This window comes from Malania oleifera, chromosome 2, assembly GCF_029873635.1.
Source record: "Malania oleifera isolate guangnan ecotype guangnan chromosome 2, ASM2987363v1, whole genome shotgun sequence".
NCBI classification, from domain to species: Eukaryota; Viridiplantae; Streptophyta; class Magnoliopsida; order Santalales; family Ximeniaceae; genus Malania; species Malania oleifera.
Genome location: NC_080418.1, coordinates 125,852,492 through 125,996,670, shown reverse-complemented (window position 1 = coordinate 125,996,670; position 144,179 = coordinate 125,852,492). Strand labels below are relative to the sequence as shown.

Sequence of the window (144,179 nt, the reverse complement as noted above, 5' to 3'; positions counted from 1 at the left end):
ATCTACTGGCTCTCTAATTTCAGCCAAACTGCTGCTGGCGATTCCTCATCCATGACGTGATACATCACATCATCGATTAGACAAAACCTGATAGTAGAACAGTTTTCGCTTCCAACTCCTTCAAACTTGTGTCGTTCGTGTCTTTCAACTTCTTTTCGTATAGTGTCTTCATCATACCTAACTTGAGAAGCACACACCAAAAATGCGTTAGCCTCAACTAAAAAGGCATTAAAGGCATGCCTTTTGTAAAAATGCGTAAGTCTTAATATGTAATGTGTTAACATTTTTGGAATTTGGGATTTTTGATTTGAGTCCCAAAGTATTTTAGGCATGACTTGCCTTGAGGCTTAAGGTTCACCTTAATTGAGACTTTTAAAACACTAATAAAAAGTAGTTTTAGGAAAAAGGTTAAGATGGGAAATTCACCATTCTCGATCTCAATACCTCATAATATCATAATCTTTTTCTGTATTATTGGCAATATTTTTAGTTCCTTGGTCCTAACTTGAACATCGGAGAGGTCCTCAAAAGACTACCAGGGGTCTCTAAATTTTTTTTTTCTTGGTTCCAAGTGATTGACACGTACTGTGGGCTCGAAGATCAAACTCAATTTATAACGTCAACACTTATAAAACTATTTATGAAGAAATTGTTTTAAAATGAACACAAAAAGTGAAGGTCCAAAACAAAAACAAAAAAGTTCAAGATCTATGTGCGCAAGGCATGATGCATCATGGGCAAGTAATTTAGGGTTTGCTTGAGGAACACTCCTGAAACAATTATTAGAAATTATATAAAGTTAGGAATCCTATATAAACGGGGGACAACCCCCTACTCTACCAATCTAGGCAAATATTATTAAATTTGAAATATCTTTACATAACAAAAAATTAACACATGTCTTAGCAATGAATTCACTTATTTCTTTTATTTTAATTTTTTTGCATAGGAATGAAATGAAAAAAAAAAAAAGTTAAATTTTATAAGTTTAATATTTAAGTCAATTTATTAATCTAATTAAAAAATTAATATATATTTATTTGGAGAGAGAGAGAGAGAGATCCATCATGCAGCAAATTATATTATTGTCAAAATCAAATCCAACTTTTCATATTTCAAGCCCCAACGTACTTTAATTTTGAATCATATTAATTAAGAAAAGCATGCTAAAGTCATATTTTGCAACGGTAACATTTTGAATGTTTTTAAAATCCGCCGCTTGGCTTGACTTTGCCCTTTTTGGGGGCAGGGGGACCACTTTCGTTTGTGTTCCTCTTATCCATCTTACAACGTCCATATCTTTTTATCGGATGTCTCTCAATAAGCCACGTGTCATCACCTCATCCCAAAAGCATATCAAACCTCAATTGATTACTCATAAAATATGAGATGCCCCAGATCTATCCCATCATGCATTTAAAATATGATTTGCTTTTGAAATTCAAATTTAAAACATGTAATTTTAAACTTTACTGAAATGTTTAATAAAAATTTTATACATAATAGAAGTGTTATCAATTTAGGAAAGTATATTTTCATGTTTTATGAGTAGATGTAAATATTTCACTCAAAATAAGACCATTTTAACCGCAATTGGGGATGTTTTGTAGCAAAAAATTTCTTAAAGAGAAAATTTTTAAAATTCTTGTCGATTCCATCATACTTCTCTTCAGAGAAGAGATTGCGACCTCCTTAAATATATATATATATATATATATATGTATATATATATATATTTTGCAAGTGAGAGTGCACAATGCGTGTAGAAGTTGAGGTCATGTCTAATTCTTCCCGTGAAGCTCTATTCAAAAAAAAAAGTAATATATAATTTTTAATTATTTACAATTTAAGCTTCTTCTAATTAAAAAAAATAAAAATATTTTATTCTTATAATTCATTTTTCCATTTATTGAGATACCATTTAAAATAATAATAATAATAACTCTAATTGGACATATATATATATACACAGGAGCTTTCAAAGGTATTTTAAAAGTTCAAATAATAAGTAAAATTAACTGTAAAATCAACTTATTTTTTTTATTAGTAAAAAACTACTGTTAAAAATGATAACAAAAATAACTATTCAATCAGGGTAAAAAATAAAAATATTAATACAACGATAATAATAAAATAAAACCTTAATCTCACTGAGTCGATTAAATGAATCATTTTTTATCCATTTATGCGATCATTAATAAAAATATTAATAATAAAAAATTTATTATTATTATTAGTATTTTAAATTACGCAACCCCCCTTTCATATTCCTTTCTATATTTTTAAATATAAAAGTTCCAACGTTAAACACTAGGTGTCCTCGGGACAAAGCTGCCTGCCAGTCTATATATGGTGGGCGGAGTACCTCCGCGATTCCCACGTTCTTGTGCCTACACTGAGCAGCCTCCCACTACAGACAGTAAAGAGGCTGCCCCTGTTCCTGTTGGGTGGGCATTCATTTTTCTACACTCTCTTATCCCTACTCTCTCTCTCTCTCTCTCTCTCTCTCTCTCACTGAGCAAAACAGCTCTCAAAGATCTTTTCTTTGTTCACACGTTTCTCATTGATTTCATCTTCTCACAAATTCTTGCTCTCTCTCTGCTCCATTATTGCTGATTTTTTTTGGACCTCTCCATTTCTTCCCTTCTTCTCTTTGGTTTATATGTAGTGTTTTTTACCGAGCTGTGGAAAGATTTTTCTTGCCCAATCTGGGTTTTTCTTGCTCTGCATCTTTATCGGGCCTTTTTGGTAGATACGATTCAAGTCGCTTTATATATATATATATGATGCTTTAATCAGTTACGCTTGCACTGTCTTTCATACATTCTAACTGTTGTAATTTCAGATATCAGAGTTGAGGAGCGATTAAAGGCAACCAAAATGGGGAAATTTTCCATACCCATGATGGGGTTTGTGGTTTTGTGCTCCTGGGCAGCTGTTACAGAAGCAGAATACGTGAAATATAAGGACCCCAAACAGCCACTGGGTGCCAGAATCAAAGACCTAATGGCTCGCATGACTCTGGAGGAAAAGATTGGGCAGATGTTGCAGATCGAGCGCGAAGTTGCATCTGCCGAAGTGATGAACAAGTACTACGTTGGTAAAATGACATTTCTCAGCCTAGTTAGTATTTTATTAGCTTACAAACGCTGTTGTGCAGTCTCGAAATTTCCATTTTAATCCATGTATCTGTGAAAATAAACTATCGATCAATAATGGGGTAGCCTAAAATTTTTTTTCTAGTTTAATTTATATATCTGTAAAGGTAGAGATAGAATACATCAGTGATGGGTTGCAGCAACTACTGAGTGAGTGGGTGCCCCTGTAATGGATACGATCACATTATTGGTAACTTAGTTTGAACAATCAGTAGCAATACCCAATTTGTTTTGAATTAAAGTTGGTAATGTAGTTAATGAGATTGGCTTATACTGAAGAAGGCATGGTTGGCAGGGAGTGTGTTGAGTGGGGGAGGGAGTGTGCCTGCATCAAAGGCTTCAGCAGAGACTTGGGTCAATATGGTAAATGAGTTCCAAAAGGGTTCTTTGTCAACTCGTCTTGGAATCCCGATGATTTATGGGATTGATGCTGTCCACGGCAACAACAATGTTTACAATGCGACGATTTTCCCTCACAATGTTGGTCTTGGAGCTACCAGGCAAGTTTATAATAATGTCTTTATATGTAGAAACATGCATGGTCCCTTTACTTTTTTTAATAAAGATGTGTTGTTCTCGAGGTTTTGGTTGAACCTATTCATAAGGCTCATCTATCATGCTAATTTACCTAACTTCACTAACTTCTCTTATGAGGCCTTTGGTTTTTGACTAATGAGAAAAATGGCTTAATTAACCAATTCCAATAAGATGCAAGGTGTTAGATTATCTCTTTACCTAAAAGTTTAAGTTGTTAGGTTGTGGGCCAACACAATGTATATCAAAGCTTTAACACTCTCCCGTACGTGCAGCCTGACAGCACGTGGAGAGATAAATACACAATAAATTTTTTTTTTTTTTTAATACCATAGAATAAATGTGGTGACAAGACTAAAACCCAGGACCTCTTGGTAACCAACTCTGATACCATGTTAGATCACCACTTTACCTAAAAGCTTAAGGTGTTAGGTTGTGGGCCAACCGGCCAACAATATATATCAAGCTTTAACACAAGGTGCTGAACTGCTTAATCAAATTGCCTTTACTGAGTATGAGCAACACAGTTATGTAACTCAGAATACGAAAGGCAATCCTGCAATTGAGTAAACACTGTGGTGAATGATAAATTAAGCAACAAATGTTGATCCAAAGAACTGATATTGATATGTTTGGTTTAAACTAAGTTCTACTTCTGAAAATTCTGAATTTTAGAATTTCTTTTAATTATTTTATTGTTTTAAAACATCCCAGCATTTAAGCATAAAATAGAAACATGCTGTAATTTTATCACGCTCTTGACAAGGATAAAGAGTTATGGAGGTCTGAGATATAGAACTTTGGTGATGACTTAAGTTCCAAAATTTCGGCCCTTGTAGTCCTCCTCAACCAAAATTTTGTAAATTGAACAATTTATTGATATATCTATTGCTTTTAGAATATGTTTTTCTCGTAATTAATTAATTTGACTTGTATTGTTTGCTAGGGATCCTCAACTTGTGAAGAAGATTGGAGCTGCAACTGCACTTGAAGTTAGAGCTACTGGAATTTCTTATGCTTTTGCTCCATGTATTGCGGTGAGAAAATATTACTAATTTTTAAAAATAAAGCCTTAACCTTTCTAACTTTTTGGAGCTCTAAATTGTTTTCAATACAGGTTTGCAGGGATCCAAGATGGGGTCGGTGTTATGAAAGCTACAGTGAAGATCATAAGATTGTTGAAGCCATGACTGAGATCATTACTGGCTTACAAGGAAACATCCCAGCTAAATCTAGAAAAGGCGTTCCCTTTGTTGCTGGAAAGTAAGAGCTTTGGCAGCAATCAATAGTTCCTTTATCCCCATCTGCCTTTTATCTATTGTTTATGCATACTTAGACATTGATAATTTATTGGAAATTTTTTAGGGGAAAACCAATTAAATTTTGCTGTTGCCTGGGAAATATATTGTATAAAAGTTTTGGCAAATAGTTTTCTCTCCTATTATTGATTGCTTGCTTTGGTCAGGGAAAAGGTGGCAGCTTGTGCTAAGCACTATGTGGGAGATGGCGGCACAACTAAGGGCATCAATGAGAACAATACTGTGATCGACATGCAAGGATTGCTTAGCATCCACATGCCGGCATATCTAGACTCCATCAGCAAGGGTGTTGCAACAGTCATGGCATCCTACTCAAGCGTAAATGGGGAAAAGATGCATGCTAATTATGATCTCCTCACTGGCTACCTCAAGAACAAGCTCCGATTTAGGGTAAAAGAATATTGTGATGCACTATTGAACATGGCTCTTAAATTGTTTAGTTGTATCAAATGAATTGTGGTTGAGAGTCTGAGCATAATGAGGTTGTATGTGTGAACTTTCAGGGTTTTGTCATATCAGATTGGCAGGGTCTTGACAGGATTACCTCTCCACCCCATACTAACTATTCAAATTCTATTGAAGTTGCAGTTAATGCGGGGATTGACATGGTCAGTAGATATTTATCATAATTTACAACTTGGTCATTCAAAGTATATTAGATCAAACAGAGTAACTAAGATATTATAAAGCAGAGTTTAATGTATCCTTCACATGCAAATGCAGTGACTTATCCCTATGCTTTCTCTGGACATGTTGCAGGTCATAGTTCCTTACAACTTCACAGAGTTCATTGATGGTCTTACCTACCATGTGAAAAACAATATTGTACCCATAAGTAGGATCAATGATGCCGTGAAAAGAATATTGAGAGTAAAATTTGTCATGGGTCTCTTTGAGAATCCAATGGCTGATCTTAGCTTTGCCAATCAACTTGGGAGCCAGGTCTATTATTTCAGTCTTATTATTTCAAAACAAAATACATTCTCTCTCTCTCTCTCTCTATATATATATATATATATATATTTTCTAACGACATGTGCTTTGAACAGGAGCATAGAGAATTAGCAAGGGAAGCAGTGAGAAAATCTCTTGTGCTGCTAAAGAATGGTGAATCTGCTGAAAAGCCATTACTTCCCCTTTCTAAGAAGGCACCAAAAATACTTGTTGCAGGAAGTCATGCTAACAACCTGGGTTATCAGTGTGGAGGCTGGACAATTGAATGGGGGGGTGTTGAAGGCAATGAGCTCACTTCAGGTTTTTCATAAAATTCCCTCTGCATTGGATTTAAATTTGAATTCCCTTCTTAGATAGTTCTTAAGAGGTACTGACTTCAGTACAGGTTGTTAAATGACCCGTCTCTTGTAAGTTTTTAGGTTTGAATGACCCTGAGACAATGTCTTACACTCATACAGGCAAAAAAGCTTGGCAAATTTTCAGGCTTTTCAGAAGAGTTTCGAGTAGAAGACTTTAACACCTGCTTTTACTAATTCAAGTAATCCCTAGGAAGTTGTATATGCAATCCCTGGTTACAAGCACACTAACAGACTAAATAAGATGTGCAGTCTACCCTGTAATTTAATTATTGATTAATAGTGATGATTACAATCTTCGCCTAGTCCCCAATTGCATGAAACTAATAAATGGGAAGCAAATTCAAAATTCTTTGGCTAATTGAATAGCTATGAAATTTATTTGAATCCAATTATATAAATTAAAGTGGGCTTCCCCTATATTTGATTTTGATGGAAACACCATTCATGCTTACAGGTACCACAATCCTCACTGCAGTGAAAAATACTGTTGCTTCTACCACGCAAGTCGTCTACAGTGAGAATCCTGATGCACACTTCGTCAAGTCCAACAACTTTTCATATGCCATAGTTGCCGTGGGCGAACACCCCTATGTAGAGACATCCGGCGACAGCACAAATCTAACGATGGCCGAACCTGGCCCGAGCACCATCAACAATGTATGTGGTTCTGTCAAATGTGTTGTTGTTATTCTTTCAGGTCGCCCTATTGTTATGGAGCCCTATCTCTCCACAATTGGAGCACTTGTGGCTGCTTGGCTTCCAGGCACTGAAGGTCAGGGAATTGCTGATGTTCTGTTTGGTGATTATGGATTCACTGGCAAGCTTGCCCGTACCTGGTTCAAGACAGTCGACCAGCTCCCCATGAATGTGGGTGACACCCATTATGACCCTCTATTCCCATTTGGCTTTGGGCTCACAACTGAACCTATCAAGAGTAACTGAAGCCTCACCCACTTTGAGAGGCCAACTATATGACCCATTTCCTCTCCTCGTATTGGGGCAAAACAAAAACACTTCTAGCATATTCTAGCTCCCCCATCAGGAGCTTCAGAGTCTCATTTTCAAGTAGAGCTACTTACCCAGAAGGGTATGACAAAGAGTGGCAATTCCAGAGTCATCCAGGTTACAGATGATGAAATTTCAAATGACTGCTGTTTGAGATTGTATGAAGTGGAAGACTGATGATAATATTTCAAAATTGAGTGCAGTGAACTTATGAATTGCTGGAATTGGTGTTGAAGCATCCAATTAAGAGAATGATTATTGAGTTAGTAATGGTAGTGCTTATGGAAAGGGAAGGTGCTTTGTGAATTGGAAATTTTGCGTGTGCGCTAGATGAGAGGAACCCTAGCTGTAACTTGGGGTCCTCTAACATATTATTATTACCTCTGTTCAAACAACCAAATGGCCTGGTTTTGACTGATTTCGAAGACATAAAATATAAAATGAGAACATGGACAAGGCTATCACACGTCTTCCAATTGCTACATATATTAAGTATAGTGCTTTTGCCTTCTAAATTCTAAGGGAATAAATTCCTAAATCATTTTTAATTTTTTTTGAAAAGTGACATCTAAGGACATTTTGAAATTGATAACATTTAAAAGATTGAGGAGTCAAAGGCATTGCACCATTAGAAGATGGAAGACGCAAAATGTGGCATGTCCAAAATAGAGTGTGGCTTCATTAATAATTGGGCCTCACTTGTACACGGGCAGCTGTCCCACCGCAATCATGAAAGGATTTGTCTCGAAATGGGTCGTGAAAGAGATGTCTTCCCACGTTCCACAGTTAGGGATGAGCATAATTTGATTTTAATTGAATTATTCAAATTAATCGGTCAAATTCGGTCGATTCTGTTAGACTCAGCTCGATTTTAAAATGGGATAAATTTGGGTAAATTGGAAACCTTGCCTTTGGTAAAAGCAAAGTGTTGTAAAGTTTGCATGCTTAGTAGAACCTTAAGGCGAATTGGGTCTTGAGAGAGTAGATGTAGGCATGAGGATGTCGAACCACTATAAAAGAGTTTGCTTTCTCTCTTCACTATCTCTTTAACTATTTCTTTTATAAATAACCCAATTCACCCCCCCCCCCCTCTTCTTGGGTTGCCTTTGGGCCTTCACTTTCATCACAAGAATGTGAACATAACATGTAAGAATATAAGTCCTAAAAAATCCTCGCATTTCCCCTATAGACATGTAATAAAAAGACTCTTGCAAAAGTAGAGGGAAAATGACTTTGAAATTAGAATTAAAAAATTTTAAAATTCAGACCAAATTAACCATCAATAACTACCAATGGTCTTGATCGTTGCTTAACTCGTGACAATAACTAGGACACTTGGGCCTACTTAGATTTGTTTCTTATTTAGTTTTATTTGGATTTGTAGTCCTGTGTTGGGTGGTTGTTGGTATTGTTTTTGGGAGGCCTTTAATGTTTTTTATTTGTAATCTCTCAATGCTTGTCTTATAACCATGGTATTCTGTCGTCAAAAGCGAGAGTATATCAATAAATAAATGGAGGTGGCACGTCTTCCTTCCAAAAAAAAAAATCAAAACAACTCAAAATTCGAAATTTAAATGAACCAGTTGACTGCCCCAATAAGGTCGGTCAACCGTTATTGTGTGGTGCCAAAACCTCTTTGTGCATGTTCGAGGAAACGGGAGAGAAAAAAGGGGCTAGTGGATTGCCATTTAGTGTTTAGTCGCCCGCCCTGTGCAACACTCTTTCACTCTTCGATTTTAGTTTAATTTTTCCATATACTTAATTAGTTAAGTTATGCAATTATTTGGGTAATAAATGACTATCGACCCATGTGTTATGAAAATATATGACCATAGGGTCAAAATAAGATGCTTACATTAGGGAAAAACCAAAAAAAAAAAAAATCAAGTTTTGTAAACTATAGCTCTAGAGTTAAGTGCATATGATTTGTGTAGTTACTTGGCCAATAAAAGAAAAGAAGAAAAAAAAAAATAGAGAGAAACTATGCTTGATGTCGTTTAGATTTCTTTTGAACTTGCTAATGTGGTTCTTTTTGTCTTAGTTGTGTATTAATAATTGTTACATCAGATGATAGTCAGACTTTACTTTCCTATATGACTTTGACAATCATCATTAGTCATCTCATTTTGTTTCCTATGAATATTAATAAAAGTTTAAGACCCAACTAAGAATATTAAAATATTTTTTGAAAGTTAAGGAGTTGTCCCAAAAAGGGGGGGGGGGTGAATTGGGTTATTAAAATTTTCTTTTAATTCTTTTTATGAATTCTTAATTTCTTGTTGATTTATCAAACACCAAAGCTTAGTTATTTATTCAATCCACAAACCAACACTTCAACACAACACAAGTAATGCTTAAACAATCAAACAACCAATTAAGCAAAGAGAGATATAAGCAAGGATGTGTGCAAGAGAGCCTTTGAAGATTGAAAGCAAAGAGAGCTTGATTGCTGATTTTTAATTCTTGGTATGTTTGATTTGCTAAAACCATGTATTTATAGACTCCAAAAGTAATTTCGTGTTGCCCAAGATTACTTGGAGTATTTTCTAAATTTTCAAAAAACTTGGAGCACAAGAAACCTTTATTTGGATTTTAAAAAAGTTGCCTTTAACAGTGTTTAGTGTACTGAAGTGTTGGATTCAGTATTCTAAAGTACCTTAAAACATTGAAAAATTTAGTTTAGATACAGGGTCAGATGACTGAACTGAGGGTTCAGTCTTGTAAGGGTGTATTGCCTCTTCTGTATTCCTTCAGGAAAAATTTCAGCAAACTGCACTTATTCTTCAGTAGATTGAAGTTAAACTTTAGTCGTCCAAAGCAATACTTTAGTCTTCTAGAATATCAGTTCAATCTTCTGGGCAGTCACTTTTCTAGTTTTTCATTTTAGTTTTCAAAAATTATTTACTCTCTTGCTTTGATTATTTATAAATCATTTTCCAGGGTTTGAAATAAGGTCTCTAAGTCCATAATTAAACCCTAAGGAGCTTTCAACATATTTCCATATTTAAACATGAAGTACTTACATCATATTTCTTAAAGCCTAAAACTATAATCTTCATGTCTTCCATGGTATTTTGGTTTATGTCCCTTTTGACTTCAGCTTGAGTCAGCTTTAGATTTCTACACATTTTACTCATGTTGATGTTGCTTGAGCTATCTTTGGATCTCTTTGAATTCATGCCTTAATATTCTTTAAGCTCCATTTGATCATCTTTCTTTAGAGCATAAGCTTTCAATGATCCTTGTGAGCACTTGACCTTATATTCTCATACTTGAGTCCTGAAATGTCATCATTTAATCAAATATGTTAAGCTCCTATGATTTGTAATCATTAAAATAAGATTTTAAGCCTTATAAGGACAACATATTTATTGAATTAGATACATGACTTTGTTTATTTGATATACTGCAAGCTTCTTTTGATCGATATTCTACAATCTCCAAATTTGAGTGATAGTAGTTGGGATATTGTTTGTACTATGATAATTAAAAAATAGTTTTTTTTTTTCAAGTTCTAGATTAAACGTAATGAAGGAGTAGCATGGTTTAAAGTTTAAAGTATCGTGCACATGTTTATACATGTGTGTGGGTTGACGAGCCAAGTGGTCACGAAGTTTTTCCATCTCTAGACTTGGGTGTTCATGGGGATATAAGTATTTTCAAATAAAGTTACAAAAAAATAATTTTTATTTTAATACATTGGTTTGTTGATATATGTTTTTTTTTTTTTTTTTCAGGAACAAATAAATCCTTCTTTGATAAGAATTTTAGGCAGTTAAGATAGTAGTGACATTGACAAATATATGTTTGTTAGAATTCAAGATCCAATACAAAGAGAGAGAGTTGTGGCACAAGAGGCACACAGATGCCTTTGCCTTTATGCTATATATATATATATATATATATTGAATACAATTGAACTAATGAATAAACCTAACCCTACTAATGATACAAAGACTAAAGTGTCCCTTAAGTAAAATTTACAATATATATAATATTATCTAACAATGTTCAATATATTAGTTGTATTTTGTTACTAAAATAATACATTTTTGCCCCTTGATACAGTGCAGAAGGCTTGATGACATTCGTCCCTAAAATATAACAACCCTTCTGATTGATGTGCAGTAAACAATTAGGAGATAAGAACAACTTTAATGGAGACAGTGAAAAATTCTGTATCAACCTCTCTCTACAAATCCTAGCATCCAGATTTGGTTTATTTTTAGGAGTTGATAATGCGACATTGAACAGGATTTGAACGTTCGATGCGCGGATATGTGTAGATATTGACCTCTAAGAGGATCCGGTACAGGGATTCCCCATTGTTGTTCAAATAATAAAGTGATTTGGCAAGAGGTTCGGTCTGAGAAGCATGGTTTCTATTGTTCCAAATACTGCCGTCGAGGGCATACAAAGGTAGTTTGTAGAGCTAGAGAAAATAAGGGTAGGAGGGATGAAGAAATTACTCGTGTGCCAAATAAAATGTGGAGAGAAAAGGAGAAACAGGAAGCAGGACACACAGGCCTCCCGACACCCATTAATGCAGAGCCAAAGGCTGTGGAGTCTCATGTGATGGAACCATAACAGGCAGGGGGTATGGAAAAGTTGTCGATGATAATTGAAGTGTGGGAGGAAGGTGAGGTGAAGAAGGGCAGTACTGTTAACGTAGAGAATGCTACACAGAAGGAGGATGGCATGTAACATCCATCAATAAAATGCAACATAATAAATACAATGGTCGACCCGAACCTATGGGTAACGGGGACTCCTATCATACACAGTGAAAAACCTACACAGCAGTAAACATAAAATCCATACATCCATTCATAAAACATAATACCAGAGCTTTCTATTAACGTCAATATACTGTTCATATGTACAATCTCCAAAAAGTCAAAATAACACTAGGACTATGCAACAAAAAAATCTCCTAATCCTAGCTCAGGGCTTACCCTTCTAGTAGGGAAGCACCAATCACTCAGCGGCGGCCCTGACCCGCCGGTCTCTCTGGGTTTCCTGAAAAATTTAATAATGTTGGGGGTGAGACACTTCTCAGTAAGGGAAAATAAACTAAATACAGCTGTATGACAACATGAATATTTAGAGTGCTTATACATGTAAAATATATCTCATAACTCTAAAAATAATCATAATATCATACTGGATAATCATGTACTTTTATATTCGTTAATAAATCATAACATACATACATAAACATCTGTAATAACTCGTAATACTGAAAATCAACCCAAGATGAATAGCTAGCTAATGTCATGTATTACCCCCCATGACGGGTTGTGCAGCCCGAAGGCAGGACCCGACAATGGCTGGCTGACCACTGCCGAATCAACTATGTCTATAAGTACGATGGGCCACCGCACCCTGGTCCGGACTGCCAGTTGGACGTCTACACTCTACTGAAAGCCTCATCAACTATCCATCTCCCATCCCCTCGTGGGACGGTAGCACTAATAAGGCCTCGTGCCAAAATCAACCCATAGCTACGGTACCGAGCTCCTGGTCTAAACTAAACTAACATTTTGGTCGTGATAACATATAATACATGGTCATACATAACATCATTACGGCCTCATTCCGGAAACATAGATATGGCCTCGCACTGAAATCATACAAATGGCCTCGTGCCAAAATCGTAGTAAATATGGTCTCGCGCCAATAACATAAATACGGTCTTGTGCCGATAACATAAAATACGGCCTCGTGCCGATAACATAAAATACGGCCTTACACCGATAACATAAAATACGGCCTCGTGCCGATAACATAAAATACGGCCTCGAGCCAAAATTGTTTCAGGTATATACATTCTGAAAATACATCGTTCATCATACGATCGTCAAACCTTCACAATATAACTCATCGTTTCATAATACCATAAAATGTGTTTTACTCGTAAAAGTATTCCTATCTTATCTTGTCTCATTTCACGTAAAATAATATTCATGCCACACATGCTCTATTAAAAGTCATACTTCATATTTTAAAATCACGCTTTTTTATCATCTCATACATACATATACGTTTCATCATAATAATAGTATTTCCCAAACGTACATTTCATCTATAATATACAGGTATATCATATGCTTTTCTGAAAATAAATTTACTCATAATCAATAATATTTTTCATGGAAAAGAATTGTTTTAGTTTACTTCCTTACCTGGCTACTGAGAAAGCCCCTCAAATTTCCTAACCTGACCCCCGTAGGATTTCCTACTCAATACCCTAAAACTCAAAACTCCCAGTATTAATCATCAGTATTTTCATGCGTACGTTAATTTCTATAACTACGTCAAAGTCTAATTTGGCTTAAAAAGCCTTACCTCAACTTTGGGATGATTTCCAACTTCGTTTTCCCGACGATTCGCTCTGGCAAACTTGTAGGGTACTTCGCCAGGAGCGTCATGGTAGCCTCAGATCTTCGATCCGACGTAAAACTAGCCCAAAATCGAAGAGAAAGAGTGAGAGAGCGGAAAAGAAGAGAGAGGAGAGAGAGAGGAAACTTAAAAATGAATTTAAAATCAAACTTTTTATATTTATAGGCGGCGGAACTCGTCGACGAGCCCGAACTTCATCGACGAGTTCTTCATAAATTTCGTCGACAAGACCCTGTATTCGTCGACAAAATTCAGGCTGCCTCAGAACCCTTCTTGGTATTTTCTCGTCGACGAACCCCTGTGTTCGTCGACGAATCCCTGTGTTCGTCGACGAAGCTTGGCAGCTTCCTTCTTTATTTTATTTGTTTCCATTCCCTTTTCTTTTCCTTCCAAAATGCAATGTCGTCGACGAACTCCTTCCGTTTCTGTTTCTATTACCCTCTCTCTTTATTATTTAAATTCCATTTAAAAATTTGGGTCGTTACATGGCAATACTGAGGAAGCTGGATCAAGACACGAGAATTTTGTTTCTGATGCACTAGATAAAAGGACCAATGAGACACAGGGGGAGGTAGCTACTTTGGTGAATGAGGAGATTTATGTGGATTTAGAGGAGGACCAAGCATTGATTTGTGCACGTGTAGAGGAGGAGATGATGGGAGTGGATGAGAACGTAGTGGGCCAAGGTGGTGCAGTGGGGAACGTGGAGGTTGTATCTAAAGTTTTAAAATTAGAGTGTATTCAACCCCCAAAGTTAGATGGGACATTTTCGCTTACTTATGCATCAGACCATGATACTGATATACAACCATTGAGTAAGAACAAACATTATGATTTTGATATGGGTTTATAGGCTTATTTAGCAACTTTGAAGGACCAGATAGGACAAGGTGTGCGGCATTCTTGATAGGCTCTTACCCGCCCCTCAAAATTAAATCTATGATTGACAAAATGCTAGTGTGGAATGTAAGAGGTTTGGGAAGATCGAGGAGGATGTTGAAAGATTTAGTTAGATGTCACCGAGGTTCTATTGTAGCTATTGCTAAGCCATTCCTAGAGGATACCAAGATGCCCTAGTTAGCTAACTAGCTTCTGCTTCTTAACTGCTACAGTAATGGCAATGTGGGAGGTAAGCTATGGGTATTTTTGAGAGAAGACTTAAATTTTGAGATGATTTGTATGAATAATCAAATGATTTCTGGTTGGTTACTTTTAGATAACAATAAAATTTGTATTTCTTTCATTTATGCGAAGTGTACTCAGAATGAACGCAGGGAGCTATGGAAAGCTTTGGAGGATTAACAACCTAATGAGGATCACCCTTTGATTGTGGTGGGGGACTTTAATGTAATTAGAGAGAATGGGGAGAGGTTTAGAGGTAATCCTTGACTAGTTGGAGCCATGGATGAGTTCAATTCTTGCTTGGATAACTGTGGACTCATGGAAATGTCTTTTGGTGGGAGGAGGTTCTCATGGTGTAATGGACATGAAGGTTGCTCTCATAGCTGGGCAAGGCTTGATAGAGCGGTTATGAATATGATTTTTTCTAATACTTTCCCTAATGCTCATTTGGAGTATCTAATGAGGAAGTTGTCGGATCATAGTCATATGGTTATCAATTTTGACACAGTGGAGATGAGGTATGGTGCATCACCTTTTCGTTTTCAAAATATGTGGTGTTCTCATGACTCTTTTATTGATTGTGTGACGAAGGCGTGGGTTGAGCTGGTATATGCCCAGGGTCTTTTGAAGCTTGCGACCAAACTGAATAAAACAAAGATAGCTCTTAGAGCTTGGAATATGCAGGTTTTTGGGCGTGTAGATAAGAATATTAAGGAGCTTGAGGAACGTTTGGAAGTCCTAGAAAATCAATTGCTATGTGATTCTGACCCAAGAATTGAAACGGAATTTTTTCTCACCAAGCTAGATTTGGAAATAGAGGAACAAAAGGAGGAGACTAGATTGGCGCAACAAGCAAAAAAATCTTGGCTTAAAGAAGGGGACCAAAATTCAAAACTTTTTCATGCGGTGGTAAAGCAAAGAAGGAAGAATTCTGTAATTTCTAATATGAATCTTGCGAATGGGAGTGTGTTAAACTCACCAGAGAGCATTCATCTAGCGGTAACTTCTTACTTTCAGAATTTTTTAATAGAAACAAGAACTCATAAAGTGGCCGACTTATCAACCATTCTAAAGAAGGTTATTACTGAAGAGGAAAATGAGCTTCTTTGTCAAGATCCTTTAGAGGAAGAGGTAAAAACTGCTCTTTTTTCCATTCCTAAAACAGTAGCCCAAGTCCTGATGGTTTCGACTCAGCTTTTTATATTTCTTGTTGGGATGTGGTTAAAGAAGATTTATTAGAGGCTGCCAAGGATTTATTTAATGGCACTAATCTTCCAAGGTTTTATTCTTCTTTGTATATAGTGCTTATTCCGAAGGTGCAGGATCCAAAAAGTTTTGATAAGTTCCGCCCCATTAGCCTTTGTTCTGTTACTTACAGGATTTTTTCTTAGATTATTGTACTACGCATGACTGGTTTAATTACCCGAATAATATCGCCAGTGCAAAGGACGTTCATTCCAAGCCGAAGTATATTTGAAAATATTACTCTTGCTCATGAAATGGTACACTCCTTGAATAAAAATAATGTAAGTAGTACTATTATGGTGAAAATTGATATGGCAAAGGCATATGATCGGGTCAATTGGGATTTTTTGCTTCAGGTGTTTGAGGGTTTTGGTTTTTCTTCAAATTTTTGTAAGTTGGTGGCTGAATGTATTCGGACTCCTTGGTTTTCCATTATGATGAATGGTTCTTACAAAGGATTCTTCAAACCTACTAGAGGTTTAAGGCAGGGAGACCCATTATCGCCTTATCTATTTATTGTCATGGAGGAGGTTTTATCTCATTTGCTGCAGAAAAAACTATAAGGGGTGTATTGGCTGTTTTTCACACCCCATTGGAGCTCCTTTGATTTTGCATTTACCCTATGCAGATGACATTTTGATTTTTCTTAATGGGCATAAACGATCCATGCAGTGTCTTATTAAAGTTTTGGGTATTTATGAGCAGTGGTCTAGCCAAATGATTAGCAAAGAAAAATCAGCTATCTTCTTTTCAAAGAAAATTCCAATGTGGTGGAGGCAGATTTTGATAAGATTAACGAGATTTGTGGAGGGAGTTTTCCCGGTCATTTACTTAGGTGTCCCACTTGTTTCTGGGTGTTTAACAATTAGATCCTTGGAACCTTTGGTTCAAAAAATTAAAAGTAAGGTGGCAGGGTGGAAGTTAAAGCTACTCTCACAAGGTGGTCGTCTAATTCTTTTAAAGCATGTACTCACTTGTATGGTGACTCATTTGTTGGCGGTGTTAGACATTCTGAAGGCACCCCACAAGAAGATGAATTCTATCCTATCAACATTCTTTTGGGGTGAGATAAATGGAAAGTCGAAAGTGAAGTGGTGCTTGTGGTCTAAGCTGTGCAAGCCCACTAGTGAGGGTTGTTTAGGTGTTTGTGATTTTGGTGAAGTTCAAAAATATCTACATATGAAATTTGCATGGAGGCTCATGACTTTAGATAATCTTTGAACAAAATTCTTCCGTGCTAAATATGTGAAACAAGGACATATCTCTATGGTGGTTCCTAAAGACTCGAGTTCTCAATTTTGGAAATCAATTATGCGGGTTTTACCTCAGGTGATGGAGAACATGCAGCTGAAGGTAAAGAATGGCAAAGGTTCGTTTGGTTTGATAATTGGTTGGCTAGTGGCCCGCTTTGTCTGTAATTTAACAATATTTAAAACCCTCTGCTTAATATTAAAGATGTGTGGGTGGATGGTGCCTGGGATAGGCAGCACTTAGTGGAGTTGGTGGGTAATGACAAAACCGAAGAAGTCATACGGAATATTGCTTGTGGGAGACTAGTGGAGGATATTCTAATTTGGAAACTCAATGATAAAGGAAGCTTCAAGTGCATGGAATTTAATTAGAGTAAAAGGGCCACATATAAGGGATATGGATTGGTTGTGGCACAATCTCTTGCCAAAGAAGGTCAGCGTATATGTTTGGAAAGTTCATTTTGATAGCTTGCCGTGGATAAGAAAGTTCAATATTTGGTGTTGTCTTTCTGAGTCTGATCTTTGTTTTGATGCTGACAAAATATTATGTGTACATTTAGTGTGTAAACATGTTATCATTTCAGCACAAACATAATATACTGAAAAATGGAAGCCAGTAGGGACATAAAGCTCACACACTCCTGGTGAATTTCGTAAAAATGAAGAGCAAAAGAAGAAGACATTTTGACTTTAATTTGTATTGTAATTAATTTTTTATTCGGTTTGTAATAATGCATGCATATGCATGATATGATTTGAGTGCTCACATGACTGTAGTTTGACCATAGGGAACCAAAGGTCATAGACAGACCTTAGGGTTTCGATTGACCGACATTAGGTTTTTAGGCTTAATTGAAAACCTTGGGCAATCGAACTATTTATGTGTTATAGCCCTCGATCGACTGAACACTCGGTTGGCCAAAAAGTCAACAAGTTGACTGAGGCTCGGGCGACCGAACTTAAATTAAACTAACTGTCCCCGGTCTACCGAAGGTTTAAAAGCCACTTTTTCATTGTTCCCAAGCGACCGAACGTTTAGTTCAAAATAGGCTTGGGCGACCGAATTATGAAGTTCAGCAAACCGAAGTGTTCACCAGTCGATCAAGCCTTGATCTTTTGGAAAATCGTTTTGGCTTCAGCCAACCAAACTTTCCCTTGGGCACTCGAAGTTAGAAAGTGAACTTTTCTGTCTGTGTCTATTCGAGCGACCGACCCTAAGGATCAGGCAACCGAAACTCTCAGGTTACCAAAAATTAACTATGGTAATTGAGGTTAAAATTTAATTAAACGTTTTCAAAAACCCCAATATGTCCCCAATGGTCATATTTTTTAGAAAAACTATAAATACCCCTTTCATAGCTTAGAATAGTAACTTTGATTAGTAAATATTTTCTTTTAAATATTTTTAACCTCTTGTTAATCAAAGTTCCCCTAACTTATCTTTTATTGCAAAAATCATTTCTTTAAGGCAAAATCTTTTGAACAAAACTCTCCAACTCTCTTTCCATTCATCTATTTCAAAACTATTTTGGTAGAGAGTATTTCATCTCACATGCACATACTCTCACTTGTTATTTATTTTCTGAAAATCATTTTGAGAGTATTATTTGGGTTCCTCCCAGTTATTTTCATGATAAACATTCTAAGGAGAAATTTTTTATTTTACAAATATTTTTCCTAAGCTTAAATTCCTAGATTCTCCTAATATTCTTTATTTGCAAAATTATTTATAGGAGAATATATTTATCATAAATATATGCTTACATATATTTGTGCATTGATTATTTGATAGACACCCTTACTCTACTAAGCATATTTCATATCATATTAGAGTGCATGTAGTTAGAGTTTAAACGTTGTACATCTATACTTGTACTTAGAAGCATTTTATCATGTACAAAAATATTTTTATTGTACCGGTTCGGTTCAACCCGAAAATTGAATTGGGGAGTCTCAGCCCCGTAAGTGAGACAAGTTGGGCTCAACCTTGTAATTGAGCTAAGGTTTTCCTCGCCCCCTAAGGAGAGGATGTAAACGGTTGCTGCTCTACTCATTTAAGTGAGCAAGTTTAGTATAATTCTTGGGGGTATGCCCAAGGTGAGGATGTAGGCTGATTTGGCTGAACCTTTATAACAAATATCGTGTGTGTGTGTCTCTCTCCTTATCTCATTTATTTTATGCACGTTAAATTCAACATGTATATGTTTATTCATTTATGGTTATATCAACACATTTACATCAAATGAGATACACGTGTATGTCTACGCACATTGCTTATTCAGTTTTACATACACAACCATAATTATAATAGGATATGATATGATATGTGGAGAATCGGCGAAATGTTTAAATTAGTCGAAAAGTTTTTAAAACCCAATTCACCCCCCTCTTGGGATCACACCAATTCCAACACTTGGGAATTGCTCTTGTTTCTCGGTGTAACTGTTGCGAGATAGGGCAAATAGAAAACTTGAATCATGTGCTTTGTTCGAGCGAGATTGCTGTGAAGGTTTGGGATTTTGCTGCTACAACCTTGGGGGTTCCTTGTACGACTACAGTTTCTTGGATTTGTTGTGTTCAACAATGGTTTACTTATGCTAAGAAATTGACTCAGAGGGGTGTAATCATTGGTATCTTGCTGAGTTTTATAACTTGGAGACTTTTGGTGTGTCGTTGTAGAGCTTGAATGGAAGGTGCTAAGGAATCGGCTGAAGGAGTTTGGTTGGCAATCAAGGTTTGGCTTAGGAGGATTTCAAAGAATATGAGATCAAGTGGAACCCTTTCTACTCAGGATAGCAAAGTACTAAGTGCTCTTGAGATTCCAATTATCACTCTGAAGGCACGGACTCCTTGTGTGGTTAGGTGGAGGAAACCTCGAGTTGGGTCTGTACAATTGAACGTCGATGGTAGTTGCCGTGGGAATCTAGGGACATGTGGAGGGGGTAGTTTTATTCGAGGTTGCAGTGGGGACTTCTTGGGTGCTTTTTCTTCCTTCTTTGGCTATGGTACTACTAATAAAGCCGAACTTAAGGTCTTGACGGAGGGAGTGCGGATGTGTAAAGATATGGGTTATATGAATGTGGAGATTGATTGTGACTCTAATGTAGTGGTTGATTGGGTTCTCTCTTGGAATTGCATGGTATGGTATTTGTGGGATTTTTGGGAAGAGTTGCTTGAGGCTCTTTCCATGATTAATTTCACTATTGCTCACCAATTTAGAGAAGAAAATAAGGCTGCGAACTTCTTGACACGTCAGGGAGAGGAAGGCACCATTATGAGATATCTAGAGTTTGATTTTTTATCTCGTCTAGTTAGAGGCATGATTGGACTTGACAAAATCGGTATTCCTAATTTAAGAGTCTAATGTGTTGTTTTACCTTCATTTCGTTATCATTTTGTTTCGTTTCTATCTGTTTGTAGTTTATTTTGCTGGAACCAGGATTTTTTTCCACCATAAGTGAGGGGTTTTCTAATAAAGAAATGAGATGCCGCCCTCTTTTAGTATATATATATAAAAGCCCTCTTTCTACAAAAATAAGAATTTAGAATAGCAAAAAAGAGAAGTGGTTAATCCAAACAAACACAAGGAACTTTTTACTAGCCAAAAACTTAGTGCACAAACTAAATCATGCATACAAAATTTTTATTAAATTTGATAGTCCGTATATGTGTGTTGTGTGTATTTTGCATAGAATTAATAAAATTATCATTTACATTTAAATGCCTATATGAACAATTCTGCTACATTTTTGTTTTTGTTTTGTTTTTTTGTTTTTGTTAATTGGAAGCCCAACAATCCCATAACTAAATACTTTTTAGGAAAAAAAAAAAATTCCGCATATTGAACCTTAAATCTAAGCAAATAGGAAATTTTCCTTTTTTTTTTTTTTTTTTGTAATTTATTATGTGTAGGAAAATTTCTTGAAATATTAGCCAATATTAATTATATGTTTAAAGGAGTAAATTTAATTTGTACTTAAATGTTTTCTTAATTATTTACAAAATTAATCAATTCAAAAACCCTACTTCAATAATAGTTAATTTGATGTGAAACAAATATATTAACTTAATTAAAACTTTTGCATTTATAATGTATAACTTAGTAAATTTAATGGGATTTTGTTTTTGCACTAAGAGCTAGTATAGATTGAGTAGTAAGAAGTAGAAAAATTACCGAGCCTTTTTATAACTAGTCAAAGTTAGTAGAGTGATTAGTCATGCGTGGATTTAGCCCGTTCGACTTAGAAACAAGGTTCCTTTTTTGAAGAATTCTTTTCGAAAAAGAGTAGGTTTTCGGCACATATTCAACTTTTTAAAAATCGAAATCGAACAGTTTAGGAAACAAACAATTGATTAAAGCCACGCCAAATTGTTTTAGAAACAAATTAGATATTTGATCATATCCCAAATCAATCTCTAACAAAAGCCATAACAAACTCCTTTCCCTACTCGCCACCAAAATCTGTACGTGCCTGTGCTTAATCTTAATTGGCATATCAGAATCCCATATCAACCGGACCACAATGCGGGTCAACCCATCCAACGGCTCAGAAGTCCTTTAGGACTCAAAATGCGAATGATTGACTCGATTGATGAACGGTCCAGATCAACGACCAGTACGTGAAGACTAAGCACGTACTATTTCTTCCACGTGGACTCGAGGATACCGGATCAAGACCCATCAACGTGCCGCCTGGCTGTGCATAAATTTACGTGAGGCATCATGCTTCCTGAACCACAGCTGCAGACTCTTCTGTCCTTGTTGCGGAGGTTAGGATTTAATGCTTCTGCCCTCTTTAATTCTTCATCTGAGTTTTCTTCAGATTTAATGTATTCCTCATCTGGGTTTTTCTTAGATTTAATGCTTCATGTAGATTTTGCCCAAGTGATTAAAATGTTGAGACAATTTTTTTTTTATTATTTGCATTATTTTCTATTTGTATGATCAACAATACAAGTCAAGAAGAACATCAAAGATTTTCCTTTTTTCGCTAAGTAGTGTGGTATTTCGGGATTAGTTGAACTTTTCCCATTCGTCGGCTTTAAGAAATGATGAGATTCCACATTGCTTGTATGAAAAAAAGAATCATTTGATGGTTTTCTGGTGACGAATAGAGTTCTTCAAAGGTAATCTTTCTCACTTCATTCAATTTGACTCGTTCATAGTTCGAGATGGCGAAGATGAATTGGGGGGTATCGGTGGGGATGCTAGGGGTTCTCCTAACATATTGCATGTGCTTTTGGGCGTCGTCCGCGGCGGAAGGAGAGTACATGAAGTACAAGGATCCAGAGCAGCCCGTAAACACAAGAATAAGGGATCTCATGGAGAGAATGACGCTTGCCGAGAAGATAGGGCAGATGGCGCAACTGGATCGGGTGGCGGCGACGCCGGAGATACTGAGGGACTACTCCATTGGCAGCGTGCTCAGCGGCGGTGGGAGCGTGCCCCTTCCCGAGGCCTCGCCGCAGGATTGGGTTGACATGGTTAATGCCTACCAAAATGGTTCTCTCTCCAGCCGTCTCGGCATTCCTATGATATATGGAATTGATGCTGTTCATGGCCACAACAATATCTACAAGGCTACCATTTTCCCTCATAACGTTGGCCTTGGGGCTACAAGGCAAGTTTAAAAAATATTTCTGTTGATACACACTTTAGGGAGAGGTTATCAACTTGTGACCTACGTAAAATTGTTTCAGGCCATAGAATTTGAAATCAACAGTGGTTATTAATTAAGGGGCGTGTGTATATGCACAATTTTAATGTAATTTTACACTCCATCTCATCAAAAGACCTCTCAAAATATAGGACTAGGAAGGATCAATAAGGATCCAATCCTACTTGTACCCCTCAGTCACAAAATGGAAGTCATGCTAAACAGAGTCAATTAGAATCCATACTATAAAACACTTTTCTTACTTTAAGGGGATTTTTAGGTGCGCATTTTATGATTATTGGACTACAAATCTTATACAGAGAAGGTTCCTTGTAAGTCAAGTGCATTAAAGAAGCTTAATTAGGTCATATATAGGTTGATTAATTTAAGTATAATTATAACATGAACCAGCTACTTGTTTGTGCATATATATATATATATATATATATATATATATATATATATATATATATTGTAGGGATCCTGAGCTTGTGAAGAGGATAGGTGCTGCAACTGCACTCGAAGTTAGAGCTACTGGCATTCCTTACATTTTCGCTCCATGTATTGCGGTACATAACAAAATCCTGAGTACTAATTCTGCTGTGAAATTAATTTTGTGTTGAAATTAATTACCTTGTGGATGCAATTTATATGTATATAAACAGGTGTGTAGAGATCCAAGGTGGGGTCGATGCTACGAGAGCTACAGCGAGGATCACAAAATTGTGCAAGCAATGACAGAAATCATACCTGGGTTGCAAGGTGACATTCCCCCTAACTCGCGCAAGGGCGTGCCTTACCTCGCTGGGAAGTATGTTCATTTTTTCTCTACAATTTGATTGTCGAAAACATTTTTTTTAATGATTTGCAAACTTTTTTTTTTTGGTTCGTGGAAAATGCCTTCATTTATTGCGACATTGGTCTTCTTTAATATATGTATGGTTATTTAATTTGTGACTCATTAAAAGGGATAAGGTAATAGCATGCGCAAAACACTTCGTGGGAGATGGGGGCACGACGAATGGAATAAACGAGAACAACACAGTTATAGACAGACATGGGCTGCTGAGCATTCACATGCCCGCCTACAACGACGCCATCATAAAGGGCGTCTCCACTGTCATGGTTTCCTACTCCAGCTGGAATGGCCTTAAGATGCATGCCAATCGCAACCTTGTCACCAGTTTCCTCAAGGATACCCTTAGGTTTAGGGTAAGACCTGGACTAATTTAATCTTTTAGTTTGATTTTTTGACTGACTGCATACTGTGGTGTTCTGCAAATGTGCAGGGTTTTGTTATTTCAGATTGGCAGGGGATTGACAGGATAACCTATCCACCCCACTTAAACTATTCTTATTCCGTACAAGCTGGGATTCTTGCTGGCATTGACATGGTGATATATCTCTTGAATCCCCATTTTGAATATAGAAGAAACGATTTATATATGTTTTGGAGTTCAACCAACCTTTTTCTTTAATGTGATTGTGTCACAGATCATGGTTCCTTTCAACCACACCGAGTTCATCGATGATTTGACCCACCAAGTGAACAACAATATTATCCCAATGAGTCGCATTAATGATGCCGTTGAGAGGATATTGAGAGTGAAGTTCACCATGGGTCTCTTCGAGAACCCCATCGCCGATTACAGCTTCGTCGACCAGCTCGGGAGTCAGGTCAATTTGTCACTCGATCAAAATGCTTGCTAGCTAGCTAGCTTTTCTTTTATGGCATATATATATATTTGATGACTGGAAACCTTATTACATATACGTTCAATACTTACCTATACGTATGAAACAGGCTCACAGAGATTTGGCAAGGGAGGCCGTGAGAAAGTCACTGGTTCTACTGAAGAATGGTGGAGATACAGATAGTCCTCTGCTGCCTCTGCCCAAGAAAGCTGGCAGGATCCTTGTTGCCGGAACTCATGCAAATAACTTGGGTTATCAGTGTGGTGGATGGAGCATCACATGGCAAGGCCTCAGCGGCAACAACCACACTGCTGGTACGTTGCAAATCTCATACAATTTCTGTAAAATTTTTCGCAAACCCCATCCTCGGTCTTAACAAGGACTTCTCTAATGCTAGCTAACATAATTTGATCCGAAATCTTAGGAACTACGATCTTGAGTGCAATATCTACAGCGGTGGATGAGAGCACGGAGATCATGTACAGCGAGAATCCAGATGCAGACTTCGTGAAGTCCAACAACTTCTCGTATGCCATTGTGGTGGTGGGAGAGCCACCTTATGCCGAGACTGCAGGGGACAATCTCAACTTAACCATCGTTGAACCAGGTCCAAGCGTGATCACAAATGTGTGTGGGGGAGTCAAGTGCGTCGTTGTGTTGATCACTGGGCGGCCGGTGGTGATGCAGCCTTATGTTTCTTCTATTGATGCTCTTGTAGCTGCGTGGCTGCCGGGGACCGAAGGACAGGGAGTGGCCGATGTGCTCTTCGGTGACTATGGGTTCACCGGAAAGCTGCCGAGGACATGGTTCAAGTCGGTGGATCAACTGCCCATGAATGTTGGGGATTCTCACTACGATCCACTCTTCCCCTTCGACTTTGGACTCACTACGGAGGCCATCACGTCCTGATGGGCAGTAGACCTCCCATTTATCCCTTATCGGCAACTTCAATTTAGACTAGTTCTAGCGTCGCCCTTTTTGTTTTTCAATTCCAAGCTAGTTTGTATCACAGTAGGATTCTTATGGTTATGTCGAGTATTTAACTTATTCAACAAAATTTAAATGTAAATAGTGATGAAGATGAGAATAAATGCATTTGGAGATGAAAAGCTAATGCAACAGTTTTTTTAAGAGTTGATATATTTTGCTTTAAGTTAATTTTGCATATTTTCCACATCTAATTTAGACCATCCCCACCCCCATCTTCAGTTAAAATAAATAAAAAATCTATGGTCTCCTAGGCTGTCCGACTGTACTATTTGTCCAGTTTATCCTGAATCCTAGTCCTCCTTAATTGCATGCTAGGTATGGAACCTCGAAATATGTGCATGTGTGTGTGTGTGTGTGTGTGAGAGAGAGAGAGAGAGAGAGAGAGATAGAGAGTCAATGGCCACAAAAATATTTTGATTTGGATTTTGCTTTGAGGATCAGAACCGCGGAGACATTTGTATCTGTTTAATTGGTGTTCAACCTTTGAGGAGATGCAGGGGAGGATACAGGCACAAGGAAAGTGGAAGGTGCTTGGGATTCTCAAAGCCTGATGTTTGTCAATACCTTCGGTAGCAAAACAGAACGAATAATAAGTTGTTGACCTTTCCCCTACAAATATATATATATATATATATATATATATATATTCAGAGTGGAATGCATAAATTCAAACCCTAGAAACCTAGATTCTACAATTTATGAGCTTCCAGAACATTAGATTCAAAACAGGTACCAAACATGAGCAAAAGCATTTTTTTGGTGGAAAGATTAAAATAAAACAATGCTGATGCAATGTCTGGTATGTGAATCTATGATGAAATGAAATGGATCATTTTACTTCATGCTTTCAGCATACGCTTGTTTATTCCATTCCACTTCTAATATACTCCATTTCAACATGCCAAAAATTGCATAAATATAAGTTCGATATGTATAAATGAATTGGAATTGAAGATCCTCTACTCCCAACATATTTCTTTCATTCTTTCTTTATTCCATACCATTACTAAACCAAACAAGTTCCAACATTGCCTACACAAGAAATCAATTGTAAAAATGCCAATCAAGTCCCATAATAGACCATCCAAGATTTGGTAAATTACTCAAGTAGCAGAGATCAGGAAACGCATGTGTACAAAGCAAAGTTAAAATGTAAACATTAATCTGTGTTGAATCACTATGGACCTCACAATCTTAGCATCCCTTGGCTAACCTAGATCTAGATCACATACTATGTTAGGAGTCCATCAAAAGGGAAAGCTTTGATCTATATATCCAGCGTTTGTGCTATACATGATAGTGACAATGAACATGTTACAAGAAGATTTAGGAAACAGTTGTCCAGTGTGTTCTGGGTGTTTTAACTTCCCGCATCTGCTCCTTTTCAGCCACTTTGATTGAAGACTTGAGCACCTCGAAGGCATGCTAAGACTTCACTTCAATTTCTGTAAAAAAAATCACCTTGTTGCATCATACTTGTTCTGAAGTGCACCAACAAAAAAAAAACAATGTGAAATAAAGTGATGTACTAACATTAATCTGTATCATGTGACTGATCATGCTCAATAAAATCTAATGCTTCATCCTTGGAGACAACATTGACGCGGCTGACCCTATTTTTATGGGTCACGCCATATATTTTGTCAGCAACTTTCACAAGCTCTGGCCTAAATGTCGTGGTTATAAACTGAGTATTTGCCATGTCTGCCAACCGACGGATCATGTCTGGAATATATTGTTAGGGAATTTCTTATGCCAAAAAACATTATAAGAACAAAGGATGTTAAAGACGGTGCAAAAAGTTACGTGGGCCAAATTTGCACATTGTCTCTGTTGTCGAAAATTGTTCTGAGCAACAGACTAAGCCGAACAGACACCGCCAGAATTGGTCAGAAGATTTAGTTTTGGCATCATAAAATGGAACATAAGCCAGCTTGTGTTGCACAATATTATACTTGACAGTAATTCCCTCCAACGGAACAGATTCTGCAGCTCAATTGAACTGTTTCTTCCTAATCAACATAAATCACATGTAGGAACAACTGTGCATAATTCAACACACATTCAGCATTTGTTTTGGTTTGGTGGGGTTGGGGAGCTATGGACTAGTCATGAAGGGAGCTGTGGCTTATGTTAAACCTTCCAGTGGAGTTCCAGCCATGGTTTTAAATCGCGGTGGCGGGTAGCGTAACATAACAGTAACAGGTGTAAAGGGCAGCGGGAGTAACGGATGTTACATAACGGGAAGCGGGTGTAACGGCCGTGGATTTTTTTGAAGCATGCACAACCTTGTGCATATTAGCGTACTTGCAAGTTTTAAGCTTTTTGTCATTCTTAGAAAGAGTGTGTATTTTGGATCCTTTAGTTCGAGTAACTAAGTTATTTGGTAAGGGCAACAAGTTTACATTTGTTTTAAACCACCATTGATAGAAAATTATGTGTGTGCGCGTATTTATACTTCTCATTGTTCTTATTTGTGATAAATTCTTATGTGTATTACTAAAACAAAATACATTATACACTCCACTAATCTATTAGACACATAAGACATACGAGTAATATAAATATAAAACAGTTAATAAAGAAAGAAGGTTGAAGTTGAAAAATATAGAATGTAAATATCACATTACTAATATTATCAAAAATAAATATTTTCCTAACAAATTAGTATTTTGAAATTGTTAATTAATGCATCTATTGTGAGTATTTAAAGAAATAGTAAATTTTGTATCATTGTCATCCTCATTATAATCTTCTCCCCCTCTTGCCACTTGGTATATTGAGAATGATATATGAAAGAGAGAAAAAGTAAAAAACAATTTTTTTTTTTTTTTGGGTGTAACAGTCCTGTAGCGTTTACGTAACGGTCACGGTCTGTAACGGCCACTACAGCCGTGATGGCCTTTATTTAAAACCATGGTTCCAGCACTGTCATACAGGCAAAATGATTCAGACAAATTAACATAAAGAAATGAGGCACTGCAAGAAAATGAATTGGGAAAGAGAATGGATGAGGAAGAAAAGGAGAAAAAATTGGAAGCATAATAAATTAGGGAGACACCAATTATGTACATCAGAGTAAGATTGGGAAAAGAGCAAACAAATCCCAGTGGGGTACAGCCTTAGAAGACTTGGAAGAGAATTTGGCTTGTAGGTTATCTCTACTTGTCATTAAGTATATGTTTGATAGTCAGTAATTTTAGGATTATAGGCAGAGTAGAGGAAATTTATAATCATGTGTACATCAAGGATCTGCTTTAAGCCCTCATCTCTTTGCATTAGTGATTGATGGATGTACAGGGAGTAATCTGAGGTTCCATGGATTTTGTTGTTTGCTAATGATATTGTCTTGATTGAATGCAAGTTGGGTAAAATAGAGAATTGCTTCCGTTGTGTTGCATCATCGTAGAATAACCTTAAAAGTAAAGTTTGACATAATGACTATAAGACCAGCTATGTTGTATGGATAAGCATGTTGGGGAACTAGAAACAACGTATCCAAAAAGAAAAAATTTTCGAAATGAGATTGCCAAGGTAGATGAGTCTATAATGTTAAAAGGTAACTTAAGGAATGAAGATATTTGCCATTAGGTATAGAACCTTTAGAAGATAAGGTATGGGAGGCGTGGTCGAGATTGTTTAGGCCCCATCAATGTAGGCCAAATAATGCACCAGTGATAAGGAGTGAACTGGTTATTGTTAGTGGCAATGGAAGGGGTAGACCTAAAATAAAATGGAATGAGAAACAAATGATTTAACAGCCCTCTAATTGTCGGGGTAAATTGCCCAAGATCGGGTAAAGTGGCGACAAGGATTTATGAAGTTGACTGCATCTTGTGGGCCAAAAGGCTTGATTTCTTGTTGCTGTAGTAGGTTGAACCTCTACCTTTAAAGTATTCAGACCTGCCTCTGGGTGCCAATCACAATTGTATGGATTTTGGTGGAGAGTGGTGGTTGGCCACTTGGAAGAGGCAGTATCACCATCCATCAGGTTTACATTGATAAACACTCTCAAATCTGCACTTTATGTCCATTTTTATCACTCCAGCCTCCACAGAAAGAAACTGGAAAAGCCAGAGAGAGTACTTCAGTGGGGTCATTTGATTGATGATTTAAAATTCTATTTGGCGAGTTGAACATTATATGTAAACAGGTGAAGGAGATAGGTCTAGGATTCATACAATTTTGACTTCAACAGCACACTGCTAGCTAAATGGCTACTGAGATTCACCATGGAGAGGGAGTCTTTTTGGAGGAGTGCTGGTTAGGAAGCATGGGGAAGGGAGCCACGGTTGGTCAATAGGACGAGTCAGAATGTCACAGGGAGTGGGTATTTCAAAAGGAATTATGGGCATAAGATTTTTATAAGAACATCAGGTTTAATTTGTGAAGGGAGAGATCTTGGCATGTTTGCAGTTGACTGAGCTGTATAGAATTGCCACAAACAAGGATGCATTGATGAGAGATCATATGAAAAAGAGGGAAGAGAGACGTTTGGAACCCAACAAAGCCCATCAGAGAGATTGAAAAGGCAGATAAATTCTTGGAAGCATTACAAAATTCTGCAGGATAGCAGTAATACAATTGAGTGGGAAAGAATTTGTAGTAAAGGTTCCTCCGGGAAGAACTTGCATTGTATATCTGTGAAGAAAGGAGCCAGTTCTCCATGGAAAGCCTACTCACCCTTGAAAGTGAACTCTTTTGTTTAAACGGCAGCATGAGAAGCCATCCTAATACAGGAATATCTGCATAGAAGACTGATCAATGTTAGTTATGTGAATCGTGCATAAGCAAGTGGATAAGACTCTTGATCAACTTCTACTTCTTCGTATGTTTGTTTGAGGTGTGGAGTTTTAACTTTGCTTTTGTTTGGGCTTTCAGAAGTTATGCCCAAGAACAGGAAGGACACGCTGTCTATTGGAGAAGCGGAATTGAACAGGAGGAGGAAGGCTTGGGAGACCATTCAAGTGAATTGTAGTCTTTTAAGGAAACAAACATCATGCAGTTAACATTTTTCTACTTCTTTGTATGTTTGTTAGAGGTGTGGCGTTTTAACTTTGCTTTTGTTTGGGCTTTCAGGAGTTATGCCCAAGAACAGGAAGGACACGCTGTCTATTGGAGAAGCAGAATTGAACAGGAGGAGGAAGGCTTGGGAGACCTTCAAGTGAATTGTAGTCTTTTAAGGAAACAAACATCATGCAGTTAATATTTTTCTCTCTTTTTTATGCTTTTAAAGGATTATGATCAAGCATGCTGCTTTTGGTTCAAGCACTCTCCTCCTTCACTTGATTTTTTTTTTGTTTAAAAGCTTATTGATTTATGCTTTTGCTCAGTTTTTATTTTCAGTCCTCTAAAAAGCTACTGCAAATGGGCAGAACCCCATTTTCGCATCCTACACTACATGCATACTTTTACTGACTAAAAAAAAGAGAGAGAATTAGATGTATATACCCCTGAAAGACATGAACAAATACTTCTATATATGTATGCAACTAAGGATACCATCTAATAGGCCTCAAAAAGAAAGGAAGAGGAGGTTAAAAATAAGGCAAACCATTGCGCACAAAGACGCCGATAGAGACCAAATCTAAGAGAAAGGATACTTCCCACAGCAGTCCTGTACTGAGGATCTAGAGCAGCATCAATCTCATCAAAGAGATAGAACGGAGCAGGATCACACCGTTGTATGGCAAAAATCAGTGTCAAAGCTACAACAGTTTTCTGACCTCCAGACAGTTGCTTCATCGATTGTGTCTCCCCTTGCCCAGTAAAAGAAACCTGCCACAGAAGAAGAAAGTTTCAAATGAGTAGATATTATTTTGAACAAATTTGAATACCAGAAATAACAATGGCATTTCCTAGGCAGAAATCTTTTTGTTTTTTTAAAAAAAAAAAATCAAGAATATCCAATGGTTCTCTATTGTGATCAATATTTAAAAAACAATTCACCAGGGAACTCATCATTATTGGACCATTTTGGTAGACTGCATTACTTAAAAGGAAACAAATACTTCTGAAAGAGGATACTTGCCTTCACTTTTACACCAACGTATTTCTCAACCCTACCCTCCCCATCTTTTTCACGAGGCCCATCATCGTCATCATTATCATCGTCATCATGATCACTATCCTGTAGAAATTTAAAAGAAATCCACACAAAAACTTGATTCACAAATAGCAAGAAATACACAATTTTAGGAAATGAACTAGAGATTCTTGAGATTCTGTTGAATTACAGAGATAACAAATAAATAAAATGATGCACAACCAAAGAAGCAGAGACTACTGCTCACACACACTAGCAAGGGCAAGACAAATACAGTTTTATTTATTGCAAATAAACAAAGATAATGAGAACATCAGCACTGCAGTTTAGCAAGATAAGAATTTTGAATATTCAACTTAAACTAACTTCAATCCCAGAATTCAAAAAATAAAAAATCAGCATAGAGGTGGAAATCAAGACACAGCAAGAGAGTGCATAACCAAGTACCAAATCATTTACCTAAAAAAAAAAACCACTCCCCATAAAAGGAACTTCTCATCAGCAACATTAGCCCCATTGTCCAAAAAGTATGAAGCTAACCTCAGGCTAGAAATTTTTTCTCCTTCAAATGTTATACATTCCTTTTTTTCTCTGCAGGACCCAAAAGATAGTGAGGGATTAAATTAACAATTTTCCTCTTTTCTGTGCACATGTTAATTCCCAACCAAGCCCACAATACTCAAGAAATTGAATCAGCCATCACCCATAAGATGCCCAAAAATGGAAAGAGCTACATACCACGATACCTTAGATCACCTACAGCCAAGAAGACGATAGATCACAGATCAGCATCAGCTTTGCAGAGATAATATCTGTTGAATGAGATTTTCCCCTTTTTCGAGGATTGTTAACAGTCAAAAGTTTCTCCCTAGCTGCTGTGCAGACAAAGAAAGCAACATTGGTAGGGCCTCCATGTTTCCAAACTACCTTCCAAGGAAAATGCAATTGCCATCATCCAATCAACCTTTACCATCTCTCTATAGTAGGAATACACATTAAAACATCTTTGTTTGGCATTTAGATAAACTCCATCTTACTTTGTTCACTACCTACATCGATCTTATTCTTGGTTACTCACCTCCATCTAAAGAAATTTAAAAAAAATCCAATTCCCTGTCTTGAGCTTGCCTTAACCATTTCATCATCTGAAAAATTATATAAGACATGATCATTTCTTTCCATAGCCAACCAAATATGAAGGGAGCTTCCCCACATCAACTACAAGGCTAAAGATACCAACTACCCATAGTCAACCAAACTCCACGTGCTGCAAAAATTCCTCCCAGCCTTTTCTAACCCATTTCCAAAGCCCCATTCCATATCACATATTCTTAGTGATCCACACATTCCAATCAGGCCATAATTTGCAACAATAGATTTTCTCCAAAGATGCTCCTTCTCAACCATAAATCACCAAAGCCACTTCCCAACAGCAGCTTTTTCACAATCTATGAGGAATCAGATTACAAAACCTCCTAAACTAAGAGGTTGCTTGACTACTATCCACTTAATGTGGTATTTGAACTTCTCTAGTAAATTGCACCGACATTACTTATTTTGCACGTCTTCCAATCGCTCCGCAACTGAAAAAGGAGGCAGGAAGAGGGAAGTAAACTCTCAGATTCAACAATGCACTTTTGATGAGGGTGAGCTTCCCCACCGTTCGAAATGTATCCTTTCCATCCAAAATTTTCAATAATTGTGCCCCAAACTGCTGTTTTCTTTAAATTAATTAGCTCCAAAAGCAGCCCTATGTAAACTGGAAGAAGGGTTTCCAATTTTACAACCCAGAATATTTTCCAAACAGGTTCCTGTTCTCCAACTCCAAAAGGAATCGGCTCAGTTTGCTCTCGTTAGGTTGACATTCAAAATGAGAATGAGACAGCTCCAAAATTGCATCTTAAGAATCAAAATTTTGATCAGCATCAGTTCTGCAAAATAAAATGGTGTCATCAGGCAGAAGCAAGTCTCTCTTCCACTTCTAAGACTTCCATGACTACGACAAACTATAAAGAGGAGTAGGGACCAAGACATATTGAAGGTTTAAAGGAACAGCCCACAAAAAGTCATCTTTCCCATCACATAAAGAAGGGAATTCTAACAGACCATGTCAAAAGCTTTCTTCATGTCCAGTTTGGACATTAACCCCGTCCTTCCATTTGTGAACAAAGCATCCACCCTCTTGTTCGCTATTAAGGTGGCATCAAGTACCAATCATCCTTGCACTAAAGCATTCTGAAAGGACTGACCAATTTCCCTATCACTTTCTCAAGTCTTGAGGCCAAGACTCTGGAATAAGCCTACAAACGCTTCCAACTAAACCAGTAGGATAGTATATTCTGATATCTGCAGACCCATGCTTCTTAGGCATCAAAGCCACACAAGTTACATAAAGGCTATCAACTAATTCACATCTAGAATGGAGTTCACATAAAACGTTAATTAAGTCAATTTTAACCACTTTCCAATTTATTTTTTCAAAAGGCCATAGCTAATCCATCTAGACCAGAAGCTCCAACTCCAAAACATTCCGTAAGGCCTTAAACACTTCCTTCTCACAAAGGAGCTTTTTCGGCGAACCAGCCTGCTCCTTCCCAATGCTCTTGAACTGCCAGATCGTTGCCTGCATTCATTACAACCAGGGATAGGGGTGCAGCCAGCTACAGTGAGATACCAATCTCAGAAGTAGGTGTCAGGATAGGCCCTGCAAGAGGTAAAATCTGTTAGCAAGCTATTAGGAATATCAAGGTTTGGAGGACTAAGCCAATGCTCTTTTTTGAGGAAATAGAAAGGAGAAGAAGAAATGAGAAGAGTTACAACAAAATGGAAGCTAATGGCAGTAATAAAACCAGGGTGAAATAGAATTAAAAGGGCAGAATTTTTCATCATTTATGATAAAATTGGAGAAGTGAAGGGGGAGTGGAGTATATGGGCAGCCTGACGCTAAATAATTGAAATCTCTGAAAATCATATATTAGAATGTTCAGGAACTGAACAATTCCAGAAAAAGGGCATTGTGAATAAGCTTTCCAAAATAATGGAAAGTGGAGCCGACCATCAAAAAATCGAAAGCTCGAAAATAGACAATTAACCAATATATTTTTTTTCCTTTTCAATTTTCTTTGGTGGTGATGGTGGTGTGCATTTGGTGGGTGGCGGTGGTGGGGAGGAGGTGACCATGAACAAATTCAACTGCCTACTACAGGAACTGCAGAAGGAGTGTTGGATCAGTGGTGCTTTGGAGTTTGGAACATGGAGATCTCAAAGATTCTCGACAGCTGGGTGGGGGATTTCACAGTGAACTGTTAAGTCTGGCTGATGATTGTGTCCATCCACTGGTATATATGGGCCTAGGGAGGGCCATGCAGAGGAATGGTAATGCACTGAGCTATTTATCATTAGACAATGATGGGATACTTTGTGGGGGCTGGCTGGAGATGCAAACAAAAAAATGCAGAGAAGGATCAGAACATCGTTGCATGAAGTAATTTCAAGGATTTTTTTTTTAAAAAAATTAATTTTAATTTCTTTTTTTTTAGTTACTATAGGAGGCAGTAGAAGGGATAGGGGTAAACCTAAAATAACTTGGAATGAAATAGTAAGAATTTAATAGCCCTAAATTTGTCAAAAGAAATGGCCCATGATTGCACAAATTGGCAAAAAATGATTCATATAACCGATCCCACCTAATGGGACTTAAGGCTTGAATTTTCTGTTGTTATTGTTGTATTTTTTTGCAATTGAATACTCTGATTGATCATCCTCAAGTTTGGACATGCTTACAACAGTTGCAAATGAGTGCAAGTTTATAAGCCATATGAGTTCGTCAAAACAAGATCCTGCCACCGCAAGGTCCTTTGATGCTCTACTGGTCTCATATTCTCCAGTGAGTTCACTAAATGGACTAAGTTTCTATCTTGCTGATCCTAGTGCTTCTGGTTAAAATCCTCTGAACACTCTTGCAACTTGAATCCACAAAATAATGACAGAAAAAATGAATACTTCCTTTTTGTCCTTCACTAACTAAAAAATCTTTGCAGCACAAGTAGAATGTCCTGGTTAAAAAGAGGATATTGCATGTGTGCTTCTAAGTGTATATCTAAGATGTTGACAGACCATGAATCCTCTTTTTACATTTAGAAAAAAGCTTCAGATATCCTTCCAAACAAAGAAGACTGGACTTCTATTTTTGGATAGAAAAAAGAAAATATGTTATTAGAAGAAATAAGAAATCTATTTTTGCCCGTATGTGTTTTCCAGATGTTGGAACTGACAGGCCAAAGGCTTTACTGTCCTGCTTAAAACACCTCACTGCAAAAGCCCAAAGAGAAGCCATATAACACATATTTTCCCAAAGCAAAGATAGAATCAACCCCTATCAAATACGGGCATCCTGTTCCGACCAAATCCCCACAAAACAGCAAACACAGAAAATCTCCACAAAAGGGCAGCATCCTTACCCTTCCCTAAACCTCTAAAATAAATGGATAAAATACCTTCCACCATCTCTAGACAAACCCAGTTTTCTCCTAAGAGTACAAACAACCTACTCCACATGGCCCAAGTAAATGAGCAATGTGAAAAGAGATGAGAAGCAGTCTGTGAACTCTTAAAGCACAAAAAATAAACATTTGGAGCAATGCCTTCAAAAAACTCCTATTCTGAAACAGGACATATTAGATCTCAACAGATTATCATAAAAAGCTTTACAAGAAACAACTCCTGACGAATCAAAATCCAAACACAAACATCCCTCCAGCTCGACAGGTAGCAGTCCTCCAACAAAGAAAGCAAGAAGAAAGCTCTCCTCCACCTCCCTATCATTTGAATTTCTTGAGCTCATTCATGCATTAATCTCAATTGAAACTTCTACAAGTAAAACAATGAAGCCATGAACTATACCCCTACAAAAACCTAAATATTAGAACTTATCAGTTGGTTTTATTCCAAGTGTGCGGCACACTAACAAAGAGCTACAACTGGAGAATGGAGTTTAAGAAGAATTTGCATGGAGAGGGAAAGAGACAAAGAGATACAAAATAGAATTAAAAATTGCAATGAATGCTACTTTAATTGCCCAATTATTCCCTCAAATCACAGTGAAGTAGAAAGCTCACTTTGTAGCATCTAATTGTTACAATATTCAAAACATTGTTTCCCTTGGATTTGTTTGTTTCAAACATAGTAATTGCCAAATAAAACATTCTCCGTATAAAAAATGCTCTTTCTTTTGTAGTGATTTTAAAGCAAATTAAGATATTGAAAGAAGTTACTAGAAAATATTTTTACTTTTGTCGAGCCATGTTGAACACAGACCATCACAATCACATGTCAGGACATGTCTGTCCCCAACACATTTAAAAAAAAAAAATGAATTCATCCTACCTGGACATATATAAGTGCTTCCTACTTGTACAGGCAAAAGGTCGAAACCAAGACGATAGGATAGGAAGAACCCACTGCAGGAGCTTAGATCACACCAAAGTAACTGAGATCCGCACCAAGCTCAAAGACACCTTTCCGTAAGTAGTCCATTTTGTGCCTACGTCAGACTTTGTTTCCCACATTTATTGATTCAACCAGCCTACCATACTTTCCATGTGATGTCACCATTACACCCTCAAAATAGAACATCAACTCAAGGTTAAGTCTAGGATTGTCTATATCATGGCAAAGACGAAAATCACATTTAACAATACTGATAGGAGAAAATGGAAAAAGGGAGGGGGGGGGGGGGGGGGTTGCTTTTAGCCTTTAGTCATATATAACCTGTCAATTATTAGGGAATAGAAGGGATGGATTGATGGAATCAGTGACAAAACAAAACAAATAATTAAACCTCAGGCCAAAGGCTCCTATTACTCATTAAAAGGTTAACTAAACCATGGTGATTTGATTAATTACACATCATGTACACATCAAAAACATATGCAGCATACCCACAAAATTAATATATGCACGTCCCAGTATCAAACAGGAGATGTTTATTTCATGCATTAACAAACGAAAGAAATGAGATAATTTCTGTTAATACGGCACTGATGCTTAGAATTTGAGAAGCATGCCGGTATCCAGATTACAAATACCCAGATTGGTTGGCAAAATGAGTGAGGAAAATATGAAAAAGGATAAAACAAACCTTTTTCTTCATCATAACCAAATAACCATGGCCACCCTGAACAAGTTCAGAAAATACTTCTCGAAAATGCCTTGCAACGCCTTTAAAAGTACGCTCAATTGACTCATCCTTCCGTTGATCCAAAACTGATATAAGTTCTTTAATTTTCTGTACAAGTAGAAAGTGTAAACTTAAGACGCCAATCCAACAGATATGATCCTTCAAATTCCAAGTATAAGCTTATAAAAAATTCAATATATAGGGATCTCAACCAACTAATACCATATCGCCTGCATCCAGTTCAGCTTGCCTTTTTTGGAGTTCCTCTCGTTGCTCTGTGAAATTGACATATTGATCAAGTGCCTTCTTGTTTACATGGCTGAACTTTTGTAGTTGTTCATTGCACTTGTGAAGCATTTTATGCAGTTCTTTGATGCTCTTCCGCTTATACCTATAATTTGCATTAGAAAAAAGAACAAAAAACTAACTATTACGCAAAAAGAATCTAAGCTGTAAGACGCGAACATGCAAAGAGAACCTAAGTCAGAGCACGAAAGGTAATATTTGTCAATAATAATTTATTCTATATCTCCTACAATGATATTGACTATTAACAGTTCTCTCAATAGAATCATTTTTTTCACAACCCCTTCCCTTACTAACATTGCCATTATACTTCCTCTCATGAAGCTCCACAATTTAATACACAGTAATAGTCAACACAGTATCAAGGCAATCAACTGCATATATTGTAGATTTGCACCAAAAGATTTGCCAAATAACAGAAACGCATAGCGTGAGCATTACATAAATGCACAATACCATCAGGGCCCAGAAATTCAGTAACATTTATAAACCAAGATCAGTAAGAGGCTGAAAAAAAATCAGTAACCAATCCAATGAAATGAAGAAGATACAAAATTGAGTAAAAAATTAATACGTTTCAAAGGCATCGAACGACAAAGGGCCCAGCTCCCTGATTTTCTTTGAGTATTCTTCCTGTTTTGCAAGAAGAATATTTCTTTTACTTAATAGTTGTTCCAGTTCTTTTGCTTCATCCTGAAGCGTCTTCTCATAGTTGTCTTCCAAAGTCTGCAATTACAGGCAAGAATCTTAGCCAGCAGCACCACACAGTAATGATTAAAATGTTTAAACCAAATAACACGTTACCTTCAATTTAAATTTTTCATCTTCAATCTTCTTGAGCTGTTTATTCCGTTCATCGATATCTTCAGAAACTCCTGCGAAGAGCAGTCAAAACAAACAATCAAATATTAGTATTTCTGTGCTTTGAAAATCATGTGGCACAACTTAAGTACCCACTTTTAAGCCGCTGTACTGCATCTTCAACCAATATCTTTGCATCCTTCAGCTCCTGCCTCTTCAATTCAGTTTCACCATGCGATGTTTCAGTCTCCGCTGACATGACTACAGCCTCCAACTCATGTTTCCGCCTTACAAGGTTGTTATTTAGATTCGACTCAAGCTCCTGTTTCCTTGTTTCGGCCTGCACATTAGGGAAAGTGCAAGTGAAAAATTAGTATGCCATAGTTAATACATTCTAAGCACCGCATCGGCTCCAATAGAAGTCATTTAATTAACCTCAATCCGATCTGTCTTGCAGGCCATAAGTTTCTCTTTCAAATCTGTTATCTCAGGGTTCAACCGCGACAGAAGATTTTTTTCCTTTGGCGTTAAGTGATCAATAAGTTCAGTGCCCATTTCAGCCTGTTTCATACCCATACTAATTTTAAGCTGATCAATTTGAGTCCGAACATTCGCAAGCAACCTTTCCTACAAACAAGAATTGTTGTCTAAGAACAACTGCACTATTTACAGGCTACTGGAAAATACAGTGCTCCGTACAAGAACAGAACATAATACACTGCTCTTAGAAAACCTTATTTTCTATAGCTTTTGCAATGGACTGTCTCTGCTTATTAGCATTTGCAATTTCCCGCTTAAGCTGCTCTAGTTCTGATCTGTCATGAGCCTGCTTGGCATCAATTTTCTGCTGCTCTGCAACGAGTTCCGTAATCTTTTGGTCTATATGTGGGAAATATTAAGTAAAAACAGAGAGCAACGATTCAGATACTGTAAAGAACTTTAATAGTAGATTCATCACTGCAAAGAATGGAGACAGAAGATATGGTATATGCAACACAGACAAATTCAAAAAAGAGACACAGCAATAAAGAAATATATATAAAAGGGGTAGCCTGGTGCGCAAAGCTCCCGCATATAAATAGTTTACGGAAATATATATATGATTTAAGAGGGCTGATGCTAGTTCTGATATTACTTTTGATTTGCAGTGGGCTGAAAAGCCAGCTCAGTTGGGACATGGTGCAATCAAGTGTACAGGGATTAAAAGGACAGTTAATATTGAAGCTAATATGGATTATGGGGTGGTTTTGAAGGGCCAAGCCAAGACTTCTTTAGAATTTAATGGGTGACTGAATAAGGCCCCATATTCTAATTTACTTTAGAGGAATGTTGGAACCAATATTTGGCTTAGTAAGCAGAATGGGTGTATTGTGCAGGGATTGGGGATCCAATCTGGAAGAATACATTCTTGCATGCGACAGGGTGTAAGCAAGATTAGAATAGCAATGTTCAGACAAGTGTGGGGGGCTGGATGATGTGTCAGCGTCTTCAGTTGGAAAAGACTGCTGCACGCCGAGATCAGAAAACATCCATTGGAGAATGGTGGGGGTGTTGGATTGACAAGGATTAGAGACGGGGGGTGGAGGATATTCGGCATAAAGGCGATGATACAGGGGATACGGGTACTTTTCTAAGGGAGGGGCTTCCAAAAATGCTGGCGGTAATAAGGTTTATGTCCATTGGCAGGCTGGGCAGGCAGGTGTGCACATGGACAAAGTTTTTGAATCCAAGTGATATGATTCTAATGGGAAAACGAAAAAATTTGCCAGAAATTCTGAAGGAAGTTTGTCTACTGTGGAATCTTTGAGTGGTCAGAATGGGGATACAGATGAGAAGGTTAGCAAAGGGAATGAGAAGAAAAACGGGGTGACATGTCAGAGAGTGATAGTGATGACCCTAGTCAGTTGATCATTATGGTGGTTCGTTTCTGGATGAGTTTTAGGAACAACAGTGCTATGTGTAATGGTCTTGGACCAACTTCACTGAGGTATTGTCCGCTTTGGCCCACTAATCTCATGATTTTGTCCTATAAAAGGCACCTTGAAGCATGTACCATCCTTACAAGCCAAATATCTCCCTAATACATGTCCAATGCGAGATCATGAGAGGCTCTCCGGTCCAATCTCCAATGCCCTTGTCAGAGTGGCTGACACTTTTGTCTAGGACCTATACGTCTATGTAGGATCCACCCAGATGATAGTACCCCTAGGGTGGTTCTGATACCAAATGTAATAGTCTCAGCCCAACTCTGGTGAGGAATTACCGGTTTTAGCCCACTGGCATCATGGTTTTGTCCCATAAAAGCTGCATGACATAGTTGGAGTCCAAACCATCCTTGCAAGCCCAAGATCTTCTATGCTTTTGATTCGTCTAATTTACTTGGGGATTTATTGTATGTACCCCCATCTTTGTTGGAAGGTTTGGAGGGCATTCCTATCATTGAGGACGATGGAATGGCTGAAGAGCAGCAAAGTACAGGATTTTGCCCTATGGAGGAGATAATCAGGAAGGAGTTAAAAGCTCATCAATTGCTGAACAAGATGGGCTTGTAGCTGTTTAATCCTAGACTTAAGAAAGTTCGTTTGGGTGGGAATAAAAGAAAAATGAAGTAAGGTCAGTGGGAATTAGCTAATATGCAGTGTCTGTTGAATTATGATGGAAGGGTTAAAGAGGGACTTTCTAATCTAGTTTTTCAGATTAGTTTCTTTGGTTTTTCTTTTGTTCAGTCTTTTCCTCACAATTTCGCGTCCTCTTTCAGGTTCTACTCTCTCCTCCCTTATTAATACAATTTTTTTATTATCAATATATATAAAATACATACACACATGAAGTAAGAAAAAATTTTAAGTTTTCAACATAAAACATCAGTCATCCAAAACATACGATATAAATGCATATGTTTCTTTCTCTTCCTGTTAATCCAGTAAAAATTCTCAATAAATCGAATTTTCTATCATAAAAGTAGTCATCATTCATCAGAGTAAACTATTATCACAATTCCTTTATTTTTTTGGTTCATTCAGCAAATCAATATTCTATTCATTAACCACATACTAGGAATAAACAAGCAGAAAAAATACAGGAAAAAGGCAGATAGAAATCACTTAAATCCATCTCAGTACTCCCTGAAAATGAAAGTAAATTTATCATGGCCAGTGATATGAAAAGTAGTAAACCAATGATATAATAAAAAATAATAAAACATTTTCATTCTGAACAAAATAAATATGTAGAATATCTAATGGAACTAAGAATCTAATCCACTAATCCACTTCCACTATTCCCTTAATCTATTCAGAGTCACTTGGAGCACAGTAGAATCTTCTACCAAGAAAGAACCAGCGCACTTCCCTCTTAATCTCATACAGCGCAACCACGACAGCGTATGCGATCATTTAGTGATGTAAAAAAAAATTAAACATACAATTGATTGCACATTACCTCAGGAAGAAGCAACTAAGATTTGCTAAGAAAAAGGAAAAAATCGAGCTTCTCAACCAATTCAACATTGCTCAAAGGTTCTTCCTCAACTTCAAGCTTTTAACTACAAAATTTAAAAGTTTTTTGTTCCCTATGTAATAAAAAAAAAAATCTCTATCAATATAAAGGAACATGGAGGAAAAACCCATGAACACCTAATAAGTTAGAAGGAGAAACCCAAGAAAAACAAAAGAAGAAACCAGTCAAGTCTCCAGCTAAATCTCAAGTCTTTCAGAACTGAGATAAAAGAAACTAAAATGGAAAGAGAAAAGTTGGTAAAAATTAAAGCACTCTGTACCAAGAGTGGAAGAGATTGTTATATTTTCTACACTGGCAGTAAATTATAGAAAAGGGGACCAACTAGCATTACTCTTAATTAAGGAAAATTCAGAAATTTTAGCTTATAGTTTTTATTGGTTTCAATTTTTGAGAAAATTTACTCAGAACGCATGATTGTTTTATTTACAGAAAGTAAATTTTTATGGATTTATTATTTACAATAGTGTAACCAATTTTGTGATTCAGTTTTTGGAATTGAAATTGAGAATTGAGAATTAGGGATTTATCCTTTGTGTTTTTGGGTGTTTGATGCTCATCACTTTGTATCAGAGCTACCATTGTGCAACACTGCCACACCATTGCCTCTGCCTTCACCATCAGATGCTGCCAACCCAACCCACCTGATCACAACCAAATGCGAAACCCTCTTGGATTAAAACCCATACTCTTCATTTGAATACCAGCTAAGGCCCAACAACTTCCAGATTTTTTTATTAGCCCCAAACCCACACTATCTACATATTCTTTCACAAATCAAAACCCAAACCCCAAAGTAAATGCCAATAGACAACTGTATTGACATCCCAAACCAGTCAATAAACTTTGTGCTACCAGTGAAACCCTTCATTGAAGGACATCAGAAATCCCTCACTCGTCATTGGAGCAGTCACCATCACCTCTGATCCTCATCCTGACTCCTCAAACCACATGATCTTTTGATGCTCACATGAGGAAAGGCAAGACTACCTATTAATACCCTCACTCGTCATTCGAGCAGTCACCATCACCACTAATCCTCATCCTAACTTCTCAAACCACATGATCTTTTGACACTCACATGAGGAAAGGCAAGAGTACCTATTAATACCTCAACTCGATCAAATTATTTGCTTCACTCGAAAGATGTAGTTTGAGAAGTCAGGACAAGGAATTACCAGTCCCAGACTCTCAAACACTTTGGACTCCTTTAGACCCAATATTAGCACAATTATAATATTTAAGGGCAAAAGACACTGACCTCGCCTGAAGTTTCAAAAATTCCAGGGACCTCCCATAAGGTTTCAAGAATTCTAAGGACCTCCCCCGAGGTTTGCCAAAATGACACAAAACTCACCCTGTATTTTGCAAAAAGACAAGTTTTTTGAGGGGAGGTCTGTTGCTTTTTGGCAAATTTTAGGGGAGGTGAATGTCTTTTGCCTACTACCTGTTTTTTACTTTCATTAACAACCTTAGTTATAGGCCCATCCCCTTAATTTCATGAATACCCAATAGATAATTCTCCTTATTAACTTGAATACACCCATTAACATCTGGCACAATACGGTAAGCCTCTTCTTTCAAATTTTCCACAAAATTATCCCCCCCTCCAGAACCCAAGATCCACTCCCCTTCCCATCTTTTTGCCAAACGTTCAGAGTTCTTCCCAGATCATTTCCAATGAAGCCCCAACTGTTTCAAACCGCTCCTGGCAACCATGGCACCCTTCATTAAAACCGAATAAAGCCATGTAGGATCTATTCAACATTCTCATTGTCGCACAGCCTGTACCAAGATCCTGATGTTCCATTCGTCAGAGATTTGTACCAATAATAATTGAAACTAGACTTATAACATCAAAATGCAAAAAGCAACATAAGAAAAGACATCACATACGACCAATGATGCAAACAAGGAACCAATATAGATAATACACCATGGCCCATCTATATTTACAAGAGCATGAAAACTACAATAAACAACAAACAAATAAATCACTAAAATAGGGAAAAACTGAAAAGAGAACTGCTTGAAGCTGTAATACTGGAGATGTCTCAAAAATATCAAAGAAAAGGATATGTTGAAGATCAGATCTGACTTTGTCCAGATCCCCATACTTCATGTCAATAGACTTCGTATTCTGCCTAATCATGTTCATAAACTTCAGTTTTGAGCGCCTAAAATCATAGAAACCCCCCGTCATACCCCCTTTCTTGCTTACTTGATCACCTGTTGGGAAGAATGGTCAGCTTATCAACTTTTAGAAGAACAAATGAAAGTTGTTAGGAAAATGCTAACCTTCCAATGTGATGCAATCCAGCCCATCAGTGCGAGCAACCCTTGTAGCCACATCCAAATCTCGACAAACTACTGTTCTAGCAAACACCTAACAAAAGGGAGGCATTCAATAATAAAGGCATTGTGGGAAGCGAAAAATGTTAACTGTTTATAACTCACCAACACCAACTAATTATTTTTTTAATACTGTTAGAAGAACAAAAGAATTAACGGGACTGCCACTGGGACCCTTATATTCTTGGTAAAAGATTTTTATGTTTGGTATATGGTCAAGAAAGGATGGATGGACAATATTTTTTATTTTGGCCTTTTTTTCAGGGCTATTAAATCCTTACTCACTATCTCATTCCAAGTTGTTTTAGGTCCACCCCTGCTCCTACTGCCCCCTACAGTAACTAACTCACTCTTCCTCACTAGCGCACTATGTGGCTTACGTTCCAAGTGTCCATACCATCTGAGTCGTCCCTTTCTTATCTTATCTTCTATACGAGTTAACACCTAACTTACCGTGAATATGTTCATTCTTTAATTTATCTTTTAGTGTTATACCACTCATCCATCTAAGCATTCTCATCTCGGAAACTTTTACTTTTTGGATATTCTATTTCTTCATCGCCTAACAGTCCGACCCATATAGCATAGTTGGTTTAATAGTCGTCCGATAAAAAAATAACTTTTAATTTTAAGGGTCTTCTATGATCACAAAGCACACTTGAAGCACTTCTCCATTTTACCCAACCTGCTTTAACTCTATGCATGACATCATCTTGAATTTCTCCTTTAACTTGCATAATAGATCCAAAGTATCGAAATCTACAAGTGTTATTTATTTCTTCATCATCAAGTTTAACTTTGTCTCCAATATTCCTCCTACCATTACTGAAATTACATTTCATATATTTTGTCTTATTTCTACTTGTCCTAAAGCCTCTAAATTTTAAAGCTTCTCTCCATAATTCTAACTCAACCTCTTCGCCGCCCTAATTTCATCAATCAATACAATATCATTTGCAAACAACGAACACCATGGAACCTCATTTTGAATACTTTTAGTCAGTTGGTCCATCACTAAAGCAAAAAGATAAGAGCTCAAAGTAGATCCTTAATGTACAACTATGATAATTGGAAATGCTCTAGTTTCTCCATCTATAGTCCTTACACTAGTCATTATTCTATCATACATATCCTTAATGACATCAGTACACCTACTACATACACCATTTTTTTCTAAAGCCCACCATAGAACTTCCCTAGGTACCCTATCATATGCTTTCTCTATGTCAATAAATACCATATGCAAGTTCATCTTCTTTTCTCTAAACTTTTCCATCAATCTTCTTAAAAGATATATAACTTCTGTGGTAGATCTCCAAAACATAAAACCAAATTGATTTTCTGAGACCTTCGTTTCTAGTCTTAATCTTTGTTCAACTACCCTTTCCCATAGTTTCATCGTATGACTCATAAGTTTAATTTCATGATAGTTATTACAATTTTAAATATCTCCTTTATTTTTGTATATAGGTATTAAAGTGTTTTTCCTCCATCATATGACATTTTCTTAATTTTTATAATTGTATTAAATAAATTAGTTCACCATATAATTCCATTAGCACCTAAGCATTTCCAAACTTCAATTGGGATGTTATCCGGTCCTATAGCTTTCCCATTTTTCATTTTTTTAGTGCAAAATTAACTTTGTTAACTCTAATTTTGCGAATAAATCTCATATTTTTAGCCTTTTCCCCATTTGTTAAATCTAAATTTAAGTCTTTTATTTGGTTTTCATTAAACAACTTACTAAAGTAACTTCGTCATCTTTCTTTTATGTCTTCATCCTTAACCAAGACAATATCATCCTCACTTTTTATACATTTTATATTTCCCAAGTCGTTATTCTTCTTTTATCTAGCTTTAGCAATTTTAAATATATCTTTTTCCCCTTCTTTTCTGTCTAATCTATCATATAAACTATTAAATGATCCGTATTTAGCTTCACTAACGGCCTTTTTTGCATCTTTTCTAGCCTCTTTATACTTTTTATAGTTATCCAAGTTGCAAACTACATTTTGGTCAACAAATTTTACTAACAGATGGATAGAAGCACAAGGTAGGGACAATAATGGCCATGGCCATGGCACCAACAAGCCTCATAAAATCCCCACATTTCTAAAATTAAAATAGAAAAAAAAAAAAATCCAACATAATATATTAACATTTCCAAATATTTCATAGTATTTAAAAACTAAGTCAAAGTTTTATGAATGTCAAAGACTGCTACGTTTGTCGTAGTTGCACACTTGCACCCTACATTTTCTGCAATAAATATTTCTCAAGTTCACAGTAGCAATCCAAATATTGAATAAGACGGAGAAAAATTGGCGTGCAATGGCCAATACGAATCTTCATTTTAATCCCAAGATGCATGCATTACTAAAAGCTCAACTTCAACTTGTAACTCTGATGAAGTTCTAGCTCAACAAGTTGTTAAAGTTCCAATAAAGCAAGCATTTTAAATTTATCATAAATAAATTATCAGTCACCATATAGTGCCAAATGCACTAAATGCCAAAATCATTGCTACTAGTTCCTATTTTTCTTATAAAATTTTTTAGTTTCATGATTTTCATCCAAATTTCCAAACAGCTAAATTTAATAACAGTGATTTTAGTTTCCTCATTTCTTCAACAAATTTTCAACGTCATTTTATCGTCTGTTTGTTTCCTTGCAAACTGAAAAGTTGAAAATAAAATCCACGCAAAATGTAGTACACATTCCAAGAAGTTACTGCTAACAGTAACTTTCCAACCTCCCAATCATGAAAATTTCTTACAAGAAACTGCACTCCATTGCATCTCTTCAACCCAAGGCCCAAGGTGACACAAACGAGCGTGATAACTTTCCAAAGGCCTACAAAATACAAGCTCAAACCTTCTTGGATCCACCACTAACCCATAGCATAAACATATTTCTATCCTATCATCTCCTTCCATAAAACTCTTTTTTTTTTTTTTTCTTTTCTTTTCTTTTTTACAATAAATTTCCAAAGCTATTTAACACCCCCTCCCCGAAAAAATAAAAGACAATAAATAATATATGCTATCATAAGAAATTTCACTGCCAAACCACCAACCCTCTTTGGAAAAGGAAAAAGAAAAAACAGTTGTAATATATATATTATAGAAAAATAAAAAAATTTACTAAAAAGCATGAGAAGATGCAAAGGAGGAGAACAACTCATCCTTAAACAGAAAATGAAAGAACAAAAATCTACATCAACTTCACAAAGCATTCAAGTCTCTGGCAATATGTTGAAAAAAGCAAACCCTTGAAACAGCCTGCACTATAGCCCAAAGAGAAGCATAGCATCGAATCATGTCCCAAATAAACCCAACTGATAACCTCTCCCCTGTAAAACTCCAGCATTTCTTTCCAGCCAAATTCCTCACAACACAGCCCCAAGAGCATGTCTCCACAGCATTTTAGCATCCTTACCTTCCCAAAAACAGCATAGCATTTTGACCCGCAAGATAACACTTTAATTGAGTATTTAATAAGCAAACTCATCTAACAAAAATCAGCATATTCAACTAAAATAAATAAGTTGAAGAAAATATTTTAACATAAAAGGCCTCTTTATCAATATTGAGAAAATAACAATGAAGGAAACTCAAGTTCAATTTTTTTACAAAATGAACCCATTTCACCATACTAAAAAAACTGAAAAAAAGGGCTTGTTCCATTTTATTGCAATGCATTTTTCCCAAAACAAGATTCTATGGTTAAGTTAATAATTATCCAATAACATAATTATGCCAAAAGATCCCTATACAAATAATTCAGTCTTCATTTTCAACTCTATATTTGACAAGAAAATACTGCCTCCTTCAATGTTCATTTCCAAGAGAATCTTCAAATTTCAATCAATTGTCAACATAAATCAAAAGTTCCAAAAACACCTCTTTAGCCTACCAAATCTAAAAACCAATAGAAGCTTGATTATGAAACATAATGAATTAACTCTACCAGACAATATCTCAAAAGTGTTACTAAAACAGATGGAATGTCAAAACTTAATCTCCACAAACTAAGGCAGCACAGAAAGTAATATATCACAGATTATCTGCATAGCTTCACAAAAAAGCATCCCCTCAAAAACTTCAGAGAAACCACAAAAACTCACACTGGGAAAAATATAAATATAAATCCAAAAAGAATTTGTTCAATACTTCAACTGGGAAAAAAAAAACCTCGCACAGAAGATAACCTGTGCAAATGCTGGAGTATAAGTGGGAGAAAACTTCAATTTCTTCAACAGAGGTATCACATCAGAGCTTTGAGGATAATTTACATGTGGAGCCCGAACCCTGTTAAGTGGTATAAATGTAACTCTTCCTCCTTTCGAAGAATTAAGGTATCTAATTATCCTTGCAGATACTTCATCAGTTTCAACCACCACATGAAATAGGCTGTAAACAGAATAAAAATCTTAAAATAAAATTTCAAGCATAAAATGCACATAAAATAAGAGATCACCAGACTTCAGAAACTAAGAAAAGTGAATTGTACTTATATTGCAAATATATGCAATTTTGTGCAAAAAAAGCCCGTGAAAGATTTTTACCTGTTTCCAGCAGTAACTTCAACTGCAGTGAAAAACTTTTCGTCACAATCAAGCAGTTCAAATATTGGACCAAATACACCAGTTTCTTTGTGTTCATTGCAGTATCTCCGAACAGAACTCAATCCCCTCCTAACATCCTGACAAATTTATACAAGGAATAATAGATTGACAACAATGCAAAAAAACGGCAGTCACCAGAGCAAGTATTCAGACAAAATATCATGCACTTCTGCTCATAGAAGATTCATCAGTAATATACCCTCCACCACTGGTTCCAACTCTTGTTTTTCTTTATTTTTATGTATTTGGAATGCTAAAGCTTCCCCAAAGATTAAGGCTTTCATTTGGCCCCTTGAGCTTTATAGAATCAACATTAATCTGTTGCAAATTAATGAAACCTTTGAAGGCCTTATCTCCAGATGTTTGTGTGCTTTGTTATTTGAATTCTGTGTTGGCTTCTCATTTGTTCCTACATTTTGATTTTGCTTAGAGCATGTGGAATAATTTATTTGGTGTGTTGGGAGAAGCTTGGGTTTGTCCAGCGACAGTGGATGGAATGTTGGCTCACTCTTTTGAGGGTCTCAGAAAGAAAAAAGGTAGGACTCTTCTGTGGAAAAGTGAAGTTTTTGCAGTGCTGCGGGGTTTATGGTTGGAGCGAAATGCACAGATATTTTCAGGGATAAAATTGAGCAGACAACTGATTTGGGATAAGATCCATTATTTGGTTTCTTTATGGTGCGTTGGCTCTGGATGCTTTAAGGGAGCGAGCTTTACAGAAATTCAGCAAGATTGGAGGAATTTTTTAATTGATATTTCAAAGTATTTTTGTGTTTTTAGTTTCTTTCTTTTTCTGGATTTTTCCAGAATTCTTTTGGGAGATGTCTTATTCTCCTCTCTGTAAATTCTTCTCCTTGTACTGATATCTCTTATTTTTCTATCAATATGTGCGTGCGTGCATGTGTGTGTGTGTGTGTGTATGAATAGGTATTGAATGGAAGTAATACTGACCTGAATGTCATCTTATTCAATATGTACGCACACTCATTGGTTTTGATTTCTTTTAATTTTATCAATATTTAATCAAATTTTAACTATTCAGTGCTTTTATTTCTAAAAAATCAACTTTGTTAAAAATATATATATATATATATATATATATATATATATATATAGGAGAGAATAAAATCTATGCAGTCAGGACTATTTAGCTGTAGAGAACAGTTTTAATTTTCTATTTTAGTTTTTCAAAGAATTACAAAAAAGTTCGCTAACTTTTATTTTGAAATCTAGAAATGAAAAATTGTTTTGCACAACTAAACAAGTTCCTTAAAAAATCCTCAACCCTCAGCAGCAGCCAATAGTCAACAAAGACAGAAAATATTGTTTATGAAGTACACAAATGACGAGCAAGTGTACTGCGTACATATGAAGCAGAATCTTGCACAAACATGGAAAGAACATGAACAATAGTATTATCATTCAAAAATAAAGTCTAAAATGGCACTCTGCAAAAATCACAACCATCATAAATGCAAATGACACAACATTATCTACTCCAGCCCAAATATACGAGGATTCCTACCACCACCTTGGGACCATGGTACAGGGTGGTCACCTCCCCCCCCCCCCCCCCCCCCCCCCAAAAAAAAAAAAATTCATGGTACTTGTGGCATATTGGACTGCAAAGGAACACAATCAGGAACCCTAAAAAAAGTTAACCCCTCAAGTGTATCCAACAAAGAAAAACAGAAAGAAATAGAAGGAATATTAGATAAAAGAGACTGAAAAAGTAGGCTACCTTAGTGCAATATTTAATGCAATCTTAACTACACCACAACTGTGTAATAAGCAACTAAACTGTTTGCTTCAAAGCACAACATAGCCCCAAATGATGAACCATCTCCCTCTCCTTTCTCTCCCCTCTTTTCATATTGTCATCGTTTTCCCACTAATCCTCTCCCATGGTGACGTTCTACAGTCACTATCACACAGCAGGATAGAAGAGAAATTTTTCATCACTTTGTTGCCTAAGAAGAGATGATCTATTAGGGTTGCCCACTTTCAACTAATTGGTCTAGTTACTAGTGCATATAAGATTATTGATAAAGTTCAAGTAGATAGTCTGAATTTACCCCCCGTTTGGTTTGCAGAATCGCACCAGGAATGGAATCAAACTTTAGGAATGGAATAGCATTCCTGAGTTTGGTTTGCAGAATGAAGGGTGGAATAAGATTCCACCCGGAATGGTGATTCCATCATTTGAGGGAATGGTGATTCCTGCCCAAATGGACTGGAATCATTTCTCATTCCGTGGAATCAAAGACATTGCCATAATATCCCCAATCTTATTCTCCTTCTCTTCCTCCTCCGCTCTAGTGACCTCTACTCCGCCATCGCTGATGCTGCCACCACCATCCACGGCTTCGCCGTCCATGGCCTAGCTGTACTTCGCCGCTGTCCATGGCCTCACCATATGCTCCATCACCATCAAGGTCGGCATTCCTATAATACCCCCAATCTTCTTCTCCTCCTCTGCTCTAGTGACCTCTGCTCCGCCATCGCTGATGCTGCCACCACCATCCATGGCCTCACCATAAGCTCCATCACCACCAAGGTTGAGGATGCCGAAGTCGTGCCCTAGATTGCAGATCAAGCCTCATTGTTTGAGAACTTGGCCCTCGCCGCCACAAAACATCACTACCTTGGCTGCCGAAGCTTGCATCATCACCATGGTTGATCCATCCTCGAGCTAAAGTTCCATCATCTTCTTCAATGAAAGAAGATTTTTGTTTAAAACAGATTTTTAAAAAAAAAAAATGTATTTATTTAAAAATAAATTTATTTATTTAAAACTATATTTAAAGATAGATTTGTTTATTTCAAAAATTTAAATCAAAATGTAGTAATCATAATTAAAATTTTGATAGTAAAGGGTATTTTTGGAAAATATCATATCTTTCATTCCATTACCATAGTCATTCCGTGTGAATATCCAAACGTAGTAATGGTATTCATATGTTGATTCCATTCCAATATCAATTCCATTCAGATGTTAGTCTTAGCCGTTAGGCGATGCCATTTTTGACATCCAAGGTGCTTTTGTGGGGAGCAGAAGCGGGTAGACAGATTGTGGATGCCATCCTAGTAGCTAATGAGATTGTGGAGGATGTCCATTGGATGAAAGAGAAGCGATTGAGTTTAAACTGGATTTGGGAATGGATTACAATCAGTTTTTTTTTTTTTTAAATAGAATAAGAAGATAATATTATTAAAACTGCAAATCAGAGACATCATTTAGCGGACAAGGAAAAAGTCCGCCCCAGAAAACTAGGGAAGCAAAAAAACTGTAATACAGCAAAGAAAGAACAGGAAAACAGAAAACACAATATAAGTATCCATAACAAAAATGCTGTCCTCCAATCTCTCATGAGGTCAGACTGACAAAACCCCAAAATAATCCAAAAAAGTGCATCCACAAGAAGGCTAGGGAAGACACTCCATCCCATAAAAGCTGTTAGCAGGTTGATTGACTTTAAAATTCCTAGCACTTCTCTCAATCCACAAGGTCCATAAGATGGCAAAAACAGCTGCATTACAAAGAGCTCTGCCATTCTTGTTCTTTCCAAACCTGAAGTTAACCAATAGAAAATCTCCCACCTTTCCTAGAGCTACCCACCCTTCCCCTGCCAATTAAAAAAAAGCAATGCACGAAAAATATGACCATTCAATTCTTTGCTTCACAACACATGATACACATGTCAGGACTGAGAGCCTTATAGGGCCTTCTCCTCTGAAGTAAATCATGCGTGTTAATCCTTCCATCAAGACAAAAGCATGAATCTTCCTTGGCAACTTAGCCCTCCAAACAATGTGATTCCAAGGAAAAAGGTTAGGGGTGTGAGCTTTCAGAAGGCGAGAGAGGAAAGATTTGGAAGTAAACATACCTGAGGGGTCATCCAGCACACACTCTCGTCCTTGCTAAAAGAGGGAATATGCTGATCCAACAAGGAAATAGATACTGAGCTCATCGACCTCTCTTTCATTAAGATTCCTAAGGAAATGGAAATCCCACGAAGAAATAAGTCCCTTATAGAAAATAAAGGAGCTAATGGGAGCATTATGTATTCAAGTTATTCTAAGATACCAACAAAACACATGGAATACTCGTAACAATGGCAAAACTATCACATCCTCTAGAACATTGTGTCCTAGATGACAATAAGTCAAACTGAGAAATGAATTAGGTATGGTTGAAGACCCCAAATTTACAACTAAAGAAACATGGGTTAAGGGAACTCTTGAGCTATGGTTCTCAAAAGAGAGGACCATGTCAGAATTTTCAACACCCTAGAAGGAAGACTCGCAAGATATTTTAGAAGATGGAACCCCCAATGTCTCTCCAAATCTATGCATCGGTGGAGATCCTAAACATTAGTCTTCCTACGAAGGCTATCAAAAAAGGTGCACTTCATTGTTTGACGACACAAGGCTAAGATCTTCCCCTTCATACTCCAAAGCTTCACCTTCCAATAGGGCAATTTTTTTACCTTATTCTAATCAAAACCGCACCTCCAAACCCCGAGCTGAGCTTAAATTTTCCTACAGGACTGCTGAAAGCTTTGCAACATATCCTCCCTCAATCAGGTTCTAGCTGATGGCAAAGGGAATTTTCTCCCATCCTTTTAGAAATTGGTGTTTTCAACAATGGAGTTTGTACTCTCATGTAATGGTATCTTCGACCTACCTTGCACAAGCACATCCTTGAAGTAATGGAACATATTGAAAGGGAGGCCTTTGTGTCAAGCTTAGACTTGGGCTTAGTTTAAGACTTCGTGGGCTTCGCGAGTTTCATTTTGAAAAGGCCCAATATTTAGAAGCTTGCAAACTAAACTCGCTCAAACGGTCGCTGGCTTGGGCTTACTCAAATGGCCCATCACCTAAGCTTGATGTTCATTTGAATTTGAATTCTTCCCTAATAAGGAAACCCCAAGCCTCATATGTTTCCTTAAAATGACCAGCTTACCCAAAGTAGATTGTCTCTTCATCTGGATTGGGTTGTACGCAAATTTTCCCCATGCAATTTCTCCTCAGTGCCAATCTAGAGGAAGCCAATTTTTCTTGGGTGGAGGCTTGAATGATTACCTATCTTAACAGATCCATAGGCAAGAAATCTCAATAACTAGTCCCTGATACATGATCCTCTACATTCAAGTAATCCCCTACTTGCTTCCCAGAAGTCTCCTGAACGCAAAGCTTCCTCACCATCTAGTATACGCAAAAAATACTCAAAGCCCCTTTGTGCAGGATTTTATTCAGCAAGATAGTTCACCCTCAAATGAAGAAAAAGAATGTGGTTTGATGCATTGTGGATTCTCGCTCAAGGGTCCGAAGTCTTCATAAAGAGGAAACGATAAAGTCCATGTTCCAGCCAACTTTGACTATCTTTTGAAATGGATACTGAGAATCAACATCGTCTGGTCCTCTCAATGATGTGCCAAGCTCTACCACACTCCTCGAAAAAGAACCACTTCTTATAGATCAAGATGATGGACTCCATTTAGAAGCCAAAAATGAAAATGAAGGTAAGGTTCAGGGCAGGATACTAGAGTTTCTATGGAGAGGGTAGAAATGATGTCAAGAAGAAGAAAGAAGGGTAGGGATATCCTGGAAGAGGGCTTCAAGCTTCTAAGGAGGATCATTGGACTTTTAAGCTTTAGTGTTGTTTGTGAGTAGACAATAAGTCGAAGGGAAAACAAAGGGAAGAGACGAGGTTGAGTGAAGTTCCTAGATGAGGTTTAGTTTAAAGAATGAGGGCAAAGCTGCCATGATTCTAAGCTCGATGGAAGGAGACGAAGAAGAGAAGCATTGCAAGCTCAAAGAATCTTAGTGGATTATGATCAAGTTACGAGGAACTTTTTGGATGACGTCTTTTCTAGGAAGGGTTTTGGGGAGAGGTGGCAAGCTTGGATAACGGGGTACTTGTCGAATGCATCTCTTTCTAGTCATTATTAATGGATAACCTAAGTCATGCTTTAGGGCTTCAAGGGGTGTTAACCAAGGAGATCCACTATCTCCATTCCTAGTTCTTGAGGTTGATGTCTTGAGAGGATTGGTAGATAGGGCAACGAATAAAGGGCATGAGAGAGGAATTGGGATTGGGAATGAGGGGCTTGTCATGTCTCAACCTCCATTTGCAAATCATACAAATTTTTTTTTTCCTTAGATGGTCATAGAAGTTTTTTGTTAATGTGCTTACTATTTTACAACTTTTCTCACGAGTGCGAGTTTTGTGCTTAAAAATAAATTTGAGGAAGAGTAGGACCACAAATGTTAATTTGTTTTATTAGATCTTTGGAGTTAGCTTCTTTATGTAGGTGTGGCATATTAGAGTGGCTTTTGACTTACTTAGGGGTTCCTTTGGGTCATAGTCATGGGTCCATTGGTTTTTGATATCTAGTGCCGGAGAATGTATCTAAGTGTCTGAAGTGTGAAAGGATGCCTTATTTTATTCTGGCAGTCCTATGATTGTATTGCCCTTATTCAAGCTTGTGTTTCTAGTATTGCGCTTTATATTTTTAGAATTCCTAGAGGGGTAGCTCGAAATATTAAGGGAGTTATGAGAGATTACCTTTGGTCAAGATCGATGGAGGAGAGGCGTCATTTGGATAGTTGGGAGATTGTTTGTAACATAGGTCTAAGAAGGATGAGGAATGTAGTTTGCTTTATTGACCAAATGTCTTTGATGGTTTCCTTGGAGGAGAATTCCCTTTGCAACAATGTTATAAACAATAAATTTGGCATGGAAGGGAATGGGTGGAATGCAAATATAGAAGTAAGATGACCTTTTGAACCTCACGTTACTCATGCCAATGGGTCAACAATTACACTTGCAAGAATTGGTACAATCAACCCCACTTCATCTCCTTTTAACATTCCCTTTTAACCCACATGTCAATACAAAATCAACGAATTGCCTCATAAGATTCTTTCCTCATAATGTATTCATCCAGGATTTGAAGGCAGGGAAGATAGTGGAAGACATAAGGCTCATAGACTTCTTTATTTTGGGTCATTGCCACCTTCTGCCACTTGTATTGCTGCTAACCTACCATGCCACTTCAAATCCATTGTAGTTTTTGTCATCCTTCATTGGACAAGTTAAAAAAGTTAATTCCAAAGTTGAATTGTGTCTAGTTTGGGGTGTGAGACTCGTATATGGGAAAAGTCATTTCCCGTATCTTCCTAAGTCAACAAATGGGTCGTTAGCCCTTTTTTATTTCACATAAAATGAAAAATTATTATTAAAGATGAAAGAATGTAAAAAAAGGTGCATAAAAAAATCTTCCTCAAAAAAAAAAAAAGAAAAAAAAAAACAATAAATTAAAAAATTACAATCGAAATAACACATCCTTCCAATCACGCTTAAAACATCCTACTGAAAAAAGCCCATAACAAGGCCAAATACTGAATCCTATCCCAAGCAAATTCAAAGACATCTTCTTCCCCATAAATATATGTACATTCCCCTCCAGAGAGTAAAAATACCACTTTTTCACAAATACAAATTGTTAAAAGTTTATTTTAGTCTTTTAGTACTATTATTATTAAGTGTTTTAGTATCTTAATTAGTGAGAGCTAGTAAGGATATTATGGTCATTAAAATGTCTTTGACTACATAATAACTAGGCGGAGAGACCTATCTTCAATTTAGGTCATTCATTTAATCAAAATCTTAACATGGTATCGTAGTCATGGTTTTAAATCGCGGTAGCGGGTAGCGTAACATAATAGTAACAGGTGTAACGGGAAGCAACAGTAGTGGACGTTACATTATGGGAAGCGGGTGTAATGACTGTGAATGTTTTTCAAGCACACACAACCTAGTGCATATTAGCGTACTTGCATGTTTTAAGCTTTTAACCCTTCTTATAAAGAGTTTTAGTACATTTTGCACCCTTTAGTTCGACTAACTAAGTTATTTGGTAAGGGCAACAAGTTTACATTTTTTTTAAACCACCATTGATAGAAAAATTACGTATGTGCACGTATTTATATTTCTCATTGTTGACTCCATTAATCTATTGGACACAAGACATACGAATAATACAAATATAATATAACTAGAAAAGAACAAGGTTGAAGTTGAAAAATATAGAACATAAATATCAAATTACTAATATTATCAAAATAAAATATTTTCCTAACAAGTTAGTATTTTAATATTGTTAATTAATGCATCTCATGTGAGTATTTAAAGAAATAGTACATTTTGTATCATTGTCATCCTCATTAAAATCTTTTTCCCCTCTCATTACATGTATATTGAGAATGATTTATGAAAGAGAGAGAGAAAGTGAGAAGAAAAAGTAAAAAATAAATTAGTTTCTTTGGCTTAACAGTCCTGTAGCGGTTATGTAATGGCCGTAGTGGCCTTTACGTAACGATTGCAATCCGTAACGGCCGCTACAACCATGATTTTTCTTCCCACCAATTTCGTGATGTGTAACAGTATCGGTAATTCAAAAAATCGTTACATAACAACGTTACAAAACGGTCATGGCTGTTATTTAAAACCATGACCCTAGTGTGATCCAACCTAAACCTTTTCACACTCATCTGTCGTAGGAAAACAGCCGTCCGTTGCTGCCCTTCTCAAAACCACCTCAACCCATCATTTTTTCACAAAACCAACCATATAGCCAAAAACAAAATCCTCTAAAACATAACCCTACAAAATCCCATCGCCCGAAAGCTCCCCATGCGCCGCCACGAACTAATGCCGGCAGCAGTCCCAACCCCATGTGCCGACGCGTGAAAGATACTTTGGCCCCCTTTTCTGAGGTTTTCCTCACCATATTCTGATTCCTTCCCAAGACCATATTATGAAGCAGTTGGGCATGTTTTTTTCCTCAAAGATCCAATCTTTTTCGACCAAGCACTCCTGGTAATCTGTTAGTTGTTGTTCAGTGCTCGTAAGGCTTTTTGTGAGTTTCTTGGAGCAGTGGCAATGTTCATAAGTTGATTTGTGAGGCTATGGCAGCACTATATCAGTTTGTAGGTAGTTCACCTCGTCGGTGATTGTTTTGACGCTACACATCATTTGTGGTTGTCCCGATTAGTTTTCATTGTTCTTCTTGTTGGACATTGGTGTGGCTGCTGATTTGTGAGTGTTGGGATGGAGTCTGAGAATCCCAAAAACATGTTTCCTTCATTGCTGCCGTGGATAACAACTGAAACATTGGATGGAAGGAATTATGTTCAGTGGTCTAAGGCTGTTCGGGTTTATTTAGCAAGATTCGGATAATTTAACCACTTGCTCCAATCTGAACCTTTTGATGAGATGGCAAAAGATGTGTGGATTTAGGAAGGTGCATTGATGGTTTCCCTCTTGTGGAATTCGATAGAGCGCCAGATTGCATGTATGTGCATGCATCTAAATACATGCAAGGAGATTTGGGATTATGCTAAGCTTCTATGCTCTAGTAACATTACACATATGTATGATTTATCCCAGGAGTACTTTCAATTACAACAAGGAGACAGGAGCATTGTAGATTATTTTGGGGAGATGAAATGTATTCATAAGAAGCTTAACTTTGTGCAACCTATAACCGCCGACATTTGTGAGATGCAGAAGCAAAGGGAGCATATGATAGTTCATTGGGTTCTAGCAAGCTTAAAACCCGGGTTGGAGGCAAATCAGTCCCAAATACTTAGTAGTGCAAAGTTGTCATCATTTGCCGACGTTTCTTCTTGCGTCCTTCGTGCTTCCTTTAGCACACATTCTCCTGCTCTTGCATTTGGCTCTGAAAGGACAGCCTTACCACACATGGTGCACTCCTCGCAAGTGCACTAATTGTAGAGGAGCTAATCATACTGTTGAGCAATGTTGGGATTTTTGGGATAGACCTTCACATGTTACCAATGCAGCAACCACGGACTCCACGACATTGGGGCCAAGTGGGGGGGCAACATACTGTATCTATGTCAAAGGAAGAGTATTCCAAGCTCAACAAATATCAAGCGTCACAACAAGCTTCTCTTTCCATTGCATCTCTTGCCCAAACAAATAATCCCACAACATGTCTGTCATCCAATACTTTTTGTCCCAATCTTTTGGTTATAGACTCTACTGCCACTGATCATATCACAGGCATACCTAATTTCTTTTCTACTCTTCATCATCCTGCAAATTTACTTCGTGTTACTCTTGCTAATGGATCCATCACTGCCATAAGGGAATTGGAACTGCAAATCTCAATTCTTCTATTTCTCTTCCTTCGATTTTGTATATTCCCAAGTTTCCTTTCGATCTTATGTCCATTAGCAAGATTGCCAAATCCGTGAATTGTTCAATAACATTCTTCCATGATTCTGTGGTTATTCAGGATTTGAAGACAAGGAAGATGATCGGCGGAGGGCGTGAAGCTGGTGGACTTCGTCACTTTAAGCCGCTATCTCCTTTCACTGCATGCACTACTATTGCCACACCTCTCTAAATTCATTGTCGCCCTAGTCATCCTTAATCGGAAAAGCTAAAATGTCTAGTTTTGATTAGAGTTTTGTGTGTAATCTTGATTCTGAGTCTTGCCAATTAGGAAAGCATCATCATGTCCCTTTTGCTTTTCGAGTTAATAAATAGGCTGCAAGCCCTTTCACGTTAGTCCATTCAGATGTTTAGGGTCCTAGTAGAATTGTGTCCAAGTTGGGTTTCCAATACTTTGTAACCTTCGTGGATGATAATTTAAGAATGACTTGGCTATATTTAATAAAAGATCATTATGAGTTATTTCACATATTTTGTGCATTTTGTTCTGAAATAAAGACTCAATTTGGTTTCCTAGTTCGAATACTTCGGAATGATAATGCTAAACAATATTTCAATGCTCAATTCACTACTTATATGACTCAGTTTGGTAACGCCCAACATCTTGTGCTCACATTCAACAAAATAGGGTTGTAGAGAGGAAAAATAGACATATCCTTGAAATCACTTACACCTTGCTTTATCAAATGCATGTACCTAAAGTGTTTTGGAGTGATGTTGTATTTACTACTTGCTATCTTATCAACTAAATACCATTCTTTGTTCTTAGTGGTAAAATTCCCTACTCCATTCTCTTTCCTAATTCACCTCTATTCCCTCTACCTCCTCGTATATTCGGGTGTGTATCCTTTGTTCATCAACTAACTCCCAAGGTGGGTAAGTTGGATCCTTGTGCTATAAAATGTGTCTTTCCGAGATACTAATATACTCGAAAGAGATATGGTTGTTATAGTCCTATGTTGCATCACTTCCTTGTTTCTGCATTGTTACCTTCGTTGAGTCTACACCTTACTACACTCAGTTCGTGAGTGCGTCTGATTTCAATGAGTCACTTCCTCTGCCTAAACTTCCAGATTCTAGTTTGTTTTACTTACCCAATCAACCACATATGTCTCCAATTAGTTTGAGTCCATCTCATCGTCTCAATCGTCCTAATTTGTAGGTCCATTCACAACGGAGGCTCCAAGGAAGTGAGTACCCTCTAGCTTCTACTACCACACCTTTGGTTTCCTCGTTTGAAAAGCATATTTCCCAAGATGTTGATCCTCCCATTGTTGTCTGGAAAGGTAAACACATATATACACAACATCCCATCCCATTTCCAACTATGTTTGCTATGACTTCTCATCACCTTCCTATTATTGTTTCATTACTGCTCTATTGCCCTTCCCAAATCTGTTACGAAAGGCTTAGACCACTCTAGGTGGAGGAATTCCATGGTTGAAGAGATGAATGCTTCATAGGACAATGATACTTAGGACTTGGTATCTCTTCCTCTTGACAAGTCTGTGGTTGGTTGTCAACTGTCGCTAGGTATACACTGTGAAAATCAACCTCGATGGTTATGTGGCTCGTTAGAGGGCACGTATTGTTTCTAAAGGGTAAACTTAAGTGTATGGTCTGGATTATTCTGACACTTTTTCTTTGGTTGCCAAACTTACATCAGTATATTTGTTCATCTCTTTAGCTACCACTTGTCACTGACCCCTGCATCAGTTAGATGTGAGGAATGCCTTCTTGCATGGTTATCTTTAGAACGAGGTCTATATGGACCATCCAACTCAGTTTGCTGCTCAAGGGGAGCCAAACTTAGTGTGTTGGCTCAAGAAGGCACTATATGGTTTAAACAATATCCCAGAGCATGGTTTGGTTGATTCAATTCTCTAGTACTAGAGTTTGGCGTTCGACAATGTGAAGTGGATCACTGCATATTTTACCATCATACTTCATCGAGAAGGATCCTTCTTGTTGAGTATGTGGATGATATTGTTATCACAGGTGATCATGATAAAGGTATTACTTGCCTTACATTTTCTACAGACTAAGTTTCAAACCAAAGTTTTGGCATCATTGAAATAACTTTTGGGTATGGAAGTATCTAGATCTCATGTAGGAACTGTTCTGTCACAGAGTAAGTATGTTCTAGATCTGTTATATGAGACTGGACTATTGGGATCAAACCAATTGAGACACCTATGGATCTTGAGAGCAAGTTGGTGCTGGATATAGGTAATTTGTTGCCTAATCTTGCACGATACCGGCAATTCGTTAGAAAATTGAATTATCTCACAGCCACTTGGCCGCATATATCTTTTGCAACAAGTGTTGTGAGTCAATTTCTAGATTCTCGAAGGACAAGTCACTGGGATGTAGTAATTCTCATCTTGAGATATCTCATAGGTGCACCTAAGAGAGGTCATTTATATCAAGATCAAGGTCACACTTATATTTAGGGATATACAAATGCAAACTGGGTTGGGTCGCCGTCCGAACAAAGATCCACAACCGGGTACTGTATCTTGGTTGGTGGTAATTTGGTTTTTTGGAAAGTAAGAAACAAACTATGGTAGCTAGGTCAAGTGCTCAATCAAAGTCTAAAGCTATGACTCGCACTACTTATGAATTTGTTTGGATGAAGAACATGTTGGAAGAATTGGGTTTTCCACTCTCAGTCTATGGAGTTGATGTGTGATAATCAAGCTTCTCTTCATAATGCCTCCAACTTGGTCTCTCATGAACGAACAAAATACATTGAAGCTGACTGCCATTTTGTTCTGGAGAAACTTGTGCAAAAGCTCATTACTACCACTTATATAAAGTCCAATATGCAGCTTACTGATTTGTTTACCAAAGCTTTGGGGTGGTGCTCACGTTAAATTTACCTTAAACAAGCTAGGAGCATATGATATTTATGCTCCAGCTTGAGGGGAAGTATTAAAGGTTATTCTATTCTTTTATTGTTATGATTAAGTGTATTATTATGTTAATTTGCGAGACTTAGTAAGGGTATTATGGTTATTAGAATGTATTTGATTTGTATTATAAATAGAGAGAGAGACCTATCTTCAAGTAAAGTCATTCATTTAATCAAAATCTCAACACCATCTTCACTCATACCAAAACCTGTAAAAGAAGTAGCCAACAAATCCTCCACGGAATGAGGATAAACCCAACTCCCCCCAAAATTACAAAATATATTACTCCAAATCCTCCAAAAAAAAAAAAAAAGAATAGTTCACAGGGGCACAACCAACGAACGAATTAAAAACCTTAATATTTGAGGAAACTTTGGCCTTCCAAATACTATCATGAAGCACAAAGGGCAAAGTTTTTATAAATCAAATTATCAAAGAAAGATTTACAAGAAAAATCCACCAAATACAGTCCACAACTGTCCTCCATATTAGGACTGTAACCCTCAAGAAAACCCCACAAGGCTGAGTGGTCCTGCACCTCCCTATCATTGAGAGACCTACGAACATGAAGATCCCAAGAAAAGTCGTCCCCTTTAATGATAAAAAAAGAGGAGATAACCTTATTGGGCAACAAGCACAGTCAAGAGGAAAAGGAAAAGAAATGAAGTCTGCAGAAGTACCCAACCAAATATCTTCCCAAAAACAAATGTTAGACCCATTCTCAGGAACAAATTCAGTAAAAGGGATAGAAAGAGAATAAAGCTAATACACCTCGAAGGACTCTCAAAAGGTACAACCTATCACCACAGTTGCATCCCACCCATTCTCCTACAAGTCAAGTTTACTTCTACCAGCTTTGTGCCACTATCGTAATCATTTATTATTTCAGAAATTAACTAACCAAAATCTGAATTCCCCTCCTCCTTTGACCTAAAAACCACCACTCAACGAACCAAATGATCCTTCTTTCTCCCCAATCCCAAAGCAAGAAAATCTCTCTCAACTCTCCTAGATACCCCTGCAAGACTCTAGAAATGGACAAGAAATAAAGAGGGGTACTATAAAGACAGGCCTGAATGATAGTAATACAATCACGTAGAGGTAAAAAAAAAAATTGAGAACCCTTCCGCTCATCTAGCAACTTAAGACAGCTTCTCCACCACAGGAGCTTAAAAACCAAGAAAGTCAGGATTACCACCCCCCCCCCCCAAAGGAACCTTAAATAAGTCAAAGGCCACTCTAAAATGCGACACCCAAATAACGAGGCAAAGTCCAAGAATCTGTTTTCACTCAAATTGATACCAGGCTATTACCAGCTATATCACTCTTACCCAAATTTATTTTCAGTCCTAAAATCCTCTAAAAGTTGCAAGATAGCACAATTGGAAAAGACTCTTTAAGATCTTACAAGAAAAATAGCATCCCTTGTAAACAGCCAGCAAGTTACAGATAAGACAGCACTTCTCCGCATTGCCCACTCCATTCCCTCCCATAAAACCTCTATCCACTACCCTATATATCAATCAGCTCAAACTATCACCCCGTGAACAAAGTAGATCCCCTTGTCTAACACCCCTCAAAGCCCTAAATCATGACTTAAGCTATCCACTGATGATGCCAAAAAGAAGCATTAGCCAAGCATCCCTTCATCCAAACCCGCTCCCTCTCCCCAAAACTTTCTAGCCATAACTTTATCAAAGAAATTCCAACTAACTCAATCATGAGCCTTTTCAAAATCAATTTAAAAACAATGCCCCTTCCTTTCCTCGTCACATTCTCTGCCTACCCCTCACTGACCCCCCACAAAGGCACTTTGAACCTCAATATTGTCTCTTATCACAAAACTCAGCCTATCTGCAAGTATCTTAACAAAACCTTATACATTTTTTTATCCATTTTAATATATGGGTCCTAGTTGTGTCATGTCAAAGTCAGGTTTCAAATACTTTGTTACATTTGTTGCCAACTACTCCAAAAATGACATAGTTTTATTTAGTATAACAAGTCACTAGGATGTTGCTATTCGTACCTTGTGGTGCCTAAAAAAGTGCCTTTGGGAGATGTCTCCGGTATTAGGAATGGGGTCACACTTGCATTCAGGTACGCACATATGCAATTAGGTCAAGCACTCCGCAATGTATTTGTTATGGTAACCTCGCATTCTAATAAAGTAAGAAACGAACTATGGTTGCAGTGGTTGAGTATTGAATCTAAGTATAGGATCATGACTCATATTGTCAATCTGATTTGGCACAAGAATGCGTTGAAAGAACTTGGTTTCCCATCTATTAGGCTGCCATTCATATTGCGTCTGGTTTTTCATGAGAACAAAACATGTTGAGGTCAATTATCATTTTGTCCAGAAGAAGCTTGTGCAAAATCTTAGTACAACCACTCATGTAAGTCAGAATATCAGCTAGCAGATTTGTTTACTAAACTAGGACCAACTTAAGGGGAAATGCTCAAGTGTTATTAGTTATTACCATATGTTAGTGAGTGCAAGTCATAAGAGTATCATGGTCATTATGATGTATATGAGATATATTGAGAGGATATCTATCGCTAAGATAGCATCCCACACTACAAAAAATTCTCTCATTCACTTTCTTCTTCTTAACTGGCATGCAACATAGTCAAGCCAGCACCAAGGTACTCTTTAAGAATTTGGACAGCAATCCTCAGAAAATTAGACAAGAATAAGCCGAGAAAAGAATTACTCACACCAGGAGTTGCATGATCCAGGCTTTTTTCTGCCTTTATAACTTCTGCTTTTAGCCTATCAATTTCTCCAGAGAGTTCACTTTCTTTAGCCCATAAGGACCTATACAAAAAAGTAATTTAGTTATATCAGATCAGTTTGGATTTATTAGTCTCAATAAAATCTAAAAGAGAGAGAGGAAAAAAATTTACTTCCGCTCATCTTGCAATTTGTCTCTCTGTTTTCTAAAACGGTTAAAACCTTCACGAGATTCAGAAATAACAGATTCTAATCCTGCACTTTCAGCTCTGCGACTCCTGATGTAATCATCCTGCCCTCTAAGCTCTTCATTCAAATGATCAATTTCACGCTGAAGTTTCTCCTCCTGAAACATTTTAGAGAGAGAGAGAGATTGTTTATTGCTCAAAGGTTAAAAATTAACAAAAAATGCATCAATTCTTTGAAGGGGTAGCGGATGCAAAATGATAATGCATCAATTCTTTGAAGGGGCAGCGGATGCAAAATGATAGCTGTTTAATTTCTTTTCTTTGGATCAGTAGAAATGATGCACTCATTAATCACTAAGTGGATGGTCACTTGTCTGCAAAACCAATATTGCCATCTTAAATCTTAACTATTCAACAAAAGGAATAACTATCTTTGAAAATACCAAAGCCAACTGCAATTGCGAGTCCATTGGTCTGTGTTGTTTCATCTCCATTTTTAATTTTTAAAGGTTGACGACAAAAAATTGGAAATACCATGTTTCATACACCAAAAAGTAGAAACATGCTTCCAAAATATTCTGCAACCATGTTTAATTTTTCCTTTCAAAAGACCAAGCTAAAAATATAGTGTATCATCAATTAAAACATTGAAACAAAGAACAAAACAAAGGAACAACATTCCAAACACAACCCAGGCAAAACCATGGATAATTGACTATTGCTCTGAGATAAAACAGACACATGAAAGAAAACAATGTTTAACTTTTCATGTAATTGTCAAATTTTCCAATTTCTACCATCATCAAAATGAAGGGCAGTTATCAATACACAAATTTCCATTAAAATTCCAAAGAAAGATCCAAAATGTACCAAGACTATAATTGTACATAAATTTACTAGAACTTTGACAATAGACCTCAAATCTGAAATCAAATTTCAAAATCCTCTAATCGAAGTTAATACCAAATCATTTTTGCACTCAAAGTTGAAATGTTGAGTTTTAAACCCTCCAATTTAACTAAAATACTAGTTTTATAAAAGAAGCAAAATTATGCAACACCAAGGGATGCCAACCCATGAAAATCAAATCATTTACAAGCCAAAAAATATATATATTCTATAATACCCTCAGTTTTGTTGACATTCTCAGCATTATGACAAAAAATTAACATTTCAACCATCTAACCATAATAACACTGCTAGGAGACTCAAACATCAGGGGTTTCTATTACAGATGGTTTAGTGACCTCTGTTTTGGGTTGCAAGGATGGACCCTCCTTCTTTCCATTCATCTTTCCCCTATACTATTACGTCCCTAAATTTTCTTTGAACTTGTTCCTTTTTGAGTCACTTAACCAAGTCAATTGATCTACCACAACCTCTCCTTTACCGTTGTGTTATCTCGGATTACCAGATGAAGAAAAAGATAGATGGACTTAAGGATGGGCTATATTATTTTCACAGAAGTGGTGGTAGTTCTGGCCCTTCTTGCACAGAATCTTCATTTTCTTCACATGATGTTTATTTGAATCAGTGAAATGCAAATGTTGGTCATCCCTCTTATGAAATACACAAATCTAGCTGGTTTTTAAATCAGCCTCTCGTCTTGAATTTCAATCCAGCTGGGAAGGAATAGCAAATCCTTATTTTCACTTGTTCATTCAAACATTTGTGTCTGGGTAGGATCAAGAACCCATTTCGGTTATCAAAATATAGCGTCGTTTTTTTTTTTTTTGTATGACTTGATCATACCTATTAAAATATCAATCTAACTGTATAAGTTCCATGATGTTTTTGTCCCATTTTTAATTGGAAAGAGAACCAAAAAAAAAAATAGAACCAATTTGGCATAAATATTAAGATTTCTCACTCCAATAATGAGCTTGCATTTATTTAAAATCAGATTCAATCCTTCAGTGCAGGTATAGAGATTATCCATCAAACTTCTTGAGCCAATACTACTCAACATGGTGGTGATGTGTTGCTAAAATGAATAACAGACATTTTCCTTAATATTGCCCAATCCTCAATTTTTCATATACACGTCCCAAATATTTTTGGACTGATGCTGTTCTCAATGACGTTGGACTAATTTCTTTTGATGATACCTTCTCATTTCCAGAGGGAAACCTGATGCTCCTGTGTTTACAGTGCCTCATGCTTTGGGGTGTAACAATTTTGTTCACATTCAGCCCCTTCCCTCAATCCTATCTGGCAGTCTCATTCCCTTCAAAATATCATTTCCCCTCACCCAAAAATCTCCAAAATCCTCCTTATTCCACATCTCGAGCTTATCCTTTACGAGTCCAACTTCTTTGTGGAAACAAACCCAAACCAAAGCTCAGTCCACCACCTAGCCAATAACCTATTAAAGTCATGATGAGTCAACCACACAATTCCAAAACAAAATGAACTAGGACCCCAACCCCACATTGTTTGATTCCAAGACAATGGGAAATAATCAGAGACCAATGGGGGCCTTATTACATCTTGGCTTCGAATATCTGGTAAATTATATGAGCTTTAATCATTTTTCTATTGCATAGTGAGGAAAAAAGGGAGAAATATGGGGAGGGAGGGGGTGTTAATGATAGGAATGATAGGTTTAGGCATTCTGAAAATTATGCAATATTGAACTTATAGACTATCTAAAAAATTAGTTGATTTATGAATTGATTTTTTATTAATTGAAGATCCATAATATGCTTATCATTTTATAGCTTTTGCACCCTAAACACCACAGACTCATCATTTTACACTTTATTTACTGGTGGTGGTAATGGAGAGTGTACACTCAAAAACTCATTATAGGACCCTCTTTCCCTTATCATATTTTCCATAAAACCCTCTATTAAGGAAATTTATTAAGAATCCTAACAGTTGAAGATTTGCGAATATCCTATTGTATGCAGCGATTTAGGATTCTTCAGATTGTATTACTTGAATATCTGTTTGTATATGACAGTCTAAAATCTCCTTAATTTAGTATTTAAATAATTTTGAATTTGTGTTTGAATTTGTAATAAACTATATCATGTACAAGTATTATATATAGGACATCTCTACATTAATGAAAGTGTCATGCATTTTCAATATAGTATCAGAGCTATTTCCAAGTATCAATAGAGTTAATTGTGATCATTTTAAGTCTCCTGATTTTAACACTTTACAAATGAATTATGATGATTAAAAATGTAACATAATCAAATTTTGACAAACCAATAAAAAGGAACAAAATTGCTCTCACTTTTTTACCCTTTCAAAGCATCCAAAGACATGAACAACACATCCCGTGAAGCTAAGCAATAATTCAATATTAATTACCTTTTTTAACAATCCAATGGCTAACATCATCATACACATCACCACAAGACAAACAATGCCTGTATATATATAAATATATAATGCCCACTAGTAGTCCTCTTGTTCCAAGCTTTTGATCTAATGTATAATATATGAAAGGAAATTGAAAGCTAGTGGTGGTAATGGAGAGTGTACACTCAAAAACTCATTATAGGACCCTCTTTCCCTTATCATATTTTCCATAAAACCCTCTATTAAGGAAATTTACGGAGAATCCTAACAATTGAAGATTCGCAAATATCCTATTGTATGCAGCGATTTAGGATTCTTCAGATTGTATTACTTGAATATCTATTTGTATATGATAGTCTAAAATCTCCTTAATTTAGTATTTAAATAATTTTGAATTTGTGTTTGAATTTGTAATAAACTATATCTTGTACAAGTATTATATATAGGACATCTCTACATTAATGAAAGTGTCATGAACTCCATTGTTCGTTGTCTGGCTTTTCTGTTCACCTCAGCCATCTTCTAATTCCTCTCATCTACACCGTTGTTAACTCCAAAAGCTTTCATCCTTTAATCTTGAGCTTGCTTTCTTGTTTCAATCTTTTCAACATTTTTCCATCTTATCAGTTTATTCCTTGGACCAATTTGATCATTTAGCTTAATCTAGAAAGTTGATGGGGTTTCATCATTCTTTCAAGGTGGAGAGGAGAGTGTTTAATTTTGTCAAGAGTGGAGACCAACTCCATGCATGTATCTGCATTGATTCATTCTCCCGGAAGCCCATGCTGTTTGGATTCTCTTGATTTTCCAGTGGGGTTGGTCGGGTGACAGTTTATTGTTTGGGCAGAATGAAGAGGAGGATGATGTCTCTAGGAGGTTCTCTGAGGAAGCAGAGATGGGTGTTCGGCATCTAAAAAACATAGATGAAAAACAAGTAGAAATTTTAATCGAAGAGGGGCCTTTGGCTACTCCAAATGTCTTCCATCAATATCATTAATAAATTGTCTAATTTTTCTATTAATTCCTTGTGCCAAAAGGAATTATCTTTTGAGGGAAGGGATGTTGCCATTAATTATTCAAGAGATAAGATAGACAACCTGGATCTACAAAAACTCTTGAAAGCGATGGATATTACGGTAGTAGTTCCTCCTAAGTATGAGAGAGGGGAGGGGAGGGGGGAATGCAAAAAGAATTGAATAAATTAGCAACTTCAGTGAATTATGGAGGGGGTAGTGGCAGAGGTAAGGGGAGTTAAATAGTTAAATTATGAGGATCATTAACTGGAACATGAGTGATTTAAAAAAGATGTAAAGAAGAGGGGACTCATCAGGGATTGTACCCAGATTTTGTGTTCCTTCAAAAGAAACCAAGCTTGAGAGGGTGTAGCGAGGGGGTTGTTTCATAGTATTTGGGAGAGTTGGCATAAAGAGCGGGTGGTTCTTCCCTCTCAAGGGGCGACTAGGGGTATTCTTATGGAATTTTCATTCAATTGTCAAAACATTTATTCTTGTGGTATCTTTCTCTTTGCTGAATTTATTGGGAGTGGAAGATAGGGATAGACTTTAATGTGGTGAGATTTCCTAGAGAAAAAAGGGGAAGTAGGATTACATGAGTATGAAGAAGTTTGATATGCTTATTAGGGATTGTGGGATGAGGGAATCTTCCTCTTAGTAAATCTTCTTCTTCTTCTGTTTTTTTTTTTTTTTTTTGGAGGGAGGGAGTGGGGGATGGATTTAGAGATGTAGGTAGTCTTTTAAATTTTTTTTTTATTTTTAATTTTTTTGATAGCAAAGGAAATTCATTAATAGGAAGAGAATTTACAGAGGTGAGAAAAGGCATCTCCCAAAAAAACCTAGAACAAGCCAGAGAAAAACTAAAACATCAAAAAATAGAAATCAAGCCAACCAATTCCTCCAATCCTATTTAAATCCTAAAAGCTAGGTTCTCTAAAAATTCCAAACCCGATATACCATAAAGAAGTAAAAAACTGAATCTTTTCCCACACCAAATTCAACTTCTTCCCAGGAAAAATCAATGCATTATGTTCTTACCAAACACCCCATAAAACTGCATGCTTACTACACTTCCAAAGACCTGCTCTTTCCTTCCTTCCTTCCAAAGCCCACAAAAGAAGCAATTAACAAATCTTCCACTGAATAAGGGCAGACCCAACTCTCTTCCATAAAACCGAATGAAATATTCCAAATCCTCCATGCAAAATCATAATGCAAAAAAAGGTGACAGGTTGTTTCAGAATTCCTATAATAGAGCACACAAAACTCTTGCATAAAACTGAACAAAATATTCCAAATCCTACATGCAAAACCATACAGGTTGTTTCAGAATTTCAATAACAAAGCACACAAACATCTAGAGAGAGAGCCTTCAAAGGTCTCCTATTTTGCAGCAAGTTATTGGCATTAAAATTGTTAAGCACAACCAACCAAGCATACAGTTTAATTTCTGGGGAAACTTTAACCTTCCAAATAATTGAATAAAGAGGAACGGATAATCTGAATAGGTCAAAAATTCAAAGAATGATTTACACGAAAACACCCCTGAATGATCCAGAGACCATGAATGAACATCCCAACCCAATTATAACTTGCAATTGTTCAATAAGGGAAACAAAGAAGACAACTCCACCATCTCCATATCATTCAAAGGTCTCCTGAAATGAAGATTCCAAGAGAATGGAAAGCCCTTCCCACTATCCACAAAGGAGGAAATACCTCTATTTGGCTCACAGCACAATCTAAAAAGACACAGAAAAGAAATGGAAAAAGAATCATTCCTGAGACATGGGTTTTCTAAAAATGAATCTAAGCCACCCTCCCTAGTACAAATTAAGCGTGAGGGGCAAAAACAGAGTTAATATGGGAAATAGACCTCCACAAACTCCCCAAAGAACATCTCAAGCTACATTGCTGTCCCACCCACTCTCATCCAACCCAAACCTATTGCGAATAACTCTATGCCATAGGGAATTATTTTCCAAGTGGAAGTGACAACCATTTAGCTAAAAGAGCAGTGTTATTAGACACCTAGTTAGCAAGACCCCCCTCCTTTTAGACTTCCTAACGCCTGCCCAGTTCACTAGATGGTCCCTACGACCCCCAAAACTAGACCACAAAAAATCCCTCATAATTCTCTCAAGCTTACTCGTGACTCCCACTGGAATTCTAAAAAAAGATAAAAAAAATACAAATGAATACTAAAGAGACAAGCCTGGATAAGTGTAATTCTACCACCAAAAGAGAAAAGGGCACCCTTCCAACAGTATAATCTCTTCGTAATCCTCTCCACTATTGGATTCCAATAATCTGTCCCTCTAGGATTCCAACTCATTGGAATGCCTAAACAAGTTAGGGGCCATTCCAATAAACCACACCTCGCATCTTTCCAAACTCTAATCCTCCCATTGGGGACATTTAGGGCTGCTAAACCACTTTTCCTCATATCAATCTTAAGCCCAGAAACTTCTCAAAAACATTAAGAATACCCAAAATTCTTCTAAAAGAAAAATAAATGGTCGTCAAAAAAGAAAACAGTATCAACAGCACATTGAATATGAGTGACTACCACCCCCCTCATTCCCCACACCAAATCCTTTAAACAACCCTATATCAACCGCTCTATCCACCATCCTACTTAATACATCAGCTACAAGTGTGAACAAAAAGGGGGATAATGGGACACCTTGTCTAATGCCTCTTGAAGCAGTAAATCAAGATTTAAGTTCACCATTAGCAGTAACTGAAAACCACACATTAGACTGGTAGCCCCTAATCCACTATGCCATGGCTCCCCAAAATCCTTCTTCACAAAGACCTTATCTAGGAAACTCCAACTCACTCTATCATAAGCTTTCTCAAAATCTACTTTTAAAACAAACCCCCTCTTCTTATTCTTATGAATGTCCTCCACCACCTCATTAACCACTAGGATAGCATCCATCATTTGTGTCCCCCTCCCCCCACCCTCCCCCCCCCCCCCCCCAAAAAAAAAAAAAAGAAAACAAAAAAAAAGCATTCTAGACTCTAGAAATAGAAACATCAAGCACTCCTCTCAACCAATTAGCTAAGACTTTAGTGATAATCTTAAAACACTAGAAACAAAATCAATACGTCGAAAGTCCACCACCTTAGAAGATCTAGCTTTGTTAGGCACTAAAGCTTAGTGCTATAAAGTTAGAGTTGATACACTTGCTTAAAATCACATTCCCATAAAACTCATTGAAAACTTTCATCAAATCAACCTTGCCCATCTCCCAACAATCTTGAAAGAATGTCACGTTAAACCTGTCCAAACCCGGAGCCTTATCTCTATCCATCCCAAAAATCACCCGCTTCACTTCCTCCTCATCAAAAGTTCTCTCAAGCCAAAGCAATTGATCAGCAGAGATTGGATCCCAATATAAGTCCTCAATCATAGGTCTATTAAGACTATCCTCTTAATACAAATTGCAAAAGAAGTCAGTAATAACAGAAGATATCAGATGTTGATCATTAGCTTTTTGGATGCATTCCTATTTTTAAGTGAATGGGAAGATGAGTTTCCAAAACTTTCTGAAGTGGTCTTGAATGAGCCAATGTCAAATCATTTCCCTATTTGGTTAGAGTCTAGCAAAGGTCAAGTGGGATCCAACTATGGCTTGGTCATAAGTCTTTTCTTTCTTTTGTTAGGGATACTTGGGGGGAAGAGATTGAGGCGGGTTCAAAAGGTTTTAGGTTCATGAAAAAACTTATTCACTTGAAGGAGTTCCAAAAATGGAATGTTGAAGTTTTTGGGCATTAGGGTTGAGAAAAACAACATTTTAGGTGAGTTTCATTTGTTGGATGGGAAAGAAGTAGAAGGGGGTCTTTTAAGGTTGTAAATTTTGGCCTATTAATTTACTTACTAGCGTGTATAAGATCATTACTAAAGTTCTGGTGAAAAAGTTGAGTTTTATGATAGGAGATACTATTTTTTGAAGCTCAAAGTGCTTTTTGAGGAATAGGCAAATTATGGGTGCTATTTTGGTGGCAAACAAGGTTCTTAAGGATGTTTCTCCAAGGATAGTAAACATAATTGTTTTTAAAGTTGATTTTCAAAAAGCTTATGACCACGTTAGTTAGAATTTTCTTAATAAAATTTTTATGAAGAACGTGTTTGCTGAAAGATGGAGGAACTAGATCTAATGCCTCTTTTTCAATTATTATAAATGGGGAGCCTATATTGTGGTTCAAAGCTTCAAGGTGGGTTAGGCAAGGGGATCCCTTTTCTCCTATTTTGTTTGTTATTGTAGTAGACTTCTTGAGTAGATTGGTTAATAGGCTGTAGGGAGAGGTTTGTTGAGAGGGATTGGATTGGGGTGTGAGGGGGTTGTGGCGTCTATCTTCAATTCGCAGATTATAATGATTTCTTCCTAGAGGATCATAGGGAGTCTTTGTTAAATGTTAACTATTTTGCAATTGTTTTTCAAGAGTATTTCTGGTTTGAAGATAAATTTGGGGAAGACTGGCTTAGCTTGTATTAATATGAGCCAGGACAGATCTTTGGACCTGTCCTCTTTAGCTGGTTGTGGTGTTCTACAATGCCTCTTCTTATTTAGGCATGCCTTTAGGTGGCAATCCTAGGTCGGTTGGGTTTCAGAATTCTGTGGTGGACAAGAAGTCTAAGCGATCAAATGCGTGGAAGGATGTCCTGCTCTCTATATGGAGCATATCACCCTCATTCAGGCTTGTCTTTCATGTATTCCTCTCTATTTTTTTTTCTCCTTTTTTTGATAAGTAAAGGCAACCATATTGAAGAGGCATCAAGGAGATGGCAGCCCATGGTACACTGAATCAAGCACCAGAAGGGTGTCACACAAATCAAAGATTACATCAAAATCATTAATAACAGTCCTACTATGCCAGCTGTTAGTCGCAGTAATCCAGTGTTTTTTGCTGATTTGGATTGCTGAGGCTGAATTTTTTAGCACTTGCCTATTCCTCTCATTCCAAACACACCAGAACATTGCATGGATAATGAGACAAAGCCTTTCTTTTCGCCTTTGAAGCCCAAATATCTTTCCAGGCCCAGACCTCTCTTCCTAGAGTTAGAGACAACCTGCTGTTGTCTTCCAATTAGAGACAGCATCGTATTCCAGAGATTCCTTGTCCAAGAATAGTTGAGGATATGTTCAACCAATTCTGCATCAACCATGCAGAGGGGACATCTGTTGACAACTGACAGACCCCTTCTCTGCAGGTCATCCATCTTCAAAATCTTACCATGGGTTGCCTCCCAAGCAAGGAAGGCATATTTTGTGGGGGCTGAACTCTTCAAAATTTGAGTCCAAGGGAAAATAAAGTTGTTTGACACCAAAGGGAACAGCTTCCTGTGGAAGGATCTAAAGATGAAGCCTCCCTTCAATACTAAGGATTAAAAAAAGGGAGATCGGTGCTATTGTAGAGTTGGTAGCTGTAGAGAAAGCTGTAGAAATCCGTGACCTGGTTGAGTTCCCAATCATCCACATTTCTAACAAAGCGGATGTTCCAAAAGAGCTCCTGATCTGAGGTTTGAAGGTGTTGACTAACACGGGCATCTTTATCACATGCCGAGTTATAGATGGCTGGGAATAGGAGGCAAAGAGCTTCTTAATCGGGCTATAGGTCATGCCTAAAATATATGTTGTCCCCACTCCCCACCTGAAACCTGATACATCAGGCAAAAAAATTCCAGCCTTTCCTCATGAAATTCCACTCCCACACCATGCGGTCCACTATTAGGTTGGGATGTTCAATCCTGTATTTCACAGCAACATTTCCCCACCAAAGGTGATCTTTCTCAATCATGAATCTCCATGAGCATTTCCTCTACTGGCCTTTGTTGAAAGTGTGAAGGGACTTCAAGCCCAAACTTCCTAAATGAAAGGGTTGTTTCACCATGCCCCATTTGACAAGGTGAAATTTGATTCTGCCCCAAAGCTTCCCCAAAGAAACCTACTTTGAATTCCTTCAAGTCTCTTGGCAACTGAAGTCGGAAGGGGGAGGAGAGACATGAAATAAACAGGGTTGTTTGTCAAGGTGCTTTTGATGAGAGTGAATCTGCCACCTTTTGACAAGAAATTTTTCAAATTTCTGAAAGATGAGATCCCACACTCCTTTGTCTTTGAATTTGGCACAGAGAGGTAACCCAAGGTAGTTACTAGGAAACGTACCCATTTTGCAGCCCAGAAGACCAGCAAGGCGACACCCATCTACATTTCCTCCAACCGGAATGATTTCACTTTTTCCAAGGTGAACCTTCAAACTCAAAACCGCCTCAAACCCTGTTAAGATACATCTCAAATTCAGAATGTGGAGAGGATCGTCCTCACAAAAAAGTATAGCGTCATCAACAAACAGGAGATGCATGACCTCAATAAATCTATTGTGTCTGCCAACTCAAGGCATTTGAGCAGTCCTTCACTTGTAGCTTTTCTCAACATGAGGCTCAACAATCCATCACCATGATGAACAAGAAGGGGGATAGGGGATCCCCTTTGCTCATATCTCTACAGGATCAAAAGAAACCATCGAGTCGCCTGTTCATTAACACAAAGAAGCTAGGTGTGTTGATGCAATAAGCAATCCAACTACACCAACGCTCCCTAAAACTCATTTCCTTGAAGGTAAAGAAAAGGACGTTCCAGTTGACATGATTGAAGGCTATCTCCACATCAAGTTTACACACCACTCCGTTTTTCTTTTCCCTCTGGTAAGTACCTACTACCTTAATAAATATTAGGGCTGCAACAATGATTTGTCTTCCCACCACAAAGGCGTGTTGATATTTCCCAATGTCTTGCGAAATGGCTTTTTTGAGCCTTGTAGCAAAGATTTTAGCAAGGATTTTATATATACTTCCCACCAAGCTAATTGGACAAAAGTTTAATGTTGGTTGCCCCAAGTTTCACGAGATGAGGATAAGAAATGAGGCATTGATGCTGCAAACAAATCTTCCCAATCTAAAGAAATCCTTAAAAGAGTTAGCAAATCCTACTTAGCTCGCCCCAGTTTGACTGAAAGAATGAAAGGGAGAAATCGTCTAGCCTTGCCGTTTTGTCTCCATTGCAATCTCCAATGGCCTGGAGCATTTCGGTTTCCTCAAAGGGTCTCTCAAGCCACTCTACAATGGAGGGGCTGAGAGAATTGAAATCAATGTCGTCCAATTCAAGTCTTTAGCTTTAAAGAGCTTTATAGAAGTTGCAGATTCCCCTATTAATGTCCTCCTCAGTCAAGGTGTTCTCACCGATTTCAATGTTGGAAATTGTGTTCAGTCTACGATGAGCATTCAGGGTTCGGTGGAAAAAATCTAGTATTCCACCCTCCTTAAGCAATAAGGTTTTAGACTTCTACCTCTAGGATATGTCTTCAAGGCTAGTAGCCTCAATTAGCTTCTTTAACAAAACCCATTTGGCCGTTCCATCTAAATTGAGCCCTTGTCTTAATAAACTCCTTTATTCCGCTCTCTATTTTAGAATTCCAATGCATTGTTGCTAGAAATATTTGAGTCATAAGAGATTTCTTATGCTTCGGGAAGGGAGAGAAAAGGGATCATTTGGTGAGATGGGAGTTAGTTTGTAGGTCTAAAACGGAGGGGGGTTTGGGTCTTGGTAGGTTGGTTAATGTGGGGTTCAAATGTTCTCCAAGGAGCCCTCGGGCATGTATTTCATAGATGTTTCCTCTTTACCCCTTATACTAAACTAAATTTGGATAAGGAGTTCCGCATTTTGCTTTGGAAAGATATTTTGAGTGGATGATTCTTCATACTATACCTCTTTTCATCGTTTGTATAGGTTATCCTCTTTGCACAATGAACCCATTTTCACTCCACCTTCTATTCCATTAGAGATGATTTATCTTGTGACTTTCCTCTTTTTTTTTCTTTTTTTTGATAACAAATGAAGATGTCATTAATAGATAAAGAATTTACAAGAGGGAGAATGAGTTATCTCTCGACAAACTAAGATACTCCAAAACTTAATAAATAAAAATAAAAAAAGAAAAAAGATTATCAAGTTAGTGTGTTCCTCCAATCTCTTTGAAACTCCTGGAAGTTTGCCTCTTTAAAAAATCCATAACCAACACACCACAGTAAGGCCAAGCACTTAATTTTTTTTCCCAAACCAGCATCTAGTTTAATTTTTTCCCAAAACATATCTGAGTATAACATTCCATCCACACACCATATAATACTGCAAAAAAACCACACTTCCATTAAGTTGCCCTATCCTTCCTTCTACCAAAGCCTACGAAGGATATATCTAAAAATTCTTCCAACAAAGGAGGACAAACCCAACTTTCTCATGAGACCAAAGAGCATATTCCATATACTCCAAGAAAATTCACATTGCAAAAGAATGTGAAAAGTTATCTCTAAGTTCTTGAAACAAAGCACACATAAGCTTTCATAGGTCTCTTAATTTGCCATAAGTTATTAGTGTTATCTTATTAAGCACAACCAACCAAGTAAAAGCCTTTTTTAGGGGGAACCTTAGCCTTCAAAATAGTAGAGTAGAGTGAGAAAGAGAGTTAGAATGAATCAAAAATTCAAGAAAATATTTGAAAGAAAACACTCCTAACTGGTCCAACGACCAACAAACATCCCCCTCGAAGACGGGTTACTCCCATTTAATAAAGTTAACAAGGATGACAATTCCACCATCTCCCTATCGTTGAGAGGTCTCCCAAAGTTAAGAATTCAGGAAACCAAAGGATTGCTCAAGTCACCAACAAAAAAAGAAATGGGTTTATTTTGCTCGAAAATTAGATGAAAGAGACAAGGCAAAAAGAAGTGGAAAATGGTGTGTTGCCCAGCCAAGGGTCTTTCCAAAAATGAATATGAGAACCCCTCCCCACCTCAAGTTTAGTCTAAGGGGTGAAAAAAGGATAGACCTGAGAAATGGACCTCCACATACTCCTCAAAGAGCATCTTAAATTAGCATTGGTATTTCACCGATTCTCATCCATCCCAAACGTAGTTCATATTACTTTATGCCAAAAGGGCAATTCTTCTTGGAGAAGCGCCTAGCCATTTAGCTAGAAAAGCAATGTTTTTAGACACTAGCTTACCAAGACCCAAACCCCCCTCCTTTTTGAATCTACAAACCTCAGCCCAGCTCACTAGCTGGTCTCTGACTCCTCCGCCGGACCACAAAAACTCTCATAATCCTCTCAAGCTTGCTAGCAATCCCCATTAGTAACTTAAAAACAAACAGGAAATTTAGTAGGATACTAGCATAAAAATCTTGAATCAAAGTAATCACCCTCAAGAGAGAAATGGGCTCCCTTCTAACCATCTAATCTCTTTGTCACCCTTTCCACTACCGGTTTCCAAAAAACTACGGCTCTAGGGTTACCCCCCAAACTGACATCTAAATAAGTCAAAAGTCATTCCAAAATACCACAACCCACTTCATTAGCCCACTACCTAACATGCTCAACTGGCACATTCACAGCCGCTAAACCACTCTTCCCCATATTAATTTTAAGCCCGGGCACCATCTCGAAAATAATAAGAACAACCAAGATTCTCCTAAAAGAAAGACTGATCATCTAAAAAAAAAAAAAGAAGACAGAATCATCAGCAAACTGGAGATGAGAAACCACCACACCCTCTCTCCCCATTTCTAGGCCTCTAACCAAACCCCTCTCCACCATCCTACTCAAAACATCTGCTACAAGGACTGCTGATTGACTAAAGTTAGATGGATTATCAAGCTTTTTCTATAAACAAAAGTTCCATTCAGAAAATGAAAAGAAAGAAGATACAAAACAAAGGATAATATATCCTCCTAAGCCATAAGCAATGCAAGGAAGACCATTCTACACCAAACCTACACAAGTAAGATGAGGTGCTAAGGGGCAATTGCAATTACTATGTTTGGGGGTGCGAATGCAGCATGGAGGGTAGGCTTTGGATCAATGTTAAGGTTGCTTCTTTGTGATTGGTTGGTCACGGGTTCAACAGCCTCTCAGCATAAAAGCAAGGGTAAGGCTGCCTAAAATGTGATGACCCTCCCCGTACCCTCACAAAACGGGGGAACCTTGTGGGCCAGGGGGGGTTACAAATGCAGCATAACAGCCAGAATTGAATTTCCAATTTTTTCCATAGAAAAATAATTAAGCTAAGAGAGAAGGAAAAGTATACAAGCTAGATGAGAGCAAGCCATCCACCAAAAATATATACATAAAATAAAAAGAAAATTAATTTTAAAAAAAAAAGGTCAAGATTTCAAGTTAAAATTTCCCTCCTCAAACGCCTATTACCATAATCAATCAAACTCTTTAAATTTTCTAATTACATCTACCTAATTTTCTTCAATGCATGATCCTTCCCCAAATAATCTAATTTCCACACCATTAGGAATAACTAAATCAAACTCATTCTATCTAAAAGATCTTGAGCATCTTCATCTTCTGCAGAACTTTCCTCGTGATAGCCTCTTATTGCACTGACTGAACTATAGAAATAGTCCTACCCAAGCAATCATCCAAAACATCAGAAACTCTATTTTGAAACTGCTCAGCCACACTACTACCCTCTCCGTATGACTGGACACCATCTGATTCAACATGAAGAGTGACAGCATCATATCTTTACCTTAAAAAAAAAACTAGAAAGAAGCAAACAAACAAATCAAAACTAGAAACAAGCAAATAAACAGAGACAAGCAAACTTGTTGCAAACCAAAACTAGAGCACTACATCTGTCATAACCCAATCCATCACTGATGATGAAAAAAATTAGATTAAATCCTTTGTCTGAACAAGAATCTGTTAAAACTATTTGGACCTTCCTAAACTTCAGCACAAACCATCTATCAATATATGTTACGGCAATCTTGAACTCGTCAACTATCTCTAATATCTTTCACAATGGACTCGTCAGCAACTGGCTGACACTCCAACTTCCTTCAATCTTGCCAATTGGACTAAGCTTTCCTTGGTTTATCAGAATATCTCTGCTCTTGCTGAAGGTTGCACGTCCTATACTTTTTCTTAGGTTTGTTTTGCTTGATTGATAATGAGAATCGAATGAAACAAGCTGGTTTCTAAAATATGCTTGCGCTCATTATTTAATATTCGCAATTTTTAAGATTATATTTAATCCCTTAAAAAATATTGTTACATACAATAAGAAAAATGATAAAAAAAAAAAAAACAGGTAAATCACGCTTGTCAAAATAGAAAGGATATAAATTCCTTTGTCGATGCCCAACTTATCAATTATTCAAATTTGCAATTTATATTAAAATGAAAATAATTTCGATTGTGAACCAGGCTTGGGCAAAACAAAGGGGCCCACCATCTTCCAATCTGTGCAAGCATCTTTTCTTCACTCCTTTTGAGAAGTGGATGAGGAGTCATGGTCATGCGTTGGCCTTCAGTCAGACCAAATATTGCCAGTTAAAGCTTTGCCAAAAAAAAATCTTCGAAGTTGCCACAAATCTTGGAGAAGGGACTTATGGGGCAGGAAGCAATCTGGAATTTTTATTTTCAATTTTTTGTAGCAATTTGATTCTTAGCCGCATACCCATTTTAGCAGATTCTTAATTTGTGTGGATTATGTATAGAGTTTCTTCTGAATCCCCACAAATCCAAATTGAAGCCCAACAAAAAATCCATGATTCTAAATATTGCCTTATGTAGATTTAGGAAAATTGGAAAACAAGTTGTCTTTCTTTTGATTAGTTTAAAATCTAGAAATAAAAAATGAAAAGTTGATTTGCACATTTAAACAAACTCTTATTTTCTACCTTTTTAATACAAATCTTAGAAAAAAAAATTTAAAAGCAAAAATTTCTATAAGTTTTTGGAAAACTAAAATTTGGAAAACAGAAATTGTTTTCCACAACTAAATGGTCCCTTAGCTCTCCTCACATATGCAGTAGAATGTCACTCTATTGGAGTCCTTTTCTTCAATACTTTTCTGCCCTTATCGAGAATACATGTGTGATAATGCTGACTTTCCAGTAATCCTAGATTTTGTATCCATACATCCCCACCTTGTTATTAGTGGTACTCACACCGTCTTGATTCCCAGCCTGCTCCACAATCAAAAAGCCCCCCTTGAGGTTTCTAACTTCAGAACATCCCCACCCTAATCTCCTTGCCCATCAGAAGAGGGTATATGCTGCCCACTCACACCAACCCATTGTGCCGGAGAAGATGTGTTATAAATCTGATTCTCCTCCCATTGCTCAGTTTGCCCAAAGCCATACCTGCTGCTCTCCTCCTTTTCAAAGCCCACCATAGCATGAGCCTCGGCTATACAACTCTCACCACTTCCAATCCTCTGAATTAACTGATGGGCTTGAGGCAAGCTCAACCTTACAGCATCTTTGCCCATACATTGGACCCCTGGAACATGGCCCTGTGAAGAAGAAACAGCCCATTCTGGCCACTGAAAACTCTTGCATTTGATATCTTCAAAACCATTAAAAACTCCCTCAAGAGCCTAACTAGCTGGAATTGGCCGAGATCACCCATAAAAAAGCCCCAGCTTATTTTCCAGTAATTGAGCCAAATGGACCGTGATGTTAATGATACCTGGTCCAGCCGAATCGAAGCCCACTCCACCCTCTGGTGCTTTTGTGATCCACACCTCCGCCTTGGAAACCTTAGTTTCCCTGAAAACTCCTGGACCACCAGCAGCTGCCATTCCTGTGTTCACCATTTGAGAACCTCCACAGTTTCCACAAGACATTCTTTGCTGTCCGTAAACAACCGAATATGACCCCCTTCCAGCTTCAGTGGTCGTGATTCCTTGAAGATTGAGAATCAGCTGCACTTGTTTTCTCTAAACTGGCAATGCCTGGCAAAAAGCTCCACCATCCGTCCCCTTCCAGACCTTCAGGAGTGAAAATTGCTTAACCCTCATCATTCAGTCGTAAGCTCAGCTCCAAAAAATTACCCTTCAGATTTGCTTTAGTAGCCACCCAAATCTTTATCTTGCTAAACTTTCTGTAACGAGTGCTCTTCTACGATCTGCGAAATCAAAGGCAAGCATTTGCAAACCCATCTAGCCACCAACATGGGAATCCAAATCCATCTGCTGTGAATCTGGTTTTCTCTTCCAAGTGAACAAAAACCCCTACACCAACCTTTTCCAGTTGCACATAAAAAGATTTTCTTTCAATCTACACCGTTCCGTCAAAGTTCGCTTCCGTATCAATATATGATTGTATCCATCAAGACAAGCAAAAAAGAACTCAAACAGGAATCCAGAGTGAAAAGGGTCAAGCAAAAGCAAATGCAAGTACAGTAGCAAGAGTCGCCATCAAAAATACCTTCAAAATTTCTCCATGGAGGAGCTCCTCTTGTTATTTTCCTCACTAAAAAAATTAACTGTTTCTTAATGAAAACAAATATTAACGGTAGATCTAGCCGAACAAATAGCTTCTTATCCTCCACTACATTTTTCTCTTCATCAAAAACTACAAAAAATAAATAAATAAATAACTGTTCTTTATTTATGACGATTTATGATGGATCTTTAGCTGAAAGGACAGCAGTTCAATGGATTAAGTCACCAATTCTTAGCTCTTGGCCAAGCAATATGAGAGAGCTCTGTACAACCAAAGATCCAAACATCCAGACAGAATTTTATTGAAAAGATGAATTTGCAACAGAAGTGATATTTAATACGCTTATGAGAAGCCATATTAGAAGTCACCTGTGCCCTATTTGAAGAAAAAACTTGCTCAAGCTCATCAATTTCCTTCTGAAGCCATCTGTCACGTGCAGCTTTACTCGAAAACTGAGTGGCACGACCTTGTTTTTGATAAAGAATGCTAAGCTTCTTCTCACGTTCCATTATTCTACACAATTCAGGAATAATATAATCAGCAAACAAAACAACCATTTTTTTGGGCATAGAAAAGGAATATTACTAACAAAGTAATAGAATATAAAGGATGTTACATTGTTACTACCTACACGAAATCATAGGATCACCACCAAACATTTCAAAAACAAAAATTGAAAATTGAAAAATGAAAACTAAAAATCAAAACTCACAGCTAGATTGATTGTACTAAAACTCAAGATAAAAATTGAAATTGTGCTTGGAAATTGAGGAATGAGCACAAAGCATGGGCTCGCCCACCCCAACTACTTTTCCGCCTTTTCTGCTTTTCTCTTCTCTGGATACGTTGAGCTAGTTCATCACTGATTGCTAGGGAGGAGAATTCAGCATGAAGGTTGTTTGAATGTAGCAGTTGTGACAGAGAATGATGACTCACTGTCAAGTTACTGGTGAGATGATCACAGATGAATAGCTTTGGCCAATCAATAGCAAGCAGGACGGAGGGAATGCTGCAGAGTCATGCGTACCTGTGACGGTGATGGAGGGATGGGGGTTTTGCAAAAGAATGGGCTAGGTCATGAATCGTGGTTGTGATGGGGAATTTTATGGCAATGGAGTTTCAGTATAATATTGCCCATTTTTCAGATCATTGCCACAACCAAACCAACAATTCTCGAAAGCCATTTTTTGGTTTTCAAAAGCTACAAGAAATGGGTTGCGACGTTTTTATTTTTTTAGGTAACACACAACAGAAATAAATGTGGTGTTATGAGATTGTAACATTGTTTAACAACAGAAACAAGAATAGAAAAGGGAAATGATGAAGGATCACTTGCAAATAATTCTAGGAAACCATACTTCTTTTGAAGATTTAAAAAAATTAGATATTTTATTTAAATTAGTAAATCTAGATACTTCAGGAGGTATTGTTATTGTAGGATTATTTTGGGTATTTGAAGCACTTTGGCGTTATTCAGTAATTATTTGTTCTACATGAAATGTTTGGTTTAAAGTTATTTGTTTTTTATTGTACTAGTGAGCTCTCAGATTTGAATTCAGATTTCAGACTTGTTTCCCTCTCTCTCGCTCATGCTGCCCTCTCCCACCTCTCCTTCCTTCTTCCTCCTCAGTTCTTTCTTCTTCTCATCTTCTCTGTCTGTTTCTCTCCCTTCATTCTCCCTCCCTGTTTCTTCTGTTGTTCTATCCTGCTTCAATTTAGTATCAAAGCACACCATGATCACCACAATAAACATTTCCATCAAACAGCAAGTCTTGTTGCTGCCATCAAAGCCAGAGATCATTGTCCAACATCAGAACACCCACTAGAGCACTTTAAATCCATACGACGCAAGTACTAGCAATCATGTTTGAATTGTTCATCATCTGCAACATTTCCCCAAAATTACACCCACAGCACCTCACTTTAAGAACACCACATTACCAGAACATTTTTGCAAAACCTTCTAGTCTCCCACCCTGTATGACTTATTTTGACACAGTGCCATCACCAACAAACTCACGGACTCTTGATCTACCACCTGCCAGAATATCAAGGCCAGAGGTCCTTTGCCAGCAGTTCACACGCCTCCTGCACAGGCAAAGTATGTGCAAAAAATTTCCAATGACTTCTGCTACTTTAAGAATCACAATAAATTGGTTCTAGCCACAATATTTTTAACTTTGCTTTGTGGTATTCCGAAATATACTGTAGGATCTTGGACTTTTCAGTACTTCGAGGATGAATTAAGTCTGGCAGTATTCAGATTGAGACTCGGCTGTGATATTTTGAGATTTACTGCGCCAAATTGGTTTTCTATCATGAGAATTTGACAACAATCTGATTAAAAAAAATCAACTAACAGTGGAGGAAAGTTTAGTACTGCAGACACCCAAATTCAGCTTATTGAGAAATTCTGTGGTGTACTGACGAGAAAAACAGAATTACAGCTAAGAAATTGAATAAATTTGAATTGGGAAGCCAGTAATTTTTTTAATACATGCAAGATAAGAATTTGAGGGTGCGCCTTGGATCAACAATAAGGTTGCTCCTCTGTCACCGGTTGGTCACGGGTTCGAGTCCAAGAAACCTCAGATTCATACTAGAACCACGATGATTCAAGAAAACCTCCAAGCTAAACCCAACCAAAGATTCCCTGAGTAAAAACCCTTGGATCATCGCTTAACTTATTCAATGAATAGATAAAATGGCTAAAAATAAAAAGTGTCTTTGGGTCAAAATAAGCATAAACAGGAGTTTGAAAAAATAAAAATCTTTCGACTTACAATTTCTACCTCTTTAAAATTTTTTTGGAGTTTGGGCGCAGGGTCTGAATATTAAGTATGAATCATATTAAGCATAGAAGCACAGGTAAGGCTCCGTACACTATGACAACCCTCCCCTTACCCTTGCAAAGTGGGGAGCCTTGTGGCTCAAAGACTTGCAAGATTTGAATTTGGAAAATGTTACATAGAATTCCATGCCTTGTCTTCAGGAAGTTCATTTTTCAATGGTAACTTCTTCAAGAGTACTCATAGATTGGCTGTTTTATCTTGATCTTTATTTTGAGTGGAATAGAAAACCAGAAATAAGGACAACATTTGATGGACTACAAATATGATTACATAAAAGAGCAAATTGCAAGTCATCATTGATTATCAGTGTGGAAATTAAAGCTCAACTGACTGCATGGATAGCAGATACAATTCTTGAAAGGCAAACAAATGCAATGGAACGAAGTGTCTTTCAAGTCCTAGAAGCGTTCAAGAAGCAGGCAGCAGAGTTAAACAACAAAATTGGGAACTCAATTCAAACTAAGAGCTTGTTGGATGATGAAGTTAACAAATCTGGTCATAAGTCAGTGATGCATAGGCCCCAAGCTATGATTCATCTTCCAAAGTGTGATAATTCTCCACTTATCAACTTTATTAGGATTGGGATTATTGAGGACAATTTCAGTAATTTGTTGTAGAATTGACATTTGAATGTCAATTGAAAATGGACAATATGAAATTACAAGTTGAATGGCTCTTGGATATATATACCCTACTCTTGTTGCACCATTGTAAAACTCGAGGTTAAGTTTCTCTAACAGGGGCAGTTTGACGGAGGGTTGCTTGCAGATCATTATAGGCGATCATATTTCATTTGAAGAATTAAAAATTAGGTATTTCATTTTAAATTAGTAAATCTAGATATTTTGAGAGTTTTTGTTAATTTGGGTACTAAGTACTTTGGGTTTGTTTTGCAATAATTTGTTCTAGTTGTAGTGCTGGGTGTATAAGTACTTTCTTTGTGTACTGTGATAGATAGAGAGTTATAAGATTTAAACCCATGACTTCAGACTCGTTTCACTATATCTCTTGAGCTGCCCTCCCCCCCCCCCCCCCCCCCCCCCCCCCACTCCTTCTTCCTTCCTTAAAATGAAGGAGAGTTCAAATAGGAATAAAGCACTCATTTTTTTATAAACAAAAAAATTTATTTGAGAGAGAGAAGAATGCAACAAGAAAAAAAGGAGGAAAACAGGAAGGATAAGATATCCTCCTGACAAAACAGAAAAAAGAACAAGCTAGAAAACCAGAGAACAAATTACAAAACAGCTCTACTTGATCATAGCAACCCAGTTACACTGTAGATCTGATAGAGGTAAATGCCAAAAGTAATCATACACTGAAACCCAAAGCAATGCAAGAAACACTACTCTATTCCAAAGCAATTAGGAGGAGTATCCAAGACTCCAAGTTATTAAAGATTCTGGCATTTCTCTCAAACCAAATACACCAGAAGATAGCCCAAGTTGAGCACTGCCATAAAACGTCTCTCTCCTTTCCTTTCCTTTCCAAACCCATTACACAACAAACTACAAAACACCCACAAGGAGGAAGGGCATGCACAACTCTCTCCAAAAACGCCATACAGTTTGCTACAAAGAATACAAGACAAATGAAATGTAAGAAAGGACCCATTTTCACTAGGAAAGGGTGGAAAATGGAATAAAACAAAATGTTTGAGTGAGAATAAAATATTATTTTTTAAGCAAGTGGGAACAAATATCACCCCCTTGAAAATGAAATCAGCAAACGAAGTACTCAAAATGAAATCAAATATATATATATATATATATATATATATATATATATATATCAGCAAACAAAGAACTCAAAATTCGTTAACATTCACAAGACTTGCCCTTTGGTTATCTCTTCCTCCTCTATTACTTGATTGTTGTACAAAGGTGTTATTTTGTCAAGCTCTTCCCTGGAGTCCTCAATTTCCTTCCGTAAAAATTCTAGCTGCCTCATTGCATCCTCCTGCAAGTAAAGTACTAAATATGAAAACGCCACATGCAGCAATTATTTTCATCAATTTTTAAGGAAGTTCAGTTTACTAGACAATCATCAGACAATCACCTTGGCTCGAGTGTTTGCAGACATCTTCTCGTGTAAGTCTTTGACATCAAGTTCAAGCTCTGTGTGCTTCTTTATTGCTTCCGTTCGTGACTTCCCCATTGACTCTTTATCTTTGTTCAAAGCTTGAATCTCTTTTTTCAGATCTTTGAATCTCCTGTCAAGGTCCTTAGACCTTTCATGGGCATCCAGCACTTTGTTATACATCTCAGTTGAAGTTTTGGAAACGTTGGCCCGGGCCTCTTCTAACTGAAACAGGATGCAAAATACACACATCCAGGCATCAAGCAATTGCCTAATAATAATAAAAAATAAATGATTTAATGAATATCTTCCTTTTCTATCCATAAATAAATAAATATATAAAACCCTCAACATAGCTTAGACCACCTATAGATATGCATCTCAAAAACTTGGAACAAAGTGATAATAGAATGGATGCTCAGATCAAATATTGATCAAGCAAATTCTTAGAGAATCATTTCTTCACCATGGAAAGCAATACAATATTACAGAAGTAGCAAGACAAATATGCATCTGTTTCACAAACTTGCATCCCAGGAAGTCAATAAAAAAACAAGAAAAAAAAAAAGTTCAAGGAGAGGCAAAGCTGTAGAGAGCCTGGATACTAAGGCTGCAGCAAAATGCATTCCAAGGGGAGTGCCAATTTTGAAGGAACAGTGACAATCATGATCCTTACCAAGCTTTAAGTCCCACTAAACGAGGTCACTATATGAATCCTTCAGTCACTTTGCACAAGCTAGGGAAATATCAAACATTTGTAGAGTTCTACCCCTACCACTCTTACAGTCTCTACCGTGAACCATATAACCTTTTTCTTTTCGATAGAGACAAGAACTACATAAGTGCCTAAGGAGTACAATTAGCTCACTACAGATGTGCCCACTCCTTACTTCATTGTTTAGAGTTTTACTATTTCCCCATCTTAACATTCTCATGTCATCTGCATGCCATTTTTTTGTTGTATGTGTTGTTTCTTAATTGCTCGACATTCTGATCCATGTTAGATAGCTATCACATATCATGCCAAATGACCTCCTTCTCTAAATCTTCGTATTACATCATCAATTTCAGCTTATACTAGCACAATATATCCAAAGTAACAAAATCCACTACTCCAAGGGAATTCTTCACCATCAAGTTCAATTCTCCTCACTGTTCCTCAATGTTTTAAAAGGCGAAGGTGTAAGGTGAGGTATTTTAACCATTTTACCTAAACCTTGGGAAATTTTATTTTTAGATAAAAATATGCAAATGAGATGCATATTTTTTTTTAAAACTAAAGAATAAATTATGAAAATTACAAATAAAATTTCAAAAATCAACTCTAATTTGTAAATTACTCATTGGCCATTCTAGGAATACTAACCTGAATTCATTAGGTAAATCACGCCAATGGACAGTTATAACATTACAAAGTCCAAATTATCTTCATGATCTAAGATGCAACTCTCAATTATTTTGGGAGGGGTGAGATTTAAGAATTTTCTAGATAACTCATATTAGAACATTCCTTATATAAACATGGATTTATAATTTTCAAGCCAAACTAACTTAAGATTCACACACCAAAATTCATAAGCCTCAATTCAAAAGGCAGGAAAGCTTTTTGTACAAGTGCATAAGCCTCAATGTGTAATGCATTGGCCTATGGGATTTGATATTTTAGACTAGGCCTCAAGGTGCTTTGGGCATGCCTCACCCAGGTATGCCTCTTACAACATTATTTTTTTAATCAAAAAAGGAGGGATTTTATAAGGAAAACAAGAACAGAAACAACAAAAAAGGAACTGCAACAACAAGCATAAGAAAATCCTCCTAAGAGGATAAGAGAATAAAAAACAAAAAAACAGCACAGTGGCCAATCACGCTGTAAATCTGAAAAAGAAACTACTTTGAAACACCCTGCTGCACACAAGGCTGTAAGATACTGACTCCTCTATCCCAAAGCATAAATATAATCAAAGAATCTTCTTCCCTGAAAAAACTCGAGAATTCCGCTCCAATCAAATCCCTCATAAAGCCTCCTAAAACATCATCATTCCTCCTACAACTATAAAAATTGCATTTTATGCTCCTTTTTTTTTTTTGGATAATAAAAGAATACATATTAAGAGACAAAAGTACAAGAAGTAAAGGATAAGGAATCCACAAAGAAAATAAAAACAAAAACTAAGACCACCCAAACCAAAACTGTCCACCATCCAAACCACTAGTACCGTTCACCCAAGACCCTACCTAAACTTAAACAAAACACTACCTAAGAAAACCTATTTTCAGCCCTTTCCCATCATAATTGATGGAACATTGCAAATTATCCAATTCCCATTGCCCCTTCTTAGCCTTGATTACGCTTCGTCCAAGCAAACTTCCTTTCCCTCCAGGTCTGCTAGCTGCAAACCATTTTATCCAGCATATGTTGAATACAAGACACAAAATCAGTATTTACATCATTCTTCTCAATCTTATTTTCTACCTCTTCTAATTCATCATTCTTCAATCCAAGAACTCCCTCTAGATCATCCATTGGATATGAAAAATGAGCCATCATAAAATCAGAATCATCTGAACCATAACCAAGTTGTTCGCAAACCTTATATAAGAAAAGCCCTTCATGACAATTGAAATAACAATCCATATCACCCTCCTCATCTGATATGTTTCCTCACTTCTACAACGAACTTTTCCCACCAACTTTTTTATTTCATACTATTCATTCCATTTGAATCTTCAATGTAAAAATGATCATCATTGTGTTTTATGAGAATCCTAACTGGCTTCCCATATGCCCTGAGATCCTTACCAATTGAGTCATCCCCAATATCCTTGCTTTTCTGCCTCCCATGGGTATAAACCTTTACTGCTACTTCCATATAGGCAACATAAGACCCCTTTACCCCATCCATCCTTGCCTTGTCATTACTAAAGCTTGCATCATTTTGATTCCTGTTTCAAACAGTCAAACCATAATCCACCATAAGAACCTCCTCACACCCATTCTCCATAGCAACATCATTGTTAATGTCATCTATCTTCAACAAATCCTTCCCCCCATCTGTCTGCCCACTGCTTAAATTCTCAGGTAGCTCATCCACAGAGTCTCCCCCCGTCATAGAATAAGTAGCCCAATGATGTTTCTCCACCATTTTCTTGCACTGCCCAAAACAAATTTTGCAGTGCCCATGTGTCCAAACTTTGCGCCTAGTTATTAGACGATTTACCTGAAACCAAACGCTGCTCAATGGAATTTTGGCATGTTATCTAATAGAAGGATTTCGCAAAGCCAAAGATTTGTCATGGGCCTGCTCTAGAGAAAACAAGTTAGTTTGAGCATGCTGCCCTTTAAATACATTTGGGTCAAGCCCAATAGCCACCAACAGATGACCCAAGTTCAAAGTAAAGTGTATAATCCCCAGCCCACCCAACTCTAAGCCCACTCCTCAGCCCTCTCCATGTAGCAAACCCTAGCTGAAGCAATCTCCACTAGACCATCTACCGCCACCATGCTCACTGGAAATCACACCATACCTCCACAGTTGTTACACCACCACTCACCCACTCGAAACTCTAGTGACGATTCTCCAACCAAGCCATCCTTCCAACTTCAACAATTGTTTGGTTGTGCAAGCTCCTTCCCTTCCCTCTTGGGATTAGGAATCTTCTACTTACCTCCCCACAACTCCAAGGCTTCAACAAAGCAGCGCCAATTCCCGTGGAGTAAACATAGAGTTTCTCTTGTTGTTCCACTGCACTCCACTTGCAGGAAGTTCCCTATGTGATTCGATCTACTTGCCACCTGGAAAAGCAATTTATCAAAAGTTTTGTGGCAAGACAAATGCTCCAAGCTGTAAATTAGGGGAGATAAATCACACACCCACCTTGCAGCCAAAAGGGTGATTCTGATCCACTGATTTCTGACTCGAGATCTCTCCTCCAAATGAACAGAACCCTTCCTTCAACTCTTCCAATCACACATCGAAAATCTTGCTTTCAATCTGCACTGACTTGAGAAGACTCTCCTCCATACCTTCTTTCAAATCGATTCAATGACAAAGAAGCACTTTCATTTGAGAGAAAGAGAGCAAGAGCTAGAACGAGAGTGATCAAGAGAGACCATTGCGAATTGTTTGAGCGAGAGAGAGAGATTCTCGAACACCTATCAGAGCAAGAGATTGTGGATTTCGAAGACACATTAGAGCGAAGACAAAGGGAGATAACGAAGGAGCACTCGCTAGGGCATTGCGGACACCTATTTGAGGAAAAACTGCTCTTGAACAGTCATCGAAGGATTGCCAGATCAAAAGAGAAACATTTTGCTACTTCTCTCCCATAGTCATCAAAGGAGTGTCTCAAACAATCAACGATTGCTCTCAGTGGAGGAGCACTCACTACTTCTATCCCTTGCCTAGAAAGTTCATAAATATCTCCCTCCTATTATCAAAACCTCTAGATTCTAAAGCTTCTCCCCTTCAATCTAACTTAAATTCTACACCATCACTGTTTTCATCTATGTACACAAAATCATCTGCAAACAAGATAAACCACAAAACCTCAATTGGCTGTCAAGAAAGGTCACCCATAACTAAAGCAAAAATATAAGACTCAAAGTGCACCCTCAATGTAGACCTAATTGTGATTTAAAAATTCACCAATTTTATCCCCCTATAATTCTAACACTAGAGATTATGCATCCGTACAAATCCTTAATGACCACTACATACCTACTACCTACTCCTTTCTTTTTGAGAACCCGCCATAGAACTTCCCAAGGTATCCTATGACGAGCTTTCTTTACGATAGTCAAAATAAAGTGCAAATGCTTTTTTATTTTTCCCTAAACTTTTCTAGTAATCTTCTTAAATCTATTGTTGATCTATGGAGGATAGAAGCAAATTAATTTCTTGAAACCTTCATTTCTACCAATCTTGAAGATAAAAATGTCATTTAAGATAAGCAACATATAGTAGTTAACTTATTTTCACATCCTGTAAGGCATAAAAAATTATTCCTTTTCCAAGTTTCCAAGCAGGTAATAGGTAGCTTTAAAAGGAGTAGCCTTAAAACCATGTCTCTCAGTTTTAGTAAACATTCACAGCGCAGTTTTTACACCCCACGGCCAGTTTGACATATGCTTCCCCCCAATTTTTCCACTAGAAATAGAGAGTTCAAAGAATAGAATTTCTAAAGAACATGCATTACCTTGTTCTGCTACCTCAGACCCTCCCAACTTCTTGCACTAGAGGTAATCTATGAATCAGGCAAATCCCAGTCACACTATAACTTGGTTCGGTAGTCTTTGTATCTTTTTCAAAATTGTAAGAAAGCAACTCCAACACTAACCAAAGTGCTCAAGCAATGCTATGTGGCCCCAATCCCCTCCGACGGCACCTTTATTAAGACACAAGTAAGGCATCTTCACTTGAGCAGCACCCATCACCTAAGCTAGCACCTACACAAAGGCTGGCTACTAATGTGTACACCGTGCTAAATGAAAAGGACATTTTGCATTTTATTATTATTGCTGTCAAAATGACCCCGAGATAGACATGGGTAAGTGGAAGTTTCTTTAATGATTTTATTCAACTCTGAGACTTATGTGTCATTTAACCAGGTCCTAGAATGTTTTATAAAAAAAAGTATATATTGAGAGAAGAAGAGAGTTAGAAAGAGGATAATGCATCTTCCTGAAAGTTTGAGAAACAAATTCCTTCAAAGCATCAACACAAAATCAAGCAAGAACGACAATTATATTCCAAAACAAGTGCAAAGACAGAGAATGGAGCTAAAAATGCGAGCATTCGTTCCCAGACAAATGCACAAAGGACCACAAAGACTGCCCAAATTCGCAGCCTACTAACATCCCACGCCTTCCAAAACCTCTAAAAGAGATCAACAAGAAAGTCTCCAATGTCACCATTTTCAGTGAGTGCAATATGACCTGGGATCAGGATCACCTCCAAAGTCGAAACCAGAGTTTCGCCAACACTTTGCACATACTATGATTCATACTTGTACACTAATCTGCAGCTGTACCATACAAGGTGAAATATTGGAAAATTTCATAACTTCATGCGATCATAAACCTTTGACTTGATTTCATGGCTCTAACCATGGTCTCAAATTTTCATGAAATTGTCGAAATTTCCGATTTCCATCACCCACAAAATCGAAATGGCAATTTCCATCGAAATCTCAATGAATCATTTGAAATTTATCGAAATCTCAAAATTTTAGTGAAACATGTCAAAATTTTAACTATACAACGAAATTTCGTTGAAATTCAAATAAGAGATTTAAGAGTGAAGTGAAATTTCTATTTTAATTTATTTTATTGAAAAAAAAGATTATTACAAGTGCTTTTGAAATTATATGAAAAAATAAATTTACAGTAACATTTTATTTAACCATTCATGTCTAAATTATCTTTATTTGTATAATAAATAATATTTAAATGGTTTATGAATTTCATTTGTATTAATGTGCATTATCTTACAAATATGTTTGATACACATACTATTTTACAACTTTTCTGCCTCATACAAAACATAGATGTATTTAATTTGTAATATATTAGTCCTAAAACTTATATTATCATGTATGTTAACCATTTCAAAAGTTTCACAAAGAATTCCATGTTTTACTACTAATTTCCATTATTTTTTCAAATCGAAATTGACATCGAAATCAAAATTTCATCGAAATTTTTGTACTTTAGGAGCTTCGAAATTTGAATTAAAATCGAAATTTAAGACATTGGCTCTAACAAGCTAAATTTTGGCCCAGCCAAGCCAACTCAAGTGGTAAGGGTGACTTGTGACTTTGGTGACCCCAAGGTCACAAATTTGATTCCTCCTTGAAGCATTACTACGGTGAATTACTAGGTGTGAGTCAATGAGCAGGTGGCTTTCATCCCCCCCCCCCCCCGGGGCGGGGGTTTGGTGCCACACCTTAGTGTCCAAAGTGGCGTGATGGTGGCCAGAGTCCTTGGGTTATCAAAAAAAAACAGGCTAAATTTTGAATTGTTCATTAAATTTATTTTAAACAAATTCTTATTTTCAATGTTAAACAAGGAGAAATAGAAATACACTTTACGGATAAAAGAAGAAATTTTGCAAGAGAAGATACAAATCACAAATCCGTAAAGGACACAGGGTAAAACAAACTTCTACAAATAGGTATAATGAAATGTAAACTTTTTAAGGAGGCATATAGCCATCAAATCTTGTCAAAAGTCGACTAGATAAAACCCTTCCAACAGCCCTAGAAACAAAACACCATAAAGAAGCAAGAAAGAGCACCATGTACCAAAGTAAATGTTCTGCTATTTTTTTTATACAAAAACTGAAGAGACGGGAGAACCCTGTACCAAAAAGTAGAATAAGTAATTTTCTTTAAAAGAGATGAGAACAAAAAATGAAAAATATCAAAACAATAATGACGGTATCATGATTATAAATAACGGAAATGATCCAGTGACAGTAACAGTGGCAGTGTAATGGTTGCTGCCATCACGGATGTCACGTAATGGGCAGCAGACACTGTGTCCGTGAATTCATTTTCTGCATTAGCAAGATTGTTAAAAAACATAAATATACTCATGTGTTTTGATCCAAAAATCCTATATATTAATGCTTTAAAAGATTTTTTGTAAATTTTTAATCAATTTAAATATAACATAAAGTATTGGATGTCACCTTGGTTGCTTTAATTACTATTGGCGACAAGCAACATGCATTTGCTGCTTTTCAATACATTATTGATTATAAGAAAAGTTAAATTAATATCTCATAAAATATATATATATATATATATATATATATATATATATATATATATAGAATGCCATCTTAGTCTTCAATGGAAATTTTGTCATCCAAAAATAAAATATAGAATGCTCATATGTCAAACAAGAACAAAAGTTTGTAGCAATAGAATGTTTGTCTCCAAATTAGGTGTAAGAAAAACACACAAAAAAAACATATAATTGAAAGAACTTAGAATAAGACATATGAAATTTAATGAGAGAAAAAGTTGGGTTTTATTAGAATGCTAGTTATTAAAAAAAAATGCATACTGAATGTCAAGGAAAATAAACCTAAAAATATTTTTTTTTTTAAATTAATAACTAAATAAACCAACTCAATATTTCATTTCTAAGACTCAATAAAGGGAAAAGAAGGGAAAAATAAAACAAAAAACAAAACAAAAACAAAAAAAGGGATTCAAATCCTATTTTAGTCATTCACAGCAAGTCCAACACTGCAATAGCCCATAGCAGCTCCCTAACGGCTCTATAACAGTGCCATTACAGTTGTGAATTGGATGACTTCCAACAAGTTGCCTTGTAACAATCTCGAAAGCCACAAATACGTAACATCTATAGCAGCCACTACACACCAATTTTTAAAATAATAGGTAAATCTGAGAAAGACATTTGAAATAACCAGCTGAAAAAGCCCACAACAATGCCATATACTCAATCCTATCACACAGCATAGACGAAGACATCTTCTTCCTCGTAAATATACAAGCATACCGCTCAAACCAAATACCCCACAAAAATAAATCCAAAACCCGCACTTCAACAATGCCCAACCATCTTTACTCCTCCCAAAACTTGCAAATTAAATAGCCAAAAAATTCTCTACCACCTCAGAACAAACCAAACTCCCTCTAAATAACCCAAATAGTTTATTCCCAACTCTCCAAGAAAAGAAGCAATAAAGCAAATTTTGAGCTGTCAAAACAAAATGACATACACTCAAAGATATAAAAGGCATCCTACATAGCAACTGATTGTTAGTGTAGCCCTATTAAGAACAACTAACCAGATAAAAGCCTTAATCTTAGAAGGGACTTGGGCATTCCAAACTTCCAAATGGTACAGTCAAGCGGAAAAGACATGTTTTCAAGGATCAAATCACCCAACAACAAAAAAACAAAAAAAAAAACTTGCAAGTATATTCCCCAGAGAGTTTTAGAACCCACAACCAATGGTCTCTCCTAATTGAAGAATGACTACCCTCCAGCAAGAACAACAAAGAAGTGAGCTCCACCACCTCCCTACCATTAAGAGACATGAAAAAAGAAGTCCCAGCAGAACTCATCCTCATTTCAAATAAAAAAGGAAGAGAGTTCTAATTGCAACAAGGAAAGCCTATACAAATGAGTAAAGGAAGTGCAAAGCGCAGAATTACACAACAAAATGTCTTCCCAAAACCGTATACAATACCCATTACCCACAATAAATTTATAAGTGATAAAAAGACGATACAGTGATGAAATATACTTCCAAGAGCTCTCAAAGGGAACATCTTAGCCCTATATTAGCATCCCACCTATCACCTTGCATGCCAACTTTACTTTTAGTGGTTTGTGCAGAAGGAAAATCTTCCCTAAGGGAAATCACCAAAGCCAGTAAGGCATTAAAGCAATGTTTTTAGACACCAAGTTACCAAGACCCAACACCCCTCCTTTTTAGGCCTACAAAATATGTCCCAACTAAAATAATAGTCCATTTCCTCCCCCACCCAAGACCAAAGAAAATCTCTCATGACTCAATATTTCTAGCTAGCCCCACAAAAAATAGACAAGAAATAGAGAGGGAAACTAAAAGGACATGCCTGAGAAAGTGTTCCCTTTAGAAGTGAATTCCTTACAGCACAATGAGACAAGGAGATTAAAAGAAAGTATGGGGTTCATTCGGATGAAATCCCAAAGAAAGACTGTTTGATGAGCTTACCACTTTCCTCAATACCTTAAATCATTTTGCACTATCAAGTAGGTGAGATAAGGGAGTGTGGGTGCAATCCTCCAGGTCCTTTTTCCACCATATTCTTCTTCCTTCATCTCCTCAAGTCTCTCACATTCAATTTTTTCCCATGGAGCCAACAGCATGTAGAAGGCTAGAGTTCCCTTCAAGATTCGGAATTTTCAAAGACTGTCACCTTTAACAAGATTAAAAGCACAATTTGCTTCAGATGAGAAGGACTTGCAAGATTCTCAATCTTTACATGTGCATGATGTGCCGCAGCCCGCAAGTCCAATGAAATGTGCGCTGGCCTCTTCCTGCTTTGCAGGGTTGCTACGAGTGCCCTTCTTCCTGTTTTAATGAAACCTTGGAGCCATCACAAGCGGTGAGTAATTCCTTGCCTGTAAGATATCAGGGTTTTGGCATAGTGCACTTTCACTATTTTGTGGACCTTAATGATTGATAGGAATGCAAGAAACATGAATGATTGCATGACCTCCCCAATTGTGTCATGGGATAGACTGTGTTTTTAACCACTCTCTCCAGTCCATTCTTTCAAATTTTTTAGGGATTTGAACCTGCTTGATCTTGTAAGGGATTAGCAGGCAGCACTTTTGTAGTTCTTCTATTGTTTTCATTTGGTTCTTGGGAGGACATCTTGTTCTTCCCTATTGTGCTCTTTAGTTAGTTGTTAATATCATTCCTTTTTCCCATGAAAAAATAAGTGCCCTATGCACACGTACAGAGAATAAAACACCCTTCTGCCATCCACTTGGACACTTTTTTTTTTTTTTGATAGTGAAAGAAGAAATTCATTAATAGGATAAGAATATAAACCTAGGAGAACAAGACATCTCCTTAACATAGTCTTGAAAATCCAGATAAAAACACAAAGAAACAACCTAAAAACTACAAAATAAGAGAGAGAGAGAGAGAGAGAGAGAGAGAGAGAAACCAACACTCCAACACATAATGCCAATCACTGAATATCAGAAAAGCTCACCCCCTTAACATTCTCCTGCCCTACACACCAAAGAAAAGCCAAATAATGTATCTTTTCCCAAACCAGAAAAAGAGACTTCTTCCCTATAAAAATACGCCCATTTCGTCCACAGCCCCCAAAATACTGCAGAATTAAAAAAAAAAAAAAAAACCTGTCCAGGGCACTGCCTTTTCTTTTTTCCTGCCAAAACCAGCAAAAGACACTGCCAAAAAGCTCTCTAATGTCTCAAAACTCACGCCACATTCGCCTTAAATACCTAATAACTTAATCCAAACCCTCCAAGCATAGTCACAATGAATGAACAAATGCGATGAAGATTCTGAGAAATTAAAACAAAGAACACAGATGTCTGGAGATATAGCCTTCAAAAGTCTCCTAACCTGTAGTAAGTAATTGGTATCAATTCCATCAAGCGCAACCAATCAGATAAAAGCATGATTTCGAAAGAGACTTCTAGATAAGTCAAAAATCAACAAATCTAGGCCACCCAAAGGCACTCCTAGATAAGTCAAAAGCCAATATAGGACACCACATCCAGCTAAAGAACACAACTCTGAAGATCTAGACTCACTCAAATTAATACATGCTATTCCACTCTTCCCCTAGATTTTTTTTAAAGCCAAAACTCCTCCCTCTAAGCGCCCCCCCGGGAGCATTTTTTTTTTTAATAGAAAAAGAAAAGATTTCATCGATAAGAGGAGAATTTACAAAAATAAGAAAAGGACTTCTCCCATCAAAATTCTAGAAAACTCCAGAAAAAATAAACTAAAAAGACAAAAAACTAGATGATGATGATGATGATGATGATGATGATGATCCTCCATTCTCATTGAACCTCTGAAAAGTTAAAGCAATAAAAACCAACACACCATAAAGAAGCCAGATAATGGACCTTCTTCAATTTTCTCCCTAAAAAAATCTGTGCATTGTGCCCCAGCCAAAATCCCCACAACACTGCAAAAATATGGCATTTCCAGAATGCAACCCTCTCCTATCTTCTACCTAAACCCTCAAAAGAAACAGACATCAATTCCTCCACCAAATCCGGGCAGACCCAAGATTCCCCATCACACCAAATAAACTATGCTAGATTTTCCATGCATAGTCATAGTGTAAAAATAAATGAGGTGCTATTTCAGAATTTAAGTAGAGCATAGCATGCACACATCTGGAGATGGGCCTTTAAAGATCTCCTGATCTGCAACAAGTTATTAGGGTTGATTTTATAAGCACAATCAGCCATACGAAAGCCTTAATTTTTGGGGGAGCTTTTTCCTTCCAAATAAATGACTATAGGGCAAAACAAGAATTGGAATGAATCAAAAACTCAAAAAAAAAAAAAAAAAAAAAAGGGAAGAAGAATACACCCCCAAATGATCCAAAACACAAAACCAAGTATCCCTAGCTAAAGAAAGATGACAATTGTTCAATACCAACAGCAAGGATTAAAGTTCCAAAAGTTCTATATCGTTAAGAGAACTTCTGAAATGAAAATTCCATGAAACCAAGGGCTACCCAAGTCAACACAAAGAAAGAAATCAAATTATCTTTCCCTGAGGTCAAACGAAAGAGATGAGGAAAATGATGTGGCTAGAATATCATTCCCCAACCACAGATCTTCCCAAAATCAAATCCAAGAAACCATCCCCACCACAAATTTAACGTGAGGAGCAAACAAAGGATAAATTCAAGAAATAGATCTCCATGGGCACTCCAATGAACATCATAATTTTGAGAAATAGATCCCCCAGAGCTTAGTCTAGTGTAAGACTTGCATGCTAAGAAGGAGGCTGGGTGTAGTTATGGGGCAAGTAAAGAAAAGAGGGAAAGAAATGGGGGGATTTCTCATATTCAAAAAGTGATGATATTAGCAAGTTTGATGGTAGTTGGGGAGCTGTTGTTGGATGAGATTCGAGAATGATATGGGTATGTTTTGGATTCTTCTAAAGAATTTTGGGGATTTATATTATGTCAATCCACCCCCGTTGGAAGGACTTGAGGGACTTTTTATCTTTGATAAGTGATAATGATGATCTGTTTAACAATTTACAGCGAAGGGATTGAATTTTGCCTACAATCGTGGAGGAGGTTCCTAAGAAGGACTTAGAAGCACACAACCATTGGAAAAATGGGCATAGAGTTGACTGATTTTGAAGGAAATGAAGTGCGCATGGATAGCAAAAGTCGAAAGTTGAAGGGACAAAAGGAATTAGTGAAATTGAAGAGCTTGGTAAACTATGACGGAAAGGGGTTGAAAAGGGGTTTCCTTGGTTAATATTATGTAGTGTTAATTTGTTAAGTTGTTGACTAGTGCTTTTTTGTTTTTGTTTTTTCTTTTTTTCCTATTTTATTTTTCTTAGGGATTTTTGTTGTTTTATTTGATGGATTCCTTGTCCCTGCATGCTCAATTTTCTTTTCTTTCTATCTAATGTAGCTTTTTTTTTATCAAAAAATAAAATAAAATAGAATGCAGATTTAATGACTCCTTAAATGAGACATCACTACCCCCTCAACCCCCCCCCCCCCCCATCCCAGTCCCTCTCACAGGCCCTTTGTCTACTACCCTTTGAACCAATCTACTAAAAATATCCATCACAAGAACCCCCAAGAAAGAAAAAAAAAAAAAAGGGATAGCCTCGCCTAACCCACTTGAAGCCCTACACTGCGTTTTACATTCTCCATTAATACTAACTGAAAAAAAGACATTTGATAAGCACCCCCTCATCCAAGCATGTCACCTCTCACCAAAAGACTTCCTAATTAAGACTCTCTAAACATTCTAGCTAACTCCGTCATAAGCATTTTCAAAGTCTTTTTTTTATAATAAAAGAAGCTAAGATAGGGAAAAAAAGGTACAATGTGCAAGGACAAGGAGTCCACCAACTAACAATAGAAAAAAGAAGGGAAAAAAAAAGCACAAGATCACAAAATAGAACTACACTATTAGCCAAGGAAACACCTTCTCAAACCCTTTCCATTGTAATTTACTGAACTCTTCGAATTCGCTAATTCCCTTTGACCCTTCATCTTTCGATTTTTGCCACCATCAAAAAGTACTTCATTCCCTCCAATATCAGTCAACTTTAAATCCATCTCGTCCAAAACATCTTCAACTTTTAATTTCTTCTGAGGGATCTCGTCCATGGAAGTAGGCAAAATTCCATCCCTACGCTATAAATTTTTAACCAACCCATCATTATCAAAAATAGAAACTCCCTCTAGACCTTCCAATAGGGGAGGATGAACATACGATAAATCCCCTACTTCGAAGCAAGAATCAGAAATGTTCCCATATTGTTTCAAATCTCCTCCAAGAACAGCCCCCCATCATAGTCAAACTCACTAAGATCGTCACTTTCGAAATCTGAAAAATCCCCCCATTTCTTTACCTCCTTTCTTTTCTTACCCCTATGCTACACCCAACGTCCTCTGCAAGAGAGCCTTCCATTATACTAAATTTTCCTTTAGAATCTCTACCTAAAAACTTTGCACTATCTCACTAGAATTCTCTCCTCTTCATACACCTTCCTCATCATTGCGCCCATACAAGCCGCCTTTCGACGAGCTTACACCTTACTTCCCTCAAATTTATCAAAACTAGGACAAAAAACATCATCAATCCCAACCAAAGCAGCTTCTGCTTTTTTACTCCTTTGCACACTACCTTTTAAACACTCTACGAGACTAATCATGTTTCTAACACCATGAAGTTTTGACTCCAAACTGCTAATATTCTGAATTTGAACCAAGTCCCTCACCTTTCTTGGAGCCACCCACTCTTCCCCATCCATAGAGAAAAGGGCATTCCAAAGTTGCAATGCAACCTTGTAGTGCACAAAGAGATGACACTGGACTTAATGATCGGCAGTCAATATATCATGATACAATTACAACCACACCAAAAACCCCTATCCAACCAACTAAAAACTGAAAACCATCAGCAAACCATGATGCAGCCTCTTTTGAAAACCTGACCCACTTATTATGAGCGACATTGTTCTCGACACAAACAAAGAGTAGATTCCCCCGACCTTGTCCAAATGCAGATCAACGGATTTTCTTTCAATCTATACCAGTTGGTTCAACATAGCCTACAACAAGAGGCTCCATAAAACCATATGCACAAGAGGAGGAGACATTCGGTTTCGCAAGAGGGAAGTAGGGAGACAGAGATAGGGAAATATTATAAAACTTTCCCCCTGTGAACATCCTTAACTACCTCAGCTACAAAAATAGCATCCACAATCACCTACCCTCCATCAAAGCACTCCCAAGTCTCAGGAAATAATGTCTCCTATCACAAAAATCAACCTATCCAGCCAGAACCTTTGCAATAATCTTATACACACCAGTAGTTGAATGATAGGCTGACAATTTGCGACTTTTATAGATTTATTCTTTTTTTTTTTTATAGAAAAAAAAAAGTGATTTCATTAAAAAAAGATAGTAGACAAAGGAAAATAAGACAAACTCCTTCAGGAGAAAAAAAAAAAAAAACACCAAAAAAGAAAAGACTACAGTCAAAATAGTATCACCTTCCAATCTTGCTGGATATCCAAAAAGGACAGCCCTTTAAAACAGTCTTTTGTAAAGGACCAAAGACAAACTATGTAAATGAATCGTTTCCCAAAACATAGGAATCTTCTTTCAAGGAAAAAAAAAATGCAAGCATTCCTTTCCATCCAAATTCCCCATAGACTGCAACTGAATCATTGCCACTCTTCTCGCAACTTGTAAATTAAATATGCGACAACTCCTCCACCACACCCAAGCAAACAAAATTCTCCCCAAAGCTCCAAATAACTTATTCCAAAATTCCTTAGAGCATAGCAATGCAATTGCCAAACACAAGAAATAAAAATCCAGCAATTACATATTCCAAGGCCTTTGACTCAGGAATTGATTGTTGGTGTTAAATGTTAACCCTATAAGAATAGGCAACCAAATAAAAATCTTTTTTAAGTTATAGGGGACTTGAGCAGTAATGGAGAGGAAAGGGCTTAAAACTTCTGATTAAAAACTCAAAGAAAGATATAGAAGAATAGGCACCTCAAGAATCCAAACCCCAAACCTGACTATATCCCCCACTTGAGAGATGACATCACTCTAGCAATAACAAAGAAGACAGTTCATCACCTTCCTATCACTCGTAGACCTATGAAAACGGAGATCCCAAGAAGTACGTAATCCATTTGAAGTATACAAGCTAACAAGAGATAATATAAACGAGGAAATTAAATGAAAGCACATATTCCCACCAGAGAGTCTTCCCAGAAATGAGTCCAAGATCCATTGCCTGCAACAAACTTGACATAAGGAATAAACAAAGAAACAAAAAACGAAGAAAGAGAACAAAAAAGAAAAATTAAAACAAGAGATATTATAGTAACTTTTAATTTTGTTCACTTAAGAGTAGCAAATATGCGTACTTGATTTCTCTAAAGAGTAAAAATGTGGGTGTATGATGGAAAGAGAGTATGTTTAAACTAACTGAGAGAGCTTGTGAAAGACTTACTATGCTGAAGGTAACACAAATACAGGTGTACTTTCAGAGAATATCCTCTCTATCTAGGAAAGAGAGTATGTTTAAACTAACTGAGACCTTGTGGATGACTTTTTTCACACTGCACTTTGGCAACTCATTTTCTGATTTTTTTTTTACTTTTTGCAAATTATATGCTTCGTTTTCTTTTAAATAAAAATAAATAATAATAATAATAATAATAATATTAAAAAAAAAAAACCCAAAAGATTTAGGCCTACTTTACAAAAAATGAAATGACAAGCAACTAGTAAACTGTAAAAGGCTGATATACAACATGAAATACAACGTCATAATTAGTACAGAAGCCTAAATTTTGAAAAGAAACATCACCCTTTCTACGGAAATGGTATTGTTAAGATTTTGATTAAAATGAATAGCCTCACTTGAAGAAAGGTCTCTCGCTCTATTTATAATAAAAATTAAATACATTCTAATGACAATAATACCCTTACTAACTCTCATTAACTACATGCTAACACACTTAATAATCATAATACTAAAAGACATAAATAACCTCTAACACTCCCCCTCAAGCTAGAGCATAAATGTCATATGCTCCTAACTTGTTACAAATAAATTTAACACGAGCACCCCCCAACGCTTCGGTAAACAAATCAGCAAGCTGCATATCAAACTTCACATAATTAGTAGTAATAAGCTTCTGCACAAGTTTCTCCCGAACAAAGTGGCAATCAACTTCAATGTGCTTCGTCCGCTCATGAAAGATCGGGTTGGAGGCAATATGAAGAGCAGCTTTATTGTCATACATCAACTTCATAAGCTAAGAATGAGGAATACCCAATTCTTCCAACATGTTCTTCAACGAGACAAGTTCACAAGTAGTGTGAGCCATAGATCTATATTCTGATTCAGCAATTGATCTAGCCACCACAGTTTGTTTCTTACCCTTCCAAGAAACCAAATTACCACCAACCAAGATACGGTACCCAGTTGTGGATCTCTAGTCGAAAGGCGACCCAACCCAATCTGCATCTGTATATCCATGGATATAAGTATGCCCCTAATCACGATATAAAACTATAAAAGGCCTCTCCCGGGTGCCCCTTTGAGATATCGCAAGATGTGAATTACTACATCCCAATGACTTGTCCCCATAGAATCTAGAAATTGACTCAACACTTGTTGCAAAAGATATATCCGGCCAAGAAACAGTGAGATAATCCAACTTTCCAACAAGTCTCAAGTATTGTCCAAGATTAGGTATCAAATCACCCATATCCAACACTAACTTGCTGTTAGGATCTGTGGGTGTATCAACCGGTTCAGATCCCAACAATCTAGTTTCATCCAATAGATCAAGAACGTTGCTTCCTCTATGAGAAAACAATTCCCACACGAGATCTAGATACTTCTATACCCAAGAAGTATTTCAAAGGTCCCAAATCTTTGGTTTGAAACTTAGTTTGTAGAAAAGTTTGAGACTCTGAATACCTTTATCATCATCGCCTATAATAACAATATCATCCACAAACAACAAGAATGATCCTACCGGATGAAGCATGATGATAAAATACGAAATGATCCACCGCAAACTATCGAAGACTAAACTCAAGTACTACAGTACTAAAATGACCAAACCATGCTTTAGGAGACTGTTTTAAACCATATAGAGCCATCTTGAGCCGACACACTAAGCCTGACTCCCCCTAAGCAACAAACCCAGGTGGTTGCTCCATATATTAAACCTCCTCCTCAAGGCCACCATGCAAGAAGGCATTCTTCACATCTAACTGATGCAGAGGCCAGTGACAAGTAGCAACCAAGGAGATGAATAAACAAACTGATATAAGTTTGGCAACTGGAGAAAAAGTATCAGAATAATCCAAACCATACACCTAAGTATATCCCTTCACAACAAGACACGTCTTTAAAAGAGCCACAAAACCATCAGGGTTGACTTTCAGAGTGTAAACCCAGCAACAACCAACCATGGACTTGTCAAGAGGAAGAGGTACCAAGTCCTAAGTGTCATTGTCATGTAAAGCATTCATCTCTTCAACCATAGCATTCCTCCACCCATAATGGGCTAAGGATTCCGAAACAAATTTAGGAAGAGTAGTAGATGATAAAGCAGTAACAAAATAATAATAGGAGGCTGATAAGGAGTCATAACAAACATAGATGGAAATGGGATGTTCACTACATGTGTGTTTACCTTTTCAAACAGCAATAGGAGGATCAACATCATGGGTAGTATGATCATCAAACGAGGAAACCAAAGGTGTGTGCTAGAAGCTAGAGAGGACTCCCGTCCTTCGAGCTTCCGTCGTGAATACACTTGCAAATTAGGATGATCAAGGTGATGAGAAGGACTCAAACTACATGGAGACTCAAATGATTGGTTGGGCAAGGACAACAAAATAGAATCTGGAAGATTGGGTAAAGGAAGAGACTTATTGAGCTCAAAAGCACTCAGGAACTAGGCATAATAAGGTGTAGACTCAAAGAAGGTAACATCGGCAAAAACAAAGAAAACATGCAGCACATGACCACAACAACAATATCCCTTTTGAGTATATGAGTGGCTTAGAAAGACATTTTATAACACGAGAAACCAACTTATCCACCCTAGGAGTTAGTTCATGAACAAAGGACACACCCAAATATACGAGGAAGATAATAAAGGTGAATTAGGAAAGAGAATGGAGTAGGAAATTTTACCACTTAGACAGAGGACGGCATCCTTTCGATCAGATAACAAGTGGTGAGTACAGCCTCACTCCAAAACACTTTAGGCACATGCATTTGTTAAAGTAAGGTGCAAGTGATTTTTAAAAATATAACAATTTTTCCTCCTTGCAACCCCATTTTGTTGAGGAGTGTAGGGACAGGATGATTGATGGACAATACCAAACTTAGTCATATAAGTAGTGAATTGTGCACCAAAATACTCTTTAGCGTCATCACTTCAAAGTATTCGAATTTGCAAACCAAATTGAGTTTTTATTTCAAAACAAAAAGGTGAGAAGTCGGTGGTTGCTGCATTGGCAACACATGAAGGTCTACCATGGAGATCCCAACACTGCTCAATAGTATGATTACTCCGACCACAATGGCAAACCTGCAAGGAGTACTTCTACCTTGTCCGTCTCCACCACTCAAACCACCTCAATAACTTTTGTGGTTGTGTGATAGAGAACTAGAATCACCCTGTGTAGCAAAGGCTGTCCTCTCAGAGCCAGATGCAAGAGCAGGAGAATGTGTGCTAAAAGAAGCATGAAGGACACGAGAATGAACATCAGCAAACTATGGCAACTTGGCACTGCAAAGTATCTAGGACTAGACCGCCGCAAACTCAGGTCTCAAGCCCACTATAACACAAAATACTGTCATCTGCTCCCTCTACTTCTACATCTCATGAACATCGGCAGTTAAAGGTTGCAAGACGTTAAACTCCTCATGAATACGCTTCATCTCTCCAAAATAATCTACAATACTCTAATCTCCTTGTTGTAATTGAGAGTACTCCTAGGATAAATCATACATACGTGTAATGTTACTAGAGTATAGAAGTTTGACATAATCCCAAATCTCCTTGCACATACCTAGATGCATGCACATCCATGCAATCTATGGCTCCATCGAATTCCATAAAAGGGAAACAATCAAGGCATCTTCTTGACCCACACTTTTCTCTTCTCATCAGAAGGATCGGATTGCAGTAAGTGGCCAGATTTTCCTAATCTGGATAAATAAACCCAAACAGCTATAGACCATTGAACATAGTTCTTTCCATCCAACTTTTGAGTCGTTATTTGTGGCAACGATGTAGGAAACAAATTTTTGGGATTCATTCCATCCCAACACTCACAAATCAGCAGTCATACCAATGTCAAACAAGACGAACAAACAAAACTAATCGGGGCTAACACAAAATATGTGAACCACCGACACAACCATGGACGAGGTGAACGACTCACCGACGGATATAGCACTGCCACAGCCCCACAAATGGACGTACAAATGCTGTCACTACTCCATACAACTCACAAAGAAGCCTTCACAAACCCCAAATAGAGATTAACGGACTATCACAAGTGCATGGTCGAAAAAGGTTGGATTTTTTAGCAAAAAACAGACACAACAGCTTGGTAATATTGTCTAGAGACGGAATCAGAACAAGGCAAAGGAAAGGAAAAGAAAAAAAGAAAAAGTGCCAGTATCTCACTCACACACCAGCGCATGGGGTCAGCACTGCTGGCATTTGGCCAGCGCGTGGCAGCACTTGGGAGCTCCTCCGGTGATGGGGTTTTGTGGGATTAGGCTTCGGAGGGTTCTGTTTTTGGGTATATGGTTGCTTTTGTGAAATAATGAGGGGTGAAGGTGGATTTAGGAAGGACAGCTGTGGGAATGGCTTTTCCAGCGACGGCTGCGAGGAATAGGGTTTAGGTTGGATCATGCTCTGACACGATGTTAAGATTTTGATTAAAATGAATCATCTCACTTGAAGATAGGTCTCTCCCTCTATATATAATACAAATTAAATACATTCTAATGACAATAATACCCTTACTAACTCTCACTAATTACATACTAACACACTTAATAATAATAATACTAAAAGATATAAATAACCTCTAACAAGCATATCATACTTTGTCTTATTTATTAAACAGCAAAGACAAAAAAAGCAAAAAAGATAAGGGAACATCAACCATCAGTAGAGAATTAATATATTAAATTCTTAATTGTTTCCAATTGGCCAAAAAAGCAGCTTTCCTTTTCCATACCAAAATTAAAGTTGATGCCCCAACAGCAGCAAAATAGAACACTAAGAAACCAATAAGCAATAAGCATCAATGTAACTAACCTCGCCCAATTTTTGCCGAGCATCATGAAGTTCCTTGTCGTAAATAGCATATTCTAGAGATTTCCGCTGCTTGTCAAGCTGCTGATATTGTCTTAGTTCCTCTTTCTCTTCATCCAGCTCCTTTAATCTCTCGTCCAGATACTGAACAACTTGAATTATCTGTTTTCTCTTATTGTCTGATTAGGAGGAAAATATCAGTAAAGTAATATAAATGGGAACAAAATACAAGAAACAACTGACTAAAGTTACTTCATACCAGTTTCTTGCATGATTTTCAAACTTTCACGGCGCCTCTCCTCATAGACTCGAGTGCCACCAATTTCTTTCAATAGATCTAGTCGCTCAGAGTCTTTCATCAATGTCAATAAAGCTATCTACAGGACAGTGCAAAGAAAATGCAGGCATAAAGCTCAACAAACATGCATGAAGATTCGAGCAAATAAAAAATGATAACTACTCGTACCATGTAAGAGGTGGCACCATACCTTTCCCTGTTGAACAACATAGTAAGGATTGGATCTAGAAAACCCTGCACTTTCCAGCAAATTCATAACTTCCGTTTTCCTGCAAATTACCTTTCATTGTTCCAATAACAATTACGTAGGAAAATGGTCCAAAAAAAATAAAAGTTTACGGCAGAGAACAGAGGTTATTTTTTTTGTAGAAAACACAAGGGATGTACGAGAGTGATTCTCACGTGATATGTTTCCCATCCAAGAAATACTCATCCTTTTTCAGACCAATTGTTCTCCGCAAACGCACTTCCTCCTTATCAACCTAGCAAGAGTGTGGAAGCCAAATTAAAGGAAGATTCTTCATATATGTCTACAAGGGGTGCATGGTGGGACAGGTGGGCATCATGTGAAAAAATGAATTGGGTTGTTGAAGTGATCTTTCAAATAGAAAGATGCGTTGACTACACAACTAAATCCATATATCACAATAACATTATTCATTTTCATAGATGGATGTCAAAAACATAGTTGGAAAACCCGGAGCTGACTAACTAACCCAGCTAGGCCAAGTCCCCAGTTAAATAGCTGGCCCAAGTTAAATAACCTGGAAATGTCATGAATCAGGGTCAGTATAGCCAAATTCTGACCAACCCAACTTGATTCAGCCATGGGTTGATCAGAATGGCAAGGAACATACTTAAAATAAATTTTGAAATGTGCTGGCTGAGTGAACCCAAACTCATAAACTTCAAAGTAAGTATGAAGAAGACTAGCATCCAGGCACCACAAGTATTCAGTAAAGTTGCTCAACGATCAAAAAGATTAGTATGCAACTTCTACATTATTTCAAGATTATGCAACTTGAAAACATTTTTTTTCCGATAAACAAAAATATTTATTAAAAAAGAGAAGAACGTACATCAGAAAATTAAAAAGAGAAAGGAAAAGAGAAAAGACAAGACAGAGAGAATAAGAAATCCTCCCTTTACATCAATAAAAACTAGTTACAGAGAATGCAACCTAAGCAGAGAACTAAGTCAATGTAACAGGGCCAACCAATACTGCTGCAAGTCTTCCAGAGAAACATGACGAAAAAAATCATTTGCAGACACCCACAGTGACACAAGATATACCACTCTACTCCAAAGCAAATTGTTAGAAGTAGCCCTACCTTTGAACATTCTAGTATTCTTTTCCAACCAAAGACAGCAAATAATAGCCACAATGGTGCAACACCATAGAGCTTTCATATCTTTTCCTTTGCCAAAACCCCTAAAAGTTATGGTATAAAAGTCCTTCAAAGTGTCTGAACAGACCCAATTTTCACCAAATATACCAAATAACTTATTCCAAATAGCCAACATAAAGGGGCAATGAAGAAAGAGATGTGCACAAGTCTCTTCACTCCTCATGCAAAGGACACAAATGCTGGGGGGCAGGCCTTATTAGGTCTTCTCTTCTGAAGCAAATCATTGGCATTAATTCTTTCGAGTATCACAGTCCAAATGAAAGCTTTTATTTCAAAGGGAGCTTTAGCTTTCCAAATCAAAGGATACAAAGCAAAAGGATCCATAGTAGAATCACAAATCAAGTAGGTGAAAAAAGATTTACAAGAGAACTCCCCAGAAGGATCTAAACTCCAAACCCTATTATCACTCCCCAAATGAACATGAAAAGAATCGAGCAACCCGGTCAAAAGAACCATCTCATTAATCTCTCTTTAGATTTCTCCCAAAATGGAAGTTCCAAGAATACCCATCTTCTTGCAAAAAAGGAAAAGCAGAAATTGGGGTGTCATGAAAAATTGATAAAAAAAAACGATGAGGGAAAGTACAAGCCAAAGGCATCTCCCCTACCCAATGATCCTCCAAAAGTGAATACGCTCCCCATTACCTACTGTATAATGCGATTTAGGAAGGAAATAATCATAAATCTGAGATACAAACTTCCAAGGACTCATTAAGTGACGTTAATTCCCAATTTAGCATCCCACCTATTTTTTAGCATTCCAAATTTACTGCAAATTACCTTACGCCAAAGAGAATGAGGTTCTAAAGGAAAGCGCCATAACCATTTCCCCACCAAAGAGATGTTTTTGCACACCAAGTTACCAAGACCCAAGCCTCCCCCTCCCTTTTAGGCCGACAAACAGTCCTCCAATCTACAAGATGATAACTACTACTCTCTCCCCCACTAGAACATAAGAAATCCGTCATTAATTTCTCAAGCCTCCTTGCTAATCTCACAGAGATTCTAAAAGGAATAAGGTGATACAAAGGGATAGAAGATAGAAAAGCATGGATAAGGATAATATGACCCCCTAAAGTGAAGAATGCTCCTTTCCACCCGTCCAGTCTCCTAGCCACTCTCTCAAAAACAGGATCCAAAAAAAAGAGTCTGCATTTGGATTACAACCAAGCGGGACACCTAAATAAGTAATAGGCCAAGTCAAAACGGCACAACCAGCTAGTCTAGCAACAGAATCCACACTAATACCCAGACCCACCAGACTGCTCTTAGAGAATTAATTTTCAGCCTGGATACTTTCTCAAACACCTGTAAGATAGTCAACAAGAGAAGCAGCTTATGTAATCTGATAGGAAGAGAATAGTATCATCCATGAACTGAAGATGAGAAATCATGCAATTCTCATAACCTCCCTTAATCCCCTCCACCAACCCTCTATCTACCCCTCTCTCAATCATCCTACTCAAGACATCGACCACGATAGTAAAGAGAAAGGCAGAAGGAGGATCTCCTTGTCTTTGACCCCTGGACGCACGAAACCAAGACTTGGCCTCACTGTTTACTAAGACAGAAATGACCACAGAAGATAGACACCCTCTAATCCATTTCCTCCACTTCAGGCCGAAACCCTTTCTAGCCATAATCTTGTCCAATAAGCTCTAGCTCACCTTATCATAAGCCTTCTCAAAATCCAATTTCAACACAAGACCCCTCTTAATCCCATAAGCAACATCTTCAAACACCTCATTAGCTATCAAGGCCGCACCTAGGATCTGTCTGTTACCTATAAAAGCACTTAGGCTAAGAGAGATAATGTCCTCTAGAACAATAGCCAACCTCTTAGATAACACCTTAGTCAAAATCTTATAGACACTAGTTACCAAGCTAATAGGTCTAAAGTCCTTGACTTTAACCGCACGCCTAAAGTCCTTCACTTTAACCGCACCATATTTTTTGGGGACCAAGGTAATAAAAGTGGAATTCAAAACTCCTCCCTACCGCTCCATTATGAAAGAATTTAAGAAAAACTCAGCGGAGGTCTCCCTTCAAGGCCTCCCAACTATCTTGAAAGAAAACCATACTTAGCCATCTAGCTAGGAGCCTATTCTCTATCCATCTCAAAAATCGAGCTTTTAATCTCCTCTTCCTCAAAACGTCACCCAGTAGCTTTATTAGTTGATATAGGACACCAGTCCAGCCCCTCAATCATAGCTCTAACCTCAGCCTTTGACAAAAGGAGATTCTTGTAAAATTCAGTAATCAGGTCAGCAATGCGGTTAAGATCCCTAATAACCTTCTTTCTTCTCCTACCAGTCGCCACCCTATGGAAAAGCTTAGAATTACAATACCCATTCCTAACCCGATTCATTCAAAATTTCTGTCTCCAACTCATCTCTTCTTTAAAAACAACTTGTTCAAACTCATTAGATAATTGGACTCACATACCCACAATGCCCTCAAAAATAGGTCCCTCCTTATCCAATCTACGCACCTACTTCCTCAAGAATATCTTTTTTCTAGGCCGAACATCACCAAAAGTCTCCTTATTCCAGTTTTTTAACTTCTCTTTCACATGTCTCAATATTTTCATAACAAAAACCTTCCCAACCTTCCATAATGCACCCACCCCACCAATTCCTAACCAAGCTCCGAAAATACTAGGTTGATTAGCAACCAGACCATATTACACAATAAGAACTCAAAAAGTTGATAGGAACGTAAAGATTTTCATCAACTATGCCTGCCTATCAACAATTGGCATCCCACATCCATAATGATTGGAGCCACAGGCAGCAAAAAGCTGCCAGCATTGTCATAGAATAAAATAATAGGGTAGAACTCTCTCGTTTCAAAGAAAGCTTGCAGCCAAAAAAAAAAGAATAGGTATTTCCTTGAAGGATTTGGAATATGCTTTGTAGTATATCTGGCGACTGGAGACAGCTGGGTTCCTTCTTCGGTCAGTGAATTGTTCGCTATTTCTTTCACAGGCTTTGGTAGGAGAAAGGACAAGGCAGTTCTATGGAAGTGTGGAATACTTGCAGTTTTATGGGGGTTATGGTTGAAGCGGAATGCATGGATATTCAATGGGAAGAAAATAAATTGGGTGCCAGTTTGGAATAAAATTCAGTATTCGGCCTCACTACATTGAACTGGTTTGGGTTTTTCCAGAGGAATTATTTTCACAAGTTGCATAAAGAATGGAGGAACATATTGGCATGTTGATTCTTTATTTTTTTATATTTATTAGTTGTTTATTTTTTTGGACTGTTCCAAGCCTTTCTGGGAGACATCTCATTCTTCCTAGTGCAAATTCTCTACCTATTAATGAAATATTATTGTTATCGAAAAAGTAAAAAAAAAGGAATAGCAATCATTTATCCAGAAGCACTTAGAATAAAGAACATACTGAGGAGGCATCTATGGAGGTTTGATGAAGACTGTTCATGGAAACAATCATAGCATTTAGATATGGGTAGATTTTGAAGATAAATCAGCAAAGAAGCAACAACAGACGTTGGGAAGGGAATGTTGAAGTTGTCCAGGAATTTCAATTAGAGCTTGTGTGCAGATTATTTTGAGGTAGCTCAACAAGTTAAATAAGAACCTACAACGAATGAAATCAACAGAGCTTGTTGTTCTAGAAGGAACCACAAATAGTGAGTTTACCAGTTGATATGATGACCATAAGGGTAGCAACAAAATTACCCCCACAGTAATTCAAGTGCCTATCTTATCCTGGTCTAAATCTTTAAACTAATGGTGTGCCCTACAATAATGGTCATACTGTTCTCCACCATCCATCATATAAGAACACAAAATAAACAGCAACTAGAAAATGCTACACAAAAGAGTGTAAAAGTTGTAAAAAGACAAATATCTGTTCTTGTAAATGTCTCTTGTCAACAACATTCTCACAACAGAACCTAGCCTTTGTGTTTGTACCCATTTAAAGAAACTTCGAAGAATAAAAAATAAAAGGCTTGCAAAGAGACCACAAGAGTAAGAAAATGGTATTGTGAGATTCATAATCATGTTTTCGTAGTCCCTCACAGCCTTCTTTGCATGGTCCTTTATTTGATGAGCTAGCTAGTGTTTTTGGTCTGCGTAGTCTTTGTTGGGTAGTTGGCTGTGATTTCAACGTTATTAGAAGCTCTATGGCAAGCTAGGAGGTTAGAGAGTGACTAGTAGCAAGAGGAAGTTTGATTTTTTTTTCTCTCGTTCGGGATTGTGGCCTTGGGGATGTTCCCCTACACAATGGCAATTTTATGTGGATGGCTTCAGGTGATAGGCAGGCCTCTTCTTTTTTTCTATTTTTAAGATATTAAAAAAAAAGATATATCAAAAGAGAAAGAAGATAAAAGCAATAGAGGATAAGGAATCCTCAAAGAAATTAATTTTCTTAAAAAAATTAAAGACGACCCCAAATCAAAGTTGCGCACAATCCAAACCACTATTACCCTCCACCCAAGACCCTACCTAAACCTAAACAAAACACTACCTAAGGAAACCTCTTTACAGGCCTTTCCCATCGTAATTGATGGAACAATGCAGAATAGCCAACTCCCATTGCCCCTTCCTAACCTTGATTATGCCTCCATCCAAGTGAACTTCTTCTGAGTTTGCTACCTCATACCGTTTTATCCAACATATGTTGAATATGAGACACACAATCAATATTGATCTCTATTCAATCTTATCTTCTACCTCATCTTATTCATGATTCCTCAAACCAAGAACTCCCTCTAGATCATCAATTGGACATGAAGAATGAGTCCCTATAAAATCAGAATCATCTAAAGCATAACCAAGTTGTTCATGAACCTCTAATCACCTATGAATAGCCCTTCGTCAAAATAAAAACCACTAACCATATCACCCTCCTCATTTGATACGCCTCCCCACTTCTTCTTCTCCAGCCCCACTTCTTCTTCTCCAGCTAAGTTCTCGACTAACTCTTTTAAGACTTTTTCAATCCATTTGAGTCTTCAACGTAAAGAAGTACCATTATTGTGTTTTTTAAAAGAACTTAACTGGCCTCCCATCAGCCCTGAGACTCTTCCCAATTGAGTCATCCCTAATTTCCTTGCTCTTCTGCCTCCCACAAGTAGAAGCCTTTAATGTTGCTGCCTTATCATCAATTTGAGGCCCCTTTACCCCATCCATCACCTCCTTACACCCATCCTCCATATTAACACCACTGGTAAACTCATCTATCTCTATCTTCAATAAATCCCTTCCCCCACCTGTCTGAACACCAATTAACATCTTGTGTTGCTCATTCACACAGATTTAGGGATGATTACTAATTAGAGGCTTGTGGTTGAGAAGGAGGAGGTTGAGGAGTCCCATCTTCAATTTGCAGATGACATAATATTTTTTCTCAAGAATAATGTTGGAAATTTCCAAAAGGTTCTCATTTTGGTACGAATATTTTAGAAGTTTTCAGGGTTGAAATAAACATATTGAAGAGTGGTGTGGCTAACATGAACTTAGATTCTAGCAATATAAAAGGTATAAGCCTATGGCTGATTCGGCTTGTTTGACTTGGCCTTTATCATACCTTGGTCTTCCATTATGGGCTAATCCTTTGTCTACTGCTTTTTTGGATCCTAGGGTTGAGAGTGGGAAAGAGGTTGGAAAGGTGGAAGATGGCTTACTTATCACTAAGGGTTGCATCACTCACACTAACACAATCCTTTCTAACATTCCCATTTATTTCTTATCACTCTTTAGAGTTCCTGTGAGTATGGCAAGGGTTTTGGAGAAGTTCTTTTTTTTCCTTTTGGATAAAAAGCCAACTTTATTAAAGCAATAAGCAAAGGACAAAATAAAGGACAAGGAGTCCTCCCACGATAACAAAAGATACAAAAAGAAAACTATAAGCTACTAAAGGAACCAAAGCAATAATACAAGTATTAATTACAAGAGCGCTGCCTTCCAATCTCTCATGAGGTCGAACAAAGGTAATCCATAATCCCCTAAAAAATCCATGAGTGCACCAATGGGGATGCAAGGAAGGTCACTCTACTTATAGATAGGTTGAGCGACCTTTAAAAATCCTAGCATTCCTAAATTCACAAGGTCCAAAGGATGGTGAAAAAAATTGCAAACCAAAGAGCTCTTCAATTTCTATTCTTTTCAAAACCCCAAAAATTGACCAACAACAAGTGTTCCACCTTTCTCGAGGCCACCCACTGTTTCCTTACAAGTAAGAAAAGGGCATTCCAAAGCTCCAATGCTACCCTACAAATCACAAAAAGACAGGACTTTGCTTCATTGCTTGCATAACACATGAAGCACATGCGGCACATGTTAGGATTGAGAGCTTTATGGGACCTTCTCCTCTGAAGCAAATCTAGCATGTTGATGCTTTCCAACCAAAAGCTCGAATCTAACCAAGTACCATAGCCTTTCAATGTGGTTCCAAGAAAAAATGTTAGGGTAGCGAGGTTACAAAAGGTGGGAAAGAAAGGATTTAGAAGAGAATGTACCTGACGGATCACCTCCCCCACTCTTTTGTCCTCATGAATGGTAGGAACATACAACAACAACAACCAACTACCTTAAGCTCCACTATGCAGGGTTGACTATGAATCCTATTCCTTTCACATGATTAAGCCGTTTTCCTCAACTCACTTAAGAACTAATAAATCCTTTCTCACTACCTCATTCTAAGTTAATTTAGGTCTAACCTGCCTCTTCTAGCACCATGATAATAACCAGCTTGCTCCTCCTCACTAGTGCCCTACTTCGCCTACATTTCAAATGCCCAAACCATTTAACCCGCCCCTCCCTTATCTTATCTTGTATTGGTCGTATACGTAATTTATTGTGAATATGTTCATTCCATAATTTATCCTTTAATGTTATACTGCCCATCAACCTTAGCATTTGCATTTCGGTAACTTTAACTTTTTAAATATGTTGTTTCTTAGTTACCCAGCATTCTAATCCATATAAAATAGCTAATCTTATAGTTGTTGCCTAGAACTTTCCTTTTAATTTTAATGGTATTCTACGATCACATAGCATAACCGAAGCACTCCTCCATTTTACCCAACCTGCTTAGCTCTTTGACCTCTCTTTCATTGACATTCCAAAAGAAATGGAAATCCCAAGAAGAAGGAACCCCCTAAAAAGAAATGGAGGACATGATGGGAGCATCATGAAACAAAGAAAACTTGAATAAACGAGGGAATTTCAACTCCAACGAAGACTTCCCCACCCACAACTCCTCCAAAAGCAACTTTTTTGCCATTACCCACTTTAAACTAAATAAGAGGAAAGAAAAGACAAGGTACCTAGGACACGAATTGCCAATGGACACAAGGGAGAGGTAATGCCACTTCCTCTTGTCTCCCACCTGTTCTGCTTAATCCCATACTTGCCCTTAACTTGAGAGATTTTTCAAAATCCAGTAGCATCAAGAACAAAAGGGATCATCTAGCTGGTTAGGATGTGATTAGAAGATCTAGATCAAAGGGGAGTTTGGGGCTTGGAAATGTGGTATTTAAAAAAATCTATTTACTAGGAAAATGGATGTGGAAGATTCCCCCACCCCCCACCCCCCCCAAAAAAGACCTAGAGGCCAATTTCCAATGGCAGCAAGTATGGAATTCATCGAACTAGGCAGGATACTAAAAGAAGTGGCAATGTTTCTCATGCAATTCCTTGGAAGTTTGTTTCCCATGCTTTTTTATTATTTCCCCTTACTCATTTCAAGGCGCAAAACGACAATAGAATTTGGTTTTGGAATGATATTTGGGTGGGAGAGACTTAAGCTGTTGGTGCATCACTTGTTTAGATTATCCACTGTTTATAATGCACCTATAATAGCTTTTTTCCCCTTCGCAAAGTGGGTCCTCTTTTCTAGGATCTCCACTTCTTTAGGAGTCTAAATGAAAGAGAAGTTGATGCGCTTACTTTCTTTTCGAGTGCTTTGGGTTCTTTTGCTCCTCAAAATAGGGAAGATGCTAATGTTTGGTTAGAGGGTTCCTTGGGCTCCTTTTCTTCTAAATATTTCTTTTTTCATCTTTCAAGATCTGCAATCCCTTGTCCTTTGCCTCTTTGTCGTGTCTTTTGAAAGGCTAAGGTTCCTTTTAAATTCCAAGCTTTCGCTTGGACTTTATCTTTTAACAAGATTAACGCAGAGGACTTGTTATGGTAAGGAGGTCCTGTAAGGCTCTTAACACAGATATATGTGTTGACCTTATAGGTCACACCCAGTTTTGATAATGACAAATACTCTAGTATTTGATGGCTTTCAAGTTTGTGTGTAGGTTTATATTAGTAAATTAATTGATGGCACGCGAAGTAAAGCCTGAAGACCCTGAAGATGACTTATTGTTGTAATTTATATTATTTGGGTCTGTAATAATTTATATTGGTCTGTAATAATCTCTGCATATCATGCATGTAGGTATGTGTAAGCTCAAAAATATCATAGACTGACCATAGAGACCGAATGACCTTAGGGCACCCTTCGGTCGACCGACGCCAGCTTTTTTGGATGTACTTGAAAATACCCTAAGTTCCTACACATTGTGCACAAAGTCCCCATAATCACTTACATAATATCAGGGGAATTAATCAAAGTGAAAATGAACTTAAAAGGCATAAAATGTGTGAGGTCGGGCAACCAAACCCCAGGTGAACAAATCACCTCGGGCGCCTGAACTATTGAGGAGTCAACAGTTTGACTAGACTTCAGGCGACCGAACCTATTTTGACCTTATCATCCTCGGGCACCCGATCCCTTGAAAGGGACTCCTCACCAACTCGGGCTACCAAACCATACAGTTCAAATCAGACCCCGGGCGACCGAACACACGAGTTCAGGCTACCGAACCCTAGACCGGGCACCCGAAATTACGAAGAAAACTTTCTAACTTTGATTTGGGCTGCCGAAACATGACACGGGCGACCGAACCTATTTAAATGACTTTTATTCCTGTGTCTGTTCGGGCGACCGAACCTCGGTTCAGCCACCCGAACCTCAGCGGGTTAAAATTAAATTAACCACGGTAAAATTGGGTTAAGTTGGGTTAATGAGCTTTTAACACTTTGAATCTTTTCTAATTATTCCTAACAAGTCCCCAATGGTTATAATTTTACCCCTGCCTATAAATATAGGTTCATTTGTGAGGATTAGTAACAGATTAGCAAAAATCAATAGTAAAAATCCTCTCTATCTCAAATACTCTTTTTGTCCAAATACTCTCAAAATTTCTATTCCCTTGATACATTTTAGTACTGTGAGAGTATATTTGTTGTGCTAGTGTATATTAAGTATTGCTAATACTCCCAGTGTGCTTGTGTGATTGAGATATTATTTTTGGGGAGTTTAGTTTAGGTTTATCCCACAGATTTTCATACTATAAATCTTGTGTTGGGATAACCTAGTAAGCTTAGAATATTTACATTATTATTGCAAGTGTCCAATAGCTTGGTTTTTGTTGTGCAAATAATTTTCAAACAAGCAAAACATTTTCAAACTAGTATTGTGCGTATTTCATTGAGGAAAATCTTATTAAACTAGTTTGATTATCTGATTCATATCTTTGGAATATTAATTTGCTGCTGAGCTGTGCATTGCTTAGATTCCAAGATACTACTTGTTTAAGAACACTCTTGAGCATATTAGCGATCATATCTTATTGAGTGTAGCTTGCACAAAAATACACATCACTGAACTTACATTTACCTACATTGTTGATGTGTATGTGATTAATTAAGTATACGCGCGCGTATTTGGGTACATATCTGCTTTACATGAACGCACAATCACTGTACCAACTTGATTGGAATACTGTTGTATTTCCGGGTTGGGCCTGAAAAGGGAGACTAACCCTTTGAAATAGTCCCGGATTGGCTTAGACCCGGTTAGAAAAGCTAGGTGCGCCATCCTGTTAAGGCGTGTAGGTTGAGGTCAACCCCGCTAATTGACCTGGTTAAGACTGAGGTTGGCCCTATGCTAATTGACCTAGTTGTAATCGGTGTCGCTCTACCCATAAATGAGCTATTAGTGGAATCCTCGGACTTGCGAGCTAGAGGCGGGGACGTAGGCACAGTTGGCCGAACCCCGATAACATATCGTATGACTTATTTATATTTCTGCTTTTTATATTTACCACACATGTATGTTACAATTGGTGAATGTTGCGCATGATTTTAATTTCCGCACGTTGTTTCTATCTACGCATTTGGAACTGCATAGACAGACCCTAGGTTGTGAATGTACTACTGCTAGATTAGTTTAACCTAGGCGATAAATTTTTAAATTCCAATTCACCCTCCCTCTTGGGAATACACCAAAGCTAACAATATGTTTATTGGGCCATGAGTCCAAAGAGACTAATGCACACCTTTTTCTTGCCTATCAAGTGGCACGGAATCTTCGGAATTCTATTTTCTCCTATTTTGATGAAATGTGGGTCGCTCCCTGAAATGTGTGGCAATTCTTATTGGTGAGATATCACCCTATGTTTGGATAAGCCTTGGATTTGGAATTGGATTTGTATTGGATTTGGATAACATGTAATATAAAATTGTATTGAAATTTATCCAAATCCAACCAAATCCAAATCCAAGGACCAAAATCAATTCCCTCAAACACAGCATGATGGGTTTTGGGAAGAGTAGAGGAGAGAGAGCTCTTTGGTTTTGCGCAGTGCATGCGATCTTTTGGATGCTGTGGCTTATGAGGAATGCAAAGATTTTTAAGGCTCGGTGGCAGCAGTGGGATAGGGTTGATTATTTTTCTTCTTTTTGAGCAAACTTTTGGAGTTTTTGGAGGGATTTTGCTGTCTGATCTACAAAGAGATTGGAAGACAGCGCGCTCTTGTAATTAGCTATTTCGAAAAGGATGCCTTATCCTTCAGTCACTGTACTTTCGTTTAGTTATTAATAGATTTATGTTATCGAAAAATAAAGTCAAGAAAATTTACGAAGAGCTCTCTATCGATTATCATGTAGGAATGCTGGAATATAGCAGCTGGTTAGTGCTTTGTGTATCTATACAAACAAATAAAAATGCAATGAGAAACTCATGGGGAACAAGAAAAGAATTAAGTTAATGAACATTACAGGGATGCGATTGTCGGAATTATCAAAAACAATCTCCACAAAAGCAGACAAAACTTGGTGGCCTGCGCCTTCCTGAACAACATAAATATCAATATATCAATTTGAAAAATGATGTGGAAAAAAAAAAAAGTAGAAAGGTGGAAAATGAATATACTCAGGAACGTACATGGAGTAAAGAATGCCTGTCTTCACTGCGCAGGTTTTGGAAAAGGTCGCTTAGTACAAAACGGATTGCTATAAATTATTCATTTTCAAAGCAAAAGAAAGTTCAATGTTAATTAGCCCATGATTGTCATCATTCAACAACCAAAATAACCATTTTCTGATCAAGTAAAGGCTCATTCACCATGGAAAAAGTTTGTCTTGCCAGATCCATTGGCACCAACTGGAAAAACAACAGAAATATTAATTAGAAACAAAACTTGAATATCAAAACAGTAACAATCAAATCAGAAATTTTAAGAAGATGAAACACATTAATTGTATTAGAGGAAGAGTAGCAAAGAAATAGAAATACAATGATAAAATATTCCAAAATCACCACTCTGAACAGAAACTCATTTAGCAAAACAATCCGTCATCACCAGATACATTTTCTGAAGAGGAAACGAAATTATTGCTCAAATAAATTCCCTTTTATTAAACACTGAATACTTGCTCATTGGTCTGTGTAAACTAGCATCTTAACTATCTCAAAATATAAATGTCTACAGTACCCCATATGAATGCAGCAACAAACAACTCAATATAGATAACAATCTAATTGTTGCTCATTGCTTATCGCTGAATGTCTCCAACAACTTTAGTGTTGTTTACTCATTTAGCTTTTTGGGGTTACATAACACCTTCAGTCTATATTTTTAAGCACTCTCAAACTACTAAGACTTGAGAAATTATAATTACCATGCTTCCTTTTCCTTTATTTTGATTTCAACTTTTTTACTTCATTATTTCATTTATTTTCTTGTCATGAGGTTTCAAGCCATAGTCCAAAACCGATAAAAACTCTCTGCCTAGCATCATTCACCAATGCATCCAAGATCCTACAATTATCTTTCATTCACAATCTCAAGCTCGCACATCAAATCACCAATGCATCCAAGATCCTACAATCATCTTTCATTCACAATCTCAAGCTCGCAATTACATCCCAACCTCATTACAATTTTTTTAGGGAACCTCATGACAACTGTCGCGGCTGCAAGCTAGAAGAAGAGGAAGAGGAAGAGGAAGAGGAAGAGGAGGAGGAAGAAGAAGAAGAAGGAATCACAGTGTGGTTTTCATGAGAACTCCATCCATATCCAACATACAAACTCCCACCAACAGCCAAAGCCTTATCACTTCACCACAAAAACATAATTGCGGCAAAATGACCTGGAACAACTTGTATCCAAACCTTGTTTTTGAGGAAAAGATGAAAAAAAAGGTAACATTTATAAGCTTCCGATTGCCTCGATGTCGTTCTCACCAAGGACTTAATCCCCTTCATTTGAAAAACACCAAAGGACAATCATTTTTACTCAACAAATCACTATTCACTCTACCCTTTCGCCTTCTTTTCACCCAAAGCAACATTGTAAGCCTTTTGCAACACATTGTTTACCCCATATCCTTAAACTCAAAAAAAGAAAAATGAAAAAAATGTGTGTGCAAGTGGATAAGTGAGTGAGTAAGTGTGTGTGTGTCTGTGTGTGTGTGTGTGTGTGTGTGTGAGAGAGAGAGAGAAAGAATCTCAAAAAAAATATCAGTAACTTCCATTCTATTTCCAGCCACAAGTACTTTTGTTCACTAAGAGTAAGAAGCCTGGATACTCTTCAATTACTACTTGGGCACAATGGTAGGTTTGAAATGACTGCGTCCTTTCATTTTCTGGAATGTGGGCAACCTTGAAGTACTACTTGTTGGCCTAACTAGGCTTACGATTCTTGATTTTGATGACAACAAAGTAAGGCTATCTAATTTGCTTCAAAGTAGTGATATTTCAGTTAGTGAAGGCAAAGTGGATTTCAGATGATGAAATGACAATTCTGAAAGCTCATGTCAAAGATCAAGAATTAAATGAAGCTTAGGCTTGAAAATGACAGATTCTGAAAGCTCACAAGAGTTAAGGAACATGGAAGGCTCATATCAAATTAATGATCCATAATGAAAGCTCAAAGAAGATTGAAAGATCAAGGATCAACGACAAAGAATTAAAGAGTCAAGAGAATCAATAGGCGATACATTGTAAGTACTTCAAATATAATTCAAGTATGGATTCTCATTTTGAAGCTCATTAGGCAAAGAGACCTAAAAACCTTGTTTTAAGTCTTGGAACTTATTTTTCAAAAAAAAAAAAATTGATATTCCAAAGATTAAATAAGCAAAGAAGAGAGAGAACAAAAATATTTTAAAACAAGAAAAAATTGCTTGATAGGCGTCTGACTGCACGTGGACAATTGTTAAAAAGTTTTAAATGAAGAGACACAAACATGATAGTCAACTGTCTAGAACTTGACAGGCGACTGTCAGTGAAATTTGAGACGTCTAACTATGTTTGGATAGTCAATTGCCACCCTATTACCTGTGTATTTTATATGTGAAATACATTGACAGGTGACTGCCAGAGACCTCACAATCAACTGTCACGCGGCAAAATTTAAAATACATAAACAGACATATTTTGAAAAATTCAATTACTTAAGGCTCAAACTTATTTAAATCTTGGACCCTACTCCAAGTAAACTTGGGGAACAAGCTAGATACTTTTCTAAATCTATAAATACACCCAAGTTAAATTGTTTTAATTACCAAGAATTCAATTCAGCATTCAAAAACTCTCTCGATTGCTCTCAAATTCTCAAGGCTCTCTCTTGCTCTCAACTTGCACGAAGCTTACTGAGTTCTTGTTGATTCTACTCACTGATATTGTGCTACAAATACTAATTTTTTCATCCACTGAAAGAATCATACGGTGAAACACTTCTAGAGCTTCAATCTGAATTTCATATTGTGAATTACATTGTAGTATATAGTTTTGAACTGTACTAATCAGCTCTTTTAGGAGCAATTCTTGTACATCTTGTTTCAAATGTCTTCAGCAGATTGATTGACGGTTCGAGTGTTGAATCGTTGGACCGAATGAGGGTATATCGTTTGGAGAGGCGGGCTCTAGCCTACTTAAAGGAGTGGTAGTAAAGGTGTTGTTCCGCCCAATAAAGGAACTAAGCTAGTGGAACCCTTTGGTGGTTTGCCAAAGGCTAGGACGTAGGTTGTGTTGAAGCCGAACCTCGTAAATTTTGGTGTTCTTCTCATCCTTTCTTTATTTTCTGCACCATATATCCTTGAGTATGCTAAATGCAGGTTGCAGGGCTTAAAATCCATATTTAAAGAAGACTCTTGATTTTTAGAAAGTACATTTTAATTAACTGTTTGCGAAAACCTGCAAGGGAGTACGTTGGTTAATTTGCAAAAATCTTGATCAAGAGAAGCGCAATAAAAATCTCATTCAAAGCAGGTTTGCAAACAACAACAGAGCAGCTGACAAAAAGCATAAAAAACCTTGAATGATTGTTTGACTTTCATACTTTGGTTGGTTGGATTGTATGTTTAATTTTTCAGTACCTTGTGGTGTGATTTGGTTGTGATTATAAGCTGATTAAGTTACTTTCTTGTTGTTGCATCAAAATAAGTAAACAGTTAAAAAAGGTTAAATTTTGTTAAATAATCCAATTCACCCCCTCTCTTGGGAAAGCTATTCTAATTTCACCACTCCATAACCCACCAAAAAAAAAATATTTCCCAAAACCAAGTGACACACCCAACTGTCAAGGGCAGCAATTAACAACCCCAACTGCATAGGAATGCTGGTGCCAACAAGGCATAACCAATTGTGTACATTTTCATGCCCAAAAAGCACCACAAGTTAAACCCGCAAAATTGCCTCTAGATAAAGGTATGCAAATCAGCCATTACAAAAAATAAAAACTATTACATAACTGCCTTACTGCACCATCTGCTCAACATGTCAACCAATATGTCTATCTCATTATTACTGCATATGGCCTACGGGGTCAAACCTTCAAGCTCTACACAATTTTCCCTCAATTATGACACATCCCACACAGGAGCACGCACAAATTGATATTGGAGCATTTGAAATACGCCCAAGTTAACCATCCAACAAAATAATCTGAAACCAACCATTGTAGCAATATCGTCAAAGACCATGACGACAACCATGTCCATCCCTGATTATTTTGAACATGTACTCAAACATCTCAGCTACTATGTATATACTCTTTAGCAACATAGCATGTAAACCATCTAAATACCACAAGACAGCCCATGACAAGCCATCCTTGGATGTTGCCTCAGCATACAACTTAATGGAACCACAAACCTTGGCATTGTCAAGTGATCAAGGGGCTGACCGTAAGCATCAGAGGGAAGTCAGAAAGAGCCCCAAGATACCCAACTATACGAGACTAATTCATGTTCCACATGAGCCTCATCGAGGTCTAGTCCCATGTACACTTCAATCCCACCTCATACCCACCATACATATGATATTAAATTGAAAGGTTTAGAGCCAAGATCATTGATCAATGATGCCTACAAGTTCAACAACTCTTTAGATAGGTTGTCTTAGAGTTCCTACTAAGCATGTAGTAGAATAAATAGGATGGGTTTCCTTTTTGAGATGAGCTAGAAGCAAACCAGCAGCCACAACAGGCCATCAACCACAAAGGATGCCCACTTTAGCCTACAAGAATCAATTACATGGAATTGGTAGAATAGCAAAACCACAAGTTATAATCCAAAGTCACTCTAGCCTAGGCAAGAAGACTTTAATGACATAAATAAGGGCCTGTTTTGCACGGATATACTCAAAAAAGTAAACCTTGCTACCAAAACACATTGATGTAGGATTTTTCAAACCAAGCCTTCTCTGCATTGGGTGTCGCCTTCTTCTCAACCATCCTCATTACCCCTCTTAACTTTGCCAAGGGTGTGTTGCTCTCCTATTGGCGATACTGTCCCTTGAGTCCTCAAGGATGGTGAAGATCTCCTTGAAGCTATTTACCCTCCTCTTCCTAGTTGTCTTCGACACTAGTATGTTCATAGAAGCGAAACTCCTCTTCTCAAAGTTGAACCATACCAGACTATTCTCTTATAGAAGCCTCCTCGCCATCCATCCTTCTTCCAACTCTCCATTATCGAAGTCAAACCCTAGTCGAATGATACAAAGTGGACTCTTCTTCGCAAAATCTTTTTTCTTCAAGTTCTCTTGCTCGACCATCAGGATTCTTGAGATTATTCATAGAGGCTTCTGCTACAATAGACGCTCACACAAACCCATCCAACCATCAATTTCTTCAACATAGCAACCCTTCCTTAGACTCCATTCCCATCTCTTTTAATTAGAGAGGCTACAAGCTCCTCTTCTGCTTCACTCTCTACCTCAATCTCTTAACCCATTGCTCTTTCGACTTTCTGGCATGACTTCTCCATCTTGCTTGTACTTAACACAAGGATGGGAGAGTATGCTACATTCAAACTAAGAGAAAAGTGATTTCAGTCATGCTTTTGGACTCAGCAACCTACCGTATCACGGAATATGCAAGAAGACACATCCCATACATCAAGTTGGACAAGGAGGAACCCACGTGGGCCCTAAAGATTTTAGGTGTGCTCTACAAGGCAAACGATAGGACTGCTACTAGTTGTCATGGTACCAGATTCACTAAGGATGGAAACAGGGTGAGCGTGAAGGTTTTGAAAACGGCAAAGGCAAGTTTTGTTTGCATGGAGAAGGACAGTAGCAACAACCTCCTTGATGTTTGTATTCCTAAGGGTGATCAAAAAAAATGGAGGGCCTTACTACGTTGTTGGAATTCTTGTCACCCATGGACGAGGCCTCCAAAGCCTACAAGGGCAATTGGAGATTCTCAGACTATGGCTCTTCGAACATGAAGCCAAAGGAGAAAATTAAGAGTGTGTTCCACAGACTTTCCTTCGCCGATACTAAAGGAATCCAACAACTAGGTCTAACCCAAAAATGGCTTCCATTCACAGCCAAAGGAATTTTTTTTTGGAAAGGGGGGTTCAAACCTAATAGGTACTTCAGCACTATACGAGAAACCAATCAGGTCAAAAGGGCAGCTTCTAAACTTATTAGGAGGTCCTTCAGGAGGGAGAAAAAAAGTGATAAAGTCAAGTCAGACACTATAAGGGGAATAATATATCAAAGTCAGAGTGAATCATCAAAGACAAAACTACTGAACTAATAGGCGATGGTGGGAAGAGTTTAGTCCAAGAGATGCAGCAACCTATAGTAGATTGCACAAGTCCGTTGGGTCTGCAAAGTGCCGCAATTTCTAGGGAAGGCATAGGTCTAGAGACCATTTGTAGTGAAGCAATAATACCCATGATCAGCAAGGAGCAAGTGGAAACCAGCAATCAGTTTTCTCCTTTGTTATTTGATACAAGGGAGGATAATGAAGAAGAAGAGTTGTACTATGACTCAGAAGAAGAGATGGGCAGCATAGTTGAGTATGAAAAGGAACTATCGCTTTATCATATGAGAGCAGATCTTGAAGCCGCAAAAGAGGAGGGGTTAAACCAGCTTTTTGTGGAAAAGAACAAAGATTTTGAGGGGAAGGAGATCCTTAACAGAAAAAGCATGTTTAAGACCTCACAGAAATCAAAGAGAGATTGTCTTCAGTTGGATCAACGCACAAGCAAGTATAAATTTTATTAATCATTATTCTGAACATTTGTAAGCTTTAAATAATGAGGGGCCTTTGTCTTCAAATCCCTATCCGAGGCCTAATATTCTCTGTGGTTAAGTCTGTTATTCCTTCTAGTGGTGTTTGGGGGGATGAGTTCAAGAAGGGTGATCTTTTCACGGAGGATCCTGGAGCATCTAGAGCTAATAAAGTTATCCTCACTCTTCCTTCTCAGCTCTCTCTTTCTTCAGACACTTTATGCCAAAGGAAGGTTTCTAATAGAAGGGAGGGCTGTCGGGTTTGCTTTTGAGAGTGCTGTGAGACACAACCTAGACCCACAAAAACTCCTCAAGGACTTAGGTTTGGAACTTTTAGACCATGCTAGAAACAAGTGAGAATGGGTTTAAGCCCTTCGACTTAGAGAGGAGGAAAGAAAGTCGAAAAAGAGCAAAATATATCCCTTTTGTTTGATTAACTATGAGAGAGGCAAAGAGTTGGGGAAGGGGGGTAAGTGTGTTAAGTTATTAAAGTTGTTGGTTGGAATGTTAGAGGGCCAGGGAAGACTAGGAAAAAGATTTTTTATTAAGTGTTGGTCAACTACTCCCTGAACATTGTCCTCATCTAGGAAACCAAAGACCCCCCGAGGGGGGTAACCAGGAATATCCATGTGGATTGTTGTTGCAGGGATTGGGAATATCTACCCTAGCGTGGCGCCTTTGGTGGTATCCTTGCATGGGATTCTCAAAATGTATCCAAAGTGAACATATTAAAGGGGTATTCCCCTTTCAGTGATGTTTGAAGTCAAAGAGAGGGGTCAGTGGTGGGTATCGTCAGTGTATGGCCTTTCTAGACCAACTCTTAGGAGTGTTTTTTGGGATGAAATTTACTCCTTTTTTGGATTCTGCACTCCTAGGTAGATAGTGGGCGGGGACTTTAATGTGGTAAGATTTCCCATAGAGAAGAAAGTGTAGGCAGGGATTCTACAAGCATGCAGAACTTTTAGTCATTCATTAGGGATTGTGATTTGAGAGACTTCCACTTGGGTAATGCTTCTTTTACTTGGTTTGTAGGGGGGGGGTTAGAGCAATTGTCAGTACATTAGATAGATTTGTATTTTGCAGGGAATGGGAGGACGATTTTCAAAATCTCACTCAGCGTACTCTCCTTAGGACCATATTTGATCATTTTCCTATCTTGCTGGAATCTAGTAGGGTGGCATGGGGCCCCACTCCCTTTAGGTTCGAGTACATGTGGCTAGACCACGTGACTTTCAAGCCTTTAGTCAAGGAGTCTTGGGGGGAGGATATGGAAAGGGTTTGGGAAGGTTTTAGATTCATGAGAAAATTGAAAGGTTTGAAGGAGAAGCTAAAAGCTTCGAATAAGGAGGTCTTTGGCGATGCTACAATTATAAAATCTGTCTTTGGGGGAGTTGGCTTTCCTGGATAGAAAATAGGAGTCTATTCTATTGAATAGTGAGAAGACTAGAAGAGTTTCTCCGAGGTTCGAGTTGGAAGAGATGATATATCATGAATTGGGGAGTTAGAAGCAAAAGACTAAATTCAAGTGAATTAAAGAAGGTGAATGTAATTCTTCTTTCTTTCGCAGGTTGGCTAATAGCCAAAGGAGTAAAAACTTGATTAGGGAGTTAGATGTGGGGGAAGAGGTAGTCACTAGTGATCAAGGTTAGATTGCCTCTGCTATTACCAATTTCTTTCAGAACTTATATTCAGCGGAGGGACATTGTAGACCGATGTTAGAGGGGTTGGATTGGAATCCTACTTCTATAGATCAGAAAAATTGGTTAGAAAGACCCTTTGCAGAGGAGGAAGTGAAGAGGGTGGTTTCTGGTCTAGATAGGGATAATACCCCAAGCTCAAATGGGTTTAACACAACTTTGATCTAAGATTATTGAAAGGTTGCTAAAGGTGATTTGTTGAAATTTCTTACTGAATTCTTTGAGAATGGGATTTTAAGCAAAAGCATCGAATCCTCTTTTATTGCCTTCATGCCTAAGGTTGAGGATTTTAGATCTATTAGCCTTGTTTGTAGTGTATATAAAATTATCACTAAAGTCTTAGCTAATAGGATGGGTGAGGTGCTTATTGATGCTATTTCTACAGCCTAGAGTGCTCCCATGGGGGGCAGGGAGGCAAATAGTGGTAAGTGAATGCTATACTTGTGGCTAATGAGGTGGTGGAGGATGTCCACAGGAATAAGAAGAGGGGTTTTGTCTTTAAATTAGATTTTGAGAAAGCCTATGATAGGGAAAGTTGGAGCTTCTTGGACAAAGTCCTTGAGAGAAAGGGTTTTGGAGAGCATTGGGTTGGTGGATTAGGGGCTACTTGTCTAATGTGTGGTTCTCGATGATTGTTAGTGGCGAGCTGAAATTTTGGCCTAGAGATTCTAGGGGCATTAGACAAGTAGACCCTTTATCCCTCTTTTTATTTGTCCTTGCAGCTAATGTGTTGAGCAAGATGGAAAATAGGGGCTACGGAGAGGGGCTTGGTTAAAGGTCTAGAAGTAGGGAGAGAGGGAGTGGTGGTTTCTCATCCTCAGTTTGCTGACTACAGCATTTTCTTTCTTGACAATCAGCCCTTCCTTTAGGAGAATTTTGGGTATTCTTAAAATTTTTGAGAGGGCGTTGGGTCTTAAAAATAATATGGAGAAGAGTGAATTAGCTGCTTTGAATGTGCCCATGGAACGAGTGAGGAAAAGGGCCACTAAAGTGGGGTGTGGCATTCTGGACTGGCCTATGACTTACTTAGGGGTTCCCTTGGGAAGTAATCCTAGACTATCAAATTTCTGGAATCTGGTAGTAGAAAGGGTGACTAGGAGGTCAGACAGCTGAAAGGGGGCTCCTTTCTCTTTAGAGGGTAGAATAACCTTGATTTAGGCTTGTCTTTATAGCATCTCATTATATTTCTTGTCTGTCTTTAGGATTCCAATAGAAATTGCTAGCAAACTAAAGAAAATCATGAGAGACTTTCTGTGGTATGATAGGGGGGATTACAAGGATCACTTAGTTAGCTGGGGTAAGGTTTGTAGGTCCAAAAAAGAGGGGGGTTTGGGTCTAGGGGAGTTGGTGTCTAAAAGCACAACTCTTTTAGCTAAATGGCTATGGTGTTTCCCTCTAGAAGAATTGTCCCTTAGGCATAAAGTAATAAGAAATAAGTTCAAGTTGGATGAGAATGGGTGGGATACCAACGTTAGTTTAAGATATTCTTTGGGTCTTTAGACCAATCAGGAGTGTTTTCTTGTAAATATGTTTTTGAATTTTTGTCTCACTCCCATTCTTCTTTCCCACTCTATCGTTTCATCTGGAAGGCCAAGGCCCCTTCAAAAATTAAGGCTTTCAATTGGTTGGTTGTGCTCAATAAAATTTATACAAATAACTTGCTACAAGTTTGGAGACCTTTGACGGTTCTCTCTCCCAATGAATCCTAAGACATCTTCTCATCTTCTTTTGCATTGTGAATTTTCTTGGAGGATACAGAATATGATTTCTGGTATTTCTGGAGAGAGCTAGGTTTTCCCTTCTTCGGTTGGTGAATTTTTAGCTATCTCGTTCACAGGCTTTGGTAGGAGAAAGGATAAGGCAGTCCTATGGAAGTGTAGAATACTAGCAGTTTTGTGGAGGGTACGGGTACAGTCGGGGCGTAATGCAAGGGTATTCAATGGGAAGAAATTGAATTGGGTGCTGATTTGGGATAAAATTCAGTTGGTCTCACTGCAGTGCATTGGTTTGGATTTTTTTAGAGAAATTAGTTTTCATGGGTTACGCAGAGATTGGAGGAACATTATAGCATTGTTGATCTTTTCTTTTTTGGAATCTATTAGTTGTTTTTTTCTGGATTGTTCCAGGCCTTTTCTGGGAGATGTCTCATTCTCCCTCGTGCAAATTCTCTTCCTATCAGTGAAATATTCTTTTGCTATCAGCACCTGGAGGCCAGAATTTGTGTAATAATGATGTTGTTTGGCATTAAAAATTGCCAATACAATTTTTAGTTACCCTAGGTTTTCCATTATTGTACACCACACTTGTGTGACTAGTCAAGCTCAGATCCAATCCTTCAAAGTTAATAATTCATTGTTTTTTCAGCAAGAGTAAATGGGCATTCAAACCATCACATAGTCATGTTTTGGCAAAAGAAAGAATCATTTAGTTATGTTTTGGCAAAAAAAATAAAAAGGATTCTGAATATCAGTCAAAGGGGACTGTTGCAAATTTTACAACCTAAAGCAATATTTTATTCAATAAAAACTATTAAGGATCGCAAAAAATTGTCCTGTTTTGGATGTGAAACCAACCAAGACATAAATATCAACTTTTCCTAGAAACAAATGTACCAAAGCACTACAGCAGACCTATTTCCACAAACACCTAGAAAACCATGTTAATTAACAGTACATATCAACAACTACAACTGTGTCTGAGATACTGAACACCAAAGGGCATCACACAAAAAAAGTACAAAATTTTTCAAGATTTACATATCATATTTTGCAAAAAAGTAAAAGGCACCAAGAACACCTACAGGTGGACGTGCTCAATGTGAGTGCTTCTCTGTGTGCATATGTGCAATGTCAAGTTTCAATTTACTCTCTCTCTCTCTCTGTTCACAAAAAGTTGCACTTCCTATTTCCACTTTTTTCTCAAAGACCCAAACAAATAACAAAATTATCAGGAGCAAAAAAACTGAAATGAAAGGATGACAAAGATAAACATCATTACCTACACAATTAATTTTTGAACTGAAAGGTTCAGTTGCAATTTGTTCCCTGTAGCTCTTAAACCCTTCAATAATAACCTGAATTTTAAACATAAAATATCTGAACATCGTAAAAAGGATTCGAAAAATAAATTTTAATTTAAAAACCGACCAGTGAAGTGACTAGTACCTGCTTTATATGCATTGTGGAAATGCTGGATTAGTTATCCAACCTGTGTATCGCAAAAGAATTAATATGTGACACTACATTTGATGAACCCCAAAATGGGATGCTCTAAAATTTATAACAGTAGCTGAGATGCATTTTTGGCGGTGCCTGATTCCTTGTTTCCCGCTCTTAAAAACCTGCTCTATTTTCATTCTGTGGTTCCACTTTGGCACCGCCCAGATTCATTTCATTCCCCAAAAACTCAAGCAGTGCACATATACTATCCAGCACCGATGTTTTCTATTTTCAATACCATAAAACAAGTTCATGAAAGCACAACCAAACGAGACAACGTTGAAACAGTACTACAACTTGCACAACAAGGAACTTCGCATCTACCGCAGCCAATACTGAATTGAAGTCAAACCCTAGCCGTATCCCGCTGTACGTGAACTTTGCGAGCATATAACAGCATGAACATGTGGATAATGGAGAAAACGCAGCACAAATTTGATGCTAGGGTTTCATTAACTGTAAAAAAATTTATGTAGAATTTAAACAGGCTTCGAGAAAATCACACCAGAAAGACGACATGTACCTGAAATTGCTTATCAGTTGCCGCTGTTGATCGACAGTCGACAACATGAGAGAGAGAGAGAGAGGGAGAGCGAAAGAGAGGGAATGCAGACAAGCTGACGAAGTGCTGTTCAGTAAAGTTGGCTGGTGATTACGAAGTTCAGGCGCGTGCGCTGCACGGTGTGCCTTCGCGACGGCGGGTGGATTAATATTAAATGGGGCAGTGGAGGGACAACGTGGAGCATAACCACTATCGTACAACGAAGCTTTATACAAAATTTCGAAGGACTTTAATAACTAACTACGCATGTGCATGCTGCACCACTCTCTATTTTTCTGTACTTTTAAAAAATTATTACAAATAATAATAAATTAAATAAAAAAATTATGAACAATTATTGAAATAAATTAATATAGTTATAATGGTATGTTTAGGGCTGCGAACTCGACTTGACTCATTTATTTATAAGCGAACTCAATCTCTACTCGAGCTTAAAATTTTCTATTACAACTTTACTTGTTTAGTGTATATGTAACTCGACTTCGACTTAACTAAACTCCCATTTGGAAGTACTTAAAAAAAAACACTTATAGCACTTATGATTTAAAATAAGCACTTTAACAGAAAAGTAGTATTTAACTTGTACTACAATAAATACTTACTGTAATAAGTGTTTTACTAAAACTACATTTTGAGAATTATTTAAGGGAATTTTAAGAAGCAATTTAGGATAATTTTTAGCCTCTTATAAATAATATTGTTCATAGGTGCGGTCAATTTTGTAAATATGAGAAACCATAGTGAATATTTTACAATTTAAAAAAGATATTAGAAGGTAATCATATATTATTTTTATCATGCATTATTATAATATATTAATTGTTAATGAAACATAATTAAATTTTGAATAAAAACCAAAAACCATATATTAACTTAAATTAATATTAAAAATTTTAAATACTAATTCAATTAAAAATATTATTTTAACATAAACTAATATTATAATCATATGTTGTAAATATATATTAAGAACAAAATTATTATTAATCAAAAAATAATATTTTATTTTTTACTTAATAAAAATATTTGAATATTAATTTAAAATAATAGTTAAAATAATTATTTATTAAATTATTAATTAAAAATTAATCATATATTAGTTTACCATGCATTATAACCAATTAATTATTGAATAAATATAATTAAATTCTAGAATGAATAAAAATAACCATCTATAAATTTATATTAATATTAAATAAATTAAATTTTTAAATTTGGTTATTAATACTATTTTAATATAAATTAATTTAATAAACATATGTTATAAATATACATTAATAACAAGATTATTGTTAATTAATAAACAATATTATATTATTTTAATCAATAAAAATATTTAAATTTTAATTATAAAAATAATGTAATTATCATTTAAATTTTTAGTTATAAAAATGTTAATATTTTTATTTAAAATATATTTAAAAGTACATATTTGTTATTATAATACAATTATGGATTGAACAAGAATTATTTTTTTTAATTTAAGTTAAAATTTTAAGTTTAATTAATAATATTATTTTTATTATAATTTAATGTGATAGTGATATGTTATAAATATACATTAATAATTGGATTATTATTGATTAAAAATAATAAAATTATATTTTTTTTAAATAAAATAATTAAATTTTAATTATAAATACTTAAAATAATTATTAATAAATTTAGTAATTAAGAAATATGAATATTTTTAATTTAAAATAGGTTTAAAAATAATCTCATAGTACCCTATAATAAAAGTAAGTGTCCAAATATTACTTATTTTAAAACAACCAAACACCACTTACAGTTTTCAATATTTTTCTAGTTCAACACTTATCATCAACACTTTTCTTAAAAAAAGTTCTTTTGCATAAATGGTTACTAAAGATCCCTAAAGCTTTTTTCACATATAAACGAGCCAAGCTCAAACCTGGCTCGACTAAAATTCGTTTTAAATTAATAAACAAACCAAGCTACTAACAAATTAAATTAATTGATAGTTAACAAATAAAATATGAAAAAAATATATTTTAAAGTAAAAAAATTAAACTCAAATATTTTATGTGATTTATATTGAATTTGTTCACAAGACTAACATTGAGTTAGTTCACGAGCTCAATATCAAGCCAGTGCATGAGTTGCTAAATGAGTCGACCCGCAAATTGTTAAACGAGACAGTTCGTGACTCTAACAAGCCAAGTATGAACTAACTCGAACTTAACTCGTTTAGTTGACGAGCTAAGCTCAAAATTTGAACTCAAGTTCGATTCGTTTAATTTAATGAACGAGTTTGAGCGAACTATTATCGAGTAGCGCACCGAGTAGATCACGAGCAGTTTGACTCATTTGCAGCCATTGGTATATTAGAATAATTGTTGGTAGTTAAAATCGTATCTTGGAATAATCGTTGGTAGTTATTAAGATAAATTCAACACTTTTGAAAGGAGACAGCAATGGAAGAATCCTCTTTATAGTATTAGAGACATATAATCCAACAAATATTTATTCAAAAAATTTAATATCAAAATATGTAGAAATATTTACAATAAAAAATTATTTTTTATAATTTGAATATTTATAATTTATGTAACTTTCTGCAGATATATATTGCATAATAAAATTTTAATATTTACTATTCATTGAAGCATAATTTGGCAAAAATAGCTATGTTTCATGCAAAAAAATAATATGAATGCCGAGTCTATAGCACATAAAATATATTAAAATTGATTTTCCCTTACTTCAGCTATGGCGAGATGCTTAGATTTTGGGAGGGGGTGGGATTGGATCCTTGACAATTTTTTTCTTATTTGATTGATTTACATGTATTTTTCATTTAAATTAGCCTTATGTGAATCATGAATTATTTTTTAGTTTTTATTTAGCATGAAATTCATAAAAAAAAAAAATTAATAGTGAAATATAAATAATTTATGTTAATAATAAATAATGTGAAAATTCAAATAACAATGTATAGTGCTATAGTATAACTAGACTAACTAAAGATGATGAAGACTTTAAACCCTATTTGGAACTTGTAAAATATTATAAAAAATAAAACAAGGTGCAAAAAATTACTTTTTATATTTGATTATCAAAAAGAACAAATAAAAATATTATATTACAAATAAATGAATAAATATTTAATTGTACGCATCATTAACATTTTATTTTATTTACTTTTTAATCATATTAGAATATATTTTCATTTTTAATGACATTTTGACCTAGAGAATAAATAAAAATAAAAATAAAAATAAAATGTATTTTCTTCTTATCTTCATTTCTTTCATTTTCTCAAAAAAAAAATTGAATCAAATGAACCTTTACATTAATATTTAAATTTGTTATTGTAATTTCATTTTCCCCTACGGCAAACTAGCTAAGAAAGCATTAAATAAAAGATTTTACACAAATGTTGCTTTTATTTCTATTTTATTTCTATTTTCAGTCAATCAAAATATATTCATAACCGTAAGGTATTTCATGAGTACCTAGATCGGTTCGTGGTAGTATTCATCGATGACATCCTAGTTTATTCAAGGAGTCCTGAGGAGCATGAAACTCACTTGAGGTTAGTACTCCAGGTACTTCGAGGAAAGAAGTTATTTGCGAAGTTCAAGAAAAGCGAATTCTGGTTTGAGCAAGTGGCAATTCTAGGACATGTGGTGTCTAGAGAAGGTGTTTGAGTGGAACCGATTAAAATAGAAGTGGTAGTTGATTGGGAGAGATCGAAAAATGTGCATGAGGTTAAAAGTTTCTTGGGTCTGGTAGGATATTATTGCTGGTTCGTAGTGGGTTTTTCCAAACTATCAAGTCCGCTAACACGACTCACGAAAAATAATATAAAGTTTGAGTAGTCTGATGAGTGCTAATAGAGTTTTTAAGAACTGAAGCAGCGTTTAGTTACTGCCCCAGTGTTGACTACTCCATTAGGAGAAGGTGGATTTTTGATCTACAGTGATGCATGACTCACTCGAAAAATGAGCAGCTCGGAAGCTATCTCACGTATAGAAGTTCTGTCGTGTAATATTTAGCCTAAAGGTTAGATTGTCTCATGAGGGAATGCGATTTAATCTCAACGTTTTTCCAATCGAAATTAAAAAGTTACTTAACTCATATTAGATTTGGGATTTTCAAGATTGTTTGAGATTTCATTTGACAAATTAAACAAACACGCAAATTAAACCCTAATCCTAACATGCACTGAATTAAATAGCAAGAATGGAAACCCTACGTCTAATCAAGCAGATATCAAAACACGCGTTAAATTTTGGAATAGAAACTAAAGACACTAACTTTAACACGTAATTAAAACACGTGATGATAAAAACTCAATCAAATTCAAAAACGAACGATAAAAACCGAACCTTTAATGAAATCAAGAATTTGAATCAAGACCAAACCTAAATGCAATCACAATCTCAACAAAAATTTAATGCTTAAACAACTCAAATGATAACAGAATACGATAAAAATGAAAACTTTAATGAGGCTAACCCTAAACTAATCATGCTTCAACAAAGGTTAAATTTTAAAAAGGACAAGGAATTTAATTTTCTAAAAACAAAAACAAATTTTTTCTTTTTGGATTTTTTTCTTTTTTTTTCTTTTTCTTTTTTATTTTAGAACCAAACTAGACCTTACTAGACTAATTAAATAAATGGAAGCAATAATTAAATCTATCGTGAAATTAATTAAGAAAATAAATAAATAAATAAACTAGAACAATAATAATATACTTTAAATAATATTCAAAATTTAAAATTTTCAATAAACCTTAATAATAAAAAAATAACAATAGTTAACTAACAATAAAAAAAGAAAAGAAGAGAGAGAGAGAGAGAGAGAGAGAGAGAGAGAGAGAGAAAGAGATAAAGCTTGAGGGATATTGTTGCTGGCTGTGTTTGTAACATCCTCAAAATTACACCATTTTTTTTTTATAATAATAAATTACTCCAATACTTGCATGTAATGGACATCCCTATGCAGCGGAAAAACATAAATCACATAACCACATATACATGTATATACAATACTAGTATTTTCAACCATAGCTACATAATACATCTCTCTCTCTAGTGTCAATTACCCAAAAATACCAAATCCTACACAAAACTTACCCTCTGAACCAGGGTAATCAATATTTTCTCTACTCGCGAGCCTAATCTGCTCGCCTAACTGTCTCACTTGAAAAATGGTAATGTAATGGGGTAAGTCAACACTCAGTAAGTGGAAATATGCTATTACTAATGTGTGGCGACCAAGTCATAAAATTATAATAATAATATTTAAAAGTTGTATAATCAAACAATTTTATACAACATATGTATAATAACTTAAAACATTTGTATCATCTGAATTTTCTATCATTCATAGTGCTATACAATAAAAGCTGTAAAGTTGTATACATATACATAATTGTGTTTTTTTCCCTAGGACTCTGTATGTCATGATTTGACCCCTCATGATAGGGTTGTGTGGCCTATAGGCGGGACTTAATCTGGTCGGCCCTCCAGATAAGTCAATATACTCTACACTACTCCAGCCTAGCCAAACTACATACACTCCTAAGCTCGAGACTGGCTACTACCTCGTCAAACCGGCCCCCTTCAACCCAGCGAGTTAGGGAGCTGCATACTCTTCGAGCACGGCTAATGGTACCCATTCACTATCTGAGATATGTGGTTGCACTCTATCTATATCTAGGAATGGTACCATGCTCTATATTCTATATCTGTACGTATCTGTCTGTAATATTTCCACTGGGATCTGATACTATATATATACACACTATACTCTTCATACTGTTTTCATTATTTTTCCAAAATAATCATAACACTATATTGCTGTACTGTAAATACGTTAATATTTTTAGTATCTTGATGCTATAACTATGTAATCTATCTGTACTTTCTTTCTATACAATCTATCTGTACTTTCTTTCTATATAATCTAAGTGTTATGCCATTTTGGGAAAAACATAACTTTCTATATACACTGTATACACTGTTCTGAATAAATATCTGTATACTAATATGTATATAACTGTCTATATAATCATCTGAAACAAACTATGTATATATGCAAATTATGTCCATATAAAATCTACAATTATCTTACTATATCTGTATAACTTGAAATACTGAAAAACTACAAAAACTCCATGTCAATATCATATACTCAGGCCACACATGCTTTAAAATTCATATCCTGTATAATATCTCATATACATGCATACATATATAAAATTTTTGATAACATAAGTAATTTCCTAGCATAGCATATTTCCCTTACCTTATCTCTGAAAAGCCCCTACTGTTCTCTAGCCCGATACCCGTAGGGCTCTCCACTCAATACCCTGAAAACCATATCCCCCAGAACAAAACCTTAGTATTTCTTCGTGTATTGTATTTCCTATAACTGAGGGAAAGACAAATACTGAATAAAATGTCTTACCCTGAGATTGGGACGAAATCCAAATAAACTTTTCCAATGATCAGCTCCAGCAGACTTGCAGAGAACTTTGTCAGGAGTGTCGTGGTGGCCTCATATCTTTGATCTGGCGAGAAACGGGCCTAGAATCGAAGAGAGAAGGGGAGGAAGTAGTAGGAGAGAGAGAAGAGTTATGCGCTGAAATTTTGTCTAAAATCTGGGGTTTTCACTATTTATAGGGTCAGATTCGTCGATGAGACACGTCTTCGTCGACGAACTTCCTCCCTCGTCGACGAATTTCAGACTGTCCCAAAAATCCTTCTCGGTATTTTCTCGTCGACGAGGACCTGTGGAAAATCTTTCGAGTTATTCTTTCCAAAATGCAATGTGTTCGACGAACGCGAAGCGTTAGTCGACGAAGCCTACTGCCTCCTTCTCTTTCTGTTTCTATTTCCCTCTCCCTTAATATTTAAATATCATTATTTTTCGGGTCGTTACATTCTCCCCTCCTTATAAAATTTTGTCCTCGAAATTTACTATCTGTATCTCCATCATTACATAAAGGAAAAAGGGTCTATTTATTTTATTACTCACCCTCACTTATGGCGGAGGAATACCGTGGTTACATACTATGTTCTGGGAAATTACACATATAGAACTAAAAACTATTTACTAACTGAAATCAATACATGCACCTGCAAAACAAACACTATCTAGATACTATACTTTACCTGATTACCTCTATACCTCTTGGAACAACTGCGGGTATCTTTGCCTGATATGCTCCTCGAGTTCCCAAGAAGCTTCCTCTATGGCGTGATTCCTCCAAAAAACTTTAACTATATGTATTTCTTTAGTGCGTAAAGTTTGAGCCTTTCTATCCAAAATATGTACTGGTACTTCTTTATATGCCCATGAATCTTTAAGCTCTATCTCTGCATAGCTAATGATGTGGGATGGGTCTAGGACATATTTCCTTAACATGGCAACATGAAACACGTCATGAATTCGATCCAAAGCTAGCGGCAAAGCTAGCCTATAGGTAACTGACCTTATTCTCTCAAGTATCTCAAAAGGGCCAATATACCTAGGGCTGAACTTGCCCTTCTTTCCAAATCTCATAACTCCTTTCAAAGGAGCTATCTTCAAAATAATCGATCTCCCACATCAAATTCTAACTCTCGGCGGCGAGTGTCTACATAGCTTTTCTGCCGACTCTGTGCTGTACTGATTCTTTATTTAATTAGTCAGACCTTGTAATAAGCCTGCTGTACTATCTCTTGACCCCAAACTCGTCTTTCGCCTACCTCGTCCCAGAAGAGAGGAGAACGACATCTCCGACCATATAATACCAAGTATGGAGCCATGCCGATACTAGCCTGGTAGCTGTTATTATAAGCAAATTCAATTAGCGGCATAAACTGAATCCAACTACCTCCAAAATCAAGCACACAAGCATGAAGCATATCCTCTAGTGTCTGAATTGTTCTCTCAGTTTGACCATCTGTCTGGGGATGAAAACCAGTGCTAAAAGCTAACTACGTACCCATAGCCTCCTGAAAATTTTTGTAGAATCATGAAGTAAACCGAGGATCTCGGTCCGAGACTATGGATACTGGTACTCCATGAACACGAACTATCTCCTGAACATACATCTCCGCCAGTCTATCCATGGAATAACTGATTTTAATAGGGATGAAGTGAGCGGTCTTCGTCAAACGATCCACAACCACCCAAATCGCATTCAACCCCTGTCACACTGGTGGTAACCCCGTATCAAAATTCATAGAAACGTGGTCCCATTTCCATTCTGGAATGAATAGTGGCTGCAACTGTCCTGCCAGTCTCTAGTGCTCAGCTTTAACCTACTGACACATTAAGCATTGTTGAACAAATTTGGCTATCTCCCTCTTCATTTCACTCCACCATAAATACCGTTGCAGATCCTTGTACATTTTAGTACTACCGAGATGAACCGTGTATAGTGTTCTGTGAGCCTCCTCCAGTATAATTCTTCTAATCTCGGTATCCGCAGGAACACATAGCCTAGTACGGAATCGTAGAGCTCCGTCATCTGATATGCTCAACTCATCACCCTGACCATCACGTACTCTAGCCATCACTGCTGCCAACTCTGCATCATCACCCTAAGCTGCTTTAATCCTCTCTTAAAGCGTAGGTTGAACCACTAGACTGGCAATGACTGTTTGCGGACTCTCCTCTATTAACTCTAAACTGAGCTTCTCCAAATCCATCAGAATTGAGTGCTGAATCTCCATAGCTGCCAGTACGGGTCCCCCTGATTTCCTGCTCAAAGCATCTGCCACTACATTTGCTTTTCTTGGGTGGTTACTAATTGCGCAATCATAGTCTTTAATAAGCTCTAGCCACCATCTTTGCCTCATATTCAACTCTTTCTGGGTAAAGAAATATTTCAAACTCTTATGATCCATGAAAATCTCGCACTTTCCACCATATAAATAATGCCTCCAGATCTTGAGAGCATACACCGCTGCAGCAAGTTCTAAATCATGGACAAGATAATTCTTCTCATATTCTTTAAGTTGTTTGGACGCATATGCAATGACCTTGCCGTACTGCATCAACACGCATCCAAGACCCTTCAAAGAGGCGTCACTATATATTACGAACCCATCCTCCCCTAAAGGGATATCCAGTACTAGAGCTGAAACTAACCGCTGCTTTAACTCTTAGAAACTCTGCTCACAGTCATTAGTCCGTTCAAATTTTACATTTTTTCTCGTAAGTCGTGTTAATGGACCTGATAGCCTGGAGAAACCATCCACAAAGCACCGGTAATAACCTACTAATCCCAGAAACTCCTGACTTCCTGAACATTTCTCGGCCTTTCCCAATTTACCACTACCTCTATTTTACTTGGATCAATTGATACTCCTGCTTCTGAGATTACATGGTCGAGAAAAATAACCTGCCTTAACTAGAACTCAGATTTCTTGAATTTCGCATACAATTTTATTTCCCTTAATATTTGCAACACCAGCCTCAAATGATGTTTGTGCTCCTCAAAACTCCTCGAATAGACCAGTATATCATTAATAAACACAACCACAAACTGGTCCAAATACTGGTGGAACTCCCGATTCATCAAATCCATGAGTACTGCTGGTGCATTAGTTAACCCAAATGGCATTACTCAAAACTCGTAATGCCTATACCTGGTACGAAATGTGGTCTTCGAAATATCTTCTGCTTTAACTTTAATCTTATGGTAGCTTGACCGCAGATCAATTTTAGAGTAAACCTGGGTCCCCTGGAGCTGATCAAATAAATCATCGATCCTAGGGAGAGGATATTTATTCTTGACTGTCAATTTATTTATCTCCCTATAATCGATGCACAATCTCATGGTTCCTTCTTTATTTTTCATGAACAAAACTGGCGCTCCCCAGGG

General features: G+C 37.1%; 4 protein-coding genes across 9 annotated transcripts; 3 read left to right on the top strand and 1 right to left on the bottom strand.

The window, feature by feature from the left end:
- The first annotated feature begins 2,315 nt into the window (after window positions 1-2,315).
- On the top strand, window positions 2,316-7,599 carry LOC131149787 (uncharacterized). 2 transcript variants are annotated; one of them, XM_058100539.1, is made up of 10 exons: window positions 2,316-2,447; window positions 2,846-3,100; window positions 3,454-3,658; window positions 4,639-4,729; window positions 4,810-4,955; window positions 5,158-5,401; window positions 5,515-5,619; window positions 5,771-5,953; window positions 6,061-6,265; window positions 6,779-7,599. In XM_058100539.1, the coding sequence occupies exons 2-10, from the start codon at window positions 2,881-2,883 to the stop codon at window positions 7,264-7,266; spliced, it is 1,887 nt and encodes a 628-aa protein (XP_057956522.1). In that variant the 5' UTR covers window positions 2,316-2,447; window positions 2,846-2,880; the 3' UTR covers window positions 7,267-7,599. The 2 variants fall into 2 exon arrangements, with proteins under 2 accessions (XP_057956522.1, XP_057956521.1); XM_058100538.1 differs by lacking the exon at window positions 2,316-2,447 and adding an exon at window positions 2,474-2,748.
- Window positions 7,600-15,132: 7,533 nt separating this feature from the next.
- Window positions 15,133-16,092, top strand: LOC131148352 (uncharacterized). Its single transcript, XM_058098067.1, has one exon. It carries the CDS (start codon window positions 15,133-15,135, stop codon window positions 16,090-16,092), a length of 960 nt encoding a protein of 319 aa, XP_057954050.1.
- A 5,957-nt stretch (window positions 16,093-22,049) lies between these two features.
- On the top strand, window positions 22,050-25,814 carry LOC131149786 (uncharacterized). 2 transcript variants are annotated; one of them, XM_058100536.1, is made up of 9 exons: window positions 22,050-22,118; window positions 22,515-22,969; window positions 23,484-23,574; window positions 23,671-23,816; window positions 23,974-24,217; window positions 24,295-24,399; window positions 24,500-24,682; window positions 24,810-25,014; window positions 25,125-25,814. In XM_058100536.1, exons 2-9 carry the CDS (start codon window positions 22,521-22,523, stop codon window positions 25,607-25,609), a joined length of 1,908 nt encoding a protein of 635 aa, XP_057956519.1. In that variant the 5' UTR covers window positions 22,050-22,118; window positions 22,515-22,520; the 3' UTR covers window positions 25,610-25,814. The 2 variants fall into 2 exon arrangements, with proteins under 2 accessions (XP_057956519.1, XP_057956520.1); XM_058100537.1 differs by lacking the exon at window positions 22,050-22,118 and having other exon boundaries at window positions 22,155-22,969.
- Window positions 25,815-26,768: 954 nt separating this feature from the next.
- On the bottom strand, window positions 26,769-134,396 carry LOC131149785 (structural maintenance of chromosomes protein 3). 4 transcript variants are annotated; one of them, XM_058100532.1, is made up of 30 exons: window positions 134,291-134,396; window positions 133,714-133,756; window positions 133,547-133,622; window positions 122,451-122,489; window positions 122,271-122,338; window positions 122,105-122,176; window positions 110,014-110,093; window positions 109,802-109,880; window positions 109,573-109,690; window positions 109,317-109,492; window positions 88,169-88,414; window positions 87,948-88,069; window positions 83,630-83,774; window positions 65,612-65,784; window positions 65,423-65,522; window positions 49,460-49,596; window positions 49,103-49,304; window positions 44,836-44,923; window positions 44,619-44,766; window positions 39,755-39,908; window positions 39,457-39,648; window positions 39,178-39,361; window positions 39,025-39,095; window positions 38,795-38,946; window positions 38,137-38,305; window positions 37,876-38,022; window positions 31,722-31,820; window positions 31,294-31,468; window positions 27,224-27,415; window positions 26,769-27,135 (listed from the first exon to the last, which is right to left on the bottom strand). In XM_058100532.1, the coding sequence occupies exons 2-29, from the start codon at window positions 133,726-133,728 to the stop codon at window positions 27,225-27,227; spliced, it is 3,618 nt and encodes a 1,205-aa protein (XP_057956515.1). In that variant the 5' UTR covers window positions 133,729-133,756; window positions 134,291-134,396; the 3' UTR covers window positions 26,769-27,135; window position 27,224. The 4 variants fall into 4 exon arrangements, with proteins under 4 accessions (XP_057956515.1, XP_057956517.1, XP_057956516.1 ...); XM_058100534.1 differs by having other exon boundaries at window positions 133,714-134,223; window positions 134,291-134,389; XM_058100533.1 differs by having other exon boundaries at window positions 133,714-134,208; window positions 134,291-134,360.
- Window positions 134,397-144,179: the final 9,783 nt, after the last annotated feature.

What these genes read in the sequence shown, in the direction of transcription:
- LOC131149786 (XM_058100536.1), top strand. Translation starts at nt 22,521, where the DNA reads ATGGCGAAGATGAATTGGGGGGTATCGGTGGGGATGCTAGGGGTTCTC. An exon ending in TTTTCGCTCCATGTATTGCG is followed by an intron (nt 23,575 to 23,670) that starts GTACATAACAAA and finishes GTATATAAACAG; the next exon opens with GTGTGTAGAGATCCAAGGTG. An exon ending in TTCTTGCTGGCATTGACATG is followed by an intron (nt 24,400 to 24,499) that starts GTGATATATCTC and finishes ATTGTGTCACAG; the next exon opens with ATCATGGTTCCTTTCAACCA.
- LOC131149785 (XM_058100532.1), bottom strand. An exon ending in ACAGGCATTCTTTACTCCAT is followed by an intron (nt 122,177 to 122,270) that starts GTACGTTCCTGA and finishes TATGTTGTTCAG; the next exon opens with GAAGGCGCAGGCCACCAAGT. An exon ending in ATGTTGTTCAACAGGGAAAG is followed by an intron (nt 109,691 to 109,801) that starts GTATGGTGCCAC and finishes ACTGTCCTGTAG; the next exon opens with ATAGCTTTATTGACATTGAT.
- LOC131148352 (XM_058098067.1), top strand. Translation starts at nt 15,133, where the DNA reads ATGGATGAGTTCAATTCTTGCTTGGATAACTGTGGACTCATGGAAATG.
- LOC131149787 (XM_058100539.1), top strand. Translation starts at nt 2,881, where the DNA reads ATGGGGAAATTTTCCATACCCATGATGGGGTTTGTGGTTTTGTGCTCC. An exon ending in AGAACAAGCTCCGATTTAGG is followed by an intron (nt 5,402 to 5,514) that starts GTAAAAGAATAT and finishes GTGAACTTTCAG; the next exon opens with GGTTTTGTCATATCAGATTG. An exon ending in AGGCAATGAGCTCACTTCAG is followed by an intron (nt 6,266 to 6,778) that starts GTTTTTCATAAA and finishes TCATGCTTACAG; the next exon opens with GTACCACAATCCTCACTGCA.